At 37.2% G+C, this 144,179-nt stretch overlaps 2 protein-coding genes, 1 non-coding gene and 3 pseudogenes across 6 annotated transcripts; 4 read left to right on the top strand and 2 right to left on the bottom strand.

Moving 5' to 3' along the window:
* Or5as2-ps1 (olfactory receptor family 5 subfamily AS member 2, pseudogene 1) lies at positions 27,005-27,688 on the top strand (annotated as a pseudogene).
* Positions 33,924-34,025, bottom strand: Rnu6-107 (RNA, U6 small nuclear 107). The gene has a single exon (XR_005503007.1). It is a non-coding gene; the product is annotated as a U6 spliceosomal RNA (small nuclear RNA).
* On the bottom strand, positions 40,013-40,573 carry Olr548-ps (olfactory receptor pseudogene 548; annotated as a pseudogene).
* Positions 50,736-104,197, top strand: Or5aq1d (olfactory receptor family 5 subfamily AQ member 1D). 4 transcript variants are annotated; one of them, XR_010064677.1, is made up of 6 exons: positions 50,736-50,842; positions 51,367-51,433; positions 52,286-52,548; positions 90,246-90,328; positions 92,909-92,977; positions 104,112-104,197. XR_010064677.1 is itself a non-coding variant. In XM_039105637.2 (5 exons), exon 5 carries the CDS (start codon positions 93,492-93,494, stop codon positions 94,428-94,430), a length of 939 nt encoding a protein of 312 aa, XP_038961565.1. In that variant the 5' UTR covers positions 50,736-50,842; positions 51,367-51,433; positions 52,286-52,548; positions 90,246-90,328; positions 92,909-93,491; the 3' UTR covers positions 94,431-99,779. The 4 variants fall into 4 exon arrangements, 2 of the variants coding, with proteins under 2 accessions (XP_038961565.1, NP_001001054.1); XM_039105637.2 differs by lacking the exon at positions 104,112-104,197 and having other exon boundaries at positions 92,909-99,779; XR_005502010.2 differs by lacking the exons at positions 90,246-90,328; positions 92,909-92,977.
* On the top strand, positions 71,286-72,223 carry Or5aq6b-ps1 (olfactory receptor family 5 subfamily AQ member 6B, pseudogene 1; annotated as a pseudogene).
* A 6,212-nt stretch (positions 104,198-110,409) lies between the features above and the next one.
* Positions 110,410-111,375, top strand: Or10ag52b (olfactory receptor family 10 subfamily AG member 52B). Its single transcript, NM_001001053.1, has one exon. It carries the CDS (start codon positions 110,410-110,412, stop codon positions 111,373-111,375), a length of 966 nt encoding a protein of 321 aa, NP_001001053.1.
* The last annotated feature ends 32,804 nt before the right edge of the window (positions 111,376-144,179 follow it).

Below are 144,179 nucleotides of genomic sequence, written 5' to 3'. Positions count from 1 at the left end.
TGCTGGCATTCGCCTCTGTGTTTGCTGTATTCTGGCTGTGTCTCTCAGGAGCGATCTACATCCGGCTCCTGTCAGTCTGCTCTTCTTTGCTTCATCCATCTTGTCTAATTGGGTGGCTGTATATGTATGGGCCACATGTGGGGCAGGCTGTGAATGGGTGTTCCTTCAGTCTCTGTTTTAATCTTTGCCTCTCCCTTCCCTGCCAAGGGTATTCTTTTTCCTCATTTAAAGAAGGAGTGAAGCATTCACATTTTGATCATCCGTCTTGAGTTTCATTTGTTCTAGGGATCTAGGGTAATTCAAGCATTTGGGCTAATAGCCACTTATCAATGAGTGCATACCATGTATGTCTTTCTGTGATTGGGTTAGCTCACTCAGGATGATATTTTCCAGTTCTAACCATTTGCCTACGAATTTCATAAACTCGTTGTTTTTGATAGCTGAGTAATATTCCATTGTGTAGATGTACCACATTTTCTGTATCCATTCCTCTGTTGAAGGGCATCTGGGTTCGTTCCATTTTCTGGCTATTATAAATAAGGCTGCGATGAACATAGTGGAGCACGTGTCTCTTTTATATGTTGAGGCATCTTTTGGGTATATGCCCAAGAGAGGTATAGCTGGATCCTCAGGCAGTTCAATGTCCAATTTTCTGAGGAACCTCCAGACTGATTTCCAGAATGGTTTTACCAGTCTGCAATCCCACCAACAATGGAGGAGTGTTCCTCTTTCTCCACATCGTCGCCAGCATCTGCTGTCACCTGAGTTTTTGATCTTAGCCAATCTCACTGGTGTTAGGTGAAATCTCAGGGTTGTTTTGATTTGCATTTCCCTTATGACTAAAGATGTTGAACATTTCTTTAGGTGTTTCTCAGCCATTCGGCATTCCTCAGCTGTGAATTCTTTGTTTAGCTCTGAACCCCATTTTTTAATAGGGTTATTTGTTTCCCTGCGGTCTAACTTCTTGAGTTCTTTGTATATTTTGGATATAAGGCCTCTATCTGTTGTAGGATTGGTAAAGATCTTTTCCCAATCTGTTGGTTGCCGTTTTGTCCTAACCACAGTGTCCTTTGCCTTACAGAAGCTTTGCAGTTTTATGAGATCCCATTTGTCGATTCTTGATCTTAGAGCATAAGCCATTGGTGTTTTGTTCAAGAAATTTTTTCCAGTGCCCATGTGTTCCAGATGCTTCCCTAGTTTTTCTTCTATTAGTTTGAGTGTGTCTGGTTTGATGTGGAGGTCCTTGATCCACTTGGACTTAAGCTTTGTACAGGGTGATAAGCATGGATCGATCTGCATTCTTCTACATGTTGCCCTCCAGTTGAACCAGCACCATTTGCTGAAAATGCTATCTTTTTTCCATTGGATGGTTTTGGCTCCTTTGTCAAAAATCAAGTGACCATAGGTGTGTGGGTTCATTTCTGGGTCTTCAATTCTATTCCATTGGTCTATCTGTCTGTCTCTGTACCAATACCATGCAGTTTTTATCACTATTGCTCTGTAATACTGCTTGAGTTCAAGGATAGTGATTCCCCCTGAAGTCCTTTTATTGTTGAGGATAGCTTTAGCTATCCTGGGTTTTTTGTTATTCCAGATGAATTTGCAAATTGTTCTGTCCAACTCTTTGAAGAATTGGATTGGTATTTTGATGGGGATTGCATTGAATCTGTAGATTGCTTTTGGTAAAATGGCCATTTTTACTATATTAATCCTGCCAATCCATGAGCATGGGAGATCTTTCCATCTTCTGAGGTCTTCTTCAATTTCTTTCCTCAGTGTCTTGAAGTTCTTATTGTACAGATCTTTTACTTGCTTGGTTAAAGTCACACCGAGGTACTTTATATTATTTGGGTCTATTATGAAGGGTGTCGTTTCCCTAATTTCTTTCTCGGCTTGTTTCTCTTTTGTATAGAGGAAGGCAACTGATTTATTTGAGTTAATTTTATACCCAGCCACTTTGCTGAAGTTGTTTATCAGCTGTAGTAGTTCTCTGGTGGAAGTTTTGGATCACTTAAATATACTATCATGTCATCTGCAAATAGTGATATTTTGACCTCTTCTTTTCCGATCTGTATCCCTTTGATCTCCTTTTGTTGTCTGATTGCTCTGGCTAGAACTTCAAGAACTATATTGAATAAGTAGGGAGAGAGTGGGCAGCCTTGACTAGTCTCTGATTTTAGTGGGATTGCTTCAAGTTTCTCTCCATTTAGTTTAATGTTAGCAACTGGTTTGCTGTATATGGCTTTTACTATGTTTAGGTATGCGCCTTGAATTCCTATTCTTTCCAGGACTTTTATCATGAAGGGGTGTTGAATTTTGTCAAATGCTTTCTCAGCATCTAATGAAATGATCATGTGGTTCTGTTCTTTCAGTTTGTTTATATAATGGATCACGTTGATGGTTTTCCGTATATTAAACCATCCCTGCATGCCTGGGATGAAGCCTACTTAATCATGGTGGATGATTGCTTTGATGTGCTCTTGAATTCGGTTTGCCAGAATTTTATTGAGTATTTTTGTGTCGATATTCATAAGGGAAATTGGTCTGAAGTTCTCTTTCTTTGTTGTGTCTTTGTGTGGTTTAGGTATAAGAGTAATTGTGGCTTCATAGAAGGAATTCGGTAGGGCTCCATCTGTTTCAATGTTGTGGAATAGTTTGGATAATATTGGTATGTGGTCTTCTATGAAGGTTTGATAGAATTCTGCACTAAACCCGTCTGGACCTGGGCTCTTTTTGGTTGGGAGACCTTTAATGACTGCTTTTATTTCCTTAGGAGTTATGGGGTTGTTTAACTGGTTTATCTGTTCCTGATTTAACTTCGATACCTGGTATCTGTCTAGGAAATTGTCCATTTCCTGAAGATTTTCAAATTTTGTTGAATATAGGTTTTTATAGTAAGATCTGATGATTTTTTGAATTTCCTCCGAATCTGTAGTTATGTCTCCCTTTTCATTTCTGATTTTTTAATTTGGACGCACTCTCTGTGTCCTCTCGTTAGTCTGGCTAAGGGTTTATCTATCTTGTTGATTTTCTCAAAGAACCAACTTTTGGTTCTGTTGATTCTTTCTATGGTCCTTTTTGTTTCTACTTGGTTGATTTCAGCTCTGAGTTTGATTATTTCCTGCCTTCTACTCCTCCTGGGTGTATTTGCTTCTTTTTGTTCAAGAGCTTTTAGGTGTGCTGTCAAGCTGCTGACATATGCTCTTTCCTGTTTCTTTCTGCAGGCACTCAGCGCTATGAGTTTTCCTCTTAGCACAGCTTTCATTGTGTCCCATAAGTTTGAGTATGTTGTATCTTCATTTTCATTAAATTCTAAAAAGTTTTTAATTTCTTTATTTCTTCCTTGACCAGGTTATCATTGAGTAGAGCATTGTTCAATTTCCACATATATGTGGGCATTCTTCCCTTATTGTCATTGAAGACCAGTTTTAGGCCGTGGTGGTCCGATAGCACGCATGGGATTATTTCTATCTTTCTGTACCTGTTGAGGCCCGTTTTTTGACCAATTATATGGTCAATTTTGGAGAAAGTACCATGAGGAGCTGAGAAGAAGGTATGTCCTTTTGCTTTAGGATAGAATGTTCTATAAATATCCGTTAAGTCCATTTGGCCCATGACTTCTCTTAGTCTGTCGACATCACTGTTGAATTTCTGTTTCCATGATATGTCCATTGATGAGAGTGGGGTTTTGAAACCTCCCACTATTATTGTGTGAGGTGCAATGTGTGTTTTGAGCTTTAGTAAGGTTTCGTTTACGTATGTAGGTGCCCTTGTATTTGGGGCATAGATATTTAGGATTGAGAGTTCATCTTGGTTGATTTTTCCTTTGATGAATATGAAGTGTCCTTCCTTATCTTTTTTGATGACTTTTAATTGAAAATTGATTTTATTTGATATTAGAATGGCTACTCCAGCTTGCTTCTTCTGACCATTTGCTTGGAAAGTTGTTTTCCAGCCTTTCACTCTGAGGTAGTGTCTGTCTTTGTCTCTGAGGTGTGTTTCCTGTAGGCAGCAGAATGCAGGGTCCTCGTTGCGTATCCAGTTTGTTAATCTATGTCTTTTTATTGGGGAGTTCAGGCCATTGATATTGAGAGATATTAAGGAATAGTGATTATTGCTTCCCGTTATATTCATATTTGTATGTGAGGTTATGTTTGTGTGCTTTCATTCTCTTTGTTTTGTTGCCAAGTTGATTAGTTTCTTGCTTCTTCTAGGGTATAGCTTGCCTCCTTATGTTGGGCTTTACCCTTTATTATCCTTTGTAGTGCTGGATTTGTAGAAAGATATTGTGTAAATTTGGTTTTGTCATGGAATATCTTGGTTTCTCCATCTATGTTAATTGAGAGTTTTGCAGGATACAGTAACCTGGGCTGGCATTTGTGTTCTCTTAGGGTCTGTATAACATCAGTCCAGGATCTTCTGTCCTTCATAGTTTCTGGCGAGAAGTCTGGTGTGATTCTGATAGGTCTCCCTTTATATGTTACTTGACCTTTTTCCCTTACTGCTTTTAATATTCTTTCTTTGTTTTCTGCGTTTGGTGTTTTGACAATTATGTGACGGGAGGTGTTTCTTTTCTGGTCCAATCTATTTGGAGTTCTGTAGGCTTCTTGTATGTCTATGGGTATCTCTTTTTTTAGGTTAGGGAAGTTTTCTTCTATGATTTTGTTGAAGATATTTACTGGTCCTTTGAGCTGGGAGTCTTCACTCTCTTCTATACCTATTATCCTTAGGTTTGATCTTCTCATTGAGTCCTGGATTTCCTGTATGTTTTGGACCAGTAGCTTTTTCCGCTTTACATTATCTTTGACAGTTGAGTCAATGATTTCTATGGAATCTTCTGCTCCTGAGATTCTCTCTTCCATCTCTTGTATTCTGTTGGTGAAGCCTGTATCTACATCTCCTTGTCTCTTCTTTTGGTTTTCTATATCCAGGGTTGTTTCCTAGTGTTCTTTCTTGATTGCTTCTATTTCCATTTTTAATTCCTTCAACTGTTTGATTGTGTTTTCCTGGAATTCTTTCAGGGATTTTTGCGATTCCTCTCTGTAGGCTTCTACTTGTTTATTAATGTTTTCCTGTGTTTCCCTAAGTGTGTTCATGTCTTTCTTGAAGTCCTCCAGCATCATGATCAAATATGATTTTGAAACTAGATATTGCTTTTCTGGTGTGTTTGGATATTCAATGTTTGTTTTGGTGGGAGAATTGGGCTCCGATGATGGCATGTAGTCTTGGTTTCTGTTGCTTGGGTTCCTGCGCTTGCCTCTCGCCATCAGATTATCTCTAGTGTTACTTTGTTCTGCTATTTCTGACAGTGGCTAGACTGTCCTATAAGCCTGTGTGTCAGGAGTGCTGTAGACCTGTTTTCCTCTCTTTCAGTCAGTTATGGGGACAGAGTGTTCTGCTTTCGGGCGTGTAGTTTTTCCTCTCTACAGGTCTTCAGCTGTTCCTGTGGGCCTGTGTCTTGAGTTCACCAGGCAGCTTTCTTGTAGCAGAAAATTTGGTCTTACCTGTGGTCCCGAGGCTCAGGTTTGCTCATGGGGTGCTGCCCAGGGGCTCTCTGCAGCGGCAGCAACCAGGAAGACCTGTGCCACCCCTTCCGGGAGCTTCAGTGCACCAGGGTTCCAGATGGTCTTTGGCTTTTTCCTCTGGCGTCCGAGATGTGTGTGCAGGGAGCAGTCTCTTCCGGTTTCCCAGGCTTGTCTGCCTCTCTGAAGGTTTAGCTCTCCCTCCCACGGGATTTGGGTGCAGAGAACTGTTTATCCGGTCTGTTTCCTTCAGGGTCTGGAGGTGTCTCTGGCAGGGGTCCTGCCGCTCCTGGGCCCTCCCCCACGGGAGCCCAGAGGCCTTATACAGTTTCCTCTTGGGCCAGGGATGTGGGCAGGGGTGAGCAGTGTTGGTGGTCTCTTCCGCTCTGCAACCTCAGAAGTGCCCACCTGACCAGGCTGTTGGGTCTCTCTCTCACCGGGTCTGGGAGCAGAGAACTGCTGCGGGCCGGGCCATAATGCATTTTGATCATATTTAGCCTCTTGTCTTCCTCTTTTGTTCATCTTTCTTTTTTTTTGACTTTTTGTTATGTTTTTATTTTTATTTTTTTTAACATTCTTTTTTTTTTATTAACTTGAGTGTTTCTTATTTACATTTCGAGTGTTATTCCCTTTCCCAGTTTCCAGGCAAACATCCCCCTAATCCCTCCCCCTCCCCTTCTTTATGGGTGTTCCCCTCCCCACCCTCCCCCCATTAATGCCCTCCCCCCAACAATCACGTTCACTGGGGGTTCAGTCTTAGCAGGACCAAGGGCTTCCCCTTCCACTGGTGATCTTACTAGAATATTCATTGCTACCTATGAGGTCAGAGTCCAGGGTCAGTCCACGTATAGTCTTTAGGTAGTGGCTTAGTCCCTGGAAGCTCTGGTTGATTGGCATTGTTGTTCATAAGGGGTATCGAGCTCCTTCAAGCTCTTCCAGTTCTTTCTATGATTCCTTCAACAGGGGTCCCGTTCTCAGTTCAGTGGTTTGCTGCTGGCATTCGCCTCTGTATTTGCTGTATTCTGTCTGTGTCTCTCAGGAGCGATCTACATCCGGCTCCTGTTGGCCTGCACTTCTTTGCTGCATTCATCTTGTTTAATTGGATGGCTGTATATGTATGGGCCACATGTGGGGCAGGCTCTGAATGGTGTTCCTTCTGTGTCTGTTTTAATCTTTGCCTCTCTATTCCCTGCCAAGGGTATTCTTGTTCCCCTTTTAAAGAAGGAGTGAAGCATTCACATTTTGATCATCTGTCTTGAGTTTCATTTGTTCTAGGGATCTAGGGTAATTCAAGCATTTGGGCTAATAGCCACTTATCAGTGATTGCATACCATGTATGTCTTTCTGTGATTGGGTTAGCTCACTCAGGATGATATTTTCCAGTTCCAACCATTTGCCTACGAATTTCATAAAGTCATTGTTTTTGATAGCTGAGTAATATTCCATTGTGTAGATGTACCACATTTTCTGTATCCATTCCTCTGTTGAAGGGCATCTGGTTTCTTTCCAGCTTCTGGCTATTATAAATAAGGCTGCAATGAACATAGTGGAGCACGTTTCTTTTTTATATGTTGGGGCATCTTTTGGGTATATGCCCAAGAGAGGTATAGCTGGATCCTCAGGCAGGAAAACAACTTTCTAAGCAAATGGTCTGAAGAAGCAAGCTGGAGTAGCCATTCAAATATCAAATAAAATCGATTTTCAACCAAAAGTCATTAAAGAAGATAAGGAAGGACACTTCATATTCATCAAAGGAAAAATCCACCAAGATGAACTCTCAATCCTAAATATCTATGCTCCAAATACAAGGTCACCTACATACATAAAAGAAACCTTAGTAAAGCTCAAAACACAGATTGCTCCTCACACAAAAATAGTAGAAGATTTCAACACCCTACTCTCATCAATGGAGAGATCATGGAAACAGAAAATAAACAGAGACATAGTCAGACTAACAGACGTCATGAACCAAATGGATTTAACAGATATTTATAGAACATTCTATCCTAAAAAAAGGATATACCTTCTTTTCACCACCTTATGGTACTATCACCCAAACTGACCATGTAATCGGTCACAAAACAGGTCTCAACAGATACAGAAAATAGAAATAATCTCATGCATACTATCAGACCACCACGGGCTAAAGCTGATCTTCAAGAGCAACATGGAAAGAATGCCCACATGTACATAGAAGTTAAGCAATGCTCTACTCAATGATAACCTGGTCAAGGAAGAAATAAAAAAATTAAAGACTTCTTAGAATGTATTGAAAATGTACATACCCAAACTTATGGGACACAATCATAGCTGTGCTAAGAGGAAAATTCATAGCTCTGAGTGCCTGCAGAAGGAAACGGGAGAGAGCATATATCAGCAACTTGACAGCACACCTAAAAGCTCTAGAACAAAAAGAAGCAAATACAACCAGGAGGAGTAGAAGGAAGGAAATAGTCAAACTCAGAGCTGAAATCAACCAAGTAGAAACAAAAAGGACTATACAAGTAATCAACAGACCAAGAGCTGGAAATTTTCTCCAGTGCCCATGTGTTCGAGATGCTTCCCCACTTTTTCTTCTATTAGTTTGTGTGTATCTGGTTTGATCCACTTGGACTTAAGCTTTAAGCTTTGTACAGGGTGATAAGAATGGATCGATCTGCATTCTTTTTTTTTTTTTCTGTTTCACAGTTTACTTCTGTCCTGTTTGGAAAAGTCAGCTCCTCGGCAGGCCCACCCTTGCACGCTTGAGTGTCAGTACCAGCCTTGGTGCCTGTGGGAGAGATGAAGGGTGTTGTAAATACACCTGACTGCGCCAAGTGGTGGCTGCTGGAAATTAGACCAGCAGTAGCTGGTGTGGGGTGTTGGTTGCAAGACCATGGACCCACAGTAAGGGCTTTCAATTGGGCAACACCTCCCACGGCCCACCAGTCTCTCCTTCTCACCCTTCTATTCAGTCCTTCTCAGCCACCATCTTTAGTGTACCCTGGTAGGAATGGGCTATAGTGTTTCCTACTCTGCCCTCCTGGCTTTGTGTCTTCTGCTCTCAGAAGCAGCATGTGCTTGAGCTCGCAGTCAAGCAGCATATACGTGGATCTGAAATCCTCCATGGGTTTAAAAGTTCTGTTGAGGCTCGATCTGCATTCTTTTACATGCTGACCACCAGTTGAACAAGCACCATTTGCTGAAAATACTATCTTTTTTCTATTGAATGATTTTGGACCCTCTGTCAAAAATCAAGTTAATATAGGTGTGTGGGTTCATTTCTTGGTCTTTAATTCTATCACTTGTCTACCTGCCTGTCTCTGTACCATACAGTTTTTTTTTTTAATCACTATTACTCTGTAGTACACTTGAGTTCAGTACTAGTGATTCCCCCAGAAGTCCTTTTATTGTTGAGGCTAGTTTTAGCTACCCTGGGTTTTTTGTTATTTCAGATGAATTTGGAAATTGTTCTGCCTAACTCTCTGAAGGACTGGATTGGTATTTTGATGGGGATTGCATTGGTTGTTTAATATTGCTCTTGGTAAAATGGCCATTTTTACTATATTAACGCTGCCAATCCATGAGCATGGGAGATCTTTCCATCTTCTGAGATCTTCTTCAATTTCTTTCTTCAGAGGCTTGAAGTTCTTTTCATACAGATCTTTTGCTTTGTTAAAGTCACAGCAAGGTATTTTATATTATTTGGGAGTATTATGAAAGGTGTCGTTTCCCTAATTTCTTTCTCAGCTTGTTTCTCCTTTGTGTAGAGGAAGGCTACTGATTTATTTGAGTTAATTTTAAACCGAGCCACTTCGCAAAATGTGTTTATAAGGTTTAGTATTTCTGTAGTGGAAGTTTAGGGATCACTTAAATATATTATCATATCATCTGCAAATAGTGATATTTTGACTTCTTCTTTTCCATTCTGTATCCCCTTGATCTCCTTTTGCTGTCTGATTGTTCTGACTAGAACTTCAAGAACTATATTGAATAAGTAGGGAGAGAATTGGCAGCATTGTCTATTCCCTGATTTTAGTGGGATTGCTTTAAGTTTTTCTCCATTTAGTTTAATGTTAGCTACTGGTTTGCTGTATATGGCTTTTACTATGTTTAGGTATGGGCATTGAATTCCTATTCTTTCCAGGACTTTTATCATGAAGGGGTGTTGAATTTTGTCAAATGCTTTCTCAGCATCTAATGAAATGATCATGTGGTTCTGTTCTTTCAGTTTGTGTACATAATGAATCACACTGATGGTTTTCCGTATATTAAACCATCCCTGCATGCCTGGGATGAAGCCTGCTTGATTATGGTGGATGATTGTTTTGCTGTGCTCTTGGATTCGGTTTGACAGAATTATATTGAATATTTTTGTGTAGATATTCATGAGGGAAATTGGTCTGAAGTTCTCTTTTTTTTTGGTTCTTTGTGTAGTTTAGATATAAGAGTAATTGTGGATTCATAGAAGGAATTCGGTAGCACTCCATCTGTTTCAATTTTGTGGAATAGTTTGGATAGTATTGGTATGAGGTCTTCTATAGAAGCAGTCATTAAAAGTCTCCCAACCAAAAAGAGCCCAGGTCCAGATGGGTTCGGTGCAGAATTCTTATGTCTTATTATTATGTTTAACGTTGGCAGACTGAAATGGTTTTTCTATTACTGTCCATTGAGCTGGACTTGTGGAAAAACTGCTTAAATTTGATTTTATTATGGAGTATCTTTATTTATTGTGCTAGAAAGTATTGCTGACAATATTATTCTGTGCTGGCATTTGATATCTCATGGAATTTGTAGAAAAATATGATTTTATTTTATTTATTATTATTATTATTATTATTATTATTTGCTTTTAGAGCCTTCATTCAGGTTAGATAGTCTTGGCTGTAACAGATTTTGTGCTGGGGCAGGATTGTTGTGTTTCTAGGGATTTTGTAAAGGAATTTTAATAAAGCACCATGGCTCCTCTATCATCTTCAAAGACCTTCTAGGACTGGGTGATCCCAATGGTGTGAAAACATGCCACACCCTTCATTTCTTTGGCTGGAATACAGACATGTCATTAGTATATATGTTTAAGATAAAATTTACTTGTAGAATGAAGCAGTCATGTTTCAAAGTGATTTCTAATTGAAAGATTTGACAAAAAATATCAGAGGTTGATTATGTTCAACATTCAAGAGTTAAATATTTTAAGAGCAGTATCGGGAAAATATGTTCAATTAATTCTGTTTAGTCAGCTGAGTTCAGTCCAGTAGAGTTGAGGGTCAACTGCAAATCTGTACACTGACTGCAGTACAGTAGAGTTGAATTTGTTCATGAGTGCATGAGGTAAAGGTCAGTAGAGGAACTTGAAGCCAGATTACATGAAGGAACTAGGAGATTAGAAGAAATTGCCACAGTTGTTTTGTGGCCAAACAGAGCAACCCAGTGGGAAACAAAGAATGAACATTGAGTAAATTAGAGGGGAAAGAAATTTGAGCCAAAATAGCTGGGTTGAACCAGTCTTCCAGGGTTCAGAAAGGACTGGAAAGGGTTAGCATATTTCAGCAGTGAGCTTCTAAGAGGATAATTACAACAGACAAAGAAAAGTTATTTTTATACCTTTGTCTTTGTAAGTTTGTGTTTCTTAGTGACCATTGCCTCTTTTGATTTTAGTAAAGTCTGGTCCTTGTGGTTTGCCTGGTATGGAGTGTTTTTATAGTTCTTTGGATAGGAATAATTGATAGAATAATTGATAAAGGTGGCTTTAGGAAAGAGCTAGGAGTTTCTGTTACCACATAAAGGCAAGTCCACAGGGATTTGGAAACTGGAAGACAGGATATTGCAAGTATGGTACAGTAATCCAAATTATGTCATTCACTTAGATACAGAGATGAGAGAACTAGGGAAGGAAGACTCAGAATCTTAACCATGTGATGGAGATACTAGGGAAAGAAGTTGTGGTTGAAGAAAGAGCACCTATAAGCAGGGTGCTAGTAGTATTAAGGGAGGAATAATGAGATCATAGTGAAAGACAGAAAGGATAGTGTGATTCACCTACCTGGATCCTTGCAGGTGTGGCCACTGGGGTGTCTAGTTTAGAAAATATTTCTAGGTATAAGGGACAGAGAGGAAAATATTGGTATTGGTTAGAAGTAAAGGATAAGATGGCTCACAGGAGGCAGAAAAACTGAGACTACTACTTTTTTGTTTTTTGTTTTTTGTTTTTTGTTTTGTTTTTTGTTTTTTGTTTTTTTTTTTTTTTTGTATAGTGACCTGGGAATTAAGGTTGGATTGGAGGACAGGTTCCTGTAACAGGTCTTATAGAGCTAGGAATAGAGATATGACAGTGAGTACAGGAATAATTTACTTCCCTGAGTCCCAGGTTGGTGTGGTCAAGTGATTTCTCAAATACAGGTATCTTCACCTGACATAAAGGGTTGAGGACTAGGGTATATTGCTATGCCAAGAGTGTCCATGGAATCCACAGGGACTCGAGATAAGATGCCATCAAAATTCTTGCACTTTGATTTATTTGTTACTGCTCTTGTATTGTTTATTTTAAAAACAAAGCCATAGAAGTATAAAGAACATATGGTACCTGATTATTAATCAAAGTAGACACAGCACATGTTGTAAATGTATCGTAAAATAATTAAGGAAACTTTAATTTTAATTCCATGAAAATCAACGAAAGTCATGGAACACAAACAAAAATACCATACCTCTGTGAAACAATTTCCTCTAGTGGAAAAATTAGTGCCTTTTTATAATTTTGAACACATAGATTTTCACTAAATATATCTTGATTATACCTTCATCTACTTTTCTCTCTCTCTCTACTCAAATCCCAATTCACACTCTTTATGTACCCATTAAAAAACGAACAGGATTGGTCCATCAGAAATCCATCAATGTAATCCATGACATAAACAAACTGAAAGGAAAAAATGATTATCTCATTAGATGCTGAGAAAGCATTTGACAAACTTTAACACCCCTTCATGTTAAAAGTCTTGGAAAGATCACGAATTCAAGGCCCATAACTAAGCACAGTAAAAGCAATATACAGCAAACCACTAGCCAACACCAAACGAAATAGAGAGAAACTTGAAGCAATCCCACTAAAATCAGGAACTAGACAAGTCTGCCCTCTTCCCCTACCTACTTATTATAGATAGTATTTGAAGTCCTAGACAGAGCAATTAGGCCGCAAAAGGAGGTCAAAGGTATAGAAATTGGAAAAAAGTAAAAATATTACTATTTGCTGATGATATTATGGTATATTTAAGTAATCCCAAGAATTTCCCCACAGAATTCCTAAATCTAATAAACAATTTCATCAAAGTGGATGGACATAAAATTAACACAACCAATCAGTAGCCTTCCTCTACTCAAAGGTTAAACAGGTTGAGAAAGAAATTAAGCAAACAACACCCTTCACAATATTTACAAATAATAAAATTACCTTGGGGTAACTCTATCCAAGCAAGTGAAAGATCTGTATGACAGGAACTTCAAGTCTCTGAAGAAAGACATTAAACAAGATCTCTAAAGACGGAGAGACCTCCCATATTCATGGATTGGCAGAATGAATATAGTAAAAGTGGCTACCTTGCACAAAGCAATCTACAGAGTTAATGCAATACCCATCAAAATTCCAACTTAATTCTTCACATAGGTAGAAAGAACAATTTGTAAAATCATTTGGAATAACAAAAACCCAGGGTTGCTAAATCTATTCTCAGTAAAAGCAGAACTTGCATAATCACCATCTCTAGCTTCCAGCTGTATTATATAGCAAGAGTGATAAAAACTGTATTGTATTGGTACAGAGACAAGCAGGTAGATCAATTGAATAGAATTGAAGATCTACAAGTGAACACACACACCTATGGTCACTTGATCTTTACCAGAGGAGCTACAACCATCCATTGAAAAATACACAGCATTTTCAACAAATGATGCTTATTCATCTGGAGGTCAGCATGGAACAAAATTTTCATTTAAGGCAATATGAGCAGGAGTATTGAGGCAAGGACTGAATTGGAGGTCATAAAGGCAGACTGTTTTCTGGCTTATCACCAATGTTTAATCAGCTTGTTTTTTTATACACCCTAGGCAAAGATGCCCAGATTGGTCTTCTCCCACAGTGAGCTATGTGCTCTCATATTATTTTCAAATTTAGAAAGTGAACTACATGCTTACCCATAGACCAATATGCTTGGTATGTTGTCTTAACTGATAACTTGTTCTTCTCAAATTATTTTAGGTGGTGTCAAGTTGACCTAACACTTAATCAACATATTTGTATAATTCATAAAAATAAAAATATGAACATAAATAGTAACAAGATTTCTAAATATAACTCATATACAAATGATGAAAGGACTTGACTAGACATGTACCTGAGTAAGACATAAAGAATTGTTCATATATGATAAAATGCTCACCATCACTTATAATAAAGTAATGAAAATCTAAAGTGCAATTAGATACAATCTCACAAGTAGGACTATCAAACAAATTCAAATGATATGAAATAAAAATTCAGACAAAGGTGGTATAAAACAGGATATCTGCAACATTAATATTATGAATACAAATTTACAAATATATTATGTAAACTACCACATAATTCTTTGACTCCAAAAATAAAAACACAAAGAAAGAAAACTGTACTTCAATAGTAGTGAAAAGAAAAGAAACAAAAAGAAAAGAAAAAAGAAAAAAGAAAAGAAAACAAGAGAGGAAGAGAGAGAAAGTAAGAAATAAACCTTTTGAAAATTTTTTGAAGGTCATTTTATTTTCAGCAGTATGTAATGTACTGTAATTGATTGAATTATATATTAAGATGACATGAACAGTTTTCTTGATACAAACTTCCATATAGCCATATTTTACTGTATGAATTTGTCCCATTCTCTATGGTTATAAATTTTTAAAGCAGAAAGTAAACTATTCACATCAAAGGTACTTAAAGTCCAGTTTAAAAACATTTAATTATATTCATAGTACATATTATTAACATAAAATTTATATTTTATAGTTACACTTTTATTAATTTCTACCATTTAGAAACTTATTCTAATGGACACATTTTATGATCACTGACCACATCGATGGACACATAATATTAGAAAATATATTCATAGGCAAATTGATGGAACTGAAAAATATCATCCTGAGTGAGATAACCCAATCACAGAAAAACAAACATGGTATGCACTCATTGATAAATGGATATTAGCCCAAATGCTCGAATTACCCTAGATGCACAGAACACATGAAACTCAACAAGGATGACCAAAATGCGGATGCTTCACTCTTTTAAAAGGGGAACAAGAATACCCTTGGGAGGGGATAGGGAGGCAAAGTTTAGAACAGAGACTGAAGGAACACCCATTTAGAGCCTGCCCCACATGTGGCCCATACAAACTAGGTAAGATGGATGAAGCAAAGAAATGCAGACTGACAGGAACCCGATATAGATCTCTCCTGAGAGACAGAGCCAGAATAAGGCAAATACATAGGCGAATTCGAGCAGCAAACCACGGAACTTATAACGGGAACCCCGTTGAAGGAATCTTAGAAAGGACTGAAAGAGCTTGAAGGGGCTTGAGATTCCATGTGAACAACAATGCCAATCAACCAGAGCTTCCAGGGACTAAGCCACTGCCCAAAGACTATACATGGACTGACGCTGGGCTCCAACTGTATAGATAGCAATGAATAGCCTAGTAAGGGCACCAGTGGAAGGGGAAGCCCTTGGTCCTGCCAAGACTGAAACCCCAGTGAACAGTGAACGGGATTGTTGGGGGTGAGGGCGATAATGGGGGGACAATGGGGAGGGGAACACCCATATAGAAAGGGAGGGGGAGGGGCTAGGGGGATGTTGGCCTGGAAACCAGGAAAGGGAATAATAATTGAAATCTAAGTAAGAAATACCCAATTTAATAAAGATGAAGAAAAAATATTTACAGTTTCAAACTGTATGAACAGATATGACTTTTTAAAAATTCTTTTGCAGCTAAAACATTTTTATATTTTACTGTTATAAGATTTTTTGTGTCTATAAGGTAAGTAACGGTATTAAATAATATTAAGAAATCAAATATTTTTATGCAGTCATTTCTATCACCTAAATATCCATTTGAGTTTTTTTTATGTAAAAGAATGAAAACATACAGATTCATTAAATATTTGTGATGGCTTTTGATTTCTTCTGAGATTCAAAGGGAAATAACGTTGTTAAGAAACATTCTAGACACCCGCGGATCCTGGCCCGCAGCAGCTCTCTGCTCCCAAACCCCGTGGGAGAGAGACCTCACCGCCTGATCAGGTGGGCACTCCTGAGGCTGCAGAGCGGAGGAGACCACCAACACTGCCCACCCCTGCCCACATCCCTGGCCCAAGAGGCAACTGTATAAGGCCTCTGGGTTCCCGTAGGGAAGGGCCCAGGAGCGGCAGGATCCCTGCGCCTGGGACACCGCCGGAACCTGAAGGAAACAGACCGGATAAACGGTTCTCTGCACCAAAATCCCGTGGGAGGGAGAGCTAAACCTTCAGAGAGGCAGATACGCCTCGGAAACCAGAGGAGACTGCACTCTGTGCACATCCAGACGCCAGAGGAAGACACCAGACGCCATCTGGAACCCTGGTGCACGGAGGCTCCCGGAAAGAGCGGCGCAGATCTTCCCAGTTGCTGCCGCCGCAAAGAGGACTTAGGCAGTACCCCACGAGCAAACTTGAGCCTTGGAACCACAGGTAGGACCAACTTTTCCCCTGCAAGAAACCTGCCTGGTGAACTCAAGACACAGGCCCACAGGAACAGCTGAAGACCTGTAGAGAGGAGAGACTACACGCCCGAGAGCAGAGCACTCTGTCCCCATAACAGGCTGAAAGAAAACAGGAAAGCAGGTCTGCAGCACTCCTGACACACAGGCTTATAGGACGGTCTGGCCACGGTCAGAAATAGCAGAACAAAGTAACACTGGAGATAATCTGGTGGCGAGAGGCAGGCGCGGGAACCCAAGCAACAGAAACCAAGACTGCATGGCATCATCGGAGCCCAATTCTCCCACCAAACCAAACACGGAATATCCAAACACACCAGAAAAGCAAGATCTAGTTTCAAAATCATATTTGATCATGATGCTGGAGGACTTCAAGAAAGACATAAAGAACTCCCTTAGAGAACAAGTAGAAGCCTACAGAGAGGAATTGCAAAAATCCCTGAAAGAATTCCAGGAAAACACAATCAAACAGTTGAAGGAATTAAAAATGGAAATAGAAGCAATCAAGAAAAAACACATGGAAACAACCCTGGACATAGAAAATCAAAAGAAAAGACAAGGAGCTGTAGATACAAGCTTCACCAACAGAATACAAGAGATGGAAGAGAGAATCTCGGGAGCAGAAGATTCCATAGAAATCATTGACTCAACTGTCAAAGATAATGTAAAGCGGAAAAAGCTACTGGTCCAAAACATACAGGAAATCCAGGACTCAATGAGAAGATCAAACCTAAAGATAATAGGTATAGAAGAGAGTGAAGACTCCCAGCTCAAAGGACCAGTAAATATCTTCAACAAAATCATAGAAGAAAACTTCCCTAACCTAAAAAAAGAGATACCCATAGGCATACAAGAAGCCTACAGAACTCCAAATAGATTGGACCAGAAAAGAAACACCTCCCGTCACATAATTGTCAAAACACCAAACTCACAAAATAAAGAAAGAATATTAAAAGCAGTAAGGGAAAAAAGTCAAGTAACATATAAAGGCAGACCTATCAGAATCACACCAGACTTTTCGCCAGAAACTATGAAGGCCAGAAGATCCTGGACTGATGTCATACAGACCCTAAGAGAACACAAATGCCAGCCCAGGTTACTGTATCCTGCAAAACTCTCAATTAACATAGAGGGAGAAACCAAGATATTCCATGACAAAACCAAATTTACACAATATGTTTCTACAAATCCAGCACTACAAAGGATAATAAAGGGTAAAGCCCAACATAAGGAGGCAAGCTATACCCTAGAAGAAGCAAGAAACTAATCGTCTTGGCAACAAAACAATGAGAAGAAAAGCACACAAACATAACCTCACATCCAAATATGAATATAACAGGAAGCAATAATCACTATTCCTTAATATCTCTCAACATCAATGGCCTCAACTCCCCAATAAAAAGACATACATTAACAAACTGGATACGCAATGAGGACCCTGCATTCTGCTGCCTACAGGAAACACCTCAGAGACAAAGACAGACACTACCTCAGAGTGAAAGGCTGGAAAACAACTTTCCAAGCAAATGGTCAGAAGAAGCAAGCTGGAGTAGCCATTCTAATATCAAATAAAATCAATTTTCAATTAAAAGTCATCAAAAAAGATAAGGAAGGACACTTCATATTCATCAAAAGAAAAATCCACCAAGATGAACTCTCAATCCTCATCTTCGATTGGTTTATATAAAAGTGTGCAATTTCTAGGCTTGAAAGTAAAATGATGCTATCTGGTGCTGGATAGAGGAGCCTTATTTTTTATTATGGCAGCTTGCTATTTTTGTAACGTGGTGATTTGGTTGAACACAATAAAGTACAGTAGTAACTGATCTCCCCCTCTTCCTGGATGAGTGAGGAGATGAGTAAATGTTGATGTCAGCATCCTTGAGCATATTCAGATGAGCTTCTGCTTCTGTTGAAAAGGATGCTGTGTTTGATTGTGGTCCGAAGCTTTGAAGCACTACTTGGCATCTCCTTCCTTGGAGGTCTCACTGTTTAAACATAACAGATTTGATAGCTTGTTGGTAAGGTGAGGTCCAGCTTGTCTCCACTAGGTCATCTTCATGTGAATCCGGTGGTTATACGGTTTTGTTCTAGGGATATTTCATTTTTTTAATAACGGCTTTAGCTGACATTCATGGAGAGAATGAATCCTTAGAAGTGTGCCACTAGTGAAAGGAAATCCTGTCTAGAGTATGTTTCTTTACAAAGCTGTGTCACACCATCCTTTGGGCCCTCTGCTGGAAAAGTAGAATCAAGTCTCAAATAATGCCTTTTAAATTGTATCCTCTAGTATTATAGATGTAGGACAGTACTGTATCATACCTCTGTGGATGTAAAATAGTTTGTACCTGCTTTATGATACGTAGTAGTGACCGTGCTTTATCAGAGCTGTTTTTAATGATGTTGCTCAGAATGTTTTCTTTCCAGATGATGATTGAGAAGCTAATTTAAAAAAAATGGTGCCAGGTACCACAAGAGTAACAGAACTGTGCTGTTTTCTCGGGTTTTGTTTTTTTACTTTTTTTTTTTAATGGAGTGTGCTGGATGTCTCTACAGTTTTGTTCAGATGACTGCAGAACCTGGAAAAGCTGTTGCTGCTGTTGATGCATAACACACTGCTATTATTGGTCTTTTTATATAAATATAAATATATATATACAGATATATAATTTGAATTTTTTGAAACTTTACCTGTGCTGTCAACTTTCGAAAAAAGTATCCCCGTTTACTGTGTTGAGTTGGCACTGTACAGAAATTAACAGCCATATTGGTCTAGAAATGTTGAACTTAAGTTTTTTCCATTTGTACAGGGGTAACACACTGTATTAAATATGTAAGGTCTTATATACGTGGGTTTGATTACAAAAACTAATAAAGTATTCTCTAAATTAAAAAAAAAAGAAATGTTCAACATCTTTAGTCATAAGGGAAATGCAAATCAAAACAACCCTGAGATTTCACCTCACGCCAGTGAGAATGGCTAAGATCAAAAACTCAGGTGACAGCAAATGCTGGCGAGGATGCGGAGAAAGAGGAACACTCCTCCATTGTTGGTGGGGTTGCAGACTGGTACAACCATTCTGGACATCAGTGTGGAGGTTCCTCAGAAAATTGGACATTGAACTGCCTGAGGATCGAGCTATACCCCTCTTGGGCATATACCCACAAGATGCCCCAACATATAAAAAAGACACGTGCTCCACTATGTTCATCGCAGCCTTATTTATAATAGCCAGAAGCTGGAAAGAACCCAGATGCCCTTCAACAGAGGAATGGATACAGAAAATGTGGTACATCTACACAATGGAATATTACTCAGCTATCAAAAACAATGACTTTATGAAATTCGTAGGCAAATGGTTGGAACTGGAAAATATCATCCTGAGTGAGCCAACCCAATCACAGAAAGACATACATGGTATGCACTCATTGATAAGTGGCTATTAGCCCAAATGCTTGAATTACCCTAGATGCCTAGAACAAATGAAACTCAAGACGGATGATCAAAATGTGAATGCTTCACTCCTTATTTAAAAGGGGAACAATAATACCCTTGGCAGGGAATAGAGAGGCAAAGATTAAAACAGAGACTGAAGGAACACCCATTCAGAGCCTGCCCCACATGTGGCCCATACATATACTGCCACCCAATTAGACAAGATGGATGAAGCAAAGAAGTGCAGACCGACAGGAGCCGGATGTAGATCGCTCCTGAGAGACACAGCCAGAATACAGCAAATACAGAGGTGAATGCCAGCAGCAAACCACTGAACTGAGAATAGGTCCTCTATTGAAGGAATCAGAGAAAGAACTGGAAGAGCTTGAAGGGGCTCCAGACCCCATATGTACAACAATGCCAAGCAACCAGAGCTTCCAGGGACTAAGCCACTACCTAAAGACTATACATGGACTAACCCTGGACTCTGACCTCATAGGTAGCAATGAATATCCTAGTAAGAGCACCAGTGCAAGGGGAAGCCCTGGGTCCTGCTAAGACTGAACCCCCAGTGAACTAGACTGTTGGGGGGAGGGCGGCAATGGGGGGATGGTGGGGAGGGAACACCCATAAGGAAGGAGTGGGGGGAGGGGGATGTTTTCCCGGAAACCGGGAAAGGGAATAACACTCGAAATGTGTATAAGAAATACTCAAGTTAATAAAAAAAAAAAGAAAGAAAGAAAGAAAGAAAAAAAAGAAACATTCTAATATTGCCTATACTTTTCCATGGTGAAATAATTATATAATTGTCAATGGGCTTCATTAACTTAGAGTAAAACAAGTCTCAGAATCACCCAAATAGCTTCACTCTGTGTTCACCATTTCCCCCCCAGGATGTCATCACCTTTAATACTTGCCCTATATGTTTTATTTGCTTCAGTAAGTTTAGAGTTCAACTTAAAACCTTTACCGAAAAATTGTCATTGATTAGACCCTTTGGGTATTTACTTAGTTATTGTATTTAAGTAATCAAAGAGTACAGGCATTGATACAAAAAAAAAATAGTGGACAGGAAAGCTAAAATGATAACTTCACTAGTCGAAGAAAGTCATATTTAATGTGGCTTGTGTGTTTTAATGATCTGAAGTCATTTTTCAGTTGTTTGCATTGTTTTTCCCTGAATAATTACAATGATGTTGATATTTTATTTTGTCGAATAAGCCATATGTAAACAATTATGAAAATAATGGTTCAAAGTAAGCTAGATAAGTTACACTCAGAAGTTGCTGCACAATTTCAATTAACAATTCAAGTGAATTTACAGCATTTATTTATTATTTTTTAGATAAGCTATATTGAACTCACTATGTAGCTTGAGGGTGGCTTTAAACTTTTGATCCTTCTTAATGCTCTGATTAAAAGCCTATGTATATATGAAGAGAGAAAGAGAGCAAGAGGACTCTCATATGTTTTTATTTATCATCCTCCTCCCTCTAAAATAAAAATGAGCACAGAGGTATAAAAAAATTTTGCAGTGCAACTTAGGTGTTCATTTTTCCTTTAATGAAGTAAATGTATTTAACTGATAAGAGGATTTATTGACATCAGAAATGCCTTCAGCTATATGTGAAATGAATGTAATATTGAAAGCTTCAAGCAGATTATTTTTTTCCTTTTCTTTTTTTCAGAGTTGGGACCAAACCAGGGCCTTGTGCTTACTAGGCAAGCGCTCTACCATTGAGCTAAATCCCCAACCTTCAAGCAGATCTTAAATGCTGTTTATCTTTTATATTGCAAGCAAACAAGATTATGAAAAATATATTTGTAGCTTTTTTTTTCTTTTCCATGTATTTCTACCCTATGAGTTGAGAAAACATCATAGCAGCCAAGTAACCTGTTGAAAGAGAAGACATATCTAATAGGTGGAGATACAGTAAGCTAGATATAAAATATAATGCTAGGCCTTCTGGGAAAAGGCTTTACTTCAGTCCTATTCACTCAAGTTTCTAGATTTCTTAGAATAACTGGAGAGCATTCATTCAAAAGCACAGGCTCACTGAGGGACATCATATATGCAAATGATAACAGTGAACTTGTTTGTTAGAATATCTCATTATAAACCCACCCCAAGATGACTAGACTGATAGATACAGATACAGTCTAAGTATTTCCATTTAGCATTAAAAGTGCTATCTTCTCTCCTATTCTTTCAACTGACAGTGGCAGAGAAACTATTTTGTTTCAGTTGCCCTGTTACCTAAAAACTCACATGAACAAAAGCTGAGGCAAGTACCAAATGTGTTCTGCTTCTCCTTACAAATAAAAGTGAAAGTTATGGAAGTTTTGTTTGCTTGTTTGTTTTGTTTTTGGATTGTTTTGTTTTTGTTCTGTTTTGTTTTGTATGTGTGTGGGTGAGTCATTAAAGTAATAAAAAGAAAAGAACAACAACAATAAAAAACTATTCAGATTACAAACTACTTCAAGTTCACCAGTAAAATATGTATTCATGTATGTGCGTGTACTTGTGTGTGTGTCTGTAAGAGAGAGAGAGAGAGAGAGAGAGAGAGAGAGAGAGAGAGAGAGAGAGAGAGAGAGAGAGAAAGAGAGACAGAGAGGGGGACGGAGAGGGAGAGTTGTATTCATGTAATACATAATGTGATGCGGATGTGGATGTCAGAGGACAATTTTCAGAAATCCCTTTTCACACACTACCTTGTAGACACAGGATATTCCTTTCTACTCTCTCACTTTACTACATATTTCAGGATAGCTGGCCCTTAAATTTAGGGATTTTCTTTCCTATTTTATATCTTGACCCAAGTATACTGGGATTGTAGATGTGTACTACAAATGAACTGCATTATGTAAGGACTAGAATAACACACAAACCATTGTGTTAAGCAACAAGCACTCTATCACTGAGTCACCCTCCTGGCTCCATTCTCTGGCATTGGATGATGTAACCATTATAAACAGACATACTCACCTGCTCAAATTCATGAAGTACTTAACTCAATTTTGTCACATGTATCAATTTTTCCTACATATAAAACTGGAGAATAGTTACATTGATATTAGATTCAAATTTATATTTACATTAGAATCAGTCTTTATGTTGGACCAGTGTATTATAAAGTTAACATGAAAGAGGGCACTACTCAAAAACTGTATGCCCCAGATCACCTCATGTCAAAGGACATGGCAGCTCCTAAACACCTTCTTTTATAGAATGGTTTTAGCTGTTTTATGGTTCTTCATTTTTCACAGTCTTTGTTCCTAGCCACAGATTGCTAGCTTTTACCTACAAATGTCAATTGTTGACTATTAAATGACAAACCCTTCATGCAGAGAGACATTTGATCTTGATCTTTCTGACATGCAGATAAAGTACATTGATTTCCCTTAAAATCAACTTCCTATTTGATCTATTTTGCCGTTTTTCAATCTTATTAAGTTACATGCCACCATCAGAATTTAGAGGATTTAAAAATTAATCATATTGTTTAAACTATTGGGAAAGACTGCTATAATTGTTAAAGAAAGCAAACAATTATAAATCACCATCACCCACTCAAAACTGTTTTACATACTTGTGTGGGTTTCCACAATCCTCACAAGGTGAAGTGGGCATTCGTTGCTCAGAATTTAAAGGTTTGTCAAAGTTAGACACAATGAAACACTCAAATTATCCTTCTTCAAAATAATAAAGTAGTATTTAATTAGTGATTATCTCTATCATCAGTTTTAGTGCTAGCATCTATGTTTTGAAATAATTATTTTCTAGTCACTTAGATAATTGAGAAGCAAACCAAAACTACAATTCCAGAAAATCATACTGACACATCAGTTGTTACACAAATCACTGACAGAAGAAGGTGTAGATAGATAGCAAAACGTACCGCTAATCTTCTCGCCTAACCTCCTGAGAGAAAGGATAGACAAGACTTTTTCGCAAGCCTTTCTACCTATAGTGAGGAGGGCTTGCTGGCTCGCCAGTCAAGTGTGATAAGGCAAGCTCAAAGCCAGAATATTACATACTTAGCACAGGAGTGCGCTTTGAGCTTTGTTTTTGTTTTTGTTTTTGTTGTAGGTTTTCTTTTTTCTAAACTGACCAATCTCAAATAAGGGAAAGAAGAAAGGAGACACACACTCCTGCCCACCAATTTTTTTGATATTATAATGTAATTACATCATTTCCTTCTTTCTTTTCCTTCCACTAACCTTCTCATATACCATTTGCAACTACCTCCATATTCAGTACCGTTAAGCTTGAAACTCTCTCAGACTTGTTTGATATGTTAGGATCATCTTTGTTTAGTTCACATTTGAGAGGTCAGATCAGAAAACTTTATGTGAGTAGCTTCTAATAGTATTATGAGACACAACATCACTGTAAAAACCTCAATCTTATGACTCTCATACTCCTTGTATTTTTTCCTAGGCATTGCTCCCAGGGCCCTAGATGAATCAGTGTTTTATGGATACATTCGTGGGACTGGACCCCACAGGTCCTTATTTTTATTAGTTGTGTTTTAGTGTAGTGTTCTCCATATGATGCAAAGTGAAATTTCTTTAAGAATGAAGACTATGATTATCTGCATGTATAAGGATTAGTATCTATAGATTGTTATAAAGGATTATGTTGGCTTAATAATTAGAGGTTGAAGATTCTCTCCCAATGACTATGATGTCACTAGCAGTGTGTATTTAGTTAGGAACAGGCACAGTGTATTTCTTGTTAAACAGGTCTTACGTCAAGTTAGAAGGGGTTGATTACTGCCAAGATAACCATTCCACTTTTGTACAATTAAGATTTTTCTGCCTTGATGGTCATTAATGTGGATTATACGTGTCACAGATGGGTAGAACTGTTGGCTGCCTTCCTTCTTTGGAAGTTCATATGCTACCTTCTCAGAGAAGAGCCATTCAGCTCAACTTTACATCTGGACTGACAATGCTCCTTCCAGGAACCAAAGGCTACCTAATAAAACCCCAAAGGAGAGGCATGAGAAGCCTCTGTTAAGCTGTCTAAGGGTTATCTAAGAGACTCTAAAATATGCAATGTTTGCACTTGTTTACCCTCTAAAATGTGAAGTTAGTTCCTATTGCTGAAAACGCCATGCCCCTGGAAATCAGAGCCTAAAATCTCCAGAAATGGAAGTGACCTAAAAGACGTTTAAATCTATTGATTCTGTGTGTTGTTCCTAAGATTTTCTCTGCTGCTACTTGTACTCAAGAGTCTTTTTCTTTCTGATTGAATTCTTTCACGAGCAGAGAAGATGATCAATTTTCTTAGCCAGTAACCTTCCAAACATCACTGAACCTCTACTGTGTTTTTCTCCTATAAGTGCATCCTTCAATACTTTTGTAGTAGTTGAAATCTCATTGGATATTTACAGAAACTACAGAGGCATGTCAAGGAGAAAACAAAGCTCTGCTGTTAGGGTTTATGATTAAATACCTCCTGTGATGTGAACACAAATGGGATGTTAATTCCTACACAAGAGTCAATCATGTTATCACTGTTCATTTTATTTCATTTTCAAGAACTCGGCTAAATCTTATCTCTGCAAAGAATAATTGCCTACACAGTTGTCCATAGGGATGGCAATTACTCTGGGATAATTCCCTACTTGTCATTGACTGTAAGATAAATAGTGATCTCCAACAAGACTTATTTTCAAAACCTGTGGAGAAATATTGTCTCCAAAGGAAAATAGGTTTCACTGTTGAAAATCTTAGATGGTGCTGAGGTATGTGTATTAATCCCTGAGCTATCAATGGATATCCAAGATAAATGTGACAAGCTGATACATATGCTTTCGATAATATGTCTTTATTGATTCCGTATGAGAGCCAGAGTTTATCTGTGCTAAGAGAACAAGGGTCAACAGACAGTGTGATATATCTAAGGTAGCCTCTCCTATGACAATTAAACCAAAACACTGAGTGGTCATTATTAACATACTACCAAGAGAAGATAGCTGACTTTTCACATTTTAGAAGCTTGAGAACCAATGGCAGAGAATCTCTTTAATTTTATTCATGGAACAGTAGTTCCTCAATTCTTTAATATTTATTTGATATTTTGTTAATTTTTAATAGATAACAAGAATACCTTTTATTAAGATTTTTATGTGTCTATTCTCTCTGTCCCAATCTTGTGTGGTCCCTTGTTTTGTATCTTTTATAAATATCAGATAGTTGGCATTTCATTGTGTGGTACTGGCAGATACAATGGTCATGATGGAACAGAGTAATACAATCGTATAATGAGGAATGAAAGTGCTTCCATATATCCATACTATGTTGCAATAGAAGGAATAGAGTAGGAACAGTTAAAATAATTAGAGAATATATTCCTTGTTGGGAGACTGTTTTTAAATTATTCAGGCTTTTCATTTAAAAATTTACAAATATGGATTAGATCATACCTAAGCTTATACAACTGTAGCTAATATTCTTTTATCTTATAACTGAACCTAAAATTTCCACAGCAGTATAAAACAGTTCAAGATCATCGGCAGCACTGATGTGGACTTGGATAAATTAATGATATCCTTTGTTTCATTCCAAGTGTAAAAATAGTTCTCTAATATTACATATGACAATCAAGAAATCTAAGTGAAACGAGACGTGCAAATAACTGTCCACTCTCCATACCTCATGATTTATACTAGTTATTTATTGCTTTTATCAGGACCATCATCACCATCATTCTTAACAGTTACCATGTGTAAACGGATGGTGTATGAAACTGTACCCAAGCTCTAATTCCTACAAATAGGAATAATCATAATTGAAACAATGGAATATGGATATTATTCAGTGTTGGTTTATTGTTTCAGGGATGGTATTATACCTTATTTTCATGTAATGACATTTGTACAATTATTAATTTTCCTTGCCTGTATTTATGTTGTTGTTTCTAATAAAAATAAATAAATATCTTTTGATAAATGTGGCTTATTTTATGAAATTCTAACAGAACATTTTTTGAATATATAAAGGGTTCTGATAAATTTTAGAGTTTAAGATATACTTGATTTAATTTTAGTCCAAACTTGCACCCCACCTTAAGTGGGTATTATTATAAGAAAGGAAATAATAATACATTGGTGAAATAATGTAGACTATCTTGTCTATTTAAAAATTTATATATCACATTTAAAATTTCTTCTTACATTCTTAGAAGAGAAAACAAGAACCTTGCTTCATTCATCACAGAGAGAACATTACATTGCTGGATATCATCAACTGCCAATGAGAAAAGCAAGAAGCCCAAGAAAATGCAGTACACGAACTATACCAAGCCAACAGAGTTTATATTTATCGGATTCACAGATTATCTGCCATTAAGACTCATGCTATTTTTAGTGTTTCTCATAGTTTACACATTAACTTTGGTGGGAAATATGGGTTTAATAATCCTAGTCAATATTGACTTAAGTCTTCAAACCCCTATGTATCACTTTCTTAGCAATCTGTCTTTCTTAGATATCAGCTATTCAACAGCTATTGCACCTAAAATGCTGGTAGACTTCTTAGCCTCCAAGAAGAGTATCTCATTTTATGGTTGTGCTGTACAGATGTTTTTCTTTGCATGCTTTGCAGACGCGGCCTTGCGCTTCCTAGGCAAGTGCTCTACCACTGAGCTAAATCCCCGACCCCTCATCCTTACTTCTTACGTCTGCATCCTCATTACTGTTTTGGGCATCAAGTCCTCAGGAGGCAGGAGCAAAACATTCTCCACCTATGTTTCTCATCTCATAGCTGTCACCTTGTTCTATGGAACACTGCTCTTTATGTACTTGCATCCAACCACCAGCTATTCCCCAGACACTGATAAGGTAGTTGCTCTGTTTTACACTGTTGTGTTTCCTATGTTGAATCCAATTATTTACAGCTTTAGAAACAAAGATGTGAAAAACGCCCTCAAAAAATTATTTGATAAACAAGGCACCTTCAGGTGAACGAGTATCCAAATTATTTATAAATGTTAATTCCTGGTTGCCATTAAAGATGTATATTCTCATTATTAAAAAAAATGAATAATTTACTTTTTTCTGTAACTTTATTTTTCTCTTTCATTTTTTTCTATTTAATCTTTTTTTTCAAATCCAGATTTTATCTGTTTCCAAGTCTACCGTCTGACTGGTCCATTTCCCATACCTCACCTGCCTACCCGTGTCTTCATAAGAATGTCCCCAATATCACTACCTATACTCTACCAGACCTCCCCAGATCTTGGGGCCTCTAGTATTTCCAGGGTTAGGTGCAACTTCTCTCACTGGGGCCAGACCAGGCAGTCCTCTTCTGTTTATGTCTTGGGGGTCTTCTGTTAGCTGATGTATGCTGCCTGGTTTGTGGTTCTGTTTCTGAGAGATCTCGGGGGTCCAGGTTAGATGAGACTGCTGGTTTTCTTGTAGGGTTGCCCTCCTCCTCAGCTTCTTCCAGCATTTCCCAAATTTAAAAACAGGAGTCAGCAGCTTTTGTCTATTGGTTGGGTGTAAATACCTGTATCTGGTTCTTTCTTCTGCTTGGTGGATCTTTCAGAGGTCAATCATGATAAGACCCTTTTTCGTAAGCACACCAAAGCATCAGTAATAGTGTTAGGCCTTGGGACCTCCCCTGGAACTGGATCTAAGTTTGGGCCTATCATTGGTCCTACTTTTCTTTGGGTTCTTCTAATTTTTTTCCCTGCAGTTCTATTAGATAGGAATAATTCTGGGTCACAGTTTTTGACTGTGAGTTGGCAACTCCATCCCTCCTCTTGATGCTCTGCCTTTCTACTACAGGAGGGCTCTTCAAGTTCCCTTGCTCTACTGTAGGGCATTTCATTTTTGATCCCTGGCTTTAATTTTTAAGAGTCTCTAACCTTCTAGGTCTCTGGTACATTCTAGACAGTCCCCCCACCTCTTACCTCCTGATGTTGCCTGTTTCCATTCTTTCTGAAAAAAGAATTCACGAATGTTTTACTTTTATAATATAAATTTACCACTTTATTTACTCCAGATGCAAAGAGATTGATAGGTGTTTATTCTTCCATTAACTGAGATATTTCTCCATTTACTCACATCTTCAATTACTTTCTTTAAGATTTCACAATTTCATTCAATATTGGTTACATTTAAATGAATTATTTGACTGGATTTACTAAGACACTTTTTTTACTTCTTTTTCCAATCATTTGCAACTGGTATTTATGAAGACTATTCAATTTTAATACTAACAATGTGTCTTTAACTTCTATTGCATATATTATAACAGTCATTTTTATAATGTATAAATTATTTTGTGCAAGAGGTCATGAAATTTTTAAACAGAAAAATTTCAATGTTCCACTTTTCAAAATAGAAGATATTTTCATCCTTTTCTGAATAATTGTGACTACAAATTGTATTACTATGTTACTTAATAATGGCATACATACGTGTCCATTTAGAAAAATATCAGTTGTTGCTTTTGTATACATAGCTTTAATATGATTGAAGAGAACTAATTTTTGATTCAACATCACTGAATTTATTCATATAATTCACCTAAAATATTTTTGCTACAATTAAAAGTTCGTTTAAAGAAATCATTGAGAAAATTTAAGAATTAAATTCTATATTTAATCTACTAAATCACTGATACTCACCATAAGCTTTCCACTCCAGGGTAAATTGTATTTTTTGTATTTTTAATATTATTAATATTGTCATCATATTTTCATGTCAAATATACAAAATGAATAGAACATTAGTGGGAAATAACTCACAGTTTTAAGTTAAATATGACAAGTACATTTACACATTCGAAATTTACAACATCTGATTGTATGAGTGTGCATCTGTGTCTGCATGTATGTCTATACAAGTTCATATTCACAGATGTACATATGCATGTGCAGTTCAAGGATTGACAATGGGCGTTTCTTTCGGTTGGACACAATCTTTATTCTCTCCCTGTGATGTGGGACTCTCTCAATTCAACAACACAAGTTGACAAGCAGTCCTCAAGAACTCTCCTCTTTACCTGTTTAGGTCTGGGATTTCAGGTTCATGACATCTTGCTTATCTTTTCTGTCAGTGATGGGATAACCTTTGTCATATTTGTGGCAAATAGTTGATTTTTTTTCTTTTTTGGTTCTAGCCCACAAAGCCCCTGTGTATTTATGGCTGCCAATGTTCTACATACAGTGTATTAATTCCTTGATGCATCTTCATAAATCACACTAGCAATTTCACAATTTCACAGCAAGGATACATTATGAACTTTAATGAACGTGATGTTATATTCATCATTCTGATCATTAAACTATAACTTGACATCAAACTATAAATTCCAAAGTCAGAAAAACATAAATTCTCTCAAATAAACAGGGTGATTAACAAAGAGACATAAATTAGCTACTTAGTTGAAGAACTAATGAACAGATATAAACTTCAATAGATGTAAGAAAAATTAAAATTTACACAGTAATGTAATGTGCAGTTCTGTGAAAGTAATTGTGACAATGAGATTTATCTCGTGGTGCAATTTTAAATCCATCCAAAAAGCATTCCGTTCTACTTATTTATCTCACTTTTATAAACCTATGCAGTCACTCACACCCAGCAGTGAACTGAGTTTGTTTCCTATTGCAATACAAAAATAAAATAAGGGACAAATATTTTTTAAAGGCCATCATAAGTTTTATTAGATATTAAATTCACTTACATTTCAAATGTTATCTCTTGTCCTGGTTTCCCATCTTGAATCACTTTATCCCATCCTCACTCCCCATACTTCTATGAAGGTGCTCCCCCACCCACTCACCCACTCCCACCTCCTGTCCGTGGTATTTCCCTACACTGGGGTATCAAGCATCCCAGAACCAAGGGCCTCTCTTCCCATTGATGTACAACAATGCCACCCTCTGCTTCACATGCTGCTAGAGACATTGTTCCCGTCATGTGCACTCCTAGGTTAGTGGTTTAGTCTCAGAAAGCTTTGGGGTGGCTGTCTGGTTGGTTGATATTGTTGTGTTTCCTATGGTTTGCAAACCCCTTCAGTTCCTTCAGTCCTTTCTCTATCTCCTCCATTAGGGACCCTGTTCTCAGTCCAATGGTTGGCTGTGAGCACTTGCCTCTGTATTTGTGATGCTCTGGCAAAGCCACTCAAGAGACAGCTATATCAGGTTCCCTTCACCAACCCCTTCTTGGCATCTGCAATAATATCTGTGTTTGTTGTCTTTATATGGGATGGATCCCCAGGTAGGGTAATCTTTGGATAGCCTTTCCTTCAGTTTCTGCCCCATACTGTGTCTCTGTATTTCCTCCCTTGAGTATTTTGTTCCCCCTTCTAAGATGGACTAAGAAATCAACTCTTTGGTTTTCCATCTTGTTGAGCTTCATATGGTCTGTGAATTGTATCTTGGGTATTCTGAGCTATTGGGATAATATCCACTTATCAGTAGGAAGCTACCATGTGTGTTCTTCAGTGACTGGATTACCTCACTCAGGATGATATTTTCTGGTTCCATCCATTTGCCAAAGAATTTCATGAAGTCAGTGTTTTTAATAGCTGAGTAGCACTCCATTGTGTAATATACCACATTTTCTGTATTCATTCCTCCATTGAAGGACATCTTCCCCCCCCCACCCCACCTTCTGGCTATTATAAATAAGGCTACTATGAACATAGTGGAGCATGAGTCTTGTTATATGTTGGAGCATCTTTTGGGTATATGCTCAGGAGTGGTACAGCTGGGTACTCAGGTGGTACTATGTATAATTTTCTTAGGAACTGCCAGACTGATTTCATAGTGGTAGTATCAGCTTTCAAAGCCATCAACAATAGAGGTGTGTTCCTCTTTCTCCACATCCTTCTTTTACCTGAGTTTTTTATCTTAACCTTTGTGACTGGTTTGTGATGGAATCTCAATGTTGTTTTGGTTTGCATTTTCCTGATGACTAAGGATGTTGAACACTTCTTTAGGTACTTTTCAGCCATTTGATATCCCTCAGCTGAGAATTCTTTGTTTAGGTCTGTACACCATTTTTTAAATAGTGTTATTTGACTCTCTAGAGTCTAATTACTTGAGTTCTTTGTATGTATTGTATATTAGCCATGTATAAACTCTTTTCCCAATCTGCTGCTTGCCGTTTTGTCCTATTGACAGTGTCTATTGTCTTATAGAACCTTTTCATGTGGTTCAAAGAACAAATGAGGTAGTATTCCTTCTGTTTCAATTTTTTGGAATAGTATAAAGAATATTAGTACTAGGTCTTCTTTGAAGGTCTGCTAGAATTCTTACTTAATGCATTCACAGCAAATATTTTCTCATATTAGTGTCAGGGATAGTGGGATGAATGGGGTGAAGGAATTTTGAAGGTGAAAGTCTTCTGAACCAATGGGTATGGGGTTAGACAAGAAAGGAAGGGGACACCACATAAGGCTTTCTGATACAGAGCTTGGTATAAGAATGTGGGGATTAATCCTCAACCATAGTAGGAGAGGCACAATTTTACCTTTAGCTTATTTTTTTTGCCATGGAAGGAGAGGACCTTGAATTAGCACAGCATGCCTGCTGTAGGTCTGGCCTCTCCCAAACCCAGGAACTGAGGGAAGGAGGAAACAAGGAAGAGATCAGTGTGATCTACATAAAAAAGGAGGAGAATGGCAGGGAAGGCTGCCACAGATGGTCTGTTGAATAACTGTGGCTAAGAATGAAGGATTGTATTTAGCAGAACACAGCTAGAAAGCAGACATGTAGATTGTATTTGGGGAAAAGAAGTAATGGAGATGGTTTTCAGCTTTAGCGTATATGTTTCCCTGTTGGTGTTACTTGCTACTGTTGGAGGATATCATAATGCAATGAGTTGGTGTAAAGGATGATGGGGGAGAAGATCTTTGTGATCTATTGGGGATATCAGAAAAAGAAACTGGAGTTCACAGTAGGTTTTCTCCTGCAGAACTATGATATTAATATATTGGATATTAGTCCTGTATTGGATGTAGGATTCGTAAAGATCTTTTCCCAATCATCTACTTGCCATTTTGTCCTAATGACAGTGTCTTTTACCTTGCAGAAGCTTCACAGTTTTATGAAGTCCCATTTGTAGATTCTTGATCTTAGAGCATAAACCATTGGTATTTTGTTCAGGAAAATTTCCCCTTTCTTTTGGAGGCACTCAGAGCCATGAGCTTTCCTCTTAGCACTGCTTTCATTGTGTCCCATAAGATTAGGTATGTTGTGGCTTCATTTTCATTAAATTCTAAAAACTCTTTAATTTTTTTCTTTATTTCCTCCTTAACCAAATTATCATTGAGTAGATCATTGTTCCACTTCTATGTGAATGCAGGCTTTCTGTCTTTTTTTTTGTTTGTTTGTTTGTTTGTTTTTGTTTTTGTTATTGAAGACCAGGCTTTGTCTGTGGTGACCTGATATGGGATTATTTTAATCTTCTTGCATCTATTCAGGGCTGTTTTGTGACTGATTATATGGTCAGTTTTGGAGAAGGTACCATGAGGTGCTGAGAAGAAGGTATATTCTTTTGTTTTAGGATGAAATGTTCTATAGATATCTGTTAAATCCATTTGGTTCTTAGCTTCTGTTAGTTTCACTATGTCTCTGTATAATTTCTGTCCATGTTCTGTCCATTTATGAGAGTGGGGTGTTGAAGTCTCTCATTATTATTGTGTGAAGTGCAATATGTGCTTTGTCTTGTAGTAAATTTTCTTTTATGAATGTGCGTGACCTTTGATTTGGAGAATAGATATTCAGAATTGAGAGTTCATCTTGGTGGCTATTTTCTTTGACAACCATGAAGTGTCCTCCCTTATCTTTTTTTTAAACTTTTGGTTAAAAGTCTATTTTATTTGAAATGAGAATGGCCCCTTCAGCTTGTTCCTTGGTACAATTTGCATGAAAAAATATTTTTCTGCCTTTTACTGTGAGGCTATGTCTGTCTTTGGCACTAACCGAGCAAAATGCTGGGTCCTGTTTACATATCCCATCTGTTAGTCTATGTCTTTTTTTGGAGAATAGAGTCCATTGATGTTGAGAGCTATGAGCAAACAATGATTATTATTTTCTATTTGTTGTTATTGTTGTTGTTGTTGTGGTCGTGGTGGTGGTGGATAGAGGTGGTATTATTTTTGTGTGGCTATCTTCTTTGGGGTTAATTAAAAGTAGATTACTTTCTTGCTTTTTCTAGGATATAGTGTCCCACCTTATTGAAAAATATGGATCACTTCATGAATTTACATGTTATCCTTGCACAAGGGACATCTAATCTTCTCTGTATTGTTCCAATTTTAGTATATGTTCTGCTGAATCACATACTTTTCTTGGTATTGCATGAGCCTTGAGTTGAGTGGTTTATTGGAGACATTCAGTGCTCAGTGTTCCAAGGTCTTCCTTTGTTTGTGTAATAATATCTGTCTATGGATTTCTAAATTTGTTTTTATTTTGCACCATGAAACTTCTCTGGTTATAGGTACATAACGCACTGAACTTTAAGTATAAAAAATATGATTATAAATAACTTTATTACTACATATTTTTCTTCCTTTCCTTTTGTTTTTAGAGTGGTATTATTTGGCTTTTCTTCTTCTTTTTTTATCTTGATTAACTTGAGTATTTCTTATTTACATTTTGATTGCTATTCCCCTTCCCAGTCAGGTATCTATCTAGTCTCGGGTTATTGGTTATCAATGCAGTGTCAGAATAAAAGGCAGAAAGACAGGTAGAAACCAGAGAGAAGAGTACAAAAAACAGTGGGTCGTTTAAGTCAACATGAACATTAGCTCACGAGAACTCAGAAAGGCTGAACAAGCTTGTTAGTCTCTGCCTATATCTTTCCCTTCTGATTTCATGTTTTCATGGGATTGCTAAGGAAGAAAATGAGTTGGTCTTCTTTTCTTTCTGTTGATTTTTCTTGTCCAATTCTGAAGTGATATTTTTTTATAGACTTAGGTTTTTCAAAACCTACTGTAACAAGGGTTGTTAAACATTTTAACCTTCCTTGTTGCCACACCCTCCTACATGTAGTAGAAAATAAAGGTTAATAGGGCAAAGGGGGATGTGAATCTGTTTAGATATACTTCTTTGGGGTCTTTTTCCAGCTTCCTTATCAGGATATCATCAGTTCAGTCTGTTAGCAAACCACCAAACATGAATCAGTAGATACAGACTTGTCGACTTAGAGGAAAACACAAACAAATCAGTAGCAGCAGTTCGATCCAGGAGAAACCATGGACCTCCACCAAGTTTAAGCGAGTACATAAAAATGTCAAGAAACTGCCAGAATATCATGAGAAGTTCTTTGTTGTTATTATCTATGAAGTTATGACAAGCTAAGATCAGCAACACTGTGGAAGACCAAACAGTGCCAGAGTGTTGTCAGACGAGATTAATGAAGCAGTGCAAGAAGTACCAAAGCACAAGCCTGTCACACTCTGTCTGGTCATATTTATATACTTTCTAAACATCACATGTCTTCCAATATGTCTGGTTCAGCAAAATATTTATTCAACTTGGTCTTCTAAGCAAATTTTTTTTTCATTTGTCTGCTTTTGCAAAACATCCTCTCACCCATGTTGGCTTCAGCAAATCATTCACATGACTGCCCCAATAAAACATCATTATGTCCTGAGTATCCTAAAATTTTCACTTCAGTTTTTGCTTTATACTATACATTATTTTGCTATATTGTTAGAAGATGAATAAATAAATGAGTGAGTGGAATGGATGAAAGAAAACAAACATAGTCAGGGAAAGGTTAACAACTGAACAATTTAGTATACCTGATGCTAGAGGGAAAATCAGTTTTCTCCAATAGAGTAACACTAGGTATGTCAAACACTCCAGGACAGGCTTCATGTTCAGTAATAGATAATCAATATAGAATGGACTGCATAGGACTATTTTTGTTTTCTCTTTTGTTTGTGTGTATGCATGCTTTTATTTATATACAGTTTGTTTGTTTATAGCTTTTGTTTGTTTAGTGTTAGTTTTTGTATTTTAACTTTGATTTGTCTTACTTCTTTTGAAAAGTGGCTTATATATGTGTGTATATGTGTTTATAAATTATTCTATTTCTTTAAATCCTAATTGTTGCCTCCCGCCTTCATTACCCTTCCCATAGTTCCCTCCCCTTAGTTTCTAAGAGAGTTCTCCCCACATAACCTCCCCCCATCTCCCCTTTCCTAGGGCATCAAGTCTCTAGGCACATCATCTTACACTGAGGCCAGACAAGGCAGTCCTCTGCTACATATGTGCAAGGGGCATCACATCAGCCTGTGTATGCTAGTTGGCTGGTACCTTAGTCTCTGGGAGCTCTCAGGGGTCCAGGTGAGTTGACAATGTTGGTCTTCCTATGGGGCTGCCATCCCCTTCAGCTTCTTCAATCCTTCCTCTAATTCTTCCATAGAGATCCCTCTCTCAGAGAACAGCCATGCTAGCCTCCTCTCTGCAAGCATACTATAGCATCAGTAATAGTTCCAAGGTTTAATGCCTGCCTGTGGAATGAATCCCAAGTTGGGCTGATCACTAGTCAACCATTCCTTCACTCTATGCTCTACTATTGCCTTTGCATTTCTTTTAGAGAAAAAAAATTCTGAGCCAAAATTTTGAAGGTGGGTTGTGGTGCCCTTCCTTTCACGGGGAGCCCTGTCTATCTATCGTAAGTTGTCTCTTTAGGTTCCATTTCGCCACTCTTGGGCATTTTGCATAAGGTCATCCCCATTGACTCCTAGAAACCTTTTGCATCCCAGGTCTCTGGGACTTTCTAGAGGTTATCCCCAACACCAAAACTCCCAAGCCCCACCCCTGCATCCACATGTTTCCATTCATTTGGCTGGCATGCTGAGCTTCTCTCCTTTTTACCACCCACCCATACCAGATCCCCACCTCCCCTTTCTTCTACTCCTGATCTCTGGCACTTTCTTCTGCCTCCCATGATTATTTTGTTTCCCTTTCTAAGTGGGTTTAAGCATCTTCACTTGGGATTTTCTTCCTGTTTAACTTCTTAGGATCTCTGAATATGTCATGGGCATTCTCTACTTTGTGCCTAATATCCACTTATCAGTGAGTACATACCATGTCCTTTTTGGTCAGGTTACTTCACTCAGGATGATTTTCACTCAGGATATTTACTAGTTCCACCCATTCACCTACACAATTCAAGATGTCCTCATTTTTTAATAGCTGAATAGTATTGCATTGTATAAGTGAATTACATTTCTGTATTTGTTCTTCATATTAGGGAGATCACGGTTGCTTCCAGTTTCTGGTTATAACAAATAAGGCTGCCATGAATATAGTGGAGAAGATGTCCTTGTGGTATGGTGGAGCATCTTTTAGGTACATGCCCTGGTTTCTCTTCCTTTTGTTCTTATACTGTTTTTATAAAATTTAAAAAAAAAAGGAAGAAAGAAAATAAAAGTAAAGAAGGTATCCTCCAGAAAAAATAGATAGTAACAATCTACTTTGGTAGAAGACCATGCAATAGGTATGCCTAAGCCTCCCTACATAACTCTACCTTCACCCCTAAGCAAGCATATGGACATAATTTCTTACAATTTTACAGGCATGCACACATAAGAAATTTTGTACTTTAACCACATTATAATTAAGACTTCAGAAATCTGTAAGAACTTTATCTCTCTATATATGTGTAAGATCATGTGTGTTTTCATGTGTTGAATTCAGGAATATGTACGTTATTGTAAGGCTTCTACTATGGAGCCACCTATTTGGTGTGTGTGTGTGTGTGTGTGTGTGTGTCTGTGTGTGTGTGTGTGTGTGTGCGCGCACACACATGTACAAGCACTTAAGCTGTGGCAAAAAAAGGCTGGTAAGTAAAGTCAAAGATATAAGTAATAATCTTTCAACATTTTCACAAATCTAACCTCCAGGGATGGTATTAAAAGGTGTTTAATGTGAAATGTGATGCATTGTGAGCCCTACTCAAAATTTCTGTTTGCTTGGTCTCAGGAAACAATGCATAATAGATTCAGGTTTTAAAACTTAAAGTGAAACAAACCTTTAAGGAATACAAAAACCTCTTGGCAAATTGTCTTTGCTATAGTTTTAGAGTCGGCTCAATTTTCTCTATGCAAGAAATTCGTATTTGTCTGTTCCAAAAGTGTTTCCTCTAGAACTTTTAACTTGCATATTAAAATGTCAAATCTAAAGAAACATACAATACACACTGGCTTATATTATACCCTTGGCAACTCTCAGAGACTAAGCCACCAACCAAAGCACATACAAAGTCTGGACTGATGCCCTAGGTATATAAGACTCTCTAGTTTGGCCTAAGTGGGAGAGGATGTGCCTAACTCTGCAGAGACTTGATGGGTTGGGAGACAGGAGATAACTGGGGGATGGGACACATTCTCAGAGAATAAGGGGAGATGCAATCCACAGAGGTTACTCTGGGAGGATGAACTGGGAGGAAAGACAGCATTTTGTATGTAAAAAATTAATTAATTGTAAAAGGAAAGTAAAGTTGTTCATTTTCTTAGATGGCATGTTTTAGATTATTATTTTGAGTAATATGCAGTGCTTGAGGATGAACTTAATGTACTATTCTGATTTGTTCTAAATTATTTTCCACATACTTATCCCCAGTGATAGGCATAGTGCGCCACTAACTTCCTCAAACTTCATTAAAATGAACTTGTGTTTCTCTCAACAATTCTTTGTCAGGATTCAAAATAGTCGTAACTTTATTTACTGAACTTTATCTTCATAACTAAAGATATTGTATCATATTTGTTTATTTGTTATTTTGCTGGTTTTGCTTATTTTAAAAACAGAGCAGTGGTAGTCTAAAGGACCAAAGGCACCTACCTATAACTTAAATGGGTTAGACAACATAGGTTTAACTGTGCCATGGAATAATAGAAGACAAATAATTTTATTTCTATATAATCAAGGAAATTCATGAAATATAAGCAAAACTATCAATATTTCCAGGTCCTTTGGAAAAAGAGCACATGCTCTTTTGTTTTGTTTTTTTGAAAATACAGTTTTTCTAACATGCCCTGATCAAGGTTTTTTTCTGCCTGAATTCATCCCAGTTTCTTCCCATCTCGACTCACATCCAGATCCATTCCAATTCTGTCCCTCATTAAGGGAAAAAAGCTTTTAAGTAATAAAATAAGATATAATTTAATATTATTTAAAATATAATAACTTAACCAACAATACAACATGCTAAAACTAAACCTGGCAAGTATAATTGGAAAAAACGAATGATCAGAAGGAAAAATCTCAACAGAAGTCATAAGGAGTACAAACCCTCCCATTTGCCTACTTAGGAATACCATAATAATACTGTACTGGATACTACAGTGATCTGGTACAGAAGAGTGTCGATTCTATGCTTGTGCTCAGCCTACATCTTCATATTATCTTCTAATCATGTTAATGTATAGGACATTGTGTTCTTGGTGTCCTCCATCATCTATGTCTCTTCCACTATTTCTGTATCCTCTTCCACGGGATTGTCTGAGTGCCAAGAAATGGATTTTATATACAATTTTATATCTAAATAGAGTGAAGTGTTGCAAGGTTCATCTAGATGTTCTCAATGTTTTAAGTGTGCTTCTCTACATATTGTCTGCCTGTGTGTCTCTATATTTCCCCTGCTGCAGAGGAAGCTCCTTTGATGATATCTAAGCATAGCACTTATCTGTGACTATATAAGATATATTTAGGGATAGTTTGTATTACTACACTTTTTGGTAGAAGAGCAGTGTTTAGATTTACCCTTGGTCTTTTGGCTATCTAATATCAGGATCTTGTTCATGGCAGTTTTAAGCATGGATTCTCTCTTTACTTAAAAGGCTCTCATAACAGTCAAACATATATGGTAATGCACAAAAATCTCTCTTCTTTCTCTAACAGTTTTTGTTCTACATCTTTACATTTCCTTTTTACCGAAATTATCACAATATAGGATTTCCTACAAGTTAGTTTATTGAAAACTTTAAGTCATGAACTTTATTTCGTGTGCAGACAATTAACATACTATTAAAATTGTATGTAAAATGAAACATAGTTATTCCACTTTATGGGGACATTTGTAGAAACAAGTTAAAGAGTTTATAAAAGCCAGGCAATTTTAAGCACTGTAAGTTTTCTGTGAAACACTAAAGTTATTAATAAAGATTATTAGAATATTCTTTTGAACTAAGTTTGTATCTGACTCCTCTAAAGGCACAATATCCCTAAGATTTTAACATGAAATATTTATCTTAAGTATTTTTTAAGTTTCATAATAATGAAGATTTTTGCTGTTTTTTGTTTTGGGGTTAAATTGAAGATTTTTGCCTGATGTATCATAAGAATGAATCAACTATTGTTTATTTTAGATGTGCCACTAATATAATTTTAAATAAAGTGGGTCTGAATATTCATATAAGTTTTCAGTAACAGGAAAGATTCAAGAGTCACTGTCCTCCCTACAAATCAACCTCTCTGCTGCTTACTTCATATTCTTATTTCTCAGCTGTAATCAGAGGGTTCTACATGGGGATGACCAAGGTGTAAAATAGAAAAGTGCTTTTCCTTGGAGTACTGAGAGCTTGGCAGGATATAATTACAAGTGAAAGGCCCATAAAATAAAGTCACATCTGTCAAATGTGAGGCACAATGAGAAGGTTTTGTGCCTTCCCTCAACTGAACAGATTACACCAAGGCGGGAGGAACCAGGTCAAATGAAATGAGATGAAATGAAATATAAAATAAAATAACCCAAGTCTGGTTTATACAGTATTATAGATTGATTCTTAACTTGGTGATGCTAGAACAGTATGTTCTGTATCCACTACTATATTGTAATTCATTGCCAAGAAATACCAAAAAATTATGATGTCAATGTATCAAGAAGATATGGTTTTTTGCAGTTCATTAGACTCCATAGTGATCCTATGTGACATTTATACGGGAAACATGATATGCTCACCTGCCTTTCACCATATTCCATCACTTATGCATGTTCTTCTTCATTGCTAACTTGTCATATCTGGGATAACAAAACATAAATTGAAAAATTATCTATGCCAGATAAGTCTGTGGGTCTGTCTGTGGATATATTTTCTTGCTTTCTAATTGATATGAGAAGTTCCAGCCATCTGTGAATGATGCATGTTTTAGACAGGTGGTCCTTGGTTACATATGAAAGATACCTTAACACAAGCTTGGAAGAAAGAGAGACTTAAGCGGTGTTTGTATTGTTTAGGATTACTAACTTATTACATCCACAAAAGGCAAAACGTAAGAGAAATTAGTCTCACTACAAGATGTTGCTCTGATGGAATGGAGCATGTGCTTTTTTAAGGATTATGAAAATATTTGGTACATTGGACAAGAAAAGGCGCTAGATACTTAGAGCTTAGTGTGCTGTTATGGGAACCAGGAAGATCATGATGAGAGTAGTTTAGAGAGTGAAAGCTTGTGCAGTTTTAAGTGCAAGCAAAGACTCTTTCATCGTCATTTGTATGATATGTTGGATTAACAATCAGTGGGAATAACCCTGTAATCCACTGGGTCAATGTATTTTGGTCTTCGGAGTAGTAATTTTTAGAGTTAGCACAAAGAATCTGTAGTCAGTAGTTAAGAGCAGAACTCATGTCTACATTTCCAGCTAGCTGATGAACAAAGTAACATTTAATAATTTCCTACATGGCATTAGTTTTGACAGCATGAAAACTATTAGATTTAAGATGATATCAAGATAACTTGATAGTGTATATCAGGATTAGAGTACCTAAAGAAAGCCAGGAGAGGTGATTCAGCCTCATTAGCAATTGAGGTAACAGGATATTGGATATACCAGAAACATTGGTTATCTGCCCATGAAATGAGCAGGTATGCATAAGAGCCAGCAATAACCTACTAAATAATGTTTGTGTCCTGAGTATATCAGGAATTGAAAAGTGGACCTGTCCAATATTTTATAGCCCAGAATGTTTTGAATGAATCTAAGATTCTAAGATGCCAGGCCTTGAGCTCCAAGATTTAGAGTTTACAATGTTGTACTTTGGTTTGCAATGTATGATTAGTTTAATGCTCTTCTTTCTCATGTTAGGAATAAAAATATTTTTAGCTTAATACAATTTTTACAAGATCCCACAAATAAGGGACAAAAATTTCCAACATTGAAAAATTTGAAGAATGTGAGACTTTTAAAGTTGACTATGTTTTATATTGGGATACCCAAACATCTTGGGGTAAAGGAAGGGTTATGGTTCAACTGATAGATTTATAGCAAGTTGTCAGGTGGTAGAGTTGTTATGAATAATCTGCCTTGTCAACTTGACTACCCCATTGAAAGGGAATCAATTTAAATATTGTACTCATCTGATTATCCTGGAGATATGTCTGTGAGACATTTCACTGTGCTCAAGAATATAAGATGGTCAACCACACTATAGATAGCCCTATTACTAGGCAGGAAAAACTATGCCATGTAAGGAAGTTAGCTGATTGCACATCTGAAAGCAAGCCAATGAGCAATGACTTCAATGGTTTCTGTCTCAAGCTCCTTCCTCAAATTTTTGCTTTGACTTCTGTGATAATAGACTGTTTCCTATAAAATGAAACAAGCCCTTTCAAACTCATGTTTCTTTTAGTCACGGTGTTTTTCAAAGCAAGAAAATCCAAACTAGATTACTTGGTTAGGATAAATTTGGGGTCTCTTACTGTGCTGCAGAGTTAGTTAACCCTGTGGAAGAAACAGCTTTCCATATTCAAATACTGCCTGGAGAGAGCTGCTCTCTGAGGAGTGCTGTCACTCTTAAGACCATGGGTGAGAAGAAATTATTTTCTCTTCTAAATGACTGAAGAGGGAATTGCTAGGAGACCACAGGAATCAGGAATTGTGGAGCAACTGGGGCCTTTATCCTTCCAGTCTCCATCTGTGCCCCACAGTGAACTCTGTGCCACAGCTCTTTGGAACCAAATTAAACCAGGAGAAAGCTGGTCTGTCAGGAGTGCTGACACATTAAAGATCACAGGCTCAGAGGCACACAGAAGGGGCAGTCTCTAATCAGAAACAGCAAGAATAACTAACAACAGAGATAATCAAATACTAAGAGGCAGGCACAAGAACATAAGCAACAGAAACCAAGGTTACTAGGCATCAGTGGAACCTACTTCTCCCACTATATCAAGCCCTAGATACCCCAACACACACCAGAAAAGCACAATTTGGATTTAAAATCACATCTCATGATGATGATAGAGGACTCTGAGAAGGGCAAAAAGCTCTCTTAAAGAAATACAGGAAAACACAGAGAAACAAGTAGGAGCCCTTAAAGAGGACACACAAAAGTCCCTTAAAGAATTAAAGGAAGACAAAATCAAACAGGTGAAGGAATTGAACACATAATAATAATCAAGACACTAAATACACAAAACAGGAAAGAAGATTAAAAGCAGTAAGGGAAAAAGTTCAAGTAATATATAAAGGTAGTACTATCAAATTATACCAGACTTCTAACCAAAGACACTAAAAGCTAGAAGATCCTGGGAAGATGTCATACAGATCCTAAGAGAACACAAATGCCACCCCAAGCTACTATATCCAGAAAAGTTCAAAACTGACATAGATGGAGAAACCAAGATATTCCATGACAAAACTAAATTTACACAATATCTTTCTGCAAATAAAGTCCTACAAAGGATAATACGTGGAAAACTACAACACAAGGAGGAAGACTACACCATAAAAAAACTAGCAAGAAAGTAATCTTTGGGTTTGCAACAAATCCGAATGAATTGAGACACACAAACATAATTCCACCTCTAATAACAAAAATAACAGGAAACAACATCAATATTCCTTAAAATCTCTCAATATCAATGGACTCAATTCCCCAATAAAAAGACATAGACTAACAAGCTGGATAGTTAAAGAGGACCCAGCATTTTTCTGCATAGAGGAAACACACCTCAGAGACAAAGGCAGACACTACCTCAGAGTAAATAGCTGGTCGACAAATTTTCCAAGCAAATGGTCCCAAGAAACAAGCTGGAATAGCCATTCTAATATCCAATAATATCGACTTTCAACCAAAATCTATCAAAAAAGATAAGGAAGGACACTTTATATTCATCAAAGGAAAAATCCACAAATGAACTCTCAATCCTGAATATTTATGCTCCAAATGCAAGGGCATCTACATTCATAAAAGAAACTTTACTAAGCTCAAAGTACACATTGCACCTCAGACTATAATAGTCGGAGACTTCAACACCACACTCCCAGCAATGGACAGATAAGGGAAACAGAACCTGAACAAGGACACAGAGAAACTAACCGAAGTTATGAACAAAATGGATTTGACAGATATCTATATGACATTTCATCCTAAAACAAAAGAAAAATACCTTCTTTTAAACAACTCATGGTACCTTTTACAAAAGTGACATATAAGAGATCTCAACTGATACAAGAATACTGAAATAATCCCACCCATCCTATCAGAGAACAACAGCCTAAGGATGGTCTTCAATAAAAACAAAAATGACAGAAAACCCACATACACATGGAAGTTTAACAATGCTTTGCTCAATGATAACTTGGTGAAGAAATAAATAAAAATTTAAAGACATTTAGAATTTTAGAATTAAACTATCAAAACAGTACCATAACTCTTAAACAAATAGAAACAGTTATTAAAAGTCTCCCAAACAACATAACCAAAATTATAGAACAAAATGAAAGCAGTGCTAAGAGGAAAACCCACAGTTCTGAGTGCCTCGAAAAAGAAACTGGATAAAACATACAAGAGCAGCTTGACAGCATACCTGAAAGATATAAAACACAAAGTAAATATACCCAAGGGGAGCAGACAGCAGGAAATAATCAAACTCAGCGCTAAAATCAACCAAGTAGAAACAAACAAACAAACAAACAAACAAACAAAACTATTCAAAGAATCAATGAAACCAGGAGCTGATTTTTAGAAATCAACAAGATAAATAAACCCTTAGCTAGACTAACCAGAGGGCAATTAGAGAGTATCCAAATTAATAACACCAGAAATGAAAAGGGACACATAATAACTGAAATGGATGAAATCCAAAATATCATCAGATCCTCCTACACAATCCTATACTTAACAAACTGGAATATCTGGATGAAATAGACAATTTTCTACAAAGATACCAGGTCCCAAAGTTAAATCAGGATCAGATAAACTATCAAAACAGTACCATAACTCTTAAAGAAATAGAAACAGTTATTAAAAGTCTCCCAAACAAAAAAGTCCAGGATCAGATGAATTTAGTGCAGAATTCTACCAGAACTTTACATAAGACCTAATATCAGTACGCTCCAAATTCCTGCACAGAATAGAAGGAAGGAACACTACCTAATTCATTCATTGAAGCCAATATTCTGCTTATATCTAAACCACAGAAATACCCTACAAAGAAAGAGAACCTCAGACCAAATTCCCTCATGAAAATTGATGCAAAAATACTCAATAAAGTCCTTGCAAACGGAATCCAAGAACACATCAAAATGATCATCCATCATGATCAAATAGGCTTCATCGTGGGGATGCAGGGATGGTTCAATATATGGAAATCCATTAATGTAATCTACTATATAAACGAACCCAAATGGGGAATAAAGCACATGACCATCTCATTAGATGTTAAAACATCATTTGACAAAATTCAACACCACTTCATGTATAATGACTTAGAATGATATGAAATTGAAGGCCCATACTTAAAGTAAGGGCAATATATAGTAGCCAACATCAAAGTTGAAGCAATTCCACTAAAATCAGGGATTAATAAATACTGCTGACTCTCTCCCTATCTATTCAATTTAATACTTGAATTCCTAGCCAGAGCAATTGGACAACAAAAGGATTTGAAAATCATACAAATTGGAAAGGAAGAAGTCAAAATATCACTATTTGCAAATGATATGCTAGTATCTTTAAGTGACCCCAAAAATTCCACCAGAGAACTCCTACAGCTGATAAACAACTTCAGCAAAGTGCATGGATATAACATTAACTTAAGCAAACCAGTAGCTAGCTTTCCTCTACTCAAAAGACAAATGTGTTAAGAAAAAATTAGGGAAATGACACCACTCACAATAGTTTAAAATGATATAAAAATGCCTTGGTGTGATTCTAACCAAACAATTGAAATAACTGTACAACAAGAACTTCCACATCAAAATACCAAAAGAATACTTTTTAGATATTTTTAAATTTCCATTTCAATGTTATTCCCTTTCCCAGTTTCTTGTTCATAAACACCCTATCCTACATGACCTCCCCAACCCCTGCATCTTCTCTGAGGGTGTTTCCCTACCCACATATCCTCTCCTTCCTGCCTCCCTGTTCTGGCATTCCAGTATACTGGGGCATTGAGCCTTGGCAGGACCAAGGGCTTCTCCACCCATTGACGCCCAACAAGGCCATTCTCTGCTATATATGCAGCTGGAACCATGGGTTTGTCTATGTGGTTTCTTTGGATGTTGTTTTAGTTCCTGGGAGCCTGGTTGGTTGGTAGTGTTGTTCTTATGGGCTTTCAAGCCCCTTCAGCTCTTTCAGTCCTTTCTCTAACTCCTCCAACAGAGACTCCATTCTCAGTTCAATGGTTAGCTGCTAGGATTTGCCTCTGTATTTTTCATGCTCTGGCAGAGCCTCTCAGAAGATAGTAATACCAGGCTCCTGTCACCATGCACTTCTTGACATCAACAATATTGTCTGGGTTTGGTGGCAATATAAATATATATATATATATATATGCTGGATCCCCATGTGGGGCAGGCTCTGTAGTCTGTGTATGACCTTTTCTTCAATCTCAGGTCCAAACTTTGTCTTCATATCTCCTGTATGAATAGGTTTTTTACCTCTCTACGAAGGACTGAAGCATCCACACTTTGATAGTCCCTCTTCTTGAGCTTTATGTGGTCTGTGAATTGTATTTTGGGTAATCCAAGCTTTTGGGATAATAACCACTTATTAGTGAATGTATAACATGTGTGTTTTTTATGATTGGGTTACCTTACTTAAAATGATATTTTCTAGTTGAATCCATTTGTCTATGAATGTCATGAAGTCATTGCTTTTAATAGCTGAGTAGCACACACGCACACACACACACACACACACACACACACAATTTGCTATAGCTAAGGATATAAAACCAAACATTCTAGACCAGTACGGTAAGATATGGAAAGGGTAGGATATTTTATATAATAATATCTGAAGGGATAAGACATTATAAAAGCTAAAATATTTGTAATTTTAGACATACTTTCAAGAAGGGAAGAGTGAATAGGCTATTGAATATTATCATACGTATTTTTAATTTTGCCAAAATTTTCCAATATGTGTGATTCTTATTTTTAGAATGAATTGGAATTTATTAGCTGTTCTAAATTCTTTTTGCAATTTAAACCATTATCATGTTTCAAAGTGCTATTTATCAATTACACAAGTAAAGGAGAACCACAATATAAAATTACATGTTATGTGGTATCCAGGGAAATAAAATTTAAAGTATGTTTCTGATCATCCACATTTATAGCTTATGAAAATTAAACAACAATGTATTTGCAAACTAGTGAATATTTTATGATTTTATATAGTGTAATGCATCTCAAAAGTTTCACCACTGAAGATTTTAGAGTATGTTGATGAAATGCTTTACTTGTTGTCAAAATGAGAATGAACATTTATAGGAAATACATGTATACCTACAGTAATGTTGGATACATTTGTATCAATTTAAGTTACTTTATTACCAGAACGTTTTTAACAATCTTTCAAGTGATGTACATAGAATTACAGTATCTTTGTTTTCAACTCCTTCTTCTTCTTGCCATGTCTTTATTGACCATTAAAACAAGATGCTTTATAGAATGTTCCAGATGACTTTAAGATGTATGTGAAAGATAACATTTTACTTTTTCATTCTTGCAGAAAGAATTATCAACTGACCAGACACCAGAAGGTCTGACAGTTTTCTGGTTAGTTTCACACTTGGGATATAAGAAAAATGCTAATGACAATCCTGTGGACAGCTGAGACTTATGCACACACACACACACACACACACACACACACACACACACACACACAAGGGGTTACAGAGTCTTTCCCTCATAGAGTAGAAACTACCATCAGCAACCTTCTTCCAAATAATAAGTCCTTAAAGATTGATAAAAGCCAGGTCTCTATATAATGTCCATTCTTATATTATCACCAAGTAAAAGGTGCCAGATGTGTTGCTGCTTCAAGCTTTAGTAAGTTGTAAGTGCTCAGTTTATATTTAAAGATTTTGACATTTTCCTGAACACTAATGGAAGCTCATTGCCATCTGTCCAACTGAAGAAACAACACAGTCAAGAATATAAAGCATAATGTTCTAACTTGTAGATTTGTTCTCTCTATATATTTCAAATCATATCTAATAGACAAGACCACTATTTAAATTTTATTTATTTACATTGATATATTTATATGTTTATTCATATATTAAGGTTTTTGAATATGTTATTTACATATTGAACAAATGTATTAATTTTATTGTTACACATTTTGCTGAATATTGTAAGTACAACTGGGCATTTAATATTATATTCATGCATTCCTTTAAATATATTTAAACACTGCAAGTTTAAGAACCAGACAATATATATCAATTTATATATAATATACATGATTTATTACCAATTTAATAAAATAACACAACTTATTTTTTTCAGAAACATTTGTATATATTTATTGAAAACTGAACTAGAATTTTGGCCAATTGTTCTCAAAACATTTTTTACATATTTTATAATTTTTTTGAAAAAAACAGCAGAACTTAAAAACAATTTAATATGCATTTTTTAAGAATTTCAGTCTAAGAATTATTTTCTATTTCCTTCCCTTTGTTTTTACATCCTAGTGAATGTTCATAGTTCTGACTTTATTTTTTACTTTTTAAAAACAGAATTATTTTATTTATGTATGCATGTAAGTGAATCACATGTGTATGTGAGCACAGAGGTTGGAAGAGTGTGATATCCCAAGGAGCTGAAGTTGACTTTAGGAGCACTCAGAGTCTTTGTCAACAGTTGCTCAATTCTTCCCCATGATGTAATTTGTAGTTTTGTCTCATTTACTTTTTTATTGATACTGATTATAGGACTTAAAACTTTATTTAGTCACAGTGTTAAATTCTATAATACCATAAAAGTTATGTAATATTTTTCTTCATTTTTTTTTAAATTTTCAAGTATTAAGTAGTAAATATATATTATTTTTATGTCTATGAACCTAAATTGACATAATTTTGAATGTATATAAAATTTTCATGTATAATATAGTTATTTTTTAAGTTTAAAACATGAATAGTATATTAATCACACACACATACTTTATATAAAAGAGTTTTGATAAATACATGTCAACTTGCTCATATATTTTGAGGTTTTATGTCTAAATGCTTGAACAGCTCTGTCCCTGCTTATGAAGGTAATAACTTGTTGATAATCATTAGGTCATTAAATAATATTTTCTGGATTTCTTTTTTAACTATAGTGAAAAACATTCAATGGTTCTATCTACTCTCACTGTGTTCTTCTTCATCAATGAACATGCATTCTGATTTTTGTTCTGGAATAATAAAGCAGATATGAAGGAATTCTATTTTCTTTTTAAAAATTAATTAATTAATTTTTATTTTCCAGATTTTATTCTGGTCATAGTACATCACTCAAGGGTTCCACATCCCATAACTCCCCAACTCCTCCCTTCTATTCATGGATGTCCCCACCCTGCCCACCCTACCAGATCTCTAAACTTCCTGGGGCCTCCAGTCTCTTGAGTATTAGGTGCTTCTTCTCTGACTGAACCAAGACCCAGGAGTCCTCTGCTGTATTTGTGTTGGAGGCCTCATCTCAGCTTGTGTATGCTGCCTGTTTGGTGATCCAGTGTCCAAGAGAACTCACGGGTCCAGGTTAATTGAGACCACTGGTCCCCCTACAGGGTTGCTCTCCTCCTTAGCTTCCTCCAGCTTTTCTCTAATTGAACCAGAGGGGTCAACAACTTCTGTTCTTTGGCTGGATACACGTATCTGCAAATGACACTTTCATCTAGCTGCCTCTTGGGTCTTTCAGAGAACACTCATGATATGTCCTTATTTCTGAGTTTTCCGTAGCCTCAGTAATAGTGTCAGGCCTCAGGGCCTCTGCTTGAGCTGGATCACCCTTTGGAATTGTTGCTGGACTTTCTTTTCCTCAGGCTATTCTCCATTTCAATCCCTGCATTTCTTTCAGAAAGGAAAAATTATGGGTCAGAGCTTTGGCTGTGAGATTGCAACCCCATCTGTCACTTGATGCCCTGTCTTTCTGCTGGAGATGGGTTCAATAAGTTCTCTCCCTCCATGTAGGGCCTTTCATCTATGATTACCCTCTTTGAGTCCTCAGAATCTCTCACTTTCCAGGCCTTTGGTACATTCTACAGGGTCTTCCCAACCTCCCTCTCCCAAGGTCGCCTGTTTTTGTGCTGGTTCTCAAGGCTTCCATCCTTTTCTCCCACCCCACACCAGATCATGTTCCTCTCTCACCGCAACCCCATCCCCTTTCCCTCCCATGTCCTTCACTCCCTCTCACGTTGTGGTTGCTTTCTTCTCCCTCTCAAGTAGAACTGTGGCATCCTTACTTGGGCCCTTCATCTTGTTAACCTTTTTGAGTTCTGTGAACTGTGTCGTGGGTATTCTGTACTCATTCTTTTAAACAGGTTTATTTGTAATGATACATAAGCCTGGTTAAACGATGGTTTTAAATCAAAATGAATGGTTTCTTAGAAGTCAATTTTTGGAGGACAGAACACTACAGTTATTACTGTTGTGAATCAGCCCTTTATTTCTGTCAAGAGGACCAGGTCAAGTAGAGAAAAGCCCCAAGCTTAATGTTGAGAGGCACTTATGTTCTAGTGCACTAGGTTCTAGTGTCTAGTTATAATTATGACATCACAGAGGTTCTCCATATATTGAGAGATGATGTTAAATTTCTGTATTCATCATATTGTACTTTGAGCTTAGTGGATAATGCCATACATCGAACTTAAGCATACTGTCACCACACATGCTTTTCTCTGCTTGTATTGAGGTAATCACTAATCAAATCATCTTTTCACATACAATATGAAAGTTCAGACATAATCAAACTTTCCACTTCATTCTCCCCCTCCCCCTTATCCCTCTCCCCTTCTCTCCCTCCCTCCCTCTCTCTCTCTCTCTCTCTTCCTGTGTGTGTGTGTGTGTGTATGTGTGTGTGTGTGTGAATATGTCTTTGGTATTAACTGGTAGTATTACACACGGTGATGTCTTTGGTTTTCACTTGGGGATATGGATTTAAGAAAAATATACAGATGTTCAAAAAAGGGACTGTAACATTCTATGGACTAGGGTAGTTGGATTTATATATTTAGGAATGTATGTTTATGTGCCTACATACATAACAACAATAAGTTGAAAAGAGGCCATGGATTTGATAGAGAACAAGCTGGGTATATAGGAGGATTGAGAGAGAGGAAAGGGAGGGGGAATGATTATAGTACATTATAATCTCAGACAATTTTTAAAAATTAAAAAAAATTATTGATGTTTGAAATGCATCTTTTTTGTCCATAGGATGTAGAGAAATTGGATTCACTATTCTTCCTAAGGCCACTGACAGAGAACATAGACTGTGATTAAGGTACATTTCTACATTTTAAGAGTCTGGGCTTGTGCTGATCACTTCAATGTTGCTGCATCAATATATATCAATGTAGAAGTGTATGGAAGCCGTACCTATATCTGGACTAGTAAAGGAAATTATTTTACTGAAGTCTCAAATTCCTCACCTACTGCCATAAATAAATGATGTATTAAACAGATTGTAAAATACTGTGTTTAATGATGCAAACACACTCCCCAGGTAAAACAGATGAATTTACATTCATCTGTAAAATTCAATACAGGAGTTTATTTGAGTAAAAACATCCATTTTATGAAAAATTATATTTTTATACATAGTAAAAATATAAAATGGTAAAAGAGAGGGTGGAAAACAAAATACTTCTGTAAGCTTGAAATATGAAATTTCTGATCTGTGATATCTCATGCAAATATTTCCCCAATCTCATTGTGGTCACATTTCAATGACCACAGAAACAATACCTTTAATCCTCAATATTTACTCTTGCTTTTCTTTTCATTAAAAAATATTTTCATATTCTATAAAAATATTTAGAACTGTTTATATTACAGAAAATTCTACTGTAGTTGTTAAATGTACTGTATTATTTTATTGGATTCACTTTTTTTAAACACCTGAATATTTCATTAAAATACTTGATCATGAATTTTTGATCAGGTCTTCTTTGGATATGTTGGATAGTACAGACTGAATGATGCTTCCTCATATTCTTTAAATCTCAGTCTCTAGGATCCATAAATGCTTTCACATAAGGAAAAACAGAACTTTGACATGTGAATCAGAGCAATACCATGAGATTACATTGGATTATGAAAGGAGGATTTATACATAATTCTGTTGCCCTTTCAGTCTGAGAAAGGAAGAAAGCACAGTGATCAAGGCTGGGAACATTTTATTCATATCCTAAAAGAAAGAGTCGAGACACGCCTGGGAAACCAGAAGAGACTGCACTCTGCACACATCTCTGACACCAGAGGAAAACACCAAACGCCATCTGGAACCCTGGTGCACGGAGGCTCCCGGAAATGGTGGCGCAGATCTTCCTGTTTGCTGCCACTGCAGAGAGCTCGTAGGCAGCACCCTACCAGCAAACTTGAGCCTCGGGACCACAGGTAAGACCAACTTTTCTGCTGCAAGTGAGATGCCTGGTGAACTCCAGACACAGGCCCACAACACCTGTAGATAGGAAAAACTACACGCCCGAAAGCAGAAAACTCTTTCCACATAACTGGCTGAAAGAAAAAAGGAAAACAGGTCTACAGCACTCCTGACACACAGGCTTATAGGACAGTCTAGCTACTGTCAGAAATAGCATAACAAAGTAACACTAGAGATAATCTGATGGCGAGAGGCAAGCGCAAGAACCCAAGCAACAGAAACCAAGACTACATGGCATCATCGGAGCCCAATTCTCCCACCAAAGCAAACACGGAATATCCAAACACACCAGAAAAGCAAGATCTAGTTTCAAAAACATATTTGATCATGATGCTGGAGTCATTCAAGAAAGACATGAAGAACTCCCTTAGAGAACAAGGAGAAGCCTAAAGAGAGGAATCGCAAAAGTCCCTGAAATAATTCCAGGAAAACACAATCAAACAGTTGAAGGAATTAATAATGGAAATAGAAGCAATCAAGAAAGAACACATGGAAACAACCCTGGATATAGAAAACCAAAAGAAGAGACAAGGAGCTGTAGATACGAGATTCACCAATAGAATACAAGAGATGGAAGAGAGAATCCCAGGAGCAGAAGATTCCATAGAAATCATTGACTCAACTGTCAAAGATAATGTAAAGCTGAAAAAGCTATTGGTCCAAAACATACAGGAAATCCAGGACTCAATGAGAAGATCAAACCTAAGGATAATAGGTATAGAAGAGAGTGAAGACTCCCAGCTCAAAGGACCAGTAAATATCTTCAACAAAATCATAGAAGAAAACTTCCCTAACCTAAAAAAAGATATACCCATAGGCATACAAGAAGCCTACATAACTCCAAATAGATTGGACCAGAAAAGAAACACCTCCCGTCACATAATAGTCAAAACACCAAACGTACAAAATAAAGAAAGAATATTAAGAGCAGTAAGGGAAAAAGGTCAAGTAACATATAAAGGCAGACCTATCAGAATTACACCAGACATTTCGCCAGAAAATATGAAAGCCAGAAGATCCTGGACAGATGTCATACAGACCCTAAGAGAACACAAACGCCAGCCCAGGTTACTGTATCCTGAAAAACTCTCAATAAACATAGATGGAGAAACCAAGATATTTCATGACAAAACCAAATTTACACAATATCTTTCTACAAATCCAGCACTACAAAAGATAATAAATGGTAAAGCCCAACATAAGGAGGCAAGCTATACCCTAGAAGAAGCAAGAAACTAATTGTCTTGGCAACAAAACAAAGAGAAGTAAAGCACACAAACATAAACTCACATCCAAATATGAATATAACAGGAAGCAATAATCACTATTCCTTAATATCTCTCAAAATCAATGGCCTCAACTCCCCAATAAAAAGACATAGATTAACAAACTGGACACGCAACGAGGACCCTGCATTCTGCTGCCTACAGGAAACGCAACTTAGAGACAAAGACCGACACTACCTCAGAGTGAAAGGCCGGAAAACAACTATCCAAGCAAACGGTCAGAAGAAGCAAGCTGGAGTAGCCATTCGAAATCAAATAAAATCAATCAACTAACAGTCATCAAAAAAGAAAAGGAAGGACACTTCATATTCATCAAAGGAAAAATCCACCAAGATGAACTCTCAATCCTAAATACCTATGCACCAAATACAAGGGCACCTACATACGTAAAAGAAACCTTACTAAAGCTCAAAACACAATTGCACCTCACACAATAATAGTAGGATACTTCAACACCCCACACTCATCAATGGACAGATCATGGAAACAGAAATTAAACAGAGACGTAGACAAGACTAAAAGAAGTCATGAGTCAAATGGACTTAACAGATATTTATAGAACATTCTACCCTAAAGCAAAAGGATATACCTTCTTCTCAGCTCCTCATGGTACTTTCTCCAAAATAGACCATATAATTGGTCAAAAAACAGGCCTCGACAGGTACAGAAAGATAGAAATAATCCCATGCGTGCTATCAGACCACCACAGCCTAAAACTGGACTTCAATAACAACAAGGGTAGAAGGCCCACATATACGTGGAAATTGAACAATGCTCTACTCAATGATAACCTGGTCAAGGAAGAAATAAAGAAAGAAATTAAAGACTTTTTAGAATTTAATGAAAATGAAGGTACAACATACCCAAACTTATGGGACACAATGAAAGCGCTGAGTGCCTGCAGAAAGAAACAGGAAAGAGCATACGTCAGCAGCTTGACAGCACACCTAAAAGCTCTAGAACAAAAGAAGCAAATACACCCAGGAGGAGTAGAAGGCAGGAAATAATCAAATTCAGAGCTGAAATCAACCAAGTAGAAACAAAAAGGACCATAGAAAGAATCAACAGAACCAAAAGTTGGTTCTTTGAGAAAATCAACAAGATAGATAAACCCTTAGCCAGACTAACAAGAGGACACAGAGAGTGTGTCCAAATTAACAAAATCAGAAATGAAAAGGTATTCATAACTACAGATTCAGAGGATATTCAAAAAAATCATCAGATCTTACTATAAAAACCTATATTCAACAAAACTTGAAAATCTGCAGGAAATGGAAAATTTCCTAGACAGATACCAGGTACCGAAGTTAAATCAGGAACAGATAAACCAGTTAAACAACCCCATAACTCCTAAGGAAATAGAAGCAGTCATTAAAGGTCTCCCAACCAAAAGAGCCCAGGTCCAGATGGGTTTAGTGCAGAATTCTATCAGACCTTCATAGAAGACCTCGTACCAATATTATCCAAACTATTCCACAAAATTGAAACAGATGGAGCACTACCAAATTCCTTCTATGAAGCCACAATTACTCTTATACCTAAGCCACACAAAGACCCAACAAAGAAAGAGAACTTCAGACCAATTTCCCTTATGAATATCGATGCAAAAATACTCAATATAATTCTGGCAAACCGAATCCAAGAGCACATCAAAACAATCATCCACCATGATCAAGTAGGCTTCATCCCAGGCATGCAGGGATGGTTTAATATATGGAAAACCATCAACGTGATCCATTATATAAACAAACTGAAAGAACAAAACCACATGATCATTTCATTAGATGCTGAGAAAGCGTTTGACAAAATTCAACACCCCTTCATGATAAAAGTCCTGGAAAGAATAGGAATTCAAGGCCCATACCTAAACATAGTAAAAGACATATACAGCAAACCAGTTGCTAACATTAAACTAAATGGAGAGAAACTTGAAGCAATCCCACTAAAATCAGGGACTAGACAAGGCTGCCAACTCTCTCCCTACTTATTCAATATAGTTCTCGAAGTTCTAGCCAGAGCAATCAGACAACAAAAGGAGGTCAAGGGGATACAGATCAGAAAAGGAGAAGTCAAAATATCACTGTTTGCAGATGATATGATAGTTTATATAAGTGATCCCAAAAGTTCCACCAGAGAACTACTAAAGCTTATTAAAAACTTCAGCAAAGTGGCTGGATATAAAATTAACTCAAATAAATCAGTAGCCTTCCTCTACATAGAAGAGAAACAAGCCAAGAAAGAAATTAGGGAAACGACACCCTTCATAGTAGACCCAAATAATATAAAGTACCTCGGTGTGACTTTAACCAAGCAAGTAAAAGATTTGAACAATAAGAACTTCAAGATTCTGAAGAAAGAAATTGAAGAAATCCTCAGAAGATGGAAAGATCTCCCATTCTCCTGGATTGGCAGGACTAATATAGTAAAAATGGCCATTTTACCAAAAGCGTTCTACAGATTCAATGCAATCCCCATCAAAATACTAATCCAATTCTTCAAAGGTTAGAACAATTTGCAAATTCCTCTGGAATAACAAAAAACCCAGGATAGCTAAAACTATCCTCAACAATAAAAGGACTTCAGGGGGAATCACTATCCCTGAACTCAAGCTGTATTACAAATCAATAGGGATAAAAACTGCATGGTATTGGTACAGACACAGACAGATAGACCAATGGAACAGAATTGAAGACCCAGAAATGAACCCACACACCTGTGGGCACTTGATTTTTGACAAAGGAGCCAAAACCATCAAATGGAAAAAAGATAGCATTTTCAGGAAGTGGTGCTGGTTCAACTGGAGGTCAGCATGTAGAAGAATGCAGATCGATCCATACTTATCACCCTGTACAAAGCTTAAGTCCAAGTGGATCAAGGACCTCCACATCGAACCAGATACACTTGAACTAATAGAAGACAAACTAGGGAAGCATCTGGAACACATGGGCACTGGAAAAAATTTCCTGAACAAAACACCAATGGCTTATGCTCTAAGATCAAGGATCGACAAATGGGATCTCATGAAACTGCAAAGCTTCTGTAAGGCAAAGGACACTGTGGTTAGGACAAAATGGCAACCGACAGAATGGGAAAAGATCTTTACCAATCCTACAACAGATAGAGGCCTTATATCCAAAATATGCAAAGAACTCAAAAAGTTAGACCGCAGGGAGACAAATTACCCTATTAAAAATGGGGTTCAGAGCTAAACAAAGAATTCACAGCTGAGGAATGCCGAATGGCTGAGAAACACCTAAAGAAATGTTCAACATCCTTAGTAATAAGGGAAATGCAAATCAAAACATCCCTGAGATTTCACCTCACACCAGTGAGAATGGCTAAGATCAAAAACTCAAGTGACAGCAGATGCTGGCGAGGATGTGGAGAAAGATGAGCACTCCTCCATTGTTGGTGGGGTTGCAGACTGGTACAATCATTCTGGAATTCAGTCTGGAGGTTCCTCAGAAAATTGGACATTGAACTGCCTGAGGATCCAGCTATACCTCTCTTGGGCATATACCGAAAGTTGCCCCAACATATAAAAAAGTCACGTGCTCCACTATGTTCATCGCAGCCTTATTTATAATAGCCAGAGGCTGGAAAGAATCCAGATGCCCTTCAACAGAGGAATAGATACAGAAAATGTGGTACATCTACACAATGGAATATTACTCTGAGGTAGTCACTCTGAGTGACTGTCTTTGTCACTGAAATGTGTTTGCCGTATGCAGCAAAATTCCATGTCCTGTTTACAAATCCAGTCAGATAGTCTATTTTTTTAATTGGGGAACTTAGTCTGTTGATGTTAAGAGATATTAAAGAGTGGTACATCTACACAATGGAATATTACTCAGCTATCAAAAACAACGACTTTATGAAATTCGTAGGCAAATGGTTGGAACTGGAAAATATCATCCTGAGTGAGGTAACCCAATCACAGAAAAACACACATGGTATGCACTCATTGATAAGCGGCTATTAGCCCAAATGCTTGAATTACCCTAGATGCCTAGAACAAATGAAACTCAAGACGGATGATCAAAATGTGAATGCTTCACTCCTTCTTTAAAAGGGGAACAAGAATACCCTTGGTAGGGAATAGAGAGGCAAAGATTAAAACAGAAACAGAAGGAACACCCATTCAGAGGCTGCCCCACATGTCGCCCATACATATACAGCCACCCAATTAGACAAGATGGATGAAGCAAAGTAGTGCAGGCAGACAGGAGCCTGATGTAGATCTCTCCTGAGAGACACAGCAAGAATACAACAAATACAGAGGCGAATGCCAGCACCAAACCACTGAACTGAGAATAGGACCCCTGTTGAAAGAATCAGAAAAAGGACTGGAAGAGCTTGTAGGGGCGCGAGACCCCATATGAACAACAATGCCAAGCAACCAGAACTTCCAGGGACTAAGCCACTACCTAAAGACTATACATGGACTGACCCTAGACTCTGACCTCATAGGTAGTATTGAATATCCTAGTAAGATCATCAGTGTAAGGTGAAGCCCTAGCTCCTGCTAAGGCTGAACGTGATTGTTGGGGGGAGGGCGCCAATGGGGGGAGAATGGGGAAGGGAACACCCAGGAAGGGGTGCGGGAGGGATTAGGGGGATGTTGGCCTGTAAATCGGGAAAGGGAATAACACTCGAAATGTAAATAAGAAATACTCAAGTTAAAAATATAAAAAATAAAAATAAAAAAAAAAGAGAGAGAGAGCTGTACAGTAAAGGCTTGTTCGCAGAAGAATCCTGTTGCCGTGCATTGTTCTTGCTGGCGAGACGTTGGGCGCTCGACAATGGTACCCTGCTTTTTTTGTTTTTTGTTTTTTTTTGTTTTTTGAGGTGTTTATATAGTGAATTAAGTTGATGGATTTCCATATATTGAATCATCCCTGCATCCCTGAAACGAAACCTACTTGATCAAATGATTTATCCTTTTGATTTGTACTTAGACACAGTTTGTGAGAGTAATGTGGAGTATTTTTGCATCAATATTCACAAGAGAAACTAGTCTAATTTTTCTTTCTTTTCAGGGTCATTCTGTGGTTTAGGTATAAGCATTATTGTGGCTTCATAGAATGAGTTGGGTAGAATTCTTTCTGTTTCTATTTTGTGGAACAGTTTGAAAAGCATTGGTATTAAATCTGCTTTGAAGACCTGTTAGAATTCTCTACTAAACCCATCTTTTCCTGAGATTTATTTATTTATTTTTTTCGGTTGGGAGACTTATAATGATTCCTTCTATTTCTTTTGGTGTAATGGGATTGTTTAGATGGTTTATCTCATCCTGATTTAACTTTGGCACCTGGTTTCTGTGTAGAAAATTGGCCATTTCATCCAGATTCTCCAGTTTTGTTGATCATAGGATTTTGTAGTAGGATCTAATGATTTTTTTTATTCCTCAGATTCTGTTGTTATGTCTCCCTTTACATTTCTGATTTTGTTAATTTGCATATTCTCTCTTTGCCATCTAGTTAGTCTGGCTAAGGGTTTATTTATCTTGTTGATTTTCTCCTAGAATCAGCTCCTGGTTTTGTATAGTTCTTTTTGTTTCTATGTGGGTGATTTCAACTCTGAGTTTGATTATTTCCTGCCCTCTACTCATCTTGGATGTATTTGATTCTTTTTGTTCTAGAGATTACTGGTGTGCTGTCAAGGTGTTAGTGTATGGTCTCTCCACTTTCTTTTTGGAGTCACTCAGAACTATGTGTTTTCCTTTTAGCACTGCTTTCATTGTGTCTCATAAGTTTGGGTATGTTGTACCTTCATTCTCATTAAATTCTAAAAAGTCTTTCAGTTCATTCTTTATTTCTTTCTTGACCAAGTTATCATTGAATAGAGTGTTTTTAAGCTTCCATATGTATGTGAGCTTTCTTTTGTTTTTTTTTTTTTTATTGAATGATAGCCTTAGTCTATGGTGATTATAGATCAAGCTACATGGGCTTATTTCATTCCTTTCATATCTGTTGAGGCCTGTTTTGTGACTGATTATACGGTCAATTTTCGAGAAGGTACCATGAGGTGCTGAGAAGAAAATACATATATATTTTTGGTTTTAGGATGAAATGTTCTATAGATTTTTGGTTCTTAACTACTGGCATATTGAAGTCTCTCACTATTATTGTGTGTGGTACAATATATATTTTGAGTTTTAGTGAAGTTTCTTTTGTGAATGTGGATGCCCTTGTATTTGGAGCACAGATGTTCAGAAGAGAGAGTTCATCTTGGTAGATTTTTCTTTTGATGGTGTAAAGTTCCTTATCTTTTTTGATAACTTTTGGTTATCATAAAGTCCATTTTATTCGCTATTTGAAATGCTGATCCAGTTTGTTTCTTGGGACCATTTGCTTGAAAAATTTTCCCAGACTTTTACTCTGAGGTAGTATCTGTCTTTGTTACTGAAAGGTGTTTGCTGTATGCAGCAAAAGTCCATGTCCTGTTTACATATCCAGTCAGATAGTCTATTTTTTTTTTATTGCGGAACTCATGGTGTTAAGAGATATTAAAGAATAGTGCTTTTTGTTTCCTGAAATTTTTGTTTTTTTATAAGAATTACATTTGTGTGGCTATGTTTTTCCGGGTTTGTTGTAAGAAGATTCATTTTTTGCTTTTTCTAATATGTTGTCTTCCTCCTTTTGTTAGAATTTTCCATCCATTATACTAAGTATGGCTGTATGTGTGGAAAATATTATGTAAATTTAGTTTTGTCTTCGATTATCTTGGTTTCTCCATCTATGTTAATTCCGAGTTTTGCTGGATATAGTAGCTTGGGTTGGCATTTGTGTTCTCTTAGGGTCGTTATGACATCTATGCAGGATCTTCTGGCTTTCATAGTCTCTATTGAGAAGCCTTATGTAATTCGCATAGGTCTGCTTTTATATGTTACTTGACTTTTTTTTTTCCATTTCTGCTTTTAATATTATTTCTTTGTTTTGTGCATTTGGGTTTTTTACTATTGTGTGATGGAGAGGAATTTCTTTTCTGGTCCAATCTATTTGGGGTTTTGTAGGCTTCATGTAGATTCATGGGTAACACTTTCTCTAGGTTTTGGAAGTTTTCTTCTATAATTTTGTTGAAGATATTTACTGGCCCTTTAAGTTGGAAATCTTTGCTCTCTTCTACACCTATTATCCTTAGGTTTGAACTTCTCATTGTGTTCTGGATTACCTGGATGTTTTTGGTTAGGAGCTTTTGGCATTTTACATTTTCTTTTCCTATTATATCAATGTATTCTATGGCATTTTCTGTCCCAAAGACTCTCTCTTCAATCTCTTGTATTCTGTTAGTGATGACACAGTAACAGAATCTATGGCTCCTGATCTCTTTCCTAGGTTTTCGATCTCCAGTGTTGGCTTTCTCTGTGATTTTTTTTTTTTTTGGTTCTTTTTTTCGGAGCTGGGGACCGAACCCAGGGCCTTGCGCTTCCTAGGTAAGCGCTCTACCACTGAGCTAAATCCCCATCCCCCTCTGTGATTTCTTTATTGTTTTTCTATTTCCATTTTTAGGTACTAGATGGTTTTGTTCAAGTCCTTATGGTCTTCTACTTGTTTGCCTGTGTTCTCTTATAGTTCTTTAAGCAAGTTATTTATTTCCTTCTTGAAGTCCACTGTCATCATCATGAGATGTGATTTTAAATCCAAATCTTGCTTATCTTGTGTGTTGGTGTATCCAGAACTTGCTGTGGTGGGAGAACTGTGTTCTCATAATGCCAAGTAATCTTGTTTTCTGTTGCTCATATTCTTGCTCTTACTTCTTGTCATCTATTTTTCTCTGTTGTTAGTTGCTCTTGCTGTCTTTGGCTGGAGTTTGTCCCTCCTGTGGGTACTTTGAGCCTGTATTCTTAGGAGTGACAGCACTTCTTGGATATTAGCTCTCTCTAAGCATGCTTACAGGTGGAGACAGGAAGGATCCTGTCCCAGGCTACTTGGTGGTTTCTGTGCCCTGAGTGCTCCTTGTGGATCCCTCTTTGAACAGTTAGTGGAACAAAACTGAGTGTCACCTCTAGGCTGAGAAGTGACAGCACTCCTGGGAGACCAGCTATCTTTGGGCAGGTTTTGTGTCTGGAGGGCTGTGGGACAGTCTTAACTCTTGGTTCAGATGGAGACTGGAAGCAATTCTAACAGTTTTAGGTCTATTCTTCTAACACTATATTTGACCAGAACATGAGTGTAGGTAGCAGGTGAAACCAAGAGAACAGAAGTTAATATTGTTTAAAATTGAGTAATAAAGTGACCCATATTTCCTGTTCTCATAGACCAATGTTCCTCATATGAACAGAGAAGACTGAAAATCAGAGAAACTTCCTTGTGCAGCAGATAGCACCAAATATAGAGATCCACAGGCAAAATTAAAAACATGATAGATCTTGAAGCACTCAGACATAAATGAATGTTTGCATCAAATTATTCACCTCAGAGACCAAAGAATCCTAAAGGCAACATTTTTTTTTTCGGAGCTGGGGACCGAACCCAGAGCCTTGCGCTTGCTAGGCAAGCACTCTACCACTGAGCTAAATCCCCAACCCCAAGGGCAACATTCTTTATTACACACTGTGTTTCTTGATATTTCTAACATTAGCTGCTTTTAACATGATCCAATACTATCAGGATTGTTTCACTGGAAATGAAGATTAAATTTACATCATCAGTTCTGTGTCATCAACTAGGATTTTTATTCTTATGAAGATTCATTTTAGATTTTATGTGCACATTAATTATCACACTTAAGTATAATATTGATTTATTATTTTATTTACATTATTTTCTAAGAAAAAATTAAATGATCAGTGTTTCAAAAACATAGAAACTTTTTAGTTTGTATGTTTATATGCAGGAAAATCAGTATAGAAAATGTTTTAATTCTCTAGTTTCAGATATTCCACTATTGCTGCCAATTTACCTGAATTTCTACTATTAACTGGTTTCAATACACACAATTAGACAGCAGATGTCAACTTCACATTAGTGAATGAGTTGTACTTTTAGGACTGAAGATTCTGATGAACTAGTATGTTTTGATTCATATTATTCCTTTTGGTCTTTGTCATCTCCTATGTCCTCTGATCCTTTCATTCACAAACTCCACACATCCATGTGCTACTTTATTCTCTTTTCCAATACTTTGCCTTCATGAATACTTGTATAACATTACAAATTTGAAATTTTTGTTACTTTAGTCTCACACATATCCACAAGTGCTTGTCCTTCTTAGATACTTCTCTATTTGGTTACATCTTAAATCACTTTTCAACATTTCATAACTTAAAAAATATTTTTACAATTAATTCAGTATTTAGGTATATATAGTATATATATATATACTATATTTAGATATATTCAATATATATATATATATATATATATTATGAATTACATCTTACCAGTTTCCCAATTTTTTGTAGCTTGAATCTACAAATGCTATTTGTTCTAACTATATATCTAGAAGCTCCACTTGATTTATTGATATTAGCTGTTGTTTTTTTAAATATAGTCTTCAAAGATTTTCTGTATATAGGTCAAAGCCATTTTTAAGCAGAGGGAACGTAAGTTTCATCTTTCCAAAAGAGGTTTATAATTTCTACATTGTAATTATTTTGTCTTGCATTTCTATTATTCTATTACATAGAAATAACAGATATAACTGTCAACTTGAAAAAAACATCAGTTGTTATTTTATTTTACTCAGTTTTACTGGTCGAAGATGATAAATTTTTAACTCAAAATATTGATCGTATGTATTCATATTAGTGATCTTAAAATACACCTACTACATTTAAATTTTCATCGAGGTAATGAAAAAAGTCAATTGGTAAATTTTATAATTATGATTCTACATCACTGAGTTATTGACATAGTCAAAATATCACCTTATGCAATGAAAATAACTCATTGGATGTGTTTTCAGTATTATGACTTTGTTTGATTTTGTTTCAGGTGTTAAATGAAAAAATTCAAAGAAAGCTCTTGAGATAACATTCAGGTATAAATTGAATTTCATAAATTGCATTTGCACATTTGAAACCTATAAAAATCCAATGTGAGTGTGTGTGTGTGTGTGTGTGTGTGTGTGTGTGCACTTCTGTATGTGTTAGTGTAGGTGTATATATACAGGTAAACATTCACCTGTGTTCATGTGCAAATTTAGGCCAACAATGGATGATAATTTTTTTTTCAATTAAACTCCACCCATCACTAAGTGTGAGGATATCAAAGTTCAATGACGTAGGGTATCCCACAACCTCCTAGAATTATCCTGTCTCTATCTGTTTAGTTCTATGATTGGAGATCCAAACCCATCACGCCAATCTTTTCTATTGCTGCTCAGGGTCAGATTTAATTTGTCCTGTTTGATTGGGAAATATTTTCTGACAGAGCTATTGCTTTAGTTTTGACCCACTATTAATATATAGGTATCAAGGTCATGGACAGCATATTAAAGGGATTAGGTTGAAATGCTTTGATAACTCTTTAATGTCATAACATTAACAACCTGATTATATGCATATGACAGTATGTTAACTATTTTGAAACTTGCATAATTACTGTAATCAAACTTTAATCTTGAAAGTTAGAAAGATATCAATTTTCCCAGATGAACATTCAGTTTAATAGAGAGTTAAGTTATCTTCTAAACTAAGCGACTAACTAGATAAATAATGGTATATGTCCTTTGGGTAGTAGGTAGGTAATACAATTTTACAATAAAGAATAATGAGAACCTTTCCAGTTCTATTCATATATTTGTGATTATGAAGCTCTATTATGACATAATTTTGAGTTCTTTCTTGAGGCACTCATTCTATCAGTATTTATCTTTAAATAGAAATATGTGGTGTGTGATACACAGTAGCCACCTGCTTTTATATCTCATTGTATTGCATGAATGAAGCACAATATAGTTTACTTTGCTATGATAAATAAAATGACCAAAGGCAACATGAGGCTGGAAGCATTTATTTCATTGAAAGTGAAGTCAGGACAGTGGAGATATATGGATCTAGAAATGCGACAGTGTGGTAACAGAATACAAGGTATTTGGGATCAAAGCACTGAATCTGTTTCCAGTTTCCATTTGTGCCCTGGAGCTGTCCCTGTGCCACAGCTTTCTGTACCAAAATTTCTCTGGAAAGGAGCTGATCTCCCAGGAGATCACCTGATACAGCTGATACAGCTTTCTCCTGAGAGACTATGACAGATCCTGACCAATACATATGTGAATGCTTGAAGTCAACAATCAGACTAATCACAGGGTCCTCAGTGGAGGAGTTATGGGAAGGACTGAAGGAGCTGATGGTGTCTTATCTGGCATCAGTAGGAGGGGAGGTTCTAGGTCCTGTGAAAGTTTGATGCACCAGTGTAAAGGAATGCTAGGGTGGTGAGGGAATGGTTAGGTGGATTGGGGAGCACCTTTGAAGAAGCAGGGTAAGAGGGAATGGAATAGGGAATGTGCAGAGCAGAAATCAAGAAAAATTTACATTTGAAATAGAAATAAATAACATATCCAGATAAGGAGGCTTACTGCTAACCATAGGACTGAGCACAGGGACCCCAATAGAAGAATTAGAGAAAGGAATGAAGGAGCTGAAGGGGTTTGCAACCCCATAGGAAGAACAAAAATATCAACCAATCAGACACCCCAGAGCTCCCAAGGACTAAACCACCAACCAAAGAGTACACATGGAGGGACCTATGGCTCCAGCCACATATGTAGCAGATGATGGCATAGTCTTGCTCCTGTGAAGTTTCATTTTTCCCAGTACATTGGGTGGGTGGGAGAGGGAGCATCCTAATAGAAACAGGAAGAGGTGGGATAGAAGAGGGGGAACATTTGAAATGTAAATACATAAGATATCCAATAAAAAATTAAAAAAAATGGTTTCTTAATGGAATATCTTGGATTTGCCCTCTATGTTGAGAGTTTTGCTGGGTATAGTAGCCTGGCCTGGTATTTTTGTTCTCTTAAGGTCTGTATAACATCTGTCCAAGATCTTCTGGCTTTTCAAATCTTCTTTGATCAGTCTTCTGTAATTCTGATGGGTCTCCCTTTATAAGTTACTTGACCATTTTCCCTTTCTGCTTTCAATATCTTTCTTTATTCTGTGCATTTGGTCTTTTAATTATTTGTTACTAGGGGAATTTCTTTTCTGGTCCTACCTATTTGGTGGTCTGTAGGCTTATTGTATATTTATGGGTATACCTTTATTTAGGTTAGGGAAATTTTCTTCTATAATTTTGTTGAAGATATTTGCTGGCTTTGGAATCTTCACTCTCTTTTACACCTATTATTCTTAGTTTCATTCTTTTCATTGTTTTCTGGATTTCTTGAATGTTATGAGTTAGAAGCATTTTGCTTTTTGTATATACTTTGACTGTTGTGTAAATGTCTTCTAGGCCTGAAATTTCTATCCCTGAAATTCTCTTTTCTATTGCTTATATTCTCTTGGTAATGCTTGCATCTATGACTCCTAATCTCTTTTCTAGGTTTTCTATCTCCATGATTGTGTCCCTTTGTGATTTCTTTATTGTTTCTATTTTTATTTTTATATCCTGAATGGTTTTGTTCAATTAATTCACCTTTTTGGTTGTTTTTCTACATCTCTTTAAAGGAATTATATGTTTCCTCTATAAGGACTTCTACCTATTTACCTGCGTTCTCCTGTTTTTGTTAAGGGAGTTATTTATTTTCTCTTTCAAGCCCTCTATCATCATCAGGAGATGTGATTTTCGACCTGGGCCGGTTCACCCCTCCTTAGGCAACCTGGTGGTCCCCCGCTCCCGGGAGGTCACCATATTGATGCCGAACTTACTGTGGACACCCGATCGGCATAGAGCACTACAGCCCAGAACTCCTGGACTCAAGCGATCCTCCTGTCTCAGCCTCCCGAGTAGCTGGGACTACAGGCGTGCGCCACCGCGCCCGGCGAGATGTGATTTTCAATCAGAATCTTGCTTTTTCAGTGTATTTGGGTATCCAGGTTGCTGTAGTTCTGATAATGCGACATAATTTTGGTTTCTGTTGATTAGGTTCTTTTGCTTGCCTCTGGCCATCTGATTATCTCTGGTGTCAGTTGGTCTTGTCTGACTGGAGCGTGTCCCTCCTGTGCACATGTGAGCCTGTGATATTAGGTGTTTTAGCACTCCTAGGAAACCACCTCTTTCCAGTCAGGATTTGGGTATGGAGAACTGTGGCACAGGCTTAGCTCTGGCATGCAGATGAAAACTGAAAGAATCCTTTTCTAGGCTGCCCAGTGGTTCCTGTGTCTTGTGCACTCCAGGTGGGTTCCACCTGGGCCAGGTATAGGAGCAGTAGTAGTGGTCTCAACTCCAGTTTTAGGTTTGTAAGCACTCCTGGAATATCAGCTCTCTCCAGGCTGGATTTTAGTGTGTAGAGGTGTGGCACAGGATTAGTTACAGCGTGCAATATTATTATTTTCTATTAGGGTAAAAGGTATACACTTGGTTCTGATTCATAAAAAAAGATACCAGAAACCAGTTTGCTAGGAGGACATATACAAGTTGGATTTTAGGCTTTCCTGGACTTGGGATCTGGAAGAGAGGAAGAGGAAATCCATAATACCTTAGGAGAGTGTGAAGAGAGCAGACAGAGAAGCATGGGAAAGAGAATGAAGGAGAGCACTGTGGGTTCTGGGCCAACAGAGCAGAGCCCAGAAAACTACACAAGGGGGTTCATAAATGCCAAGATAGAGCATAGTGATTAATAAGTAGTTACTCATTAATTAAGTAGTAGTTACCTTATTGACAAGAGGTAGATTCTAACAATATAGAGGCTAGGCAATCCCATATCTTTTGGGCTACCTAAAGCATATTAAAATATAAAGACTCATTTTGTCAATGTGGTGTAATGCCATATTTGGGTGAGAGTTTGTAGGTGGGGGTGGGAGCATCCTTGAGGAGGTACTGGGAAGGGGGAAGTGTAGGGAAAAGGGGGTAAGGGGTATAACATTTGAAATGTAAATACATAAAATATCCAAGAAAAATAAAATTTAAAAAACAAGTTAAATCAAAATAAAAAAAAAAGAACATACACAAGGGCTGACAGCTTTCTGACTAGTTTCACACTTGAGAGAACAGAAAGGTGCTAATGACTCAACTGTGGACACCTGAGAATTACACAAACACATGGGATACAGATTCTTTCCCCATTAGAACAGAAACTACTTTAGTATCCTTATTCCAAATAAGAAGGCCTTAAAGATTTGTGAAAGCCAGGTCTTCTACAGCAGATGTGTTCCTTTGAGCTTCTTTATCTTGTGAGTAAAGAAGAATTAGGTTTCCATTTAAAGATTTTTCTATTTTCTGTCATTTCCTGAGCATAATCAGAAGATAATTGCTGCTGTCTATGTGTAACATCATAGTTAAAAATTTAGAATATTATGTTCTAATTTGTGGGCTATTCCCTTTTCAATCCTCTACATGTCACAGACAGGAGCATTATTTATATAATATACACAAATGTATATTATGATTATGTTAATCATTATTGCATATGGTAAGATCAATTATCTTTCTGTGAATTAATACTACATTCATACATGATCTTAAAGATATTTGCAAACGTATTCAAAAGAGAAATCTACACAATTTAAGGTAAAAATTTGTACATAATGTATAGGATTTCCAAATAATTTAATAAAATAATAGTACTTTTAAACAACTTAAAACTATTTTTCATTAATTTTATACTTGAGTAAAGGCTATGTGATATTTTTATTATATTTGTCCTTTAATTTTCAACTAAAAACTCATCAATGTTTGTTGCTTTAGTGTATAAGCATATCTATATATACATATAAGCATACCTTTGAATTTCTACATGTAATAATTTATAGTTTATATGTTTTATATATTCACATATATGTTTATTTTTAATAATTGAGATCCTAATAATATCTTTTGAGGTATTTTGTCTGCTTGCATGAACATCTCTGTCCCAGTGTAGAAGATAACCAATGTTGATAATATTTAAATCACTTAATAAAGTTTTCTGAGTTTTTTTTGACTGAAGTAAAAAGAAAAATAATGGTTGTGACTATGTTAATATTTGTTTTGCTCATTGATGAACATGAATTATGATTGTCATCCTGGAATCAAAAAATGACTATTTATGAATAACATTTATTTAAGTAGGTTGACTTGTGATATATCATCGTTAGTATGAAAAGGCTACAAAATTAATTTTGAACATGTCTTTGGGAGTAAAATTTTTTAAGGTCAGAATCCTTACAGTTATTAGTATTTTAATTTAGTCTTTTATTTTTATCAACAGGACATTGATTTGAAAGAGGGCATGTATGATGACATGGGAAGGATTAGAGATAACAAAAGGAGGAGAGAATTGACCTAATGATGCCTTAATCTTAAAATTAAAGGAAATAACTTTTTAAAAATTATTCTTTTTTTCAAATGATGGCCTTGTGATTATAGACTGATCATTTTATTGTTGACACATCAATATCCTTTGAAATAGAACAGTATTCCAGGATTACCTATATACTGACAGGAAAATGTGAGATACCAAATATGTTCTTGATGTTTCAAATGCATTACAGGCTTTCTTAAATATACATACAATTCCTTGGATATGAAAACCAATTGTAAATTATGCTTAATGAGGCAAACACATATGCCATAAAAACAAATATAGATGATAAAACTTAATAGAGGAGTTGAGTAGAGCAATTTCTGTATTGTATTAATATTCCTGTGTTTTGTATTTCAAAAGTAAGATTTATTCTTTTGCAAAATACTTTTGTAGTAGTTCAAATATGAAATGCTAATACGGACCTACCAAAAGTAGTTAAATACTTTGCAAAACATGATGTATTGTTCAAATGTTTTCCTCATTTCATTGACAGTTTTAAAACATAATTCAATTGCCACAGAAACAATATATTAAGTCATCAGAATCTTCTCTTGCTGTACTTCTGAAGTAGGAACCTTGAGAAGTCCTCCTATCACAAAGAACTCTAGATTTAGAACTTACTTTGTTCTCTTCTTAGAACACAAATTTTTACACACCCTCATATTTCCGTGGATCATATATAGTGTCCTTTTTTGGCCATCTTAAATGTGACAGACTGAATAACCTCTATTGCTGTTTAAATCGTAATCTCTACGATCCATAATATTACTTCATATGTAGTATTAGAATAAGTTATGTTGACATTTGAGTCAGAAGTAGGACATGAAAGGCAAAATACCTTGGATTATTAGTTTTGAAACTGTACATAATCAAGTGTCCTTTCAAGGTGACAAAGGTAGAAGGAACTATACTGAAATTCAAATGCATTATATTGTTGTTTTAGGAGCATATGCTTATTATTAAAGTCAGTACAGTTTAGAGGTTCAACAGGGTAATTTGGCTACAAAATGTTTCATCACTGACACCTATTATTAGGAGTATGGTCTCATATCCAGGTAGATTCCACCTAGGAAATCAGATTGTGGCATGCTTCTGACTTCCAAACTAAAAGTAAATGTATCTTCATTACTAAAGCCACCATTTTTTCAGTAAATTTCAGTAGTCATTGTGATAAAAGCAGGGAATAATGCCATTTGTATTATAACACTCATCATTCCCTTCTATTCTCTGTCCTACTTTATATATGCTAGTTATTCTGTTGCTTATCAATACGGGATTAGATTTTTGACAGTGTATCAGCTGCTTCAAAGTCTGACGTTGATGATTTAAGCGATCCATCTCTTCAAAGGAATCAGCTCATAATACTAAGTGTTAGACATTTATCATCTGTCTTAGAATGCATGTTTATACTGATTTTACCTTATAAAATATTGAATTGAAAATGCATCATTTCAGAAGGAATTAGGGAAAGTTCTACTTTCCCTTTTGAACAGTATACACACAATTACAGGTTTTGCTGATTCACAAATTGTATTCCCTTTTTACAATGTACATTCTAGAGAGTTTTATTATTTACAGTTTTGACAATATTGATAGAATACAAAAATAAAATTGAACAAAAAATGTGAAGACAAGAATTGTCACATAAAATGATACTCATGATAATCATTCTTAAAACAAAGAACAGATGAAAACATTGATCTATACTCAGACTTAACTTGGCTCAGGTTCCCTGTATGAGATGCCATTGATCCAATATGTCAGACATCCAGGCAAAAGAGGAAGAAATATTTGAGGTGATGTATTTGGATAAAGAGGTCAGTCTCAGAGTTTAAATTTTGTAGTACACATATGAACTATTACTGAGGTTCTTTTTTTTTCTTCAAATACCACAGGGCATTCCCTTTGTGTGTCAGACTATGATGGCTCTCAGATCCTGGATGAAATATGTTTGGGCATTTAATTTTTAGAAGTCTCATGAAAATATTTTGTAACAAGAAACTGTGATTACTGAAATCATGGATTCAGGGAATCATACAGATGTGAAGGAATTCATACTCCTTGGTTTAACAGATAATCCCAGTTGGCAAGTTCCTCTCTTTTTGCTTTTCAGCATAATTATTTCATCATTTTTGTGGGTAATTGGGGGATGATCATCTTGATCTGGTTGAACACCCACCTTCATACCCCAATGTACTTCTTTCTTAGTAACCTCTCTTTCTGTGACATCTGCTACTCTACTGTTATTGCTCCTAAGATGCTCATTAATTTCCTATCAGAACACAAGTCTACTAGGGTGTTTGCCTGCATTCTGCAGAGTTTCTTTTTTGCAGTTTATGTAACAGTAGAAGTAACCCTCCTGTCTATGATGGCTTATGATCGCTATGTGGCAATTGTAAACCCCTTAATGTATACAGTTATTATGACCTTCAGCATCTGCACTAACCTGGTCCTTGCATGTTACTTTTGTGGCCTCATTAATTCCCTGACTCACACAATAGGTTTACTCAGACTGGACTTCTGTGGTCCCAACACTGTGAATCATTTCTTCTGTGACACCCCTCCTCTTTTGAAGTTTTCATGCTCTGATGAACACATCTATGAGATGCTGCTTTTGGTCTTCTCTGGAGGGATTGCTATTTTCACTTTCATTATTGTCATGGTGTCCTATATCCACATTATCATTGCCATCCTGAGAATCAGTTCAACTGAGGGGAGGTGCAAAGCCTTCTCTACTTGTGCCTCACACTTGACAGCTGTGACATTATTTTATGGTTCTGGGACATTTAGCTATATCCAGCCAAGCTCTCAGTACTCTATGCAACAGGAAAAGGTCTCTGCTGTGTTTTATACCTTGGTCATCCCCATGCTGAAACCTCTGATTTACAGCCTGAGGAACAATGAGGTGAAGGAAGCAGCAAACAAGTTCACTTGTGGCTGGAGGAGCAACTCTTGAATCTGTCATTACTCTAGCTTTGAAAACTTGATGTTTATTGAACCATCTCTACATACCTGGGATGAAGCCTACTTGATTGTGATAAATGATCTTTTTGATGTGTTCTTAGAGTCAGTTTGTGAGAATTTTATTGAGTATTTTCACATTTATATTCATAGGCAAAATTGGTCTGAAATATTCTTTCTTTGTTGGGGCTTTGTGTTGTTTATGAATCAGATTAACCATGGCTTCATAGAATGAATTAGGTACTGTTCCACCTGTGTTGGTGATTTGACTACTGCTTGCATGTCAATTTGCAAACCAAATCCAAGAACACATTAAAAAAAGATCATTTGCCATTATCAAGCAGCATTCTTCCCAGGGATGCAGAGATGCTTCAATATACAGAAATCTATCAACATAATCTACTATATAAACAAACTCAAAGAAATATATCACATGGTCATGTTATTATATGCTGAAAAATCCTTTGACTAAATAGAATTCTCCTTCATGTTAAAAGTCTTGGAGAGATCAAGAATTCAACAAGGCCCATACCAAAACAAAATAAAAGCAATATACAGAAAACCAACAGTCAACAGCAATTCAAATGGAGAGAAACTTAAAGCAATCCCACTAAAATCAAGGACAAGACAAGGATGCCCTCTTTCTCTCCCTATTTATTTAATATAGTGCTCGAAGTTTTAGCTAGAGCAATAAAATAATCAAACTTACATTGTTAAAATTTATTAATCATATACAAAATTAGATGAAATTTTAAAGCAAATATATGTGACTAAATTTTATTAAATACTATATTATGTCAGAAAAAATCTTAAATTTTTCTAGAGACATGATTTCATGGATCCTTTTATTTGTGAATATATACAGTCTCTATAAAAGTTGAAATTATTATCTATCAGTTTGTTTAAAATTTTAATAGTGTAGCAATTGAATAAATATAAATTCATTCTTTACAGTTTTATAAAAATTAACTTTTATGAAACAGTTTCATTGTTTTAAATGCTGTGGCATACAAATTTAAGTAGCATGTGGAAATAAAATTCCTTCCTAGCAGAAAGAAGGAAAAAAAAACATTTCAAGTTTTACAAAATATAACAGTTTGGTGTTATATATTGTTTGAAAGTAAAGATGTTATCCATATCTGATTATGTCTAGCTAAACAAGATCCTGAAATATTGATCAGGTAGCAAGGGTAAAACCAAATATGGTTGTTCTACTCATATAAAAGTCACTCCTAAAAACATCCTTTATACTCATAAGTCAGTGCCTTGTTCAGCCATCCTCAGAGAAGCTTCCTCCTGAATCAGATGGAAGTTCTTGGTCATCCCATCTCCCTCCCCTATGTTTTATAGAGGTTACTTCCCCACCCACCCTCCCATCCCACTAGCATCCCCCTTCCATGGTGCAGCAAGTTTCTACAAGACTAAGTGTATCTTTCCTATTGATGCTGGTCAAGGTTGTCCTCTGCTACATCTGTAGTGGGGGTCACAGACCAGCTCATGTATGTTCTTTGGTTGGTGGCTTAGTCTCTGAGAGTTCTGAGGGGTCGGGTTAGTTGATAATGTTGTTCTTCCTATTTTGATTCAATCCCCTTAAGTTCCTCTACTAACTTTTTCATAGGGGTCCCTGACCTGAGTCCAGTGGTTGGCTGTAATTATCTGCATCTGTCTCAGTCAGCTGCTGGTAGAGCCTCATAAAGGACTGCAATGTTAGGCTCCTGTCTAAAAGCACATCATCAGTAATAGTGTAGTGGTCCTTTGCCTATTCATGGGATGGATCCCAAGTTGGGCCAGTCACTGGATGGCCTTTCCTTCAGACTCTGCTCCAAATTTGTCCCTGCATTTCTTTTAGACAAGAACAATTCTGGGTCAAGATCTTTGAAGATGGGTGGGTGGCCCCATGTCCCAAATAGGGACTGCCAGAGATGGTCTCTTGAGTGGGGTAACATAGACCCGAAAGGACATACATGATATTTCCTCACTGATAAGTTAATAGTAGACAAAAAGTTCAAAATACCCATGATACAGCTCATAGATTATGTGAAGCTTATCTAAAAGGAAGGCCCAAGTGTGGATACTTTAATCCCTCTTAGAAGAAGGAACAAAATAATCACAAGAGGTAGAGGGAGGGAGGGGATTGTGTGGGAGAGGGGAGGGGAACAGGAAAGGGGGCTGTGGGAAGATGGGAGAGAAGCCAAGGTGTTCAGGAGACTGAATAGAAATAAGGAGCAGTTTGGGATGGGGATAGGGGGTAATCTCTAGAAAGTCCCATATATAAGGGTTGGGCGAGTCTTCCCAGACCCAATAGGGATGACCTTAGCCAAAATGCCCAACAGTGGGGAGATGGAACTTAAAAATTTGACCTTTCTTTGTGGGACAGATTCCAGCCCATTTTATACTGTATGGTCCTGTGCATGAAAGTAAAGTTTATTTCCTAACATAAGTTCTTGTTTTCCATACAGAGGCAGATCAGCAGAGCCATTCATTACATTATCAAAACAGTGTTGCTCTCCACTTTCAAAGCTGCGAGAGCAATTGAGGGAAAACGATTGGTGTATACCATCCCATGCATGCTCTCCCCATCAGAATTAAACTGTGGGGCCTTCAAATTCCCCTGAAATTTATGACATTTTTCCTATTGTTTGTGCTTCTTCCTAACCTGGGAAGGTTTTCAGAGATGTTGAATTGTATTTGTTTTATGATTTTACAATTTTTGGAAAGAGTTTTAAAAATGGACAAAGTGCCTGTTTATACATTTAAGGATTTGAACAAATGTTATTTGAATAATTGTATGTATTTTACCACGAGTCCTAATGTTTTTCTCATTGTACTTTTTCCACCTTATTTTGTTACCTGTTAGTCTTTCACTGCTCTGTATGAATTGGAATGGGTTTCTTATACTCTCTTGCAGCTAAGAAAATTCATTGCTACACTTATTTTTGATACTCTGATATATGTCAATGTCAGCTATTATCGGGCGCAACAGGAGCACACTGCTCATCATATAAATCCCTTATCTCAAAAGGTTTCATTGGCATTGATTACTCAGGAAAAAGAAAATAGAAGATTGACTGGAGTAATCACTGTTCTAGAGGAACCTGTTCTTTATGTGGGCGAACAAATTTAGAATATTCAGACTCCCTAATCATTGCCTGCTATGCTAGCTTTAAATGGATTTTTGTTACACCTCTACCTTACAATAGTTAACAGATGTATTGGGAACAAACTTAGAATCATTTGAGAAATGTGTGGATTAGCTTTCAACTTTGAATTGATATGAATACCCTTCATTCCCAGGTTAATTCCATTATTCTTGCTAGATTACAAATGATTTATCCTGAGGATGTAGACAGTTCTCTAATTACTTTGGATAAAATTGTTAAAGGTAATTGTTTGGGGAGTTTTATCAGTAATTTATGAAGTACAATTGGAAACATTGTTTTAATTCTATTTTTGCTTCTAATATTCTTCAAATATGTGGTAGCTGCCATTATCAGATCCCAGAGAGATATTCATACTCTTCATTTATCAAATGTAAAGGGAGAGATGTTAGGTGTCATGCAAGAGAAAGAGCAAAACAACTTTAAAACGTATAAAATGCTACACACTTGTTAGCACAATCACAATGGCTGTTCCTTGGAAAGGCAAAGCCTGGAGTACTATGTGTCCTGATGACTTTGTGCACTTGTGATGTTTTGCTCTGCATGTTATTCTTGCATCGTTCCTAATCAGTGTGTTGAATAAAAACTCTAAATGGGCTTTTACGCTCTCACTGGGCAATGTTATTGGCACCTACAATAGTAGTTTTTGGACTGTTTCAAGCATTGCTGCTGGAGGAGATTAATGATCCAACTGCCATCCTTGGAGATATAGATTGTAAGAAAAGTTTTGTAAAAGGGTTTTTGCCAGTGATTTTTATATGAAAACCCTAATTCAACATTTTAGATTTCATAAAGATACACTTTGATTATTGAGTGAGTGATGTTTTTAATGTCAGGGGAAAAAGAAAAATGGCAACAGGTCTAGCACTGTCTCATATGACTCTTGCTAAAATTGGACTTGTGTTCAAGAAGATGATTATTCACTGATTATTGCAATCAGCCTCTTAATATGAATTAATAAAGACAACTGGTAATGTGTAGATGGGCATCCTAAAGGCTTAAAGTACAAATGATTTTTTAAAGATAAATAATAAAATAATTGATCCTTTCCTTGTAACTACATATTACAATCTGCTAGTAAGGAAAATTCTATGAGAAAAATTCCTTCATTGATTACACTACATTAATCTGTAACAAGTTGCTTAATTACTAATATATGTGGGTTCTTAGGAATAATTTGTTTTTTATCCATAATACATTAAAGACTTGATATGTGTCTATATTGGAGATTTTTTCTTATGTATACTCATTGTAATAATTTAGTAGAAGAAAAGTATAATGTAATCATACAGTATTTTGTAGTCTTAGGATATATACGCTCTGAGAGAAAAATAAAATTGTGGAGTTTTACTCCATGCATCAAATGTGTATGTTTATACTCATATGAGCTTTGTTTCATGTACTGTATGTGTAAATGTGTGTATGTATGTATGTATGTATGTATGTATGTATGTTATGTGTGTATGACTCTTTCACCCCGTGTTCTTGACAGCTACAAAAGTTACAATTCCATTGTATATATATATTACATTTTCATCATCCATTCTTCAGTTGAGGAACATCTGGGTTAATAAAGCTGCTGTGAATACAGTTGAGCAAGTGACCCTGTGGTATATTAAATATAGTAGAACAGATAGTGGAGAACTTGAACTCATTGGTATAGAATCTAACTTCCTGAATAGAACGCCAATGGCTCAGGCTCTAATATCAGCAACTGATAAAAGGGACCTCATGAAACTGAAAAGCTTTGATAAGGCAAAGGACATAGTCAATAAGATACAACATCATCTTACATATTAGGAAAGTAACTTCATCTGCTCTCTATCTGAAAGAGAGATAATATACAAAGCTAATAAAGAACTTAAGAACTTAGACACCAAGAATTCAAATAGCCTGATTAAAAAAAAATAGGATACAAAGCTCCTGATCATCAAGAACAGTGATGGTTTTGGTAATGATTCTGATAACTTTGAAGACTTTTCTATTTTAATGGGATGTCCAGTTCCCCAGGTAGATAATGTCTCAGTCCTACTTAGAAGGGGGAACAAAATAATCATGTGAAGTAGAGTGTGGGAGGGACTTGAGAGGAAGAGAAGAGGTGGAGAAGAAAAGGGGAGGAGGATCAGGTGTGAGAGGATAGAAGGAATTGTAGAAAAGGTCAGAACAGCAGTGGGGGATGGGGCCTGGGCATAGCCAACAGAAAATCCAAGACGCCAAGAAAGCAAAAGGCTCCCAGGACCCAACAGGGCTGACTTTAGTTGAAATTCACAAGGGGAGAGAAAAACTGTGCAGACCATATCCTGAGGTTAGACAGGGCTCCTGATTGAGTGGTGGGGCCACCCGCCATTCACAAAATTTTAAACCCAGAATTACTCCTGTCTATAGGAAATACAGGAACAAAGTTGAGCAAAGACTGAAGGAAAGGTCATTCAGAGAGTGCCCCACCTGGGTATCCATCCCATATGGACCTCCAAACACAGGCACTATTGCTGATGCCAAGAAATGCTTGCTGACAGTAGCATAATATGGCTGTCCCCTGAAAGACTCTGACAGAACCTTACTGATACAGATGCAGATGCTTGCAGCCAATTATTGGACATAGTGCGGTGACCACGGTGGAGAAATGTAGAAAGATGGAAGGAGCTGAAGTGATTTATAACCCCGTAGGAAGAACAATATCAAACAACCATACCTCCCTAGTGCTCCCAGGGACTAAACCACCAACCAAAAAATACACAAGGAGTGACCCATGGCTCCAGCTGCAGATTTAGCAGAGGATGGCCTTACTTGGCATCAGTGGGAGGGGAGGCCCTTGGTCCTGTGAAAGCTTAATACTCCAGCATAGGGGAATGCTAGGGCAGTGAGGCAGGAGTGGGTAGGTGGGGAAGCACCCTCATTTTAGCAGTGGAGTACATGCTAGGCAGGATGTATAGCACTGATAACATTCCTCCATTGCTGGTTTCTAAATTGCTGGAAAACTTGTACGAGCACTTTAGAAATCAATTATGAAATTCTCAGAAAACTAGGAATAATTCTACATCAATCTTTAACTATACTATTCCTGGGTCCAATTCATTCATTTACTTTTTAAAATTTTAGCAGAATTAAATACAATATTGAATAAAACTATCACTTTTGAGCTGGAGAAAACAAACCAACAGAAGGAAACGAGGCTGATATGAGGTACAAGAATCACTATTAACTTATTTGCTCATTCAGGAATGCCAATATAAATACTAAGCTGGAAGCCATAATATGCATGCAGAGGATTTGGTCAGGCTATTGAAGGCCCTGCACTTGCTGCTTCATTCTCTGTGAGTTCTTATGAGCTTGGCTCATGTTGGTTTAGAGGGATGGTTTTCTTAGTGTTCTCTTTTTTCTTTGGCTCTAATAATCTTTCCTCTCAGTGCTTCTCTCTCACCTCATCTCATCTCCCCACCTTATTCATCTGTGTTCTCTTTTCCTCAGAAAATGGGAGACCTCCCATGAATGTCATTCCACCTTTGAAATTAATGTTGCAGTCGGAATATGTACATATTTGCAAATTATGGCTAGACAAAGCAGCCCAGTTAGGGGAAAGTGGTCTGAAGGAAGACAACACAAATACAGCCCCTGTTTCTCTTAGTAGAAGTATCACATGAAGATCAAACTGTAGAATTCCTACATATGTGTAAATGACCTCAGTTCCTCCCATGCATACCCTTTTTCAGTTCAAGATCTGTGAAAACCTATGGGCCCATGATATTTGTTTTTGTGTTTTCTCTGTGTGCCTCTCTGGCTCCTTCAATACTGATTCTCTAAGCTCTGCCAAGTATTTGGCTATTTGTTTCTGCATCTGTTTCCATCAGTTGCTGGGTGAAGCCTTTTAGGTGAGAGTTAAGCTTGGTGTCTATCTTGGAGCAGATTATCATTGATAGTGTCATGGGTGGGCTTTCTCTCAGTTATGCCAGTCATTGGCCATTCCCTCAGGTTCTCCTCCATTTTTAATCATACATATCTTGTAAATAGGAACAATTATGGGTTGAAACTTTTGTGGATGCGTTGGTATCTTTCTTCTACATTTGGAAGTTAGTTAGTTTATTTATTTATTTATTTATTTTTGCAGGAAATGGGACTTTTGGTCCATATCCACCATTGCTAATAGACTTAGCTATGTTTATCTTCATGATTCTTGGAGTTTCAATTATCCTGGTTCATCCGTACCATCTTTATGAATCTTCTTTTTACACTGACTGGATAACCTAAAAACTTGAGACTAGGTAGCTCATGGGCCTAAGAGAACACCAAGGAGATAGGCATATAGATCAGTGGAATAGAATTAAAGACCCAGAAATGAACGCACACACCTCTGGTCACTTGATCTTTGACAAAGGAGCTAAAACCATCCAATGGAAGAAAGATAGCATTTTCACCAAATGGTGCTGGTTCAACTAGAAGTCAGCCTGGAGAAGAATGCGAATCTATCCATTCTTATCATCCTGTATAAAGCTTAAGATCAAGTGGGTCAAGGACCTCCACATTAAACCAGATACACTCAAACTAATAGAAGAAAAAGTGGGGAAGCTTCTCGAACACACGGTCACTGGGGAAAATTTCCTGAACAAAACATCAGTGGCTTATGCTCTAAGATCAAGAATCGACAAATGGATCTCATAAAACTGCAAAGCTTCTATAAGGCAAAAGACACTGTCATTAGGACAAAACAGCAACCAACAGATTGGGAAAAGATCTTTATCAATCCTACATCTGATAGAGGGCTAATATCCAAAATATACAAAGAACTCAAGAAGTTAGACTCCAGAGAACCAAATAATCCTGCCAAAAATGGGGTACACATCTAAGCAAAACATTCTCAGCAGAGGATTATCGAATGGCCAAAAAGCACCTAAAGAAATGTTCAACATCCCGAGCCATCAGGGAAATGCAAATCAAGACAACCCTGACATTCTGCCTCACACTAGTCAGAAAGGCTAAGATAAAAAACTCAGGTGACAACAGATGCTGGTGAGGATGTGGAAAAAGAGGAACACTCCTCTATTATTGATGGATTTTAAACTGGCACAACCACTCTGGAAATCAGTCTGGAGGGTCCTCAGAAAATTGGACATTCTACTACCTGAGGACCCAGCTATACCTCTCCTGGGCACATACCCAAAAGATGCCCCAACATACAACAAAGACTCACACTACGTTATGTTCATAGCACCGTTATTTATAATAACCAAAAGCTAGGAAGATCCCAGATGCCCTTCAACAGAGGAACGGATTTAAAAAATGGTACATCTACACAATGGAGTACCATTCAGCTATCAAAAACGGTGACTTCATGAAATTCATAGGCAAATGGAATGAACTAGAAAATATCATCCTGAGTGAGGTAACCCAATCTCATAAAAACACACTTGGTATGCATTCATTGATAAGTAGATATTAGCCCCAAAGCTTGAATTACCCAAGATGCAATCCATAGACCACAGGAAGCTTCAAGAAGAAGACCAAAATGTGGATGTTCCCACTCCTTCTTAAAAGGGGGAAAATATTCATAGGAGGGGATATGGAAGCAAAGTTTAGTGTGGCAACTGCAGGAACAGCCAGGTGCATGATTATGTAAATTTAATATATGTTTACATAAAGGTGCATGCTGAAAGGCACCAAATATAAATCTCTCCTGGGAGACAACTCCACAGCATGTCCAATACAGAGGTCAATGCTAGTTTTAAACCACTGAACTGTGAATAGGATCCCTTGGAGGAATTAGAGGAAGGATTGAAAGAGCTGAAGGAGCTTGCAACCCCATGAGAATAACAATACCAACCAACCAGAGCTTGCAGGGTTTAAACTACTACCAAAACACTACACATGGACTAACCCTGGCTCCAATTTCATATGTAACAGAGAATAGCCTTGTTAGGGCACCAGTGGAAGGGGAACTCCTTGGTCCTCCCAAGGTTGGACCCCCAGTGCAGAGGAATGGGGGTGTAAGTTGGATGGATGGGGGAAACAACCTTATGGGGGGAAAGGGGGTGCTTATGGACAAGAAACCAAGAAAGGGAATAATATTAGAAATGTAAGCAAAGAAATATATCTAATAAAAATTATAACAAAAAAAAGATAGAGAAAAAAGACAGTGGAGCTGTGATGTCTGAATCAGACCTCTACTGGGACACCTGGATTGAGACTCACAGAGGTGGTGATGCAAAAGCAAGACCAGATTAATCAGATTAATCCTTCCAACATATTGGTATTGTTGAAGCGACCTTCAAACTGACTCATGGTCAGTGGAACCTCAGGTACTTTCGAAGAGGGACATGTGTCTTTGTCTGATTGCTGGCTTGCAGTTGTTCCAGAATCTAAGATGTCTCTACTCCTCCCCTTTCAAGGGAAAGGTCCTTTCTGTTCAGAGGTTTGTGGTGGAATTTTCCCTCTGTCCTTACATTGACCCTAACTCTGGCTCTTTCAGAGTCATAAAATGACACATAATCACCCTATACACATTGATCAGTCCCTTGTTTACCCATAGTCAGAGAAGCTTTCTCCTGCTGCTTGATAAGAACAAACATAGAGACCCAAAGACAGAATTACACGGAAAGTGAGACAACTTCGAGCTATCAGCCATAAACTAGATGTCACCATCAAATAGCATAACTTAAAGTTCATGGAATCCAAAGACCATACATTACACATTGTGTGACTTGATATATCTCTCATTAGCTATGAATAACATAATCCAAATATATCAGGATTGTTCCAGGGGAAACATATATTAAATTTACATAATAAGCTCTACAATTCATTACGTAGGGTTTTTTAATATGAAGATTAGTTTAAGTCTGTTTTATGCATGTTAAAACTTATACTTAAATGTAACATTCTGTTAATAATTTAGGATTTTTATTCTAAATTAAGAGTTTATCTTGTCTAATTTTTAATAAAAAAGATCACTGTTTAAAAGCTATAGACCATTTAGTTTCTATGCTTATATGCACAAAAATCAGGGAAGAAAATTTGATAAATCTCTAGTACCAGACATTCCACTACTGCTGCCAAATTATCTGGATTTCTCAGTATTAAATGGTTCTTTTTTTTCCTTTTTTTTGTAATTTGACATTTTTATTTACATTTCAAATGTTATTCCCTTTCCTGGTTTCCGTTTCCTAAGCCCACATCCCTCCCCTCATTTCTTCTATGAGGGTGTTACCCCTCCACAACCACACCCCCTTCCTACCACCCCGCCTTGATATTCCCCTACACTGGGGGAACCAGCCTTGATGGGACTAAGGGCTTCTCCTTTTACTGCTACATATGCAACTGGAGCTATGGGACTGTCCATGTGTATGCTTTGATAGTGGTTTAGTTCCTTGGTCCTCTGGTTGGGTGGTATTGTTTTTCTTATGGGGATGCAAGTCCCTTCATCTCCTGCAATCCTATCTCTAACTCCTCCAATGGGGACACGGTACTCAGTTCAATGGTTTGATGTGAGCATTCCCCTCTGTATTTGTCATGCTCTGGCTTGACTCACTCAGGAAACAGCTCTATCAGTTTCCTGTCAGCAACATTGTCTATGTTTAGTAGTTGTTATATGGGCTGGATGCCCAGGTAGGGCATGCTCTGAATGGCCATAACTTCAGTCTCTGCTCCAAACTTTGTCTCAATATCTCCTCTTATGAATATTTTTGCTCCCCCAGAAGGCCTGAAGCATCCTTGCATTAGTCTTCCTTCTTCTTGAGCTTCCTGTGGTCTGTGGATTTTATCTTGTGTAATTCAAACTTTTGGGCTAATATCCTCTTATCAGTGAGTGCATACGATGTGTATTTTTTTTTTTTTTTTTGTGATTGGGTTACCTCACTCAGGATGATCATTTCTTGTTTCATCCATTTGCTTATGAATTTCATGAAGTCATTGTTCCTGATAGCTGAGTAGTACTCCATTGTGTATATATACCATATTTTCTGTATCCATTCCTCTGTTGAAGGGCATCTGGTTCCACATTCTTGCTATTATAAAGAAGGATGATATGAACATAGCATAGTATGTGTCTTTGTTATATGTTCACCTATAAGTTGGATATATGGCCAGGGGGAGTATAACTAGGTCCTCAGGTAGTACAATATTCTGTTTTCTGAGGACACTCCAGACTGATATACAGAGTGGTTGTATCAGTTTACAATGCCATCAACAGGGGAGAAATGTTCCTCTTTCTCCACATCCTCCTCTGAATCATTTGTAACCTGAGTTTTTGATCTTAATGCTGAGGTGGAATCTCAAGGTTGTTTTGGTTTGCATTTTCTTGATGACTAAGAATGTTGTACATTTTATTAGGTACTTCTTAACCATTCAATATTCCTCAGCTGAGAATTCTTTGCTTTGTTCTGTACCCCATTTCTAATAGGGTTATTTGGCTCTCTGGAATCTATCTTCTTGAGTTCTTTGTATATATTGAACATTAGAACTCTATCAGATGTAGAATTGGTAAAGAACTTTTCCCAGTCTGTTGGTTACCATTTTGGTTCTAATGACAGTGTCCTTTGCTTTACAGAAGCTTTGCAGTTTTATGAGGTCCCATTTGTCGATTCTTGATCTTAGAGCATAAACCATTGGTGTTTTGTTCAGGAAATTTTTCCCAGTGACCATGAGTTAGAAGTTCTTACCCTCTTTTTCTTCTGATAGTTTCACTGTACCTGGTTTTATGTGGAGGTGCTTGGTTCACGTGGACTTAAGCTTTGTACAGGGCTATAAGAATGAATTGATTTCTCTACATGCTGACCTCCAGTTGAACCAGCATCATTTGTTGAAAATGCTATCTTTTATCCACTGGATGGTTTTAGCTGCTTTGTCAAAGATCAAATTGCCAAAGCTATGTGGGTTTATTTGTGGGTCTTCAATTCTATTCCATTGATCTACCTGCCTGACTCTGTACCAATAACATACAGTTTATATCACTCTTTCTCTATAACACAGCTCGAGGTCAAGGATGGTGAGTCCCTCAACGAGTTGTTTCATTGTTAAGGAAACTTTTTGATATCTCAGGTTTTTTGTTATTCCAAATTAATATGCAATTTGCTATTTCTAATTCCACAAAGAATTGAGTTGGAGTTTTGATGAGAATTGCATTGAATCTGTAGATTGCTTCAGGAAAAATGGCCATTTTTGCTATATTAATCTGCCAATCCATGAGCATGGGAGGTCTTTCCATCTTCTGAGATTTTCTTCAAATTCTTTCTTCAGAGACTTGAAATTCTTGTCCTAAAGATCTTTCACTTGTTTGGTTAGAGTCACACCTATATATTTTAAGTTATTTGTGACTATTGTGAAGTGTGACAATCCCTTAACTTCTTTCTCAGCCTGCTCATCCTTTGAATAGAGGAAGCCTACTGATTTTTTGAGTTAATTTTTTTATCCAGCCAGTTTTTAATGTTGTTTAGCAGGTTTAGTAATTATTTGGTGGAACTTTTGGTGTCACTTAAATATACTATCATATTATCTACAAATAGTGATATTTTGACTTCTTCCTTTGTAATTCATATTCCTTTGACCTCCTTTTATTGTCTAATTGTTCTGGATATTATTTCAAGTACTATAAAGAATGGGTAAGGAGAGAGTGGGCTGCCGTGTCTAGTCCCTGATTTTAATGGGATTGCTTTGAGTTACTCTTCATTTATTGTAATGTTGGTTACTGCTTTTATAAAAGCTGTATATTGCTTTTACTATGTTTATGTATGGGCCTTGAACTCCTGATGTTTCCAGGAATTTTATCATATTTTATCATAATTTTATCATTTGTTGAATCTTTTCAAATGCTTTCTTAACATCTAATGAGATGATCATGTATTGTTTTTTTTTCTTTTGAGATTGTTTGCATAGTGGATTACTTTGGTGGATTTCTGTATGTTGAAAGATCCCTGCATCTCTAGGATGAAGCCTACTTGATCATGATGGATGATGATTGTGATATGTCCTTGGATTTGTTTTGCAAAAATTTTATTGAGTATTTTTGCATCAATATTCATAAGGGAAACTGGTTTGAAGTTCTCTTTGTTGAGTGTTTGTGTGGTTTAGAAATAAGCTTAAGTGTGGCTTCATAGAAGGAACTGGGTAGTGCTTCTTCTGTTTTCTATTTTGTGGAATAGTTTGGGCAGTATTATTATTATGTCTACTATCAAAGTCTGTTAGAATTCTGCATTAAACAAATCTGGTCCTGGGTTTTCTTTGGTTGGGAGAATTTTAATAACTGCTTCTATATCTTTAGGAGTTTCGGGAGTGTTTAGATGGTTTGTCTGATTCTGATTTAACTTTGGCATCTGGTATCCCTCTATAAAATTGCCCATTCCATCCAGATTTTCTAGTTTTGATGAGTACATGTATTCGTAGTAGAATCTGATGATTTTTTTTAATTTCCTCTTATTCTGTTGTTATGTCTCCCTTTTCATTTCTGATTTTGTTACTTTGAATACACTCTCTGTGTCCTCTGCTTAGTCTGGCTAAGGGTTTATCTATCTTGTTGATTTTGTCAAAGAATCAGCTCCTGGTTTTGTTGATTCTTTGTATAGTCCTTTTTATTTGTACTTGATTGATTTCAGCCCTGAGTTTGATAGTTTCTTGCCTTCTACTCCTCTTGGGTGTATTTCTTTGCTTGCTTGCTTCCTTCCTTCCTTCCTTCCTTCCTTCCTTCCTTCCTTCCTTTCTTTCTTTCTTTCTTTCTTTCTTTCTTTTCTTTCTTTCTGTCTGTTGTTCTATAGCTTATAGTTGTGCTGCCAAGTTGTTAATGTGTATTCTCTCCACTTTCTTTTTGGAGGCACTCAGAGCTCTGAGGTTTCCCTCTTAGCGCTGCTTTCATTATGCCCCATAAATTTGGGTGTGTTGTGCCTTCATTTTCATTAAAATCTAAAATGTCTTTAATGCTTTCTTTATTTCTTCCTTGACCAACTTATCATTGAGTAGAGCATTGTTCAACTTCCATGTATACATGGGCTGTCTGTTGTTATTGTTGCTATTGACGCCTTAGTCAGTGGTGACCTGATAAGATGCATGGGATTATTTCAATCTTCTTGTGTCTATTGCGGCATGATTTGTAACTGATAATATGGTCATTTTGAAGAAAGTACCATGAGACGTTGAGAAGAAGTTATAGTCTTTTGTTTTAGGATAAAATATTCTCTGAATATCTTTTAAATCCATTTGGTTCAGTTCCTGTTAGTTTCTCTATGTTTCTGTTGGTTTCTGTTTCCACAATCTGTCCATTGATGACAGTTGGGTGTTGAAATCTCCCACTATTATTGTGTGAGGTCCAATGTGTGCTTTGAAATTTAGTAACGTTTCTTTTATGAATGTAGGTGCCCTTGCATTTGGAGCCTAGATATTCAGGATTGAGAGTTCATCTTTGTGGATTTCTCCTTTGATGAAATGAAGTGTCCTTCCTAATCGTTTTTTGATAAATTTTGGTTGAAAGTTGATTTTATTTGATATTAGAATGGCTACTCCAGGGTCTTGGGACCATTTGCTTGCAAAATTGTTTTCCAGTCTTTTACTCTGTGTTGGTATCTGTCTTTGTCACTGAGATATGTTTCCTGTGTGCAGCAAAATGCTGTGTCGTCTTTACATATCCAGTCTGTCTGTTTGTGTCTTTTTATTGGGAAATTGAGTTCACTGATGTTAAAAGATATTAAGGAATAGGGTTTGTTGTTCCCTGCTATTTTTCTTGTTAGAGGTGGAATTATGGGTTCATTGTGAGATTCTAAGTCACAAAATTGCATAGCAGAAGTCAACTTCACATTAGTTGTTTGGTTCGTTAGCTTATTGATTCTCTTGCTACATGTAATTGCTTTATTTTTTCTTTTCTTTTATTGGATATATTTTAATTACATTAAACTATTATTCCTTTTCCAGTTTTCCCCTTTGTAAACCCCCTATTCCATACCACTCCCTCTGCTTCTATGAGGGTACTTCCCCAACCACTCAACCACACTCTCCTGCCTCTCCACCTTGGCATTCCCCTCCATTGGGGCTTGAAGCCTTTATAGGAACACAGACCTCTCCTCTGATTGGTTCCCAACAAGGCCATCTTCTGCTACATATGCAGCTGGAATCATGGGCAGATCAGTTCTTGGGATCTCTGGGGCTTCTCGTTGCTTAATATTGTTGTTGTAACCTCTCCAGATCTTTCAGTCCTTTCTCAAACTCTTCCATTGGGGACTCAGTTTCAGTCCAGTGGCTGGCTTTAAGCATCTGCCTCTGTATTTATCAGGATCTGGCAGAGTATCTCAGGTGACAGTTATATCAGGCTCCTGTCATCATGAATGTCTTGGCATCCTCAAATGTGTCTGGATTTTATGACTGTTTATAGCATGGATCCCTAGGTGAGGCAGTCTCTGAATGTCTTTCTTTCAGCTCCACACTTTGTCTCCATATCCCTTCTGTGAGTATTTTGTTCCCCCTTCTATGAAGGAGTGAGACATCTACACTTTGATATTCCATCTTGAGATTCATATGGTCTGTGAATTGTATCTTGGGTATTCCAAGCTTTAGGGCTAATATACACTTATCAGAGAGTGCATATCATGTGGGTTCTTTTGTGATTGTGGCACCTCACTGTGGATGATAATTTTTTAGCTCCATTTATTTGCCTAATTATTTCATGAAGTTAGTGTTTTTAATAGCTGAGTAGAATTTTCTGAATCCATTGCTCTGTTGAGGGACATCTGGGTTCTTTCCAGTTTCTGGCTATTATAAATAAGGCTATATATAGTGTAGAATGTGTCTTTGTTACATGTTGGAGCATCTTTTGGGTGTATAACCAGGAGTGGTATAGTTGGATTCTCATGTGGTATTATGTCTAATTTTTTGGAGGAACCAACAGAGTGATTTTCAGAGTGGTTGTAGCAGCTTGAACTCCCACCACAATGGAGCAGTGTTCCCCTTTCTCCACATCCATGCCAGCATCTACTGTCACCTGGGTTTTTCATCTTAGCCATTCTGAATGGTATGAGGTAGATTCTTATGGTTGTTTTGATTTGTGTTTCTCTCATAACTAAGGATATTAAGCATTTCTTTAGTTGCTTCACAGTCATTCAGTATTCCTCATTTGAGAATTCTTTGGCTCTGTACCCCATTTTTTTTAATAGGATCATTTGATTCTATGGAATCTAACTTCTTTTGTTCTTTGTATATATTGGATATTAGCCCTCTATTGGATGTAGATTGGTAAAGACCTTTTCTTAATTTGTTGGTTTCCCTATTGACAACGGCCTTTGTAGTTTGATGAGGACCCATTTGTCGATTCTTGATCTTAGAGCATAAGCCATTGGTGTTTTATTCAGAAAGTTTTCCCTAGTGCCCAAGTGTTTGAGGTTCTTCCGCACTTTCTCTTCTATGAGACTCAGTGTATCTGGTTTTATGTGGAGGTCCTTGATCCACTTAGACTTAAGCTTTGCACAGGGTGATACGAATTCATTAATTTACATTCTTCTACATGCTGACCTCCAGTTAAATCAGCACCATTTTTTCTGAAAATGTTGTCTTTTTTTCACTGGATGCTTTTAGCTCCTTTGTCAAAGATCAAGTGACCATAGGTATGTGGGTTCATTTCTGGGTCTTCAATTCTATTCCATTGATCTACCTCCCTGTCTTTGAACCAATACTACACAGTTTTTATCACTACTGCTGGGTAATACTGCTTGAGGTTAGGGATGGTGATTCCCAGACAAGTTATTTTATTGTTGAGCACATTTTTCACTCTCCTGGGTTTTTTGTTATTCCAAATGAATTTGCAAATTGATCTTTATAACTCTATAAAGAATTGAGTTGAAATTTTTAATGGCAATTGCATTGAATATGTAAATTGCTTTTGGTAAGATAGCCATTTTTACTAGATTAATCCTGCCAATCTGTGAGCATGGGAGATTGCTCCATCTTCTTAGATATCCTATTTCTCTCTTCAGAGACTTGATTTTTTTTTCATACACATCTTTCATTTGCTTGGTTAGAGTCACAGCAAGTTATTTTATATTATTTCGGACTATTTTTACCCTCCCTACTCCTGCCATAGCATTCCTTATCTTTAGTGAACATTCTAGCAATATGCTTGTACTTAATGAAAAAATCACAGATCCCTTTATAGTTCCATTGGTTAATTTTACTCTTGCATTCATGCAAGAAGACATATCTATGGAACATTCACCAGAATACTTGGCAGTCTCTGATTATTTTCACATTTGTGAAACAAGAAAGATGCTAATGACTCAGCTGTGGACAATTGAGACTCACACACACAGAAGGTGCTACTGATTCTTTCCCCAGTAGAGTAGCAACTATCATCAGCCACCTTATTCCAAATAATAAGTCCTTAATGATTTGTGAAAGCCAGATTTGATAACTCAGATGTATTATTAGTTCGAGCTTTTTAAAGTTGTAAGTAACAAACTATGTTTCCATTTCAAGATTTTGATATTTTCTGTTATTTCCTGAGCATTACAGAAACTCATCCCTGTTGTCTAGTTGAAACATTACCATCCATAAGTTAAAATATTACTTTCTAATTTGTAGGATATTTATCTTTATCTCATATACAAAGAGTATTTTTAAATCATGTATACAAACTTACTTTATGATTCTGTTAACTGTTCTTGCATAAGGTAAGACTAAATATGTTTCTATTATTCAATTCTACACCAGCATAGTACCTTAAAGATACTACACAAATTTAAAAACAAAATTTTAAGAAATGAAATTTGAATAAAATGCACATGATTCCCTGTTAATTTAATAAAATACTAATATTTTAAAACATTTTGTAACTTTTTCATTAAGCATTCTCATGAAATATTTTAAGAATTATTTTCTTTCTCCATTTGTTTTCTGTCCTAGGCCATGTTTGTAGTTTGGATTTTAAGAAAGCTCAGACAACTTGCCATGGCAGTTCTGTTGCTCACTAGTGTGCTGGCATTAAGGTAGAATATCTAATTTCTAGTTTTGTCTCATTCACTTTTGCTACTGTTGTTAATTACAGAAGTTAAATGCAGATTTGCGTTATCAATTAAAAATTTTATATTCAATAAATATTATATGTTATTTTCTCCACTTCTCTATTAATTTTAATGTACAGTAAAATATCTTGGTTTTATGTATAAAATATAAGTCATACATTATAAATATACTCAATACTTTATAAAAGCATTTTTAAATAATTGTCATAAAAATATCATTGAAGTGACATGTTCTTTATGAAAATAACTCTCCTTTGTGTATAAACATAGTAAATTTTTGATAATTATTAGCTCATCTGATAAGATTTTGCAGGGATCATTTCTTAATTCTAACAAAACATTTAAGGTTGTAGCACTACTCTTACTATATTCTTGTTCATCAATGAACATGCATTTGGAATGTTGTACTATAATCATATAATAACTCTTAAAGAATTTGTGTTCATTTAAATAGGTTTATTTGTGATGATACATCAGGTTTGCTATTTAAATGATACAAAATAAAATTTGAACATGTCTTTAGGAGTAAAATTTTTGAGGACAGAATATTTACAATCATTAGTTTTGTAAATCAGCCTTTTATTTCTATCATGAGATCATAGACAGTGAGCAAGGATGATGACATAGGAAGTTTTAGAAGGAGAAAAAGAAGTGGGAAAATAATTGAATTACACTTTACTCTCGAAAATAAAGAGTTAATTTCTAAAAAAAAATAATTCATTTTTATAGTACCCCCTTTCCTTTTTACTAGCATAGAGTGATATCTGATTCACTGTTCTTCCAAAGGCCTCTGATCTGAAACATCAGTGACTAAGGTGATTTGGTTTAGGTGGCTGGCGTCACAGTTATAGAGTATTCTTCTCAATGGTATTACATCACTATCCATGAATATGGAAGAGTATGTCAGGTTTAATATATACTGCCTGGAAAATGTGAGAACCCAATATGTTCTTGAAGTCTCAGGAGCCTCATAGGCTTTCATTAATTTACAGATATTCTTTGAATGTGAAAAAAGAATGTCAGTTAGATACACACTTTTCTAATAAAAACCAAACAAATTTACATTCCATAGAGGTAATTACAGGTGTTATTTAGAGCAGTGATACAAAAAACATGATTTATGTCATGAAAAATTGCATTTGTACAAGCAGTTTAAATGTAAAATGCTAAAATACAACTATTGAAAATAGTGAAATTATTTTGGTACGCATTGTATTGAGCAAATGTTTTCCCCATCTCAATGAGAGTTTTCAATCACATTTCAGTGGCCACAAACAATAGGGTAAATCCTCAGCATTTTTTCTTGCTATTTTTTTCACATAGGAACATTGAGAAACTCTCCTATTATGCAGAGCGTTACTTTGGATTTTGGAGTTACTGTATTATTTTTTTTAGTAATATATTTTTATACACCCACTTATCTAATTAAGTTAATTGATTATTTTATTTTCATACTGGATCATAGGTAGAGTCATTCATTGGACATCTTACATTTGACAGACTGATTTAAAATCTCTAGTGATTTTTAAATCATATTCTCTAGGATCCATACATACTTTTTCATATGGGGATATGGGGAAACAGTGTGTTAGACTGGCAGTCAGAAGAAGACCATGAGAGACAAAAATTACTTGGGTTATGTGTGTTGAAACTGTATACAATCAAGAGTTCTTTAAAGATGAGAAATGAGGACGCAGTGATGAAAGGCAAATCCAATTTATTACTGTCTTAGAAGAAAAGATTTACTATTACAGATGGTTGGTTTAGAGGCTCAAAAGGCAAGTATTTGGCTACTAAATGTTTCCATCTGGTAGACGCCTCCTAGGAGTGTGACTTCATAGCTATGTAGATTCTACCTATGAAAACAGATAGTGTCATGCTTCTGACTTCCAATTAGAAGTGAATGAATATTTGTTACTTTCAGTCACCAATTTTTCAGCAAATGATGTAGTAGCTTCATTTAACAGGAAATTAATGCCATTAATATTATAGCACTCACAAATTCTTCTCGTTCTCTGTTCAATGTTAATTTTATATGCTAGCTATTCTGCAGCTTATCAACATGTTCATATTTGAAACACAACAGCAGCTGCTTAAATCACGATGCTGATTATCTGTGTGTTCTGTGATTTTAAAAGAATAATAGGGCACATAATAATAAGTGCTAGACATTTAGTGATTGTGATACATATATATACATCTATAGGTATATAAGCACATATGTATATGTATAAAGTTACCTTAATTAAAATTGAATTGAAAAAATGCATTCTTTCAGAAGAAATTTGGTGATGAGAGGTCTTACCTTTTAGAAAAGAAAATATATAGACAGTTGCAGATTTTTTTGTTTCACAAAATTTCTTTTTTTGATAATCTATGTAATAGATTGTTTCATTAAATTTAATACTAAAACTACATTACGGAGTGCAAAAATTGAGTGAAAGACATGGAGTATTATGTAAAATGACACTCATAATACTTAATCTTTTTAAGAAAAGGAACAAACATAAACATTGTTCTATTTTTTTTTTTATCTTGACTAAGGTTCCAACTATAAGATGGTATTGAGAAAATGTGTTACAAAACCAGGAAGAAAGTACAAACATATTTGAGGTAACTTATTGTGAAATAATATGGGAATGGGGAGCATGGTATTGAGGTCAGTGTGTTTACATTAACTGGAATTGAAATACATTGAAATAGTAATCCAAAGGATGTTTGAAGATCCTTTGTCACAATATTATGGCAAACTTATATTCTCTGTATGCATAAGGCTGGAACATAATAGAGAATACTATAGAGTTTTAGTTCAAACATTCTGTATTCAAATCTCAATTATACCAACAGAGGGCTTTGTGTCATGAGTTTTTCTTATGTTGTTCTATGCTGAGTTAGATGACAACAGGGAATAAACAAATGTGCTTTGTAATCATTTGAGTCTTAGTGCATAGATTTTGTAGCACACTATGGGCTACTGCTGAGGTTTCTTTCTTTGTTTCATCTACCACAGGGTAATCTCTCAACATCCCATGCAACTGTGATTCTCATAGTCTGAACGAAATACTTTTATGTATTTATTTTTTTATTTACATCTGATGATAGCAAGGACCTATAGACTATTGAAAGCATGAGACTCTGGAATCATACAGGTGTGAAGGAATTCATACTAGTCGGATTAACAGAAAACCTTAATTGGCAAGTCGGGCTCTTTTTCCTTTTCAGCATAGTTTATTTTATCATTCTTGTCGCTAACTGGGGGATGATTCTTTTGATCTGGTTGAATGCCCATCTTCATACTCCAATGTACTTCTTTCTTAGTAACCTCTCTTTTTGTGACATCTGCTATTCTACTGTCATTGCTCCTAAAATGCTCATTAATTTCCTGTCAGAATACAAGTCTAGCACATTCTTTGGTTGTGTTATTCAGAGTTTCTTTTTTGCAGTGTATATAACTACAGAAGGTATACTCTTGTCTATGATGGCTTATGATCGTTATGTGGCAATTGCAAACCCCTTAATGTATACAGTTATTATGACACACAGCATCTGCAGTCAGATGGTTCTTGTATGTTACTTGGGTGGCCTTATTAATTCCCTGACTCACACAATAGGTTTACTCAGACTGGACTTCTGTGGTCCCAACATTGTAGACCATTTCTTCTGTGACATCCCTCCTCTTTTGAAGCTTTCATGTTCTGATGCACAGATCAATGAGATGCTGCTTTTGTTCTTCTCTGGAGTGATTGGTATTTTCACTTTCATCATTGTCATGGTGTCCTATATTCAAATTATCATTGCCATCCTGAGAATCCGCTCAGCTGAGGGAAGGCGCAAAGCCTTCTCCACTTGTGCCTCACACCTAACAACTGTGACATTACTTTATGGTTCTGCGACATTTAGCTATATCCAGCCAAGTTCTCAATATTCCATGGAACAGGAAAAAGTCTCTGCTGTGTTTTACACCTTGGTCATCCCCATGCTGAACCCTCTAATTTACAGCCTGAGGAACAAAGATGTGAAAGAAGCAGTCAAGAGGTCAGTTTATAGGGAGAGGAGTGGCCCTTGAATATGTCACTTCTCTGGCTTTGAAAGCTTGATGTGAATCTCCAAAGTGATCTTTAATAAAAGGCAGGTAGAATTTTAGACCAAAATATTTTAGTTATTTTTATTTATTAAATAATGCCTTGTCTCAGAGAAAATATAAAGTGTCTCTAATTACATAGTTTTCATGGATCTTTTACATGGCTCTACAAAGTGTCCATAAAAGAAGAAATTTTAATAGAATGGTAAATGACTAAACAAAATGTAGCTGTGACTTAAAGTTTTAAATAAACTCACTTATATGAAATACCTGTTTTGTTACAGTTGCTCTGACTTAGAAACTTAAGTAAGGAGTTGCAATTAGTGTTATTAGATAAGTAAGGAATGAAGAGATTTCTTCATTATAATAAAATGGAGAAGATTGTCCATTAAGTGGGAGTTTATGTTAAACTGAACACATGCCTGACACTGCTTAACTGGCCGAGAACCTGAGACTAGATAGCTCAGGGGCTTGTGAAAAAAATGTAAGTCTAATCTACTATATAAAGCTACCAAAAATGCCTTTTGATGACATTTTGCTATACTTGTTGATGAGTTACTTGTTCATTCATTAATCAGAGAAGCTTCCTCCTGCAGTAGATGGCAACCAATGAAGAAACCAATAGTCAGATAATATGAAGAGGGTGAGATACATCTGAACACTGAGCCCTAAAGAGGGTGTCTACATCAAAACCCTCTGTGAGGTCTCAGTGAAACTTGTTGAAGAGGAAGTAGAAAAAAAAGTGAGAGACAGATGGACTTGAGGATGGATATCAAAAAACAATCCCTTCTAAATCAACGTGAGAAACACACAGGTGAAATCACAGAGTGTAAGACTGCAGACATAGAAACCATGGAAGTCTATACTAGAAGGGGTCCTATAGTTAAAATGTTTAAAAAAATGTGTAGACACATGCTCCCAATCCCAATGGGATGAATTTATGCCCTACAAAATACATAACCAAGTTTTAACTGAGCAAGGTAGGGCCAGATTGGTAACTATATAACTGTAATACTTCACTGTAGTGATCCAGGAAAGACGGGACATGTCCTTTGGAAGCATGTAAGGAGCTAGGGTTTTTTAAAATAAAGTTCCTATGGAAAAGGAAACTGGGAACTGATGGAAATGGCCTTGGACCCTTCGATTTTGCTTGGGATTTTGGCAAAGGATCCCACAGAAGTTCCACTGATGGCTTTGGACAGGAAGCAGTTACCTTGGCCTTTCTAACAAAACTACAGCAGGGATTTCCAGTCACCATGGAGGGGTAGGAGCTCTGACTCCACAATGCATAGTGGCTCAGCAGGGAGCCTTATGGTACTGTCCTTGGGGCCTCTGCAGTGTAAAAAGGAAAAAGAAAGATCCTTTCATCCACATACTAAGGTAGACACTGTAAGACAGGTATGCCACTGGAGCAGATGATAAGGTAGTGTCTGAGTCACAAGAGAAGAAGATCTAAGTACTCCCGAGGAAGGAATTTTCCTAAGTCTAGGTTCTTAGTAAAGAGACAGGTAACCTGGCCCGCAGGCATTCATTGAATGAGCAAAGTAAGTACTCTAGGGAAACAGCAAGGAGAAAACCCGCCCACATGCCTGGCCTGTTTCTTGCCCACCCCCAGGAATGCAGGGGAGGTGTCTTCTCTGCCATCCTGTTTGTTTCTAAATAAAAGTTTTAAAGCTGTGTGGGATGCAGGGAGGTGGGAGGGACACTAGGACTGGGCTGGACTTGAGAGTTCCACAGCAAGTCCACTGCTATAGGGGTCAAGTAAACCAAGCAAACTTCCCTTCCCTAGTGGACTGGGGCCAATCCCTTAGCAGTGCTCCAAACTGTATCAGCAGTACGCTGGACTGTGTATCCATAGTCGGGTTCAAAATTCTCACCACTGTGTCCAGGACAAACCCACGAAGACTCAGAATCAGGAGAATTAGTCACAGAACCTAGCTCTTTCTAGTGACATCCTGATTTCAAAACAGCAAGACAAACACCTGGCTTTTAGCTTTAAAAGATAGAGCCACCAGGACAGGCAGATGGAAACTTTGGACAGAAAAAAAAATTGTGGGTGACCTACAAAGCATTTCTTACTGATCACAACATGGCTACATATAAACTTTCCAGCACTATCTCTGACCAAATGATCTTTTGTGAAGCGGGGGCGGGGACAGGAAGAGGGACAATCAGTAACACCTGTCAGAAGTCAAAATAGGTAGCCTTGTAAAGTCACAGTCAGGAGCTGAGACATGAGGTCAAGCTGCTGCTCAGATTAGCCTCACAGGTACTGTGCCCCTGCTTGGTGGAGATCCAAGAGGAAGCCTCTAGGAAAGGCTGTGGCCCTCTGCAGTCCATCATAGCACCTGCATCTGGCAAGTAAAAGGCTAGTCTTCTGGATGGTTTGGGGCTAGGATGTATTAGTCTTGAAAGGTAACCCCTCTGTTCTGCTACATATCTTTTGGGACCACAGAATGTCACCTTCCCTCATCCATCTCCACATCTAACATCCCTCACTGGGGTTGCCAGGGTGCGGTATTTTGTACCTAGAGGCTGCATTCTGGTGAATTCCTGTACCTGACCCATTGCTGGCCTTCGAACAAGGTTGTGATGGTATGGCCTAGAAATAGGGAGTCTTTGCATATCAGGTCCTGTGAGAAGGGGGCATGGCAGGACACAGTTAGAGCACCTCCAAGACCTCACTCCCTTTGAGGGCATCACTGTCCATCCCTACATAGCAGCCATCAAGAGAGAATGGAAGGCCTTCTTTGGAAAGGGCTATTTTCTGTAAGGCTGTAGGATTCAGTAGGCATCTGGGGAACAGACAGTGGCCCCGTAATATATGTGATACAAAGAGGTACTTTCTCAATTGGGATAAAAGCTAAGCTCCAGCCCCTTGATGGCTAAAGTCCAGAGTTCCTCTTAGAGAACTCTCCCTTCACCCAGGTACTTTCATTTTGGAAGCTTTGCTTCCCATCCCGAAAATTAAGATTTAAATTTTCAGTATTATTTTTGGGCACCCAATTGGTTCCTCAGTCAAACTGAAACCCGAAAATACGGCCATAAACTGCAAAACCTCAAATATCTTGTAACAGACCTGGTCTGGGAAGACAGTGCATCTTAGAAAGCATTGCTTGTTTATGATGAAATGGGAACTTAATGAGAAGACACTGGGGATGAATCTAGTCATGTTTCTTCCTTCCTTCCACACCTTGATGAGATGAACTGAAGACACAGATGATGTGTGTTTGTGCAGGGGAGGGGCATGAGAGTGAAAGATCCCCGAAGAGAGACCCTTACTCAAGTCTTGGGAAATCGCCGACCCCAGATCCAGAAAAACCATTTTGGATGTAATAAGCAAAGGCGAGGTTTATTACTAAGACCTATTACAGAGATCTCCAGGCTGACACTTATCCCATGCAGGAGACAGAGGAGTAGATCTGGAAACTCAAAAGTCAGGGGTTTATATAGTGAAAGCTAGGGGGTTTGGCGCGGTTACACACAATTGGCTAATTTCTGACGTGCCTATATGTGATTGGCTCATTCAAACATGGCAGTGAGATTACAGCACAGCAGAAGAGTATGTGCTGACTGGGGCGTTCAGGATTTTAGAAGCCTGGGCTGGTTCTTGTATTCCTTTTTTTTTTTTTTTTTTTTAATCTTTATGGCCTATCAGTCTTGACTGTAGGGCGGGCCCCGCCCTGCCTGGACTTGTCTGGGCTTGTTTTTTATAGTTTTTGGCTCTGAGTCTGTGGATTTTATAACTTACTCTTTATATTTTATATTTTAAACCTTAAATCTGTATAATTTTCTCTTCATTCCCCTTTTCTTCTACTAAGTAATTCTAATCTTAGAATTTGATATCAAGTCTCATATTTGGTCTCACCAGTTGTCCTAACTGACTGGTACTGTTGTCTCAGAACCATCAACCGCACAGCACCCACTGGATGTTTCACGCAGGGACCAAAAACTAAAACCAAGAAAATTATTAGTAATGGCCCAGCCATAGCAGAGAGTAGGGTAGTCATCCAGGGAGACCAAGTGAACCAAGATTCAAACCAACCATGTTGAGCGTCTCTATCTTTTTGTAGGAGTCAAGCCTATTAGCTAGTTTCTTTAACACACATGGACCTATAATCAGAAGCAGAAGCAAAACTAAGAAGGGTCCCATAAGGGAAGATATCAGAGTAGTCATCAAGGAGATCTACTAAACCAGCTCTCGAACCACCCCGGTTGCGCTTTTCTGTCTGTCTTTTGTCTAACCTTTCTCTAAGTTTATTCATGGAGTCTTTAATTACTCCTGAATGGTCTGTATAGAAGCAACATTCTTCTTTTAGTGTAGCACACAGACTCCTTCTTTAAGGAATATCAGGTCTAAACTTCTCTTATTCTGAAGGACTACCTCTGAGAGGGAAGTTAGGTATTCTTGGAGGTCAGCTAAAAAGTCTTTCACTCTTTTTATATCTGAGTCAATGGCAGTTCTGAATTCTCTATAAGCCTTGTATTGTAGGGCAACAGCAGATGTCCTTGTGGTGCCCTTGCAGCACCTAGATAGACTTAAATAATTTTTAACTCTTTTTTTTTGTCTTACTAAGTCTTTAGCATCAGGATTCTAATCTGGACACTATCTAAACCTACACACCAAGGTCATGACTAGCTTTTAGAACTTCTGAGGCACAGTCCCAAGAAGTGTTAGGAGTACTAAATATGTAATGTTACATCATTTGTAATAGAAATCAAGCCTATCCCCACACCTATCTCCATAGAACCCAGGCCAAACATGAAATTAAGTCTAGGGAGCTTTTTGAAGATCTGAGTTTCTCTCTAGTTCCCAGCTCTCAGCCCCAAAAGCTAGTACACGGCTGGCCAGGGTTGAGAATTGATGGCTGTCAGTGTGGTCAGCAGCACCAGGTACGGTCCTTTTCAGCGAGGCTTGAGTGTATGGGCTCCGTGTTATATGTAGCTGTAGTCTCTGACCTGGAACTGATGAGATGTCTCGAGGGTCCCTGGGGTATAGGCTGCTGCCAGCTGTGACCAGACTTCTTTCCATATCACCTGTAGGTCTTTTAGCCTGGCATACAAATCATTATTACTATGACATGTTGGTTCAATAACATCATCTAATACAGCTGAGGCCCCATATAAGATCTCAAAGGGGGTAAGGCTGAATCCTGAAGGGATATTTCTTGCCCTAAAGAGAGCAAGAGGGAAGGAGTGCCACCCAGCCTGCGCCAGTCTCCATGGTCAATTTGGTCAGGGTCTCTTTCAGAATTTTATTTGTTTACTCTACCTGTCCTGAACTTTGAGGTCTGTAGATACAATGTAATTTCCAATCGACCTCTAAATACTTGGGCACACCCTGGCTTACCTTGGCAATGAAAGTAGGGTCGTTGTCTGACCAGATTACCTTGGGCACTGCAGACCTGGGGAAGGGTTCTTCCAGTATCTTCTTGATGACTACCAAGGTCATCTCTTGCTTGGTGAGGAAACCTTTTATCTATTCCTGAAAAAGTATCTACAAGCACTAGGAGATACTTGTGATCATATTTTCCTTGTTTTATCTCAGTGAAGTTCACTTCCACTTTTCACTGAACTCTCTAGGTCTCTTTGCCCTGTTTGCTTGCTATGCATTCACTTATTGACATATCTTATATTTTTTATTGTCTCTCTGGCTAAAATTTTAAAGTCTATTATATACACCTTAACTTTTTGGACAAACTTTTTATCTAAGTGAATCCATTTCTGTATTTGGCAAAGTGAGTCTTTCTTTTTTTTTTTTTCCCCTGGGGAGTATAGCTTTCTCCTCAAGTGTGTCATTGTCCGTTTATCTTGTAAGCAATTTGGGCCTTTTCTTCTGTTGTACATTCTAAGTGAGGCCATCTCTTAGTCCAATCCCAGTTCCCAGTGGCTGTCTCTTGTAGGCCTGTAACGAGGATAGGCTCCTGTATAGCCATTTCCTGTGCCACTTTAGCTGCTTTGTTACTGCCCCATGTCACTGAATCTCTTCCCTCCTGATATCCTGAGCAATGGATAGTACTCACAGTTCTTGGCTTCATTAGGGCATCCAAGAGATGGCAAAGGCATCTGCGGCACTGATGTGCTGGGGGGTTGAGGTTCAGCCATCCCAGATGACATTGTGTTGTCCACCATGGCAGCACCCACTTATCTCTGACCTTCATGAAGAGAACTGTTCCTGTCTGTAGACAAGGTAGCCTCGGCTTTCAGCAGGAGTCAATCAGCCAGTCGCAGAGGTCTTTCCCCCATCCATGGGCTTCTGCCAGTACTTGACACTCGTGTTGTGGTGGCTCCAGGTCCGGATTGGGCAGCAAGGTGACCAGATTGTCCCCAACCGGTGAAAAATCTAGTCCATAGCAGCTGACCATGGTCCCATCCTCTGGGACATTTTATTCATTTATTCCTCAGCCACTCTACCACAGTTTAAGTCCTGGATTGGGTGATAATTGTCAGTGTCTGGCTGGCAGGAACGGTGTGTTCCAGGCCGAACAGCACTAAGCCACACATCTCCCAGCATCAGGTATTGATGTACTGAGACAGGTTTTAAGCTCCTCATACACAGTCTGTATATATGTATACACATGGCCTCACCTAGCCAATTTAGCCCACACAAACCATTTTGGAGAGCAAATTTCTCATGAGCAAGGGATAGGGGCAGACAGGGATGACCATGAACTAGTGGGTTACCCAGCCCACGCCAAGGTCCACTGTTCTTCGGGCAGTCCATAAGTATTGTTTGTTGTCTGTAGTCCCCTGTACTCAAGGTCTTTTGTTGGACACTAGTACATTTGGACATAGGAGCACAGAGTGTTAGGCCCCCCGCATTTACAAAACAACTGGGCAGGCTTTCCTTCTATCTCTGTTCATAGCCAGCACTCTAGGACCGAGAGACTCTCCAGTGGCCCCTCGTGTTCTTTCTGGGGCAGTCCCTGACCCAGTGTCCTTTTTCTTTGTATTAGGCACACTGATCTTTAGCCAGGAATTCTCTTCTGTTGCCAGGTACTGTCTTCCTAGGTTCCCTAAATACTGTGGCCAGTATATGTTCCTTTTTTTGTCTTTTAGCTCTCTTTAGCTCTCTAACTTCCTCTTCTTTTTGTCTCTAGCTTCCTGTTCTTTTTATCCTTTTTTTTTAGTCTCTCTGTCTGTATCTTCTTCTATAGCTATTAGATGCTGTCCACTTATATAACTACACTTCGACTTTATTTTCTCTGTAACTTATACTAACTCTCAGCAACTTAGCTTAACCCTTCAAATTTCTGTAACTTTCTCTTCATATCCTTTTCTTATCTTAGCCAGATTGGTGGGGCATTTTCCAGCCCCTCGGAGACCCACCGTTGGAGCCTGGGGGCAGACCCGGAGCACTCCCTACCTTCAAGGGTATTGAAGTCAACAGTCAGGAGTGATAGCCTTCCATCCATGTCTGGAACATTCTTTTTGGCATCTAGTAGGATTCTGTCTTTCCTCAGTGGTAAAGAAGACCTGTAACAGTTACTAACAAGCATCTCAAATGAGATGATGAGAAAACAAGAAAGGAATCTAGAGAATAGAGGTCCGCTGAAGAGGACAAATAGCATTTAGTCACACAGCTAAACCAGGAGGCCTTTTTTGGACAAAAAGGCCATTGTAAAAATAAGCACAAGCTTTGTCTATGAAACAGAAAGGCGAGCAGAGGGGCTGCCTATCTGTTACCGGCTGTCTCTCTGGACTTAGGTTTTCCCTTAAAGAGTACCTCTCTTCAGTGTCAGCTTGGTGGCTTTGCCTCTCAAGAGAACCAGCCTCCAAATGACACTAGGCTTCTAGTAACAACTAATAACAAAAGGATGGAGAGATGGTTAGGACCTGGGTGCTAGGTACTAAGCAGCTGACAAAAGAATTGTAACCAGCTCACCTGGGGCTTTCTGTTTCTTACATCTAACAAAGAGATTGTTAATACTACAATACCAACATTTAATAAAAAAACTATAGCTCTCTCCATGTCTCTAAATACCAGGACTGCAGTAGTAGTCCTTCACCAAGCTGTCTCACTGGGCTAAAGGCCCATGGAAAAGAAAACATTAATCCTGACCGTGGCCACAGCTAAAGCCTGAATTCTAAATTTTGACTGGCAAAACAAAGTTCTTCACAGTTTGTTGTAGATTCTTTTTGAAACTATTTTAGGGGCTTCTCTGCCCCCCAACCTGGGGCATCTCTCCTTGGGGAGGAGGCTCAAGAGAGAAAGATAAAACTCCTGGCAGAAAACAATTTCAAGCAAATTATTTTCAACTTTTAACTTAAGCACCAAGAGGACCAAGTAAAACTCTTTGACGAACAAAGCAAACAGTTCCATGATTTCAAACACAGTCTTCAGTCCAAGATTTCAAACACAGTCGTCAGTCCAAATTCAAAAACGAAACAAAAGCCAAAAAGACACTCGACAATACCACAGAAAACAAACCACACAAACAAGACCAAGACAAAGCATATTATAACCAATTTCCACAGATGCCTGGTACCTTCAGTACCTGGCCCAAACTGTACCTTAACCTTAATTGCTTTTGGGATACCAAACACAGAAACAGAATACAGACAACAGACACTAACACGTCCAAGCACACTTGTCCGTGCCTATACTTAAATAGGCAGCTGAACACGACTTCCGACGGAGTGGGATTCCTTGTCCACTCCCGCCTAGGTAAAAGTAGCACCCCGTCTCCTCTGTTCCAGAAAACCACAGTCAGGTCCTCCTGACTGTTCACAGTCGGGCTCTCCCGACTGTTCTCCGCCCGTGGAATGTCTTCTAGGGGCTGCAGCTTGCGGGCCCAGGGCGTCCCCCCTTCCACAGCCAGAGGATCCTCACGGACTGCATAGGCAGCTGCACCGAGTGGGGATACCCATCCACTCTCCTAGCACAGGGCAGGAATACACGTCCGCCCTCCTAGCACAGGGCAGGAATACACATCTACCCTCTTAACATTGACCGGTACTAAGACACACACATATACACACAAGGAGGAACCAAAACAGAGACAGACACAGACTGATCAATGCGGCACCGCTCACACAGAAACACTCAGACAAACATCCAACTTACTTCCAATGGGTCTTCTGAGTCTGGGGTGGTCTCAAGATCCCAGACGTGCCCCCAAATGAAAGATCCCCGAAGAGAGACCCTTACTCAAGTCTTGGGAAATCGCGGACCCCAGACACAGAGAGACCATTTTGGATGTAATAAGCAAAGGCGAGGTTTATTACGGGGACCTACTACAGAGATCTCCGGGCTGACACTTATCCCACGCAGGAGACAGAGGAGTAGACCCCAAAACTCAAAAGTCAGGGGTTTATATAGGGAAAGCTAGGGGGTTTGGCGCAGTTAAACACAATTGGCTAATTTCTGGCGCGGCTATAAGTGATTGGCTCATTCAACATGGCAGTGAGATTACAGCACAGCAGAAGAGTATATGCTGACTGGGGCGTTCAGGATTTTAGAAGCCTGGGCTGGTTCTTGTATTCCCTTTTTTTTTTTTTTATCTTTATGGCCTGTCAGTCTTGGCTGTAGGGCGGGCCCCGCCCTGCCTGGACTTGTTTGGGCTTGTTTTTTATAGTTTTTGGCTCTGAGTCTGTGGAATTTATAACTTACTCTTTATATTTTGTATATTAAACCTTAAATCTGTATAATTTTCTTTTCATTAGGTGCCCTGATTCCATGAGGAAGGATCACACCCTGCCATTAAAAGAGAACCACTTTGGGAAAAAGACAGGTTCATTTGCCAAAAATAGTCAATGCCTGCATATTTCTGTTTTAAGGAAACATTATGTTATCCTTCCATCTAATAAGTGCTCTCTTTGGAAAGAGCCTACATCCCCTTTCCCTCCCCTACCTCCCCCCAAACTCTTTCTAAAACAAACTAGTACTTTCCTTTATTCCAAGATAATGGGGCTGAGAGTCCTTTTATTCTTCCTATCTGGAGAAAGTGGTGGAGTTAGAAAGCCTCCTGCTGTTGAAAGAATAAAAAAAGGAGCTAAGAAGTCAGAAGTTTAAAAAAGGCCTAAATACCTCAAATTCCAGACCCTGCCCTCTACCTGTACTAGCTGACCATAAAGTTAGATTAAAATCTTAGAGAACAATCTTGAGAAACAGGGAGTTTCTCCTTGTGATTTTTGACTAGTATTCTTGTGATTTTCCAATGACACCACCCCTGCCCCCCTTGGGTTGTGGTTTTTCCCATTTTTTTTTTTCTCACAAAATTTATATTCACTTGAATTTTGAATGTTATTCCCTTTCCTGGTTTCCGGGCAAACATCCCCCTAACCCCTCCCCTCCCCATCTATATATATGTTCCCCTCCACATCCTCCCCCTGTTACCGCCCTCCCCGCAACAATTACATTCACTCAGGTTCAGTCTTGGCAGGACCAAGGGCTTCCCCTTCCACTGGTGCTCTTAATAGGCCATTCATTGCTACCTATGAGGTTGGAGCCCAGGGTCAGTCCATGTATAGTCTTTGGTAGTGGCTTAGTCCCTGGAAGCTCTGGTTGGTTGGCATTGTTGTTCATATGGGGTCTCGAACCCCTTCAAGCTCTTTCAGTCCTTTCTCTGATTCCTTCAACGGGGGTCCCGTTCTCAGTTCAGTGGTTTGCTGCAGGCATTCGCCTATGTATTTGCTGTATTCTTGCTGTATCTCTCAGGAGAGATCTACATCCAGTTCCTGTTGGCCTGCACTTCTTTGCTTCATCCATCTTGTGTAATTGGGTGGCTGTATATGTATGGGCCAAATGTGGGACAGGTCCTGAATGGGTTTTCCTTCTGCCTCTATTTTAATCTTTTCCTCCCCATTCCCTGCCTGGGTATTCTTGTTCCCCTTCTAAAGAAGGAATGAAACATTCACATTTTGGTTATCCCTCTTGAGTTTCATGTGTTCTGTGCATATAGGGCAATTCAAGCATTTGGGCTAATATCCACTTATCAGTGAGTACATACCATGTGTGTTTTTCTGTGATTGGGTTACCTTCCTCAGGATATTTTCCAGTTCCAATCATTTGCCTACGAATTTCATAAAGTCATTGTTTTTGATAGCTGAGTAATATTCCATTGTGTAGATGTACCACATTTTCTGTATTCATTCCTCTGTGGAAGGGCATCTGTGTTCTTTCCAGCTTCTGGCTATTAAAAATAAGGCTGCTATGAATGTAGTAGAACATGTATCTTTGACATATGTTGGGGCATCTTTTGGGTATATGGCCAAGAGAGGTATAGTTGGGTCCTCAGGTAGTTCAATGTCCAATTTTCTGAGGAACCTCCAGACTGATTTCCAGAATGGTTTTACCAGTCTGCAATCCCACCAACAATGGAGGAGTGTTCCTCTTTCTCCACATCCTTGCCAGCATTTGCTGTCACCTGAGTTTTTGATCTTAGCCATTCTCACTGGTGTGAGGTGAAACCTCAGGGTTGTTTTGATTTGCATTTCTCTTATGACTAAAGATGTTGAACATTATCTTTGACAGTTGTGTCAATGATTTCTATGGAATCTTCTGCTCCTGAGATTATCTCTTCTCTCTCTTTTATTCTTTTGGTGATGCTTGTATCTATGGCTCCCTGTCTCTTCCTTTGGTTTTCTATATCCAGGGTTGTTTCCCTGTGTCCCTTCTTTATTGCTTCTATTGCCATTTTTAACTCCTTCACCTGTTTGATTATGTTTTCCTGGAATTCTTTCAGGGAATTTTGTGATTCTTCTCTATAGGTTTCTATGTGTCTATTTATGTTTTCCTGCATTTCTCTAAGGGAGTTCTTCATGTCTTTCTTGAAGTCCTCCAACATCATGATCAAATGTGATTTTAAATCTAGATCATACTTTTTTGGTGTGTTTGGATATTCAGTGTTTGCTTTGGTGGGAGAATTGGGCTCCGATGCTGCCATGTTGTCTTGGTTTCTGTTGCTTGGGCTCCTGTGCTTGCCTTTTGCCATCAGGTTTTCTCTGGTGTTACCTTGTTCTGCTATTTTGACAGGGGGTAGACCATCCTATAGGACTGTGTGTCAGGAGTCCTGTAGACCTGTTTTCCTGTTTTCTTTCAGCCAGTTATGGGAACAGAGTGTTCTGCTTTCAGTCCTGTAGTCTTTCCTGTCTACTGGTCTTCAGCTGTTTCTGTGGGCCAGTGTCCTGAGTCCACCAGGCAGGTCGCTTGGAGCAGAAAGTTGGTTTTACCTGTGGTCCTGCAGTTCAAGTTGTTCATTGGGGGCTGCGTTTGAGCTCTTGGTGAGGGCAGCAACCAGGAGGGTCTGTGCCACCTTTTGCTGGAGCCCCCGTGCACTGGGATCCTAGATTTTTCTTAATTCTATATAATTTCGCTTGCTAAACATAACATTACAGAACATTTCTATCCTGTAGATGTCAGTGAAATCTATTTTAATATATATTTTCATCTTTAACTTTGTTAATTCTCCATTCTGTATATAGAGTATCCGAATCTTATTTGATTATAAGTAATTTTGCTCCCAGATATTTTAATTAGTACACATGAGGAGAAATCTTCATGAGAGAGATCCATAGTGATTTAAACCTTTATTTCTAGTGACCGTTTCTGGTTTATCTTCAGTACTTAGTGCTAGAATCCCAAAAGAAATGTTATGGATGATAGTCACACAGTTTCAGATTACTGGTATTTCTTAAGTTCTGAAAACTACTACATAGAAGATTTTTTGTTAAAATTTAAGAATAAAAGGAAAGAAGAATATAAACTGTATGTAGTTAATAAATATTCCAGAAAGTATAATATATTAAATGTAAGTATGCACCATTCATTATATAATAAAGACTGTTACCCACAAAAAACTTTGCTTACCTACCAAGCCAAGCTTACTGATATGGCCAATTAAATATTAAACCAGGCTCAGCCAGGACAGACAACAGAAGCCTGAGACTGTAACATTTTTTTACTGAGAGCAATAGAGATTTTGATACACTTATCACAAACAGAATATATTATCAATTTCCACGATCAATACAGTTGAGTTACCAGGATATAGTGTTGCTTCCAAGCCATATAGAGTATAAATGTTTAAGTCCAATTGTCCTGTGGTTCCTTGGTTCAACAGGAACATAAAGAGAAACACAAAGTGGCCTGAATGTTTCACTGTCTGAGGGAGTTTGTTGGTCTCTCAGGAACTGAAAATGCACATAGTACCCCAGGAGCCATGGATTCTAACCTGAAAAACCTATGATGGGTGATTGTCTAGGCAGCTGTGCCAGTACAACTTCATGATTCCCCATTGTTAACCATCTATTGCACTGTGGGGATATAACATACATGAGACAAATCTAATGTAATTGAAAGTATCTCTTTATATAATTTGTTAGTTTTGAAAGGAAAGTAATATATATATAATATATGTGTGTGTATGAATATTAAAAATACAAAATTTAGGTGTATTTGTGTTTTAAATACCCAAGCAATAAAGATATTATACTTTAAAAAATTATGAAGCATTTAATACAGAATGATTAAGAGCAATGTTGCATAAATTTAAAAAAAATGTTAGGCAGCAAAAAGTGCTAAAATGCCATGTTTTTTTTTTCTTTCCCATTTGAAAGTCTGTTCAGTTGGTTATAATAGTATTTTATACCTTCTGCAAGATGCTTCCCCAAACATGTGGAGCATCTCCTTCTTCTGGAGTGCAACAGTGTGTTTGTTAAATGTGGTGCATCTTCTTTCTGGTGAGTATGAATTATCAACATGAAAAATACAGTATATAACATCGCACAGTTAAGAAAGAAAACAGATATAGCATGTGAATGATCTGAGATAGACAATATCAAACTTCTAATGTTTGTTCTTTTGGGGCTAATAAATGATTTAAATGCATTTGGGAAGAGAAACAACTTTCCTTACAGGGATTGTTTTTAATAAACTTACCAAATTAATTGCAAACTCGGGCACTGATGCATCAATTTAGGTGTGACAAGGGAGAATAGTTATCCCCACTGGAGGGAAGTATTTTTCATAAATGGTACTGAGTGTTTAGAAAACAAGTCAGGTTCTAATAAAATATGATATATCCCCTTACTTTTATGTATTCAAAACAATAATAGTTCAGTCAGGAAAATACAACTTTAGCAAAACTGAAAAGGTAAACTGCTAACATGTTTATATTTTTCTCAGTACCATAAATTTATGGATTATAACTCATTAATGTGGAATGAACATCTGAAATCATGAATTTAAGTATATTGATCTTAAAGTTTTTTTTGTTATTCTTGTATTTTCCTTATGATATAATTTAAATGATAAAATAATAAATGTGGTAAGCCTCTGGAACATTTAATTCTTAACATTTTTATCTATAATTACGAAAGAATATAATGAAAGAATGTTGCTTTGATTATAATGAAAACATATTTTGCTATGTTGGCAGTAAGGAAACATTATTGGTAAAAATAAGAGCATTCCTCGAAGTATTTTTCCTGTATTAAACTCCTGGTAGAGGAGAAAACAGACAGCAACTGTGTCTTCCATGTTACAAGTATTATCTTTGGTAAACAGTAGCTGATTTGATTGGGAAAATTTATGCCTGAATATCAGTTATAAGACTCCCAATCAAAATTATGGAAAAATTTTTACACAATATATGTCTATATGTGTTTATCCTGGTAAAAGTTGCTCAATTTTTATAGGGATAATTAAGATACAAGGAAAAGTAATAAAGAGTGAAAAGCCAAATGCCTTTTTTTGGATTCAGTATTATCTGTTTTAATCTAATCTATGAGTTAGCAATATCTTATGATCTGGATTTTCAAATTCTGGATTTTATGTTTTCAAATTCTCAGAGGATCTTTCCACTTGATTTATATGAAGCAGCCAATTCTAATGAAAAGTTGTACCATCATTTTAATTTGAAATCACACATCAGATGACAGAATAAGTCAGAGCTTTCTCTGTTCCTATAATACAATGATACTCAACTTAGAGAGCAGAAAAAAATACAAACACATGCATAGGAGCTCTAGAGATGCTCAATGTACTATCTAGTAGGCTTTATCTACCAGGCACGCAATGGCCTATATAGACCAGAACAGAGTGGCAGTGAACACAGCTGAGCAATCTTTTGGGTCTTAGGCCATAGCTCTCGTATGATAAATGATTAACTTAAATATTTCAATGGAATTACAGCAGGTATTTATACTTTTTATTCTCTAACATCCCCATTTTACCCCACCCTTTAAAATAATTGTTATGAATATTGTGATTTATGGATTTTGGACATTAATAAAAACATAAAGATGAGATTTTTGTTTAATGACTTTTAATTGTTTATTAAACTAGATACTGAGGTTATAATCAGATATTTATTACTATACAAGTAAAAGAAAAAATCCTGTAAATTTATAACTGTCTGAATGTTTTATGCATTTAACGATTACATACAGAAAAGTAAAGGGAAACTCCTACCTTGACACTGGCAGAGGAATCAAAACTTTAAGTCCTGTTTACCTCAACCTCCATACAAGTTTGAAATTCAAAATGTAATTAAAATTATTAATAATAAAGCTTTCAAGACATCAAAGCTATTTTTGAAATTCAAAGAGAGTTAGGAGCTAACTTAAACAAATTGTGAGGCTATGGCAACAGATGGAGCCCGGGAGGTTGGAGAAGTGGCCTCATAAAGGAACAGCAAGATCAAATACATGTGGATTATCCTTCTCCTATGGCAAGTGAATAAAGATACAGTTTTATGGATTTCATCAATACAATTAGGAAATATATCTAACATGGTCAACTTATTTGGAAGACTTTATATATAAAACTTTCAGGTTTTATTCATGCTTCTCGTTCCAGAGTCAGCATCCAGAATAAAAAAAAAAACTTCAAGATTCACAAAAAACCTTTAGAACAACAACGACAAAAACAACAAGAACAATAACAAAACAATAACAACAACCCTTGGACTAAAACAAAATCCCAATGTGGTTTGATAAGAGGAAAATGCATTCCAAATACATGAACCTACAAAGAGCAAACAAATTTAAAATCACAGAGACAAATATTACTATACCTATAGAATTTGTTCTCTTAGGATTTTCTGATATTCCCAAATTGCACTGGCTTCTCTTTGGAATCTTCCTATTCATCTACACGATTATCCTGCTGGGGAATGGCATCATCATTCTAATCACAAGGGTTGATCCCAGTCTGCAAACCCCCATGTATTTTTACATCAGCAATTTTTCTTTCCTAGAAATTTATTATGTTTCTGTCACTCTTCCTAGAATGCTTATGGATCTTTTCACACTGAAAGGAAATATTTCTTTTTTGGCCTGTGCTACACAAATGTGCCTATTCCTTATCCTGGGGGCCACTGAATGCTTCCTGCTGGCTGTGATGGCCTATGATCGTTATGTGGCCATTTGTAACCCTCTGCACTATCCTGTAGTCATGAGTACCAAGCTGTGTACCCAGCTAGTGATTGCTTCCTGGGTCATTGGTATTCCCATTCAAGTGGGTCAAACTTATCAGATTTTGTCTCTGCCCTTCTGTGATTCTAACCAAATTAATCACTTCTTCTGTGACATACCTCCACTACTCAAATTGGCATGTGGGAACATCTTTGTGAATGAGATTGTGGTCTTTATTTTTGCAATATTGATTGTCACTGTTCCATTCATGTTGATCCTTGCATCCTACAGCAGGATCATCTCAACCATCCTGAAGTTGCCATCAAACACAGGAAGGACAAAAGCCTTTTCTACCTGTTCTTCCCACCTTATAGTTGTAATTTTATTCTTCGGATCAGGTAGTGTCACCTATTTAAAACCTAAGTCCAGTAAGTATGAGGGAACAGACAAACTACTCTCTCTGTTTTATACCGTTTTCACTCCAATGTTCAATCCCTTGATATATAGCTTCAGGAACAAAGATGTCACGGGGGCATTGAGAAAATTATTTACCAAATTTTTAGCATTGTGAGACAATTAAAGTCAGATAAATTGTATGTTTTGTACATTTAATTTGAACATAATTACATCTTGTTATTGAGTAAATGAATTGATATGTTTTATTCTTAATGAACTCTTTGCTTCAAGCATATCTGCAAACCCATTAACAACGTTTTGCTTTTAAACAAACATTGTTTAAGCATCAGTGTTTCCTCCTTGCATTATACTGGTGAAAAAATGTTTATAAGTAAATACAAATGATTATATTTTGCCTCTGCCAAAGTGTTCTTATAAAACATTTGTCCCTACGTTCTTAAAATTATATTTTTTTTCTGATTCTTTTGCCAGGTGTTGGGATACTTGTTGTACAATTACTGTGTTACTTCCTCCAGCCTTGATATGTCCTAGTACTATTGTAACTTGTTATGCACTGTAAAGTTGATATCCTTGGGAAGTCTGCACTATTCTGAAGGAAAGCAAGGGTAGGAGTGGGTCTGGGGAGAAGTTTGTTGACATAGAGGGACTGGGGGGAGTGGGGAGGGGAAACTGACATTTGAATATAATTCATGCAAGAAGAGTAAAGAAAAAACATGATTGTTTTCTTTCCGATACAGTTAGCTACAGTCATTGCAATGTTAGGAAAAATGAATATTATTTCAGCATTAGGTCTTAATTTTTCAAAAGAAGGGAAACTTCACCTTAAGGTTACTCCAAATATTGGCAAATTATACAGAAAGCATCCACCATTTGCATAAAAATTGGGATAAAAATATGTTGTATTTAGGTTTGTAACATACATTATGAAGTGATTTAAAGTGATTATTTCGCATTGCATATTGATTCTGTGATGTATATATTATTGCTAGTCTTTGAATTTCTAATATAAGACTATAAAATTTATGTTTTTAAAGATACTCAGCAGAGGTACATTCCTAGTTTTTTACTTATTTGAAAATTTATAGCAACAAATAAAAACTCTAATTTGAAATAAATATACTACTATACTTATCTGATATGATATCTGATACGATAAATTATTTGAATCTAGAAGAGTAAATTTCAGTTTTATTTTCAGTATTTGAAATTTGAGAAGAAGAATCATGAGGAGATTTTTGGTGAAATGGACATTTTGTATCTAGACTATGCAGATGGTTAGTACTGGGATATACACACGTTTGAAATTTTAGAGGAAAGTTACACAAGCTAGCACCAGTGACAACTTATAAATAATCTATTGAATATACACTTATATTTCAAATACTTTAAATATTACTATGCACTGGAAGCTAATCATCCACTATATGAGCTATTTGGTAGGATTTCATCTTCAAATATCACATTTTTAAAAAAATTCTTATGTGCATCTAATGACAAAATGCATTTAATTATTGTTAAAAACTCTTAATAGTTCAACATTATTCAGAAGTCCAATATAAATATGCCTTCTGGGACTCAAGGTAAAGCCTTAAACATGCGACTTTTAAGAAGGCTTTTTTAGAGAGACAAAAATATATACTTCTACTTATTTCAAATAGGGAGACAACAGACCAAAATATAGACATGGTCAAGGTCCAAATTGGTGAAACAGTAAGATATATTTGCCACTTTGAGGATTATGGGTCAGGGTTATTTATAGGACCAGAAATTGCTCAAATACAACTGAATCTCAGCATCCAAACCAGAAATGGTGAGTGACAGCTCACAAAGACTGGGAAACTTTAGAAAAGTGTATAGCATTCAGGCAGCTAAATAGATCTTTGCAAGGTTTCAGTTCTTCTAAGCCTCTTCTAGGCAGCTTGGCCAGTTTCTGCATTTTCCAGGCTCTGGTCTCCTGAATTTTTGCAAGTTTTCTTATGTGAGAGTAATTATCAGAAGCTTGACTATTTATTCTTAGGAGTAAGAAGCTGAGTGAATTTGGCCAATTTCAGGGACTTATTTTTAGCTATTTTGAGTTGTTTATCTTTCTGCTTAAAGAGTTTCTATGCAGGATGTAAGGTTTTAACCTTGAAGCATGTTGTTACAGAAAACTCTGGGTTGTGAGCAATTGATCAGTTATTATATATTGATAGTATACAATAAGAAAGAGATAACACATTATTCCAAAGAAATGTTGGAAATTGACAAAGAAGAACAAAACCAACATTCTTCAAAAACTCAAAGAGGCAGAAAATACATTAAGGATCTCCATGTATCAGTGGGGTTACTGTAGCAAAATATTAGTTTTCAGTCCTTAAAAAGCCTGGTGTTCTTGTACTTTGTAATATATAACTTACCTGCTCCTTCTGCCTCCTGATCTTCAAAGAGAATGTTCTTATCAAAGATCCAAAGGTTTGGTGTCTCTGTCAAGTCAGTGTTCTCCACAGAGCTTAGGTTTCATCTCATGTGGTCATGCATCATCCCTTCAGGATTTGGCTTTAGAGACCTTCATCTTTTCATACACGCTTGGCTTACCAAGACTTCCTTTGAATTCTTAATCAAAATGTTTTGAACCTGTAATGGTTACATTCTAGATACCTGCAAAATTAGCATAAGCAGAAGATACTAAGTTCTGTCTTATTTCAAGGTACATGTGTGACTGTTGAACCATGTGTCTAACAATCTCTAACTGTGAGACAGAATTTAGGGATATATTTCTCTAAATTGTAGTGTAACAGGCCAGTGGGCAACAGTCTATCCTTGGCCTATTCCTCACCTGAAGCTTGGAAATCTCCACCGTTATGACTCAGTATTAGTAGCCAAGTGCTACTTACCACCACAATGTACTTTTCCATTAGCTTTCATTGAACATAGTTCAAAAACCGTATAAAAGTCCACCCTTCAAATCAGCTTGTTTTCCTTCCTATTTCCATCCAGAGGCAGCTACAGTTCTGTGTTTCTTTCCAATAAATTTCTCATATCAGGTTTGTTGTTTGGTATGACTTTATTATTCTTGGTTTCACCACTATCAAGACACCCTTGTACCAGAAAGACATTTCACAAATGACCCTATGATTTGTATTTATAATGTGGAATGCTCAGTCCTAAAGAGAAATATGCACGTATTTAGAACTCCCATTCCCAACTCATGGATACTTGTAGAAAGAGTGACAGAGATAGGTGGTCTAGATTATTACAAGGAAACAGTTCCCAGGAAAAGCAAGACAGTTGTGCACATGAGCTCACGGTGTTTGATACAGAATATACAATATTGGTACCAGCTAGATCAAATCTCATAATGGAGATGGAAGTTTGTCATGAGATGTTACACATATCCATGGAAATATTAGCAATACTCATCTTCTTGTGGAGGAATGGGAATGAGAGTTTTCTGTAAAAATATATTCCTAATATGTCTAGCATAATACAGTAGAGTAACACACATCTAAGAATATTTGGGAAGACCAGAATAGTCTTAGTAAACTTAATTAAAAACAAGAAGATTTGGAAGGGTGAGTATAATCAAAAAACAGAGGATATAATTTTCAAAATTTTGTGAAATTGAAATCAGAAAAATAAAAATTTTGAAAGGGGCAGTAAGGGGAGACTGACTTGCATGATTCAGATTCCTTTTCTGGTTCTTTCTAATACCATCAGGAAGAAATAATAAACAGGGTATGGATGAAGGTATAATTTTACTGTACACTATTAGTTAAAAGATAGGAAATGACATTGGGACCCAAAGAAAAAATGGAAATAAAGGAAACACTTCTACCAAAGAGATTGGACAAAGTTTGGAAGAACTGGACATTTTCTCGTGAATAAAATTTTTATTTATATTTTGGCATGTGACACCTAAAGCATTAATGAAGAAATGTCATGCAGAATTATGGATAATGAATGGTTTTCCATATGTATCATGAGTTGTGGGAGACGAAATGAGAACAGATATAGTGTATTAATTTATTTTCTTACTAACAAAGAGCTGACTCGCTCTGTGGTATATCTTCTTGTTCATACCTCTACATGCAATCCTGTCACATTCCTTCATTCCCTGAGTCACAGGTCTGCCTCCCAGGAGTCCTGCTTCCATCCAGTACAATTGTGTGTGGGATGGGGGTTCCAATTACCATTCACTAATTCCCCCATTTTCTGGGCCATCATCAAGCCACAGAAACTGTGATATCTGCTCTGTACTCCTTTGCTCTATCTTCCTATCAACACCTCTAACTTCAAACCAAGATCTACGCTTACTCCTGTGGACATATTCCTACTGCCTTCTTGGAGGTATGTCTCCACACTAGACAATCATTTTTACCTACTTCCCTGAAGGCCTGCTGCTACCCATGTCAAAGAGAGACTTATTGTCATTAGGGACTATGAACTCTACCTGTCTGAATCCAGCAAGGACTACTAGGCCAACCAAGCCCCAAAACAACGAGGTGGCTAAAGTCCAGCACAAGAACACAATCCAAAAAAAAAGAACGAAAGAAAGACAGAAAACAATGGAGCAAGACAATGGCTCTAAGTCTCATTTTATGAAGTTAATAAGAGGAAAAAATCCATTACAAAAATTTTAAAAACGCAATCAACGAAACATGTGAAGGAAATGAATAAAACAGGTTAAGACGGGTAAATAAAAATATAAGCAATAAAGAAAACACAAATGGAGGCAACCTTGTAAATGGAAAGAGAACAGGGACTACAAACACAAGGATCACCACAGAATACAAGAAATTGAAGAGAGAATCTCAGGCTTAGAAGTTGCAATAGAAGTAATTGATTCAGTGGCCTAAGAAAATTACAAATCTAAAAAGTTTCTCATACAAAACATCAATGAATCTTGGGATATTATGAAAAAACTAAAAATAATAGGAATAGAAGATGATTTTTCAGATCACAGGCTCAGAAAATGTCTTCAAAAAAATCACAGAAAATTTTCCAAACCAAAGAAGTCATTTTGTTGTAAACATACAAGAAGCTTACAGACCACTACATATTGGACCAGAAAAGAAAATCTTCCTGCCACATAACAATCAAAACACTACTATAGAGAACAAAGACATAATATTAAAGTGTTACAATGGAAAATGACCAAGTAACATATAAAGGCAGACCTATCAGAATTACACATGACTTCTCACTAGAGACTCTAGAAGCAAGAAGGACCTAGACAGATATCTTGCAGACTCTTAAGTGACCAAGATGTCAGTCCAGAATAATGTACCCAGAAAAACTTTCAATCACCAAAGATGCATGAAACTATTCCCTGACAAAATCACGTTTAAAAAATATCATTCCAGTAATAGAAAACAGATGTTACTTACCAAGAAAAAAAAATCTAAAGATACCTGCAAAATTAGCATAAGCAGAAGATACCAAGTTCTGTCTTATTTGGAGGTACACGTGTGACTGTTGAATCATGTATGTAACAATCTCTGTGTGACAGAATTAGGGATGTATATCTCTAAATTGTAGAATAACAGGCCAGTGGGCAAGAGCCTATCCTTGGCCTCTTCCTCACCAGAAACTTGCAAATCCCTACCCTTATGACTCAGTATTAGTAGCCAAGTGATAATTACCATCACAATGTACTTTTCCACTAGCTTTCAGTGCACATGCTTCAAACACCCTATAAAAGTCCACCTTTCCACTCAGCTTTTTACACTCCCTGTTCCCATCCACAGGTAGGTGCAGTTCTGTGTTGTGCTTTTCCCCAGAGTTATCTTTATTTTGATGCTAATTCGACTGAAAGATGGCTGTCTAGTCACTACTCAGGACTCAGATGACTTCACCAGAACCTATGCCCCATTTAATTTTTAAAATATATGTAGGTCCAATACAGGATAGAATGAGGTGAATCATTGGCTGAGAAGATAGAATGGGTGGGAGAAAAGTGTGAGGGAAGAGGAGGAGGGAGCAGGAGAGAGGAGAGAAGCTGCGGTGGAGAGAACATTGAACATGGAGGCTGAAGTTAAGATTAAACTCTGTACCTTTATAGGTTGTTATGGATGTTCTTAGTGGATGGATGTATACAGGGCTTTGTATGTTTAGGTGGGCAATTATATCTTATCAATTGGATCAGTGGTTATTGTGTTGTGTGCTCTTTCTTGAAGCAGATTTAAGTGTAAGAGAATGTGCGGCAGCTAGTCTGGGCCACCAGGAAATTTGGATGTGTGCTTCTGGCATGGAAACCTGCCTTGGAAACTAGATAGGTAGAGAGATTGCTGCCAGGCTCAGAGAGAGGCCTTCAGCAGTGTGTTGTGGGGTTGAGCAAAGTGGGTGAGAGGCTTTGCTGACTTAGACTTAAGATATCTAGCAGATATCTTGGGGCACTGCTGTGCTGAAACTAGAGCAGGTAAAAGGCTGATTTATTTTTATAATTGTGCAACAGCAGTTCTGTGTTTCTTTCCAATAAAATTCTTATATTAAATTTGCTGTGTGGTATGACTTTATTATTCTTTGTTTCCCTACTTTCAAGATACCTTGTACCAGAAAAAAATTCACAAATGACCCTATGACTTGTATTTCTAATCGTAGATTAATGAGTTTCTCAACCATGATTTCAGGTGTTTGTATTTACAGCAGATAATAATTAGCACAGAGACATATGATGTGTCTGCATGCAGGGGGTAAGATTGTGGAAGGCCCAGCTCTAGGGAGAAATATGCACATATTTAGAACTCCTATTCCCAACTCATGGAACTTGTAGAAAGAGTGATAGAAGTAGAAGTTGTAGATGATTACAAGGAAAGAGTTTCACAGACAAAGACCATTGTGCATATGAGCTCACACTGTTCGATACAGAATATACAATATTGGTACCAGCTAGATGAAATCTCATCATGGAGGTGGGAGTTTCTCATGAGATGCTACCCATATCCATGGAAATATAAGCATGGTTTCTTTGGATCCTAATATGGTTTCCTATATTTTAACTAATAGTGTACAATAAAATTATACATTCATACATCCCATGATTATTCCCTCTTGGGGAGGAATGGGAATGAGAGTTTTCTGTAAAAATATATTCCTAATATGCCTAGCATAATACAGTGGAAGACTACATATCTAAGAATATTTGGGCCACCCAGAATAGCCTTGGTAAACTTAATTAGAACAAGATTTGGAAGGGTGAGTATGCTCAAAAAATGGAAGATATAATTGTCAAAATTTTGTGAAATTAAAATCAGAAAAAATTTAAAAGCAGCAGTGAGGGGAGACTAATTTGCATGATTCAGAATTCTTTTCACTTTCTGGTTCTTTCTAATCCCACCAGGAAGAGGGAATAATCATGGGATGTATGAACGTATAATTTTATGGTACACTATTAGTTAAAATATAGGAAACTGTATTAGGATCCAAAGAAATCATTGAAAAAAGGAAACACTTCTACCAAAGAGATAGCACAAAAGTTTGGGAGAACTGGACATATTATCCTGATTAACATTTTAATTTTTTTTTTTTTAGTTCTTTTTTTTCGGAGCTGGGGACCGAACCCAGGGCCTTGTGCTTCCTAGGTAAGCGCTCTACCACTGAGCTAAATCCCCAGCCCCTAACATTTTAATTTTTATTTTCGCATGTAATTCCTGAAGTATGAATAAAGAACTTGCTTGAAACATTATTTATAAATAATGGTTTACGACATATATCATTATGGAAGACCAAATGAGAACAGCAATAATGTATCAATTTATTTTCTTACTAACAAAGAACTGATTCCCTCTATGCTATACCTTCTTGTCCATACCTCTACATGCAATTCTGGATTTGCACTCCATTCCCTGAGTCACAGCTCTGCCTACCTCCCAGGAGTCTTGCTGCCATTCAGTAAAATTGTGGGTGGGGATGGTGTTAGCAATTACCATTCACAAATTCTCCCACTTACTAGGCCATCATCAATCCCAGCGGCTGTGACATCTGCTCTGTGCCCCCTTTGCTATATTTTTCTATCAGCACCACTAACTTCGAACCCAGATCTGCACTTATTCCCTTGGACATATCCCTGCTGCCTTCCTGGATGCATGTTTCCACACTGGTCAATCATTTCTATCTACTTCCCTGAAGGCCTGCTCCTACCCAGGACAAAGAGAGACCTATAATCATTAGGGAAGATCAACTCTGCCTGCAGCCCCAGGGCCCTAAATCCACCAAGGATTACCTGGCCAGCCAAGCCAAGAGAGAGAGAGAGAGAGAGAGAGAGAGAGAGAGAGAGAGAGAGGGAGAGGGAGAGAGAGAGAGAGAGAGGGGGGGGGAGAGGGAGAGAGAGAGAGAAAGAGAGAGAGAGAGAGAGAGAGAGGGGGGAGAGGGAGAGGGAGAGGGAGAGAGAGAGAGAGAGAGAGAGAGAGAGAGAGAGAGAGAGAATATGCCTTGGCAACATGAAACCATCAGAATCCAGCTATCGTATTATAGCAAGTCCCGGATATCCTAATACATATGAAGAGCAAGGCAGTGACTCCAAATATCATTTTATGAAGATGATAGAGTCTTTTAAAGAGGAAAATTCCATTAGAGAAATTTTAAAAATACAATCAAACATGTGAAGGAAATAAATAAAACTTGAAAATAAAAATATAAGCAATTAAAAAAAAAAACAAATGGCGGCAACCCTGTAGATGAAAAGAGAATAGGAACTATAAACACTAGGATCACCAACAAGAAATGGAAGAAAGAATCTCAGGCATGGAAGTTGCAATAGAAGAAATTGATACACTTGTAGAAGAATATGTGAAATCTAAAAAGTTTCTGATACAAAACATCCAGGAATTTGGGCATATTATGAAAAACCTAAAAGTAATAGGAATAGAAGATGATTTTTCAGATCAAAGACTCAGAAAATATCTTTAAAAAATCATAAAAGAAAAATTTCCTAACCAAAGAAATCAGATTGTTGTAAACATACAGGAAGTTTACAAACCACCACATATTGGACCAGAATTGAAAATGCTTCTCCCACATAAGAATCAAAACATTAAATATACAAAACAAAGACAAAATATAAAAATGTTACAATGGAAAATGACCAAGTAAAACATAAAGACAGACCTATCACTGTTATACCAGAATTTTCACTAGAGACTCTAGAAGCCAGAAGGGCCTAGACAGATATCTTAAGGTATCTTAAAGCAGACTCTTAAGTAACCAAGATAACCAGTTAAGATAAATGTATCCAGAAAAACTTTTGATCACATGGTGGATAGTGTTCCATGACAAAAGCACATTTAAGCAATATCGTTCCAGAAATTCCAAGAACAAATCTAAGATCAGGTAAACTACATGAAAAGTAATAGAACCCTCAAAGAAATAGAAGCAGGCAATAAAAGTCATCTAAGAACAACAATAACACATCAACAAAAGTCCAGGACTGGATGGCTTTAGCACAGAATTATACCAGACTTTCAAAGAAGGGCTAAGACCAATACTTTTCAAAATATTCCACAAAGTAGAAAAAGAAGGAAGATTTCCAAACTCATTTGAGGAAGACACAGTCATACTGATACCAAAACCACCAAAAGACTCAAAAAGGAAAGTGAATTTCATACCAACCTCCCTTATGAGTATTGATGCTAAAATGCCCTCCAAAACAATCCAAGAATACATCAGTAAGCTTGCCATCGGGTCACTGGCTGGTTATTTCAGAAAATGATGTCATCTTGGATCAGTGTCATGCTCCACTATTGGCATAGCTGATACTTGGCAGTAACTGTAGCCTGGTCATCCTTGGTGAATGGTAGCCAATGTTGTCAAGTACATGTAAAACCTCCATCTCTGTCATTATGTCCATTTTGTTCATGGGTTTATTGGGCAAAGATAGGAATGATTGGTGGAAGTTGATGACTGTCCAAAAATGGTTCATTCTATCTACTTGATTATTAAACTTCCTTCAGCTGAAGCCAACTTTTGATGAAAATTTACATGGGGCACAAGTATCTTCATATTCTTTGCCCATTTGGAGAGGTATATTCACCTACTATTCCAGATACCGTTCTGAAAAATTTCTAATCATGCTATTTCCAAGTCCCTGAAAATCTATCCTATCAACTGTCTACAGCCTGTAAATCACTGTGCAAGCCCACATCTGTCCATTTCTCCTTCCAAACATGCTATATGACTATGTATATTATACAAAGTTCTTCCATTTTTGAAGGACTTTACTGATAATGTCTTTAAGGGTTGTCCCTGAATGGGACTACAATGGTTCAACTAGCTGCTTCTGGGTGATGCCTGAATAATGTGCAGAACTATCAGTTCTACCAGGCCCTAGTCTTTTTTTTTCTCAATCAACCAGTCACAGAGAACACACATAGAGGCTAAAGATGTTTGGCAGCCTATATTATTGCAACAGAACCAGATATCACAGTCCTTTGGAAAACTTCATTATGTAACTTGCTCATGTCTTCAGGACCTCTTTTGGGCTAGATTATGTATATACCACCTCCATTTGACAATAAATTGGTGTTGTGTATGCCCTACTTCCTGCCATAATTGGTCAGAGAAGACCCAGTTCATGATGGGCAGCTCAGATCACATGGTAACTGTAGCTCACTGTCAAATACTCATTTTCCACTAAGACCTGAGAACAGGCAAACAGCTGTCTCTCAATGGAAGATAAGCTGTCTATAGATGGTGATAGAAACTTTTTCAAAAGTCCAAAAGTTCTCTTCTGTGATTTTCATATCAGGAGCTACCAAATTTCCCAAAACTATCCTCAAATGCCACTGCCACCTTATGTATCATTCTAGGTCATATGATTCAAGTGGTAGAGTAGCTTCAACCTAATAAAGATCCTTAAACAAAGCGGGCATTTTTTCCAAGACATTTATTGTACAGCCCAGAGGAACACACTCAAGTGATGAACTTAATATTTCCAAACTCTCTTCATAGCAATATAAACCCTAAGACAAGCCCACAGTCCAAATGTCAGGAACCAATGTGAGAATTCTACCAACATCTAAGTATAGCTACCCAATTATACATTCTAGAACTGGAGAGACAAACACAGAAATGAGTTTGGGGAACCTACTGGTCTTATTATGAATCTGACTTCAGCTAAAACTTTATTAATCACTTGCTTTCCATTAGTGCTTTCTTTAACCGAGGGACCACAATTTCTCAGCATCACCTGGAATTATGAATTCAGAGCCAGTATTTAAAAGAATTTGAAAAATATGACTATTTTCTTTACCACAGTGTGTCGATAGCCATGTAAAAGATATAAGTCACTTTTGAGAAAGCTAATAGTAAAACTCTAAGGTATTTCATCAAGCATCTTCCTCAAGAGAACTGGTAATTTCTTTATTCAATTCAAATAATTCTGGGTCTACAAAATGTTAAAAGTCTTGAAATTGGTTCACAGCCTACAGTTCTCTTTTTTTACATTGCAGTGAAGCCTTTCTTTCAAGTTTTTCAAAATCTGCTCCCTTTTGATGAAATTAAAATGTAGTAGTTATTTTTAAAGATAACCTCCATTATGGTGAGGTATGTCCCTTTTATGCCTACTTTCTACAAGACTTTTATCATGAAAAGAACACTGGATACTGTCAAAGGGGTTCTGAGCATAAATTGAATGATTATGGACCTTTTTCTTTTATTTTCTTTATATGTAAGGTTATGTTTATAGATTTACACATGTTGAATAGTCCTTGATTCTCTGAGATTTAGCCTATTTGATCCCAATGAATGATCTTTTTGATGTGTTCTTGTATTTGGTTTACATGTATTTTATTGAGAATTTTTGCATTTACCTCCACACAAGAAATTGATCTATAATTTTTTCTATTGGAAATTGTGGGGTGATGTGATCATGCAGGTTTACACAGGTAAAAGATAGAACAAGGCCTGTCATTGGACGAGAAGGAAGGATGAGCGGGAGGAATGTTTGAGGGAAGAGCAGGAGACTGGAATGGGAAGGAGGGGAGACTGGAGGAGACTGCAAGAGAAGCTGCAGAAAGAACATGGAGGCTGATGTTAAGATTCCACTCTGTGTTTTTACAGGGTGTTATGAATATTCTTAGGGGAAGGATATGTACAGGAATTTGTATGTTTAGGAGGGCAATTATATCTTATCATTTGAATCAAATGTTATTGTTTTGTGTGTTCTTTCATGTAGAGAATTAAGTTTAAGAGATTGTGTGGCAACTAGAGACACTGGGCCACCATGGAGTTGGGATGTGTTTTTCTGGCACGATATCTACCCGATATCTTGGGACACTGTGGTGTCAGATTTAGTGGGGACAAATGACAGCCAACTTTTATAATTTTAAAGCAACAGTTGGCAAGTCAAATTGGTGGGTGGGAATCCAACAGTAATCCTCAGAGTTGAGAGAAAGTTTTGTTTTCTAAGTAAGAGGAGGCCAGTGCCATGTTGAGTCATGTGATGTCTCAAGCCCAGGAACTTTAAAGAAAGAAACAGAAACAGCCTGGGCTGGCAAGCTGTAGGTCTCCTGCTGTATAATAAGTAGTTACAGCTCAGAGACTTAGAGATAAAAGTTACTTTTTTTTCTCTTTTTTTTTCTCTTTTCTTTTTTTCGGAGCTGGGGACTGAACCCAAGGCCTTGTGCTCGCTAGGCAAGCGTTCTACCGCTGAGCTAAATCCCCAACCCCTAAAAGTTACTTTTTAAAGAAAGTCTGTCAGATTACTCATATTCCTTCTAACATGGACTCTACAGGAATATTGGGTTGAAATCTTAGATAAGTTACTTCTTAATGACAGGTATTATTAGAAGCTGATTAAGTTTGTTTTTAAGAAGAGAGTACAGAGATCACCTGAATCACATGGGGATTTTCACCCATGGTGCAGAACTTAGATAGGGAGAATTAGTCCCTGGCTCCAAATAGAGAATTGCGATATTTAAAAGTTACTAAGGTTAAATAAAAATCAATGGCTGTGAGTAGCGAGTTTAGCAGATTGATATATATTCTGGGTATTAAGGTTAAATAAAAATCTGTAGCTCCAGGTAGAGAGCTTAACAGATTGATATATGTTGGGCTAATGTCCTGGTTTGATAAGTTGCTTATTGATATTGGAATTGATAGAAGGTGTTTGTTTTATGAATTACCCTGTTTAAAGGCCATATGACTCAATGAAGCTAGCTAGTGAGGGCTTGTGGTTATTTTTGATATTTCCTAAAACAAGAAGCTCAGATTCTCTTAACGTGGGCTCCACAGGAATTTTGGGTTAATTTCCTGATATGACAGAGTATGAAAGCCTATCAGGCTCATATACTATTGTTTATCCTCCTTTCTTTTTTAAAATTGTTTAATTTTCATAATTGGTATGATTTTGAGTTTTATGGTTATTTTATTACTCTTGGAGAGAGGACAAGATACAAGCTTTTCTTGTTACAGACTAAGGAGAACAGTATTCTCGAGAAAAGGTTTTGTTTTTGTGTTTTTAGAAAGTGTGATTAGGCCCTGAAAACCTCACAGAGTCATAATGATCAGATTTGAGAGAGAGAGACCACCTAAAAATCTAGATTCAAGAGAATCAAACAAAAAGATATCTTGATCTAAACTTTTGTCTTGAGAGTTATATTTTGCAGAATGTGCCTACATGGATTCCTGGTCTCAAGGACTTTCAGCTGGGTCCAATCAGGACACATCTGGCAACAGCATTTGCTTCATTCTTCCTACTCCCTACCTACAAGGATATCTCAACACCCATATATAGCTTGAAGAAGTTATAGAAGAGCCATTTTCCCAATTCCCTGACTTTTGGGGAGCTAAAAGTAGTTATTTTAAGGTTGTTTTTATGAGGAAATTGGAAATGGTTGTAATTTAACAGGGAGGAATTAGTTAGATGGAGTTGTACAGTCATAATCTCATTTGGTAACTAAGCTAAAATCATATCTTTGCTTTGGTATCGAATTTATTTGTAAAGAGTTTGAAAGTATAAGGCTTAGAGTCAGTCTTTCTATTGATGTCGTCTAATGTTTCTATATGAGATCTAAAGTTATTTTCTTTCATTGAGACATACCTGCACCTAACAGTTCCCTTTTGGTAGATTTAACAAAGAAATTGCGCATCTCTACCTACAGGCAACTTTGTGGCTAGGCAGTCACTGGGCAAAACTGCCTGTTTCATTTGCAGACTAGTATTGTCCAAAAGGGGGGCACCTTATTCAGAATAGTTAACTGATAATTTTGTCAAGCTTGAATTATCAGCTCTTCAAGATTTCTGCATTTCAAGAGTCTGCCAGTTGATTTTGGGTCAGAAGACTGAAGACTTGTGCTCACATGTTGCCTACAGGGGACTATACTAGTGGAGATTTGTCTCTAAAACCTCTCAGTTCTGGAAGCCATGTTAGGCTTTCTATGTTTATATATAATTGGTTTTTCTCAGATTTCTGATGGGGTTGAAGACTGATTATAGTCTCATTGCCTATCAGGCTGTTTAACTCTGAAAATACATATTTTATTAGATAGTTAACAGATAGTATACAAACTAGTCAGGGTACAACATAGATTTTAAGCCTTTCTTCAGCTGGGTTGAATAATTAAATGTTCTGTTTAACTGATGAAATGTTGGACTGGGTGTTAGGTACATTTATGCATCTAATTACAAAATGATAATAGTTGTGCCTAGCTTATATTTTGAGAAAAAATGTTTGTTTTAATTTTAATTAGATAAAAACGGTGAAATATGTGATGATGTCATCATGCAGGTGTAGTCTGGTACAAGATAGAGCAAGACCTATCATTGGACAAGAAGGAAGGATGGTCAGGAGAAAAGTTTGAGGGAAGAGGAGGAACGTATAATGGAAAGGAGGGGCGACTGGAGGACACTTCAAGAGAAGCTGTGGAGAGAACATGGAGGCTGACATTAAGGTTCCACTCTGTGTATTTACAGGTTGCTATGAATATTCTTAAGGGATGGATGTATACAGGGGTTTGTATGTTTGGCAGATTCTATTTTATCAATTGGATCAGAGGTTATTGTTTTGTGTGTTCTTTCTTGTGGAAAATTGAGTTTCAGAGAGTGTGTGGTGGCATAAAAACTAGGCGGCCATGAAATTTGGATGTGTGCTATTGGCAAGATATAAACCAAATATCTTGGGACATTGAGGTGCCAGATCTAGTGGTGCAAAAAGAAAACCTTTTAATATAATTTTACAACAACAGTTAATTGTATGGTTTAGGTATTAGAATGATTATGGTTTTGGAAAAAGAGTTAGTCAATATTCCCTTATGTTTCTATTTTCTGAAACCATATGTGGAATACTGGAATTGATTCCTCTTTAAAGGTCTTATAGAATTCTGTGTTGAATCTATCTGCTCCTGGAGATATATATATATATATATATATATATATATATATGTATATATATATATATTTTTTTTTTCTGAGCTGGGGACGAACCCAGGGCCTTGCGCTTGCTAGGCAAGTGCTCTACCACTAAGCCAAATCCCCAACCCCGGAGATATATTTATATCCATGTATACATACATATACAAACAAATATCTGTTTGGGAGATATTTAATTACTTTTATTTCATTAGGGGTTATGATTATAGTTAAATTGCTGATGTGTTTAATAATATCCTTATGTGTATATCAATAAATTTATTACTTAATTTTAGATATTCAGTTTGGTTGTATCTATATATTTTTAAGTATGTATTTAAAAATTTCTGGATTTTCTCTACATCTGCTGTGATGCCCCCATTTAGTCTCTAATTTCCTTAACGTGGAACATTTTTCTCAATCTTTAAGCTAGTTTATCTAACAGTGTATCTGATTTCCTCAAAAAATAAACACTTTGTTTTATTGTTTCTTTGTATTAACTGCACATGCTTAAATCTTGGGTTCACTTTCTTGTATGGTTCATAAATATTTAGAATTGCAGTATCTTCATCATACAGTTGCATTTGTTGAGTATTTGGGTTTTTTTCCCAACATTTCCTCTGATTTATTTTGGTTTGATTCTGATGGATATTAAATTAGATTCACCAGCTTAATTTTTGGCTACAAATATCTTTTTCTCCCTTTCAGCTAGTAAGGGTATGTAACTTAATGTCTTTTTATTCAATGCATCAAAAAGGTGGATGATGTTTTCTAATACAATATCCCAGTGTTCATCTTATGATTAGAAAATTAATGCCATCAATATTGAGAATTATCAATGAGCACTAATTTTTTATTTGTTATTTTGTTGTTATAGTATGTGTTTTACCTCTTTGATTTGTTTCTGTTTTTTTTGTTTTTTTTTGTTTGTTTTGTTTTTCATCTATGTCTGCCTTACCAAACACAGACAAAAGTCTAACACTTTCCATTTCTCTCTACTGACTGTTTGGACTGTTCTGTGAGTACAACAGTTTCATTTAGCTTGACTACAATGGGGGAAATATGTCTGGAAATATTAGCATGCAGTAGTAAGTTAAGATTGCAGTAAGACAAGATAGAATTTTATCTCCCAGCTATACTTACAGAATCATAGTAGTCAGTACCTTCCTTCTGATGCTAGTGCTAGGCCTAGCATGGCTACTGATCATTACATGAATGAGAATGTCAATTATAATGTTAAATGATTTTATACAGTTACATTTCAAATGTTATCCCCTTACCCTATTTCCTGTTCATAACCAAACTATCCCTTTCCGTCCTCCTCCTTCCCCACTTCTTCTATGAAGATGTTCCCTCCCAACCACCCACCATTTCCTGCCTCTCTGCCTCGATATTTCCCTACACTGGGAGGTCCAGCTTTGGCAGGACCAATGGCTTTCTCCTTCCAGTGGTGCCCAAAAAGGCGAAACTCTGGTTCAAATGCAGAAGGATCCATGGGTCTCTTCATTTGTAGTTTTCCCTAGGAGATCTGGTTGGTGGTTATTGTTGTTCTTATGGGGTTGCAAAAGTCCTTAGCTCCTTCAATCCTTTCTCTAACTCCTCTGATGGGGAACCCATTCTGAGTTCAATGATTGGCTGCCAGGATTCGAATTAGTATTTGTCATGATCTGGCAGAGACTCTCAGGAAACAGGTATATCAGACTCCTGACAGTTCGCACTTCTTGGCACCAGCAATATTGACTGGGTTTGTTGTCTCTATGTATATGGGCTGGATCCCAAGGTGGGGCAGGCTCTGACTGGCCATTCCTTCAATCTCAGCTGCAAATGTTGTCTCCATTTATCCCACTATGAATATTTTTGTTCACCCTTTCAAGAAGAACTGAAGCATTTGAAGTTGGTCATCCTTCTTGAACTTACTGTGATCTATGGATTGTACCTTTGGTAATCCCAGATTTTGGGATAATGTGCATACCATGTATGAGTTTTTGGGATTGTGTCACCTCACTCAAGATGATATCTTCTAGTTCCATCCATTTGCATATGAATTTCATGAAGTCATTTTTTTTAATAGCTGAGTAGCAGTCCATTGCGTAAATGTACCACATTTTCTGTATCCATTCCTCTGTTGAAGAACATCTGGGTTCTTTCCAGCTTCTGGCTGTTATAACTAAGGCTGCTGTGAACATAGTGGACCATGTGTTCTTATTATATGTTGTATCATCCTTTGGGTGTATAACCCAGGAGTGGTAAAGCTGGGTTCTCAAGTAGTACTATGTCCAGTTTTCTGAGGAATGCACAGACTGATTTCCAGAGTGGTTGTACCAGCTTGCAATCCCATCAGCAATTGAGGAGTATTTCCCTTTGTCCAGATCCTCAACAGCATATGCTATCACCTGAGTTTTTTTTTTTTTTATCTCATCCCTGCTGACTGGTGTGTGGTGTGACTTGAATTTCCCTGATAAATAAGGATGTGGAACATTTGTTTAGATGCTTCTCAGCCATTTGATATTTCTCAGATGAGAAATCTTTTTTTAGCTCTGTACTCCATTTATAGTGCTACTTTATTCTCTAGAGTCAAATTTCTTCAGTTCTTTGTATATGTTGGATATTAGCCCTCTATTGGATGCAGGATTTGAAAACATATTTCCTGAGGGACCCAGTCAAACAGCTCCCTGCACACAAATCCCATGGGAGGAAGAGCTAGACTTACAGAGGGTCATACACACCTGTAAAACCAGAGGAGACTACTCTCTGCCCAAATTTCTGACTGTAGAGGAAAACACCAGCACCATCTGGGGCCCCTATGCACAGGGACCCAAAAGAAGGGGCAGGCCCTTCTGGTTGCGGCCCACACAGAGACCTGAATCCCAGCCCTGAGGAGCGACTTCAGGACCAAGAAAAGAGGTAAGACCAACTTTTCTGCTCTAAGTGACCTGCCTGGTAGACTCAGGACACACACCCACAGGAACAGCTGAAAGCCAGTAGACAGGAATGAATACACACCTGAAAGCAAAATACTCTGTTCCCATAACTGGTTGAAAGAAAGCAGGAAAACAGGTCTACAGCACTCCTGACACACAGGCTTATACTATGGCCAAGCCACTGCCAGAAATAGCAGAACAAGGTAATACCAGAGACAATCTGATGGTGAGAAGCAAGCACAGGAACCCAAGCAACAGAAATCAAGGCGACATGGCATCATCAGAGCCCAATTCTCCCACCAAACAAACACTGAATATCCAAATACAACAGGAAAACAAGATCTAGATTTAAAATCACATTTGATCATGATGATGGAGGACTTCAAGAAAGATATAAAGAACTCCCTTAGAGAAATGCAGGAAAACACAAGTAAACAAGTAGAAGCCCTTAGAGAGGAAACACAAAAATCCCTCAAAGACTTACAAGAAAACACAATCTTATAGGTAAAGGAATTGAAAACAGAAATAAAAACAATAAGGAAAGCTCAAAGGGAGACAACCCTGGATAAAGAAAACCAAAGAAAGAGACAAAGAGCATCACCAAGAGAATACAAGAGATAGAACAAAGAATCTCAGGAGCAGAAGATTCCATAGAAATCATCGAAATAACTGTCAAAGATAATGTAAAACAGAAAAAGCTACTGGCCCAAAATATATGGGAAATCCAGGACACAATGAGAAGACCAAACTTAAGGATAATAGGTATAGAAGAGAGTGAAGACTCCCAGCTCAAAGGACCAGTATATATGTTCAACAAAATCATAGAAGAAAACTTCCACAACCTAAAGAAAGAGATGCCTATAAACATAAAAGAAGCCTACAGAACTCCAAATAGATTGGACCAGAAAAGAAAATCCTCCTGTCACATAATAGTCAAAACACAAATGCACAAATAAAGAAAGAATATTAGAAGCAGTAAGGGAAAAAGGTCAAGTAACATATAAAGGCAGACCTATCAGAATCACACTAGACTTCTTACCAGAGACTATGAAAGACAGAAGATCCTGGATAGATGTAGTACAGACACTAAGAGAACACAAATGCCAACCCGGGTTACTGTATACAGCAAAACTCTCCATTAAGATAGATGGAGAAACCAAGGTATTCCATGACAAATCCAAATTTACACAATATCTTTCTATGAATCCAGCACTACAAAGGATAGTAAATGGTAAAAGCCAACATAAGGAGGCAAGCTACACCCTAGAAAAAGCAAGAAACTAATCGTTTTGGCAACAAAACAAAGATAAGAATAGCACACAAACATAATCTCACATCCAAACACAAATATAACAGGAAGCAAAAATCACTATTCCTTAATATCTCTCGACATCAATGGACTCAATTACCAAATAAAAAGACACAGATTAACAAACTGGATATGAAATGAGGACCCAGCATTTTGCTGCCTACAGGAAACACACCTCAGAAACAAAGACAGACACTACCTCAGAGTAAAAGGCTGGAAAACAACTTTCTAAACAAACAGTCTGAAGAAGCAAGCTGGAGTAGCCATTCGAATATCAAATAAAATCGATTTTAAACCAAAAGTCATCAAAGAAGATAAGGAAGGACACTTCATATTCATCAAAGGAAAAATCCACTAAGATAAACTCTCAATCCTAAATATCTATGCTCCAAAGGTCACCTACATACATAAAAGAAACCTTACTAAAGCTCAAAACACACATTGCACCTCACACAATAATAGTAGGAGATTTCAACACCCTACTCTCATCAGTGCCAGATCATGGAAACAGAAAATAAACAGAGACATAGACAGACTACCAGAAGTCATGAACCAAATGGATTTAACTTATATTTATAGAACATCCTATCCTAAAACAAAAGGATATACCTTCTTTTCACCACCTTAAGATACTATCTACAAAACTGACCATGTAATCAGTCACAAAACAGGTCTCAACAGATACAGAAAATAGAAATAATATCATGCATACTATCAGACCACTACGGGCTAAAGCTGATCTTCAATAGCAACTTGGAAAGAATATCCACATGTACATGAAAGTTAAACAAATGCTCTACTCAATGATAACCTGGTCAAGGAAGAAATAAAGAAATTAAAGACTTCTTAGAATGTACTGAAAATGAAGGTACAACATACCCAAACTTATGGGACACAATGAAAGCTGTGCTAAGAGGAAAACACATAGCTCTGAGTGCCTGCAGAAGGAAACAGGAGAGAGCATATATCAGAAGCTTGACAGCACACCTAAAAGCTCTAGAAGAAAAAGAAGCAAATACAACCAGGAGGAGTAGATGGCAGGAAATAGTCAAACTCAGAGCTGAAATCAACCAAGTTGAAACAGAGGACTGTACAAAGAATCAACAGAACCAAAAGCTGGAAATTTTCCCCAATTCTCATGTGTTCGACATGCTTCCCCACTTTTTCTTCTATTAGTTTGAATGTATCTGGTTTGATGTGGATGTCCTTCATCCACTTGGACTTAAGCTTTGTACAGGGTGATAAGAATGGATTGATCTGCATTTTTTTTACATGCTAACCACCAGTTGAACAAGCACCATTTGCTGAAAATGCTATCTTTTTTCCATTGAATGGTTTTGGCCCCTCTGTCAAAAATCAAGTGCCCATAGGTGTGTGGGTTCATTTCTTGGTCTTTAATTCTATTTCACTTGTCTACCTGCCTGTCTCTGTACCATACAGTTGTTTTATTTTTTATCACTATTACTCTGTAGTACTGCTTGAGTTCAGGGATAGTGATTCCCCCAGAAGTCCTTTTATTTTTGAGGCTAGTTTTAGCTATCCTGCGTTTTTTGTTATTTCAGATGAATTTGAAAATTGTTCTGTCTAACTCTCTGAAGAATTGGATTAGTATTTTGATGAGTATTGAATTGATTGTTTAGATTGCTTTTGGTAAAACGGCCATTTTTACTATATTAATGCTGCCAATCCATGAGCATGGGAGATCTTTCCATTTTCTGAGATCTTCTTCAATTTCTTTCTTCAGAGGCTTGAAGTTCTTTTCATACAGATCTTTTGCTTCGTTAAAGTCACAGCAATTTATTTTATATTATTTGGGAGTATTATGAAATGTGTTTTTTCCCTAATTTCTTTCTCAGCTTGTTTCTCCTTTGTGTAGAGGAAGGCTACTGATTTATTTGAGTTAATTTTAAACCGAGCCACTTCGCAAAAAGTGTTTATAAGGTTTAGTATTTCTGTGATGGAACTTTTGGGATCACTTAAACATATTATCATATCATCTGCAAATAGTGATATTTTGACTTCTTCTTTCCCAATCTGTATCCCCTTGCTCTCCTTTTGTTGTCTGATTGCTCTGACTAGAAATTCAAGAACTATATTGAATAAGTAGGGAGAGAATTGGCAGCCTTGTCTATTCCCTGATTTTAATGGGATTGCTTCAAGTTTCTCTCCATTTAGTTTAATGTTAGCTACTGGTTTGCTGTATATGGCTTTTACTATGTTTAGGTATGGGCATTGAATTCCTATTCTTTCCAGGACTTTTATCATGAAGGGGTGTTGAATTTTGTCAAGTGCTTTCTCAGGATCTAATGAAATGATCAGGTGGTTTTGTTCTTTCAGTTTGTGTATATAATGGATCACTCTGATGCTTTTCCATATATTAAACCATCCCTTTGTCAAATGCTTTCTAATGAAATGGTCAAGTGGGTTTTTATCTTTCAGTTTGTTTATATAATGGATTACGTTGATGGTTTTCCATATATTAAACCATCCCTGCATAGCTGGGATGAAGCCTACTTGATCATGATGGATGATTGTTTTGATGTTCTCTTGGAATATTTTTTGCAAGAATTTTATTGAGTATTTTTGCATCGATATTCATAAGGGAATTTAGTCTGAAGTTCTCTTTCTTTGTTGGGTCTTTGTGTGTTTTAGGTATAATAGCAATTTTTGATTCATATAAGGAATTCGGTAGTGATCCATCTGTTTCAATGATGTGGAATAGTTTGGATAGTATTGCTATGAGGTCTTCTATAGACGCAGTCATTATAAGTCTCCCAACCAAAAAGAGCCCAGGTCCAGATTGATTCAGTGGAGAATTCTTATATCTTATTATTATGTTTAACGTTGGCAGACAGAAATGTTTCTTCTATTACTGTCCATTGAGCTGGACTTGTGGACAAACTGCTTAAATTTGATTTTATTATGAAATATCTTTATTTATTGTGCTAGAAAGTATTGCTGACAATAGTATTCTGTGCTGGCATCTGATATCTCATGGAATTTGTGGAAATATATGATTTTATTATTATTATTATTATTATTATTATTATTATTATTATTATTATTTGCTTTTAGACCGTTTTTTCAGGTTACATTTTCTTGGCTGTAACTGATTTTGTGCTGGGGCTGGATGATTGTGTTTCTAGGGATTTTGTAAAGGACTTTTAATAAAGCACCATGGCTCCTCTATCATTTTCAAAGACCTTCTAGGACTGGGTGATCCCAATGTTGTGAAAACATGCCACACCTTTCATTTCTTTGACTGGAATACAGACATGTCCTTAGTATATAACTTTAAGATAAAATTTACTTGTAGAATGAAGCAGCCATGATTCAAAGTGATTTCTAATTGAAAGATTTGACAAAAAATATCACAGGTTGATTGTGTCCAACATTCAAGAGTTAAACATTTTAAGAGGAGTATCGGGAAAATATGTTCAATCAATTCTGTTTAGTCAGCTGAGTTCAGCCCAGTAGAGTTGAGGGTCAATTGCAAGTCAGTACAGTGACTGCAGTACAGTAGAGTTGAATTTGTTCATGTGTATGAGGTAAAGTCAGTAGAGGAAGTTGAAGCCAGAGAACAGGATGGAACCAGGAGATTATAAGAAATTGCCACAGTTATTTTGTGGCCAAACAGAGCAACCCAGTGGGAAACAAAGAATGAACATTGAATAAATTAGATGGGAGAGAAATTTGAGCCAAAATAGTTGGGTTGAACCAGCCTTCCAGGTTTCAGAAAGAACTGGAAAGTGTTAGCATATTTCAGCAGTGAGCTTCTAAGAGGATAATTACAACAGACAAAGAAAAGTTATTTTTATACCTTTGTCTTTGTGTCTTTTTAATTTTGTGTTTCTTTGTTACCATTGCCTCTTTTGATTTTAGGAAAGTCTGGTCCTAGTGGTTTGCCTGGTATGGAGTGTTTTTATAGTTCATTGGATAGGAATAATTGATAGAGTTAAGCTAGGAGAAGACACTAAAGGTGGTTTTAGGAAAGAGCTAAGAGTTTCTGTTACCACATAAAGTCAAGTCCACAGGGATTTGGAAACTGGAAGACAGGATATTGCAAGTATGGTACAGTAATCCAAATTATGTCATTCACTTAGATACAGAGATGAGAGAACTAGGGAAGGAAGACTCAGAATCTTAACCATGTGATGGAGATACAAGGGAAAGAAGTTGTGGTTGAAGAAAGAGCACCTATAAGCAGGGCGTTAGTAATCTTAAGGGAGGAATAATGAGATCATAGTGAAAGACAGAAAGGATAGTGTGATTCACCAACCTGGATCCTTGCAGGTGTGGTCACTGGGGTGTCTAGAGTAGAAAATATTTCTAGGTATAAGGGACAGAGAGGAAGATATTGTTATTGGTTAGAAGTAAAGGCTAAGATGGCCCACAGGAGGCAGAAAAACTGAGACTACTACTTTTTTTTTTTTTTTTTTTTTGGTATAGTGACCTGGGAATTTAGGTTGCACTGGAGGACAGGTTCCTGTAACAGGTCCTATAGAGCTAGGAATAGAGATATTACAGTGAGTACAGGAATTATTTACTTCCCTGAGTCCCGGGTTGGTGTGGTCAAGGGAGTTCTCAAATACAGAGTGTTTCTAGGTATCTTCATCTGACGTAAAGGGTTGACGACTAGGGTATATTGCTATGCCAAGAGTGTCCATGGAATCCACAGGGACTGGAGGTAAGATGTCATCAAAATACTTGCACTTTGATTTATTTGTTACTGCTCTTGTGTTGTTTATTTTAAAAACAAAGCCATAGAAGGATAAAGAACATATGGTACCTGTTTATTAAGCAGAGTAGACACAGCATATGTTGTAAATGTATCGTAAAATAATTAAGGAAACTTTAATTTTTTTTTTTTTTAGGAAACTTTAATTTTAATTCCATGAAAATCCAGGAAAGTCATGGAACACAAACAAAAATACCATACCTGTGTGAAAAAATTTCCTCTAGTAGAAAAATAAGTGCCTTTTATAATTTTGAACACATAGACTTTCACTTAATATACCTTGATTATACCTTCAACTACTTTTCTCTCTCTACTCAAATCCCAATTCACACTCTTTATATATCCCATTAAAAAACAAACAGGGAGTGCAAGTCCTCCAAAGAGACTGTGTGCCCGCAAATACCTGAGTTTACCAATAAACCCTCTTGCTGATTGCATCCGGAGGTCTCAGCTTGGTCATTGGGCACATGGGTCTCCTCCTGAGGGAAAGGTCCTCTCCGGAGGTCTTTCATTTGGGGGCTCGTCCGGGATCTGGAGATCCTTCACCCAGAGATCACCCACCACCCACCGGGAGCACATCTTCAGGCCCTACAAATGGTGCAGAGAGACATCTGGAAACATCTAGCTGCGGCCTCCCAAGACAGGCTTGAACAACCGACGGTGCCTCACCCGTTCCAGATCGGAGACACCGTGTGGGTGCTCAGACATCAGACCAAGAATCTCAAGCCTCGGTGGAAAGGACCCTATATAGTTCTGCTGACTACCCCGACAGCCTTGAAGGTAGACGGAATCGCGGCTTGGATCCACTCATCTCACGCCAAGGCAGCCCGACCTGAGGAAACAGCAGATCACAACATTGCGCCCCAGACATGGAAGGCTCAACACACTCAAAACCCCTAAAGCTAAGATTTTCACGTTGTTGCTCTTAACCGTCTTATGGACTAGGGGTGGGGTGATTCTGGGAGCTAGCCCCCACCAGGTATACGATATGTCCTGGATTATAACTAATTTAGAGACGGGCTGGCCTCAAGTCCTAGCTAATGGTAAGCATGCTGAAGGAACCTGGTGGCCCCCTTTGACTTTCGACCTTTGTCAACTGTCTAAGGACTCCTGGGAGCATACTAAGCTGACTCCCCACAACTCATACCCACCCTCCAGACACTCTGATTGGTATACTTGTCCCGGAGGTAAGAGGACACGGGAGTGTGGAGGTCCTGAGACCTTCTACTGTGCTAAGTGGGGGTGTGAGACTTAGACTATAGGATGGTGGGGGACCAAGAAGGGGGACTTAGTGGCCTTCTCCCCTGAGACTCCAGGTGAATCTCGAATTACAGTAAAATTCACGGATCAAGGTAAAAATACAGACTGGAAGGTGGGGCGTAGGTGGGGGATATGGTTGTATACCCCTGGCCAAACTAACCCAGGACTCCTGTTCTCCCTCCAACTGGTGAGAGAATGGGTCACACAAGAGATTGTTCCAAACCCAGTCCTCATGGATCAAAAGCCCCCTTCCTGACCAGCACCGTCACTGACCCCGCTCGAACCCCCACTATGGCTAAACACCACTCAGAACTCCGGGGATATCTTGACAACTCTCTCCCCGAATAGGGACCCTTCCACACCAGCCCCTCCACTGCTAGGAACGGGAGACCGGCTAATCAAGTTAGTGACCAGGGCATACTTGGCACTCAATTATTCAGAACCTGATAAGACCCGAGAATGCTGGCTGTGCCTGGTCTCCAGCCCGCCCTATTATGAGGGTGTGGCAGTCATGGGGAATTATACTAATCAGACCACAGCCCCGGCCAGCTGCACAACCCTCCCTAGCCATAGGCTGACATTGCCAGAAGTCTCAGGACAGGGACTCTGTATAGGGACCATACCCCCCACTCACCAGGTCCTCTGCGCTATCACCAAGAGGATCCCCACTGGAAGCTACTACCTAACAGCTCCTACAGGCACCTATTGGGCCTGTAACACTGGATTGACACCTTGCATCTCCGCTGCAATCCTCTGCAGATCCTCCAACTACTGTGTACTGGTAGAAATCTGGCCTAAGGTCACCTACCATGAGCCCGAGTACATATACTCACATTTTGAGGGGCTGACTCAATTCAGGCGAGAACCCATCACCATGACACTAGCTCTACTCTTAGAAGGAATCACCTTAGGAGGAATGGCTGCAGGTATAGGGACAGGGACCACCGCCCTCATCAAGACGGGTCACTTTCGTCAGCTACAAGGGGCCATGAATGCAGATCTAAAAGCTATCAAGGAATCTATGAGTGCATTAGAAAAGTCCTTAACATCTTTGTCTGAAGTAGTCTTACAAAATAGGAGAGGGCTAGACATGATGTTCCTTCGCAAAGGAGTGCTATGTGCTGCTCTAAAAGAAGAATGTTGTTTCTATCCAGACCATACAGGATTAATGAGAGATAATATGGCTAAGCTCCAAGAACGCTTGGCCCAGAGACAGAAGCTGTTTGATTCCCAACAAGGCTGGTTCGAGGGATGGTTTAACCGATCCCCTTGGTTTGCTACCCTGGTGTCCACCTTGATGGGACTTTTAATCATCCTCCTCCTAATCCTCCTCTTTGGACCCTGCATTCTAAACAGATTGATGCAGTTCATAAAGAACAGACTCTCAGTCATTCAGACGCTTGTTCTTACCCAACAATACCAGAGGGTAAGACAACAGGAAGAGATTCCTTAGAATTCGATTTTAGTAAAAGATTTTACTCAAGTCTAAAAGAAAATGGGGGAATGAAAGCCCCCCCCCCCCATGAGTCTTAACTCAGAGTTGCAACAGGCTTGAACGAGCCCAGGCATGCCCAGATACCTAGGGCCAAGTCACCGTTAAAACTAACAGACCATAAAAAGAAAGAAATACAGAACAGACTAGGAGTACCGTATCTGACTCACAGGTCACCTGGGAGGAAGGGATAAGCCCCTAGCCCCCGACATTCAGGACTTCCCAGCCTGCTCGTACTCTCTTACCACGTTACACCCTCATTTGAATATGATTCAAACCTGCCAATGTGTGTAGATATACCTTATTACCTCATCATGTGAAATAGCCAATCATATGTGAACATGTCTATGTGCCTCGTTTAAATCCACCAATCCCCGTAACTATGCATCTGCTTCTGTATGCCTGCTTCTGCTTCCCCAAACCCTATAAAAGCCCCATGCTGGAGCTGCTGGGTGCACTAGTCCTCCGAAGAGACTCTGCACCCTCAGGTACCTGTGTTTTCCAATAAACCCTCTTGCTGATTGAAAAAAAAAAAAAAACCAAACAAACAGGGATGTTCCATCAGAAATCTATCAATGTAAACCAAACAAACAGGGATGTTCCATCAGAAATCTATCAATGTAATCCATGGCATGAACAAACTCAAAGGAAAAAATGATTATCTCATTAGATGCTGAGAAAGCATTGGACAAACTTTAACATCACTTCATGTTAAAAGTCTTGGAAAGATCAGGAATTCAAGGCCCATAACTAAGCACAGTAAAAGCAATATACAGCAAACGACTAGCCAACACCAAACTAAATGGAGAGAAACTTGAAGCAATCCCACTAAAATCAGCAACTAGACAAGTCTGCCCTCTTCTCCCTACCTACTCATTATAGATAGTATTTGAAGTCCTAGACAGAGCAATTAGTCCGCAAAAGGAGGTCAAAGGTATACAAATTGGAAAAAAGTGAAAATATTACTATTTGCTGATGATATTATGGTATATTTAAGTAATGCCAAGAATTCCACCGCAGAATTCCTAAATCTAAGAAACAATTTCATCAAAGTGGATGGACATAAAATTAACACAACAAATCAGTAGCCTTCCTCTACTCAAAGGTTAAACAGGTTGAGAAAGAAATTAAGCAAACAACATCCTTCACAATATTTACAAATAATAAAATTACGTTGGGGTAACTCTAACCAAGCAAGTGAAAGATCTGTATAACAGGAACTTCAAGTCTCTGAAGAAAGATATTAAGGAAGATCTCTAAAGACAGAGAGACCTCCCATGCTCATGGATTGGCAGGATGAATATAGTAAAAGTGACTGCCTTGCACAATGCAATCTACAGAGTTAATGCAATACCCATCAAAATTCCAACTTAATTCTTCAGATAGGTAGAAAGAACAATTTGTAAAATCATTTGGAATAACAAAACCCAGGGTTGCTAAATCTATTCTCAGTAAAAGCAGAACTTCTTGCATAATCACCATCTCTAGCTTCCAGCTGTATTATAGAGCAATAGTGATAAAAACTGTACAGTATTGGTACAGAGACAAGCAGATAGATCAATTGAATAGAATTGAAGATCTATAAATGAACAAACACACCTATGGTCACTTGATCTTTACCAGAGGAGCTACAACCATCCATTGAAAAATACACAGCATTTTCAACAAATGATGCTGATTCATCTGGAGGTCAGCATGGAACAAAATTTTCATTTAAGGCAATATGAGCAGGAATATTGAGGCAAGGACTGAATTGGAAGTCATGAAGGCAGACTGTTTTCTGGCTTATCACCAATGTTTAATCAACTTGTTTTTTTATACACCCTAGGCAAAGATGCCCAGATTGCTCTTCTCCCACATGGATTTATGTGCTCCCATATTATTTTCAAATTTATAAAGTGAACTACATGCTTACCCATAGACCAATATGCTTGGTGTGTTGTCTTAACTGATAACTTGTTCTTGTCAAATTATTGTAGATGGTGTCAAGTTGACCTGACAATTAATCAACATATTTGTATAATTCATAAAAATAAATAACAACAAGATTTCTAATAATAACTCATATACAAATGATGAAAGGACTTGACTAGACATGTACCTGAGTAAGACATAAAGAATTGTTCATATATGATAAAATGCTCACCATCACTAATAATAAAGTAATGAAAATCTAAAGTGCAATTAGAGGGGTTGGGGATTTAGCTCAGCGGTAGAGCGCTTGCCTAGTGAGCGCAAGGCCCTGGGTTCGGTCCCCAGCTCCGGAAGAAAAAAAAAAAATAAAGTGCAATTAGATACAATCTCACAAGTAGGACTATCAAACGAATTCAAATGATATGAAATATAAAATCAGACAAAGGTAGGGGTAAAACAGGATATCTGCAACATTAATATTATTAATACAAATTTACAAATATATTATATAAATTACCACATAAGTCTTTGACTCCAAAAATAAAAACACAAAGAAAAAAAAACTATGTACTTCAATAGTAGTGAAAAGAAAATAAACAAAAACAAAAGAAAAGAGAAAAAAGAAAAGAAAACAAAGAGAGGAAGAGAAAGTAAGAAATAAACCTTATGAAATTATTTTGAAGGTCATTTTATTTTGAGCAGTATGTAATGTACTATAATTGATTGAATTATATATTAAGATGACATGAACAGTTTTCTTGATACAAACTTCCATATAGCCATATTTTACTGTATGAAATTGTCCCATTCTCTATGGTTATAAATTTTTAAAGCAGAAAGTAAACTATTAACATCAAAGGTACTTAAAGTCCCATTTAAAAACATTTAATTATATTCATAGTGCATATTAGTAACATAATATTTATATTTTATAGTTACAGTTTTATTAATTTCTACTTTTTAGAAACTTATTCTAATGGACACATTTTATGATCACTGACCACACTGATGGACAAATAATATTAGAAAATAAATTCAGAGTCAAATGGATGGAACTGGAAAAAATCATCCTGAGTGAGTTAACCCAAACACAGAAAAACACACATGGTATGCACTCATTGATAAATGAATATTAGCCCAAATGCTCAAATTACCCTAGAAGCACAGAACACATGAAACTCAAGAAGGATGACCAAAATGCGGATGCTTCACTCCTTTAAAAGGAGAACAAGAATACCCTTGGGAGGGGATAGGGAGGCAAAGTTTAGAACAGAGACTGTAGGAACACCCATTTAGAGCCTGCCCCACATGTGGCCCATACAAACTAGGTAAGATGGATGAAGCAAAGAAATGCAGACTGACAGTAACCTGATATAGATCTCTCCTGAGAGACACAGACAGAATAAGGCAAATACATAGGCGAATGCCAGCAGCAAACCACTGAACTGAAAGCAGGAACCCCATTGAAGGAATCTTAGAAAGGACTTAAAGTGCTTGAAGGGGCTTGAGAATCCATGTGAACAACAATGCCAATCAACCAGAGCTTTCAGGGACTAAGCCACTATCCAAAGACTATACATGGACTGACGCTGGGCTCCAACCTCATAGGTAGCAATGAATAGCCTAATAAGGGCACCAGTGGAAGGGGAAGCCCTTGGTCCTGCCAAGACTGAAACCCCAGTGAACGGGATTGTTGGGGGTGAGGGCGATAATGGGGGGAAGATGGGGAGGGGAACACCCATATTGAAGGGGAGGAGGAGGGGTTAGGGGGATGTTGGCCTGGAAACCCGGAAAGGGAATAACAATTGAAATTTAAAGAAGAAATACCCAATTTAATAAAGATGAAGATAAAAATATTTACAGTTTCAAAATGTATGAACAGATATGACTTTTTAAAAATTATTTTGCAGCTAAAATATTTTTATATTTTACTCTTATAAGATTTTTTGTGTCTATAAGTTAAGTAATGGTATTAAATAATATTAAGAAATCAAATATTTTATGCAGTCATTTCTATCACCTAAATATCTATTTGAGTTTTTTGTATGTAAAAGAATGAAAACATACAGGTTCATTAAATATTTGTGATGGCTTTTGATTTCTCCTGAGATTCAAAGGGAAATAACGTTGTTAAGGAACATTCTAATATTGCCTATACTTTTCCCATGGTGAAGTAATTACATAATTGTCAATGGGCTTCATTAACTTAGAGTAAAACAAGTCTCAGAATCACCCAAATAGCTTCACTCTGTGTTCACCATTTCCCCCCAGGAGGTCATCACTTTTAATACTTGCCCTATATGTTATGTTTGCTTCAGTAAGTTTAGAGTTCAACTTAAAATCTTTACCAAAAGATTGTCATTGATTAGACCCTTTGGGTATTTACTTAGTTATTCTAATTAAGTAATCAAAGAGTACATGCATTGATACAAAAAAAAAAAAAACTAGTGGACAAGAAAGCTAAAATGATAACTTCACTAGTCGAAGAAAGTCGTATTTAATGTGGCTTGTGTGTTTTAATGATCTGAAGTCATTTTTCAGTTGTTTGCATTGTTTTTCCATGAATAATTACAATGATGTTGATATTTTATTTTGTAGAATAAACCATTATGTAAACAATTATGAAAACAATGGTTCAAAGAAAGCTAGATAAGTTACACTCAGAAGTTGCTGCACAATTTCAATTAACAATTCAAGTGAAAATACAGCATTTATTTATTATTTTTTAGACAAGCTATATTGAACTCACTATGTAGTTTGAGGATGACTTTAAACTTCTGATCCTTCTTAATGCTCTGATTAAAAACCTATGTATGTATATATGAAGAGAGAAAGAGAGCAAGAGGGCTTTCTTATGTTTTTATTTATCATCCTCCTCCCTCTAAAATAAAAATGAGCACAGAGGTATAAAAAAAACTGCAGTGCAACTTAGGTGTTCATTTTTCCTTTAATGAAGTAAATGTAGTTAACTTGTAAGAGGATTTATTGACATCAGAAATGCCTTCAGCTGTATGTAAAATGAATGTAATATTGAAACCTTCAAGCAGATCTTTTTTTTTCCTTTTCTTTTTTTCGGAGCTGGGCTTTGTGCTTGCTAGGCAAGCTCTCTACCACTCAGCTAAATCCCCAACTTTCAAGCAGATCTTAAATGCTTTTTATCCTTTATATTGCAAGCAAACAAGATTATGAAAAATATATTTGTAGATTTTTTTCTTTTCCCTGTATTTCTCACCCTATGGGTTGAGAAAATATCATAGCAGCCGAATAACCTGTTGAAAGAGAAGACAAATCTAATAGGTGGAGATTCAGTAAGCTAGATATAAAATATAATGCTAGGCCTTCTGGGAAAAGGCTTTACTTCAGTCCTACTCACTCAAGTTTCTAGAATTCTTAGAGTAACTGGAGAGCAGTCATTCAAATGCACAGGCTCACTGAGGGACATCATATATGCAAATGGTAACAGTGAACTTGTCTGTTAGAATATCTCATTATAAAACCACCCCAAGATGACTAGACTGACACATACAGATACAGTCCAAGTATTTCCAGTTAGCATTAAAAGTGCTATCTTCTATCCTATGGAGAATTCTATTCTTTCAACTGACAGACAGTGATAGAGAAACTATTTTGTTACAGTTCCCTTGTTACCTAAAAACTCACATGAACAAATGTGGAGGCAAATACCAAATGTGTTCTGCTTCTCCTTAGAAATAAATGTGAAAGTTCTGGAAGTTTTGTTTGCTTGTTTGTTTTGTTTTTGGATTTGTTTTGTTTTTGTTCGGTTTTGTCTTGTATGTGTGTGGGCGAGTCATTAAAGTAATAAAAAGAAAAGAACAACAAGAATAAAATAAACTATGCAGATTACAAACTACTTCAAGTTCACCAGTAAAATATGTATTCATGTATGTGCGTGTGTGTGTACTTGTGTGTGTGCCTGTGAGAGGGAGGGAGGGAGGGAGAGGGAGAGGGAGAGGGAGAGTTGTATTCATGTAATACATATTGT

The sequence above is a fragment of the Rattus norvegicus genome, chromosome 3 (genome assembly GCF_036323735.1).
Source record: "Rattus norvegicus strain BN/NHsdMcwi chromosome 3, GRCr8, whole genome shotgun sequence".
NCBI lineage: Eukaryota > Metazoa > Chordata > Mammalia > Rodentia > Muridae > Rattus > Rattus norvegicus.
The sequence above is the reverse complement of the archived record's forward strand: the minus strand, read 5'-3'. Positions and strand labels throughout refer to the sequence as shown.

Bases quoted from the DNA above. Each gene is read 5' to 3' on its own strand.
- Or5aq1d (XM_039105637.2), top strand. From the start codon at position 93,492: ATGAGACTCTGGAATCATACAGGTGTGAAGGAATTCATACTAGTCGGA.
- Or10ag52b (NM_001001053.1), top strand. From the start codon at position 110,410: ATGAACCTACAAAGAGCAAACAAATTTAAAATCACAGAGACAAATATT.